This window comes from Myotis myotis, unplaced genomic scaffold (assembly GCF_014108235.1).
Source record: "Myotis myotis isolate mMyoMyo1 unplaced genomic scaffold, mMyoMyo1.p scaffold_m19_p_1, whole genome shotgun sequence".
NCBI classification, from domain to species: domain Eukaryota; kingdom Metazoa; phylum Chordata; class Mammalia; order Chiroptera; family Vespertilionidae; genus Myotis; species Myotis myotis.
In genome coordinates this window covers 180,284,979-180,428,500 of record NW_023416313.1, presented here as the reverse complement: position 1 = coordinate 180,428,500, position 143,522 = coordinate 180,284,979, and the positions used below count along the sequence as shown (strand labels likewise).

Below are 143,522 nucleotides of genomic sequence, written 5' to 3'. Positions count from 1 at the left end.
AGGAAGAAAAAGGTAAAGATACAAATTATGAACAACAAATATGCATCTATCAACAAGTGAATCTAAGAATCAAGTGAATAAATAATCTGATGAAAAGAATGAACTGGTGATTATAATAGAATCAGGGACATAGAAAGGGAATGGACTGACTATTCTTGGGGGGGAAAGGGGTGTGGGAGATTCGGGAAGAGACTGGACAAAAATCGTGCACCTATGGATGAGGACAGTGGGTGGGGAGTGAGGGCGGAGGGTGGGGCAGGAACTGGGAGGAGGGAAGTTATGGGGGGGAAAAAGAGGAACAAATGTAATAATCTGAACAATGAAAATTTTATTTAAAAAAAAAATAAACATCTCAATAAATAAATAAATAAATAAATAAATAAATATCCCCTGCAAATACGTCATAAGAAGCCTTACATGTGGCTCTGAAGCCCAAATTCATATTACATAGGTGGTCTAAAATATTTATGTCAAGCATTAATTTAAAGAGTGCCCAGTCTGGTAATGCTGGAAGTATCTGGCAACTCAAATACAAACCCTCCTGGAAAAACTCACCTTTACCCTAAACCTCAAGAATCCCCAGAGAAGTTATGAAGAAATGAGTAGGTCCTAGTTGAAAATCACAAAACATTCAGGGAAACAACACACTGTGGAAACAAATCAGCATGGTCTCTAGATGTTGAAATTATCAGATGAATAGTATAAAATAACTATTTAAAATACTTACAGCCCAGCCTGCATAGTTCAGTGGTTGAGCATTGACCTGTGAATCAGGAGGTCACGGTTTGATTCTTGGTCAGGGCACTTGCAGGAGTTGTGGGCTCGATCCCCAATGTGGGGTGTGCAGGAGGCAGCCAATCAATGATTCTCTCTCATCATTGATGTCTCTATCTCCCTCTCCCTTCCTCTCTCTTAAATCAATAAAAATATGTTTATAAATAAATAAATAAAATGCTTACAAAAGAGAAGCTTGAAAATTTGAGCAGGGAACAAGAGACTCTGAAGAAGAATCAAGTGTATTTGAATAAGAAAGGAGAGCATGTCCCTCTTGAAATTCAAAGTATCATAACTAAATATTCAAATTCAATGGTTGTATTTGATAGAAGATTAGACACAATGACTATATCAGACACAATAAGATTAGAACTGGAAGATACAGCTGAAGAAATTCTCTAAAATATAAATAAAGAAATTCTCTAAAATATAAATTCTCTAAAATAAAAATATGGAAAATATGAGAGTAATTAAAAGACATGGAGGGCAAAGTGAGAAGCTCCAAGATATATATATATATATATCAAGAGAGTTCAGAAGGAAAGAGATCATGGGACAGAAGTAATAATTGAGTTGGTGGCTGAGACTCATCCAGAAATCCTTCAATCCATGCATTCAAGAATTTTAATAAATTCCCCCAAAATAAGTTTAAAAATCTACAAGTAGTTACATCATAGTGAAAATGCAGGTTACCAAAGACAGAGAAAGTATTAAGGACAGGCCCTGGTTGGTGGTTAGAGCATCAGCCTGAACACCAAAGGGTTGCAGGTTCAATTCCCAGTCAAGGGCATGTACCTGGGTTGTAGGCTCCATCCCTGGCCCCAGTTGGGGCACATGTGGGATGCAATCAATCAATGTGTCTCTCTCACATTAATGTTTCTCTCTCTCCCTCCCCCTCCTTCTCTCCCCTTCTCTTCTTCCCTTCCAATCTCTAAAAGTCAATGGAAAAAATATCCTCGGGTGAGGATTAACTAAAACAATTAAAAGTATTAAGGACAGATTATTTTCAAAGTAGTGACAATTACACTGAAATAGCTGATTTCTTACTTAATAGCTGAATGTCAGTTGGAATTATATCTTCAATGTACCCAGAGAAAATGACTATCAACCAAGAATTCTAAAACCAGTGAAAAACTATTTTAAGAATAAGAAAAAATAATGAGATGATGAGATGAACAAAAACTGTATTTGCCACCAGTAGGCAGAAAGAAAGTGATCCCAGATGGAAGAAATGAAAGACAAGAAGGAATGTAAAGCAAAGAAAGTGGTACATATATGAGTAAATTGAAACAAATATTGTATAATCAATAATAACAATGTCCTGTAGGCTTTAAAAACACAAGGTAAAATTCAAATACATAAAGGAAACAATATATAAGCTAGGAGAGGGGAGATTAGAATTAGCTCTAAGGTCTTTGTTTTATTTAAGAAAAACATTAAAGATACAGACATAGACAAATAAAATATGTATATTAAAATTTCTAGTGTAACCACTAAAAATAGCAAAAAAATGCACAATTTGCAAACTAGTGAAGGAGAAAAAAATCTAATAAGAAAAAATAGTTGAGAAAGCAAGAAAGAATAGAAAAACAAATCTAGAAAAGTTTTGGGAAAATACAAAATAATAGGGTAGAAATACATACATATATACTAGTACATACATACACACATAAATACATACATGTTATGTGTATGTATGTATCAGTATTTTAATCCATGTAAATGGACTAAATGCTTCAGTTAAAAGGATTGGTGGCCATACTAACCAATGCATTGACTTCCATTTTTTCAGGGATATGTTAATGGCTCCACTCCCCACTCTGTGGGGTGAGTTTTAAAGCTCCCTGGATGATCCAAAAGTGCAGCATTTGAACCTCACAAGGACCTTGAAAGACAGACACTGTCGTTATCCCCACGGTACAGGCAGGGACATTGGGGCACAAGAGGTAAAGCCACTTGGCCAAGGTCAGAGGATCAGTGGAAGGGGCGGGACTGGAGTCCGAGATGGTACAAGCAGGCGGCCTCCTGCTTGCCGTGGGCCCAGGCTTCACATGGCCAGCCAGGGAGCTAGTCTCCTCCAGCTGTGAAGACATTTCTGGCACCCCCTTTTCCCCTGAAGCACCGGGCTGGGCTCTTCCAAACCCAGAACGTGGTGGGTCACCCCCACTCACCCAGCTCCTGGTTCCTCTCACTGGAAACGTGTGACCTTTGGTGAGGGGGAGGATGCATATTTGAGGTGAAATGTTGTATAACAGCCAGGAATGGAAAATATTAAAAGCCCATGGGCGCCAGCAAGGTTCTCGCCAGGGCCAGAAAGTTCAGAAAAGAAGAGGAAGGCTCGCTGTGGTGGCCTTCCCACCCCGCAGGCTTCAGGATGAGCCAGGGGCCCACGCCCTGTATCCTAGGCTGCCTCCATCTTCAGGGTCAGAGCAAACTGCCCCCTGGGTCGGAGGAAAGTCTTGGTGTGGTGACTCCAAGGAGAAAGCCCCCTGGGCGTATTAGGTTTAGCTTATCCTAACCTGGGTATAGGGGTGGTGGGCATAGGGGGGTGGGGCCATTGGAGAAGGAATATCTTACTGGGAGAACACAAGGCTCGGCCAGCCCCGTCCACACGCAGGTTCTGAATGGTCCGGGTGCTGGGATGCTGAGAGAGTGACACATGGTCCCTGTCCTCTAGGGGTTTCACTGTAGTGACAGGTCAGGTGGGAAAACAGACCATGTCAGTAGAATAAATGCTTTTTCGAAGGAGTGCACAGGCCACAAGGCTTGTAGGAGGCAGAAGAGGGTCAGTTAGTTCAGCCCATGGCTACAAGGAAGGGTTCCTGGAGGAGGTGGTACCTGGCTGAGACTTGCTGCAAGTAGGTATTGTGAGAATGTGCACAAAGCCGGTGTGTGGATACATGCCCTTAGGAATGTATCTCTGTGTGTTTGGAAAAAGAGACAGAGAGACACAGGCAAATGGACTCCTCCTCCTCAGGGGGGCCCTGCCATCACTCCCTTTCCTACTGCTCCTCACAAACACACTAAGGTGCAGACACACTTGTAGCCACAAACAAATACACATGAGTACATGCACATGTATAGGGTGTCCCAAAATTCACGCAAGATTTGAATTTTGCGTGAGCATTAACAACAACAACAACAAAAAAGCCTAATTTTACTTGGTTTATTGAATCAGATTCTAATATCTGTTGCCCTTTGATTTCAATCCCTTCAATTTGATAAGCATTACCAAGTACCAATTATGGCCCAGGAGCAGGGACAATGAAGACCAATGAAGACCACAGCTTTGCGTATGTGCCAGCAAAGCTGTGGAGGCCATTTACCCGATGTGCTATTCCATACATAACCCTATACTGTATGCTTTATGAATCAATAAAAAATTTACAATTTTTAATTATAAACCTGTGTTTTCTATCAAAATTACTTCTTGCGTGAATTTTGGGACACCCTATACAAGGTAAGAGAGAGCTGTTTCTGTAAGAGAGAGGTTTCAGTAAGAACTGGGGGTAGAAGATAAGGCCCCTAGTGGCTGGGAATCTGCAGAGAGGGTTGCAGAAGCCAGGATAACTGCTCTGCTGAAAACGGACAAGAGCCTGGAGGGAGGTGTAAGGAGCGGTGGAAGAGGAAGGAGCTTTAGAGCCCACCTCATCCTCTCATTTCACTGTGGAAGAAATGGAGGTCCGGAGCGGGCAAGGGAAATGCCTAAAGTTACACTGCGCTTGGGGATCAGGGCTGAGTGTGGGCATAATACACCACAACACACCCAGCCAGGCTGGCACACGCCACGCAGCTGCTCGCACTGCGCACAGAAGGAGGCCCACAGACACGCCACAGTTGCAGGCGCTGTCCCCCTGGGTTGCCGTCATGTACACTTCAGGCTGTTTCAATCCCTCATTAAGCTGGAGCAGCTGGGCCATGCCTGCCCACCCACTGGCCCCTCCACTCCAGCATCCATGAATCATGTGGCCCCTAGTGGGAAGTCCAACATCTGGGAACCTGGGTCATGCTGTCCATGGGTCTGCTCTGAGCATTCCCTGGAGACGCCCAGCAGCAGAGCAAGAGCTTCACCACAGAACTGACTCAGAGCTGCCCGGATGTCAGGGCTGGGCCTGCATCCTCAAGGGAGGATGTCTCAGTGTCTCAGGGCAGAGCCAGAAGCCTTACCAGACCCAGAAGTGAGACTGCAATCCCCTAGCTCAGTGGTCGGCAAACTGCGGCTTGGCAAACCGCGGCTCGCGAGCCACATGCGGCTCTTTGGCCCCTTGAGTGTGGCTCTCCCACAAAATACCGACTTCTGCGCACGGGCCACGAAGTTTCAATCGCACTGTACGTGCGCGCCCGCACGTGGTATTTTGTGGAAGAGCCGCATTCACGGGGCCAAAAAGCCGCATGTGGCTCGCGAGCCACAGTTTGCTGACCACGACCCTAGCTTCATCTCAGTGAGATGCCAGGGAGTCTCCTGGGGTGCAGAGAGGAGCCTACATGTGGAACAGAAGACCTGGCTCCACCCTGGCTATGCCCCTCCCCCCATGAATGGCCTTAGAAAAGCTTATTTCCCATCTGTGAGATCTATGAATCTATGATGTTGAGCCAGGTACACAGTCCTCGCCCTTCAGGAGCTCAAGTGAGGGAAGATAGAGCTCTTCAACTCAGGCAGGAACCAACTGGGAAATGGTGAGGCTGGGGCTGGGCAGTTCACAGGGAGGAGATAAGTGCAGGCTACAGTGCTTAGGGTATGTGTGTGTGCATGTTCAGGTATGAGGATAAACCCTCATATCATGTTGGCAACCCTCATGGTACCACCACACTCCAAATCCCCTTCTAGCTGTAAGTGCCCCCCACAGCTCCCTAGCTGGGGAAGCAGTACCATCATAGTATTTGGTCAAAGTGGCCACTGATTGGTTCAAGCTGAGCATCTGACCTAATCAGTCCATTTATAGCATTGGTTCTCAACCTTCCTAATGCCATGACCCTTTCATACAGTTCCTCATGTTGTGGTGACCCCCAATTCCATTGTTACAAATTGAACATAATTAAAGCATAGTGATTAATCACAAAACAATATGTAATTATATATGTGTTTTCCGATGGTCTTAGGCGACCCCTGTGAAAGGGTCTTTCGACCCCCAAAGGGGTTGCGACCCACAGGTTGAGAACCGCTGCTCTATAGGCTGGCTGGTGACTGGTGAAGGGCTTCAGGGGAAAGGCTCCACCAATAGGGATAGGGGTGGGAACTAGCTGAGCCAATCAGGATGATTCCTGCTAGGGTAGCTCTTTCAGGAGCAAGAGGCAAGGGGAGCTACCAGGTAGAGTGAAGTAGGCATACCACAGGAGAAATACCAGGCTGCCTGTGAGAGAGGGGCCTGTCCCAGAGTCGCCCAGCCCAGCTCCTGACTTGGCTCTCTTTATATCAATCCTTGTTTTTTTCCCCCCAGAATTGCCTGAGTTATCATTTTGTCCCCTGACCTGCATAACCAGTTAAGGAGCCCCCTCATCTCCCTGGCATCCCAGAAAGCCACCAACTCTGTCCACCATCCTGTATGACAGGCCACTGTGAGAAGATGAAAAGACCAGAGGACTGGAAATTAGGAGACCCAACCTGGGTTTGAGCCCGAATCAAATTCCTAAGCTTCCCCAAAAAGCCAGGTCTTGGCAGAAGTCTCCTGCACCTCACACAGAGTCCTTATCCCTCACTGGTTAGGATCAGGCTAAAAAGAAAATCCACAGCAACTTTAACAAGTGAAAGCAGCCAGAAAGGTAAAGGCAGCTGATGTGTTCCCAGGGCACCTCCCTCTGTTTGATGGAGGCTGATTAGTTGAGTGTAGAGGAGCCTCCCGGGAGATAGAGAGTCATTGGAGGGGCAGTTCTGGACCCAGGATTGTCTTGACAGTCTCAGCAATCTTCTGCTGCAGTTCTCAGCAGACTCACGTCTGAGTCCTGGTGAGAGCAGAGGGGCTGTGAGTAAAAGCTAAAAGAGATACTTCACTGAGAAGTCTGTGTCTTATTTGGGCTTAAGCAGTCCTGGGGAACAGGGAGGAGAGGCATTCATTCCTGCTATGCTGCTGACTTGTGCATTGAGAATACTCTAGGTTTCTGGCGCCAATGCCTCAAGTAGCCACAATGTTTAAAAAAAATGGGGGGGGGGGTGGTCAATGGAAAAAGGACAGTCTTTTCAACAAATAGTGCTGGAACAATTGGACATCCACATACAAAACAGTGAAGCCTGACCCACGTTTTGCACTATATGCAGAAAACTAGTTAAAGGTGAATCATAGACCTAAAGATAAAACTAAAAATATCCTGGAGAAAACATAGGAGAATCTTTGTGATCATGGATTAGGCAAAAATTTCTTAGATCCAACACAAAAGCACAACCCATAAAGTAAAAAAAAAAGTAAAATTGAACTTCATCAAAATAAAAAACTGCTCTTCAAAAGATACTGTTAAGAAAATGAGAAACAAGTTACTACCTGGAAAAAAATATTTTCAAAACATATATCTGATAAAGAATTTGTATCCAAACTATACAAAATTATATCCAGACTATATAAAGCTTAATAATAAGAAAACTACTTGCTTACAAAATAGGCAAAATATTTGCACAGACATTTCACCATAGAAGAGAGCTGCATGGCAAATAAGAATATAGAAAGGTGCTCAGCATCATTGGTCACTATAAAATGCAAATTAAAACCACACCGAGAACACATTACACATCCATTAGAAGGGCTAAAAACAAACAAACAATCAAACTGTTGACAATGTCAAGTATTGATGAGGATGCTGAGTGACTGGAACTCTCATACACTGCTGGTAGGAATATAAATGGTACAATCACTCTGGAAGCAGTTTGGCAGTTTCTTATAAAGTTAACACACAACCCAGCAACCCTATTCCAAATTATCTACCCAAAATAACTAAAAAACATGTTTACACAAATATTTATAGCTAAATTGTAATTGTTAAAAACTGGAGGCAAGCCTGACCAGTGTGGCTTAGTGGTTGAGTGTCAACCTATGAATCAGAAGGTCATGGTTCAATTCCCAGTCAGGGTGCATGCCTGGATTGCGGGCTCGATTCCCAGTGAGGGGCATGCAGGAGGCAGCCAAATGATGGTTCTCTCTCATCATTGATGTTTTTGTCTCCACCTCTCCCTTCCTCTCTGAAGTCAATAAAAATATATTTAAAAAGCAAACTGTCCTTCAACTGGTGCATGGATAAACTGTGGTATAGCCATCCAATGGAGTACCACTCAGTTATTAAAAAATGAATGAGCCATTGACACATTCAACAACATGGATGAGTACATTCATAAGTGAAAAAGGAAGAATTAAAAGGCTCATATCAAAGGATCCCATTAATATGGCATTTTCAAAAAGGCAAACAGATGAGTGGTTGTCAGAAACTAGGAATAGAGGGAGAGGGTTGACTACGAAGGGAACTGCTGAGGTGATGGAAACATTTTATATCTTGATTATATGGCGGTTATATGATTGTTGACATTTGTCAAAAATCTTAGAACTGTACACTCAGTAGGGTGACTTTTACAGTATGAAAATTATACTTCAATTTTTCACTGAGGTGGGTTGAGATTCAAATTTTTTCTTCCCTTTCTTTTCCTTCCTTGTCACTGCCCAACATCCTGTCCTCAAAGTTATATTCTCCTGTTGGGGGAAGAGGGGGGGGAATGCCCTGATCCAGGCACTTTGAACATTGTTTTGCTTCTGGAACAAAAGGCCAAACCACTAAGAACAGTCTCTACGGCCCACATATGTGTCTCCCTTTGTCCATTTTGCCTGACTAAGCCTGCTCACTAAGACCATTCTAACCTCCATTTCTCCTTCCCCGCCTGCTCACCCTGGCCATCTGGAATCCTAAATCCATTATGGCTCAAGCGCTGTGTGGGTGAAAGATTCTGCTTGGGAAGAGGGAGGCTCCTCACACTCTTAGCCCATAAAACAGCCGCGTGTCCAGAAACATACAACCAGAAAGGACATCTACTCGCCATCTGCCTCGCCCCATTCCCTGAGCAAGGCTGCCCTCGTCAATGCTGCAAGTTCTGGGCTGCCATCATCTTGATGAGAGCTGAAGCCATACCACACCCAGAACCACCTGGGGCCTCTCGGCGGAGTCATGAAGAGAGGCCTCGAATCATAGGAAACAAGTTTGGTAGATTTGTGAGGATGAGTTTGATGAACAACTGGGGCAAACATGTCATATGAGTGTGACTAGAGTGTGAACACTCTTGAGATGACACCCTGATAAGTGTATACTCTTAATCCTATACAAAATCATGAATGTGGATGTTTCTGAGAAATATAGGGTGTATCATGGAGACACTATGATGTCCATATATAGAATATGAACTCATTGGTTTGTGCAATAAACACTACCATGTCACTGGGTGTGAGCAAGCTATAAAGTGTGGTGACTATGAGCACACCATGGCAAGCTTGGTGAACATCATGGTGACCTAGAGGGGATCCCATAGTCAGTGGTGAAAACACTGGGGCCTCTGGGGGTGGTGGATAGTAGAGACACTGTGTATGAATGTGAGGTTGTGACAGTGGTGAATATACCATAGGGACAGTGAGGTCACCCTTTTTTTTTTTTTAATATATTTTATTGATTTTTTACAGAGAGAAAGGGAGAGAGACAGAGAGCTAGAAACATCGATGAGAGAGAAACATCGATCAGCTGCCTCCTGCACATCTCCTACTGGGGATGTGCCCGCAACCCAGGTATATGCCCTTGACCGGAATCGAACCTGGGACCTCTCAGTCCGCAGGCCGACGCTCCATCCACTGAGCCAAACCGGCTTCGGCAACCCTTTTTTTTTTTTTTTTTTTTAATGTTTATTGGTTTTTAGAGAGAGAGAGGAAGGGAGAGGGAGATATAGAAACATCAATGATGAGAGAGAATCATTGACAGGCTGCCTCCTTCACACCCCACACTGGGGATTGAGCCCACAACCCGGGCATGTACCCTTGATCAGAATCTAACCCAGGACTCTTCAGCCCACAGGCTGACGCTCTAGCCACTGAGCCAAACTGGCTAGGGCAAGGTGACTCTTTTTTTTAAGCTCCAGGAGCATTCTGTGATGACCTCAGTTAGCACATTACATAAGGGAGAGGGCTCTACTGGACATGTTTTAGGGTATCTGCTAGACCTATGGCCCATTTTCAGGGAATCTGCTTCCACCTACAACCTCCACGGAGTAAGCACACCCTTAACAGACAGGCTGCAGTACATGCAGCAACTTGTGTGGCATGCATGGTCCTGAAGGTTTCTTTCTTTTTCTTCCATTTTCTAAGCTGGAGTTGTTATTATAGTTCAGTTTTGCTTAGCTCTTCTGGGGTGTGTTGATGCGGTTATGAGGTGGAGAGTCATCCATGGGTGGGTTTGCAACAGAACATAGGGATGGTAAAGTCTAAGGTTGACAGATATTAATGTGGCCTCTTGATATCCAGACTCAACTCCTGAAATCAAGGTCAGTAGTTAGACATTTCAGGTTAACTCGTATTAGGAAAGGGGTGCTTACATTTGTGGTTGTATTTTTTTAAAATATATTTTTATTGATTTCAGAGAGGAAAGGAGAGGGAGAGAGAAATAGAAACATCAATGATGAGAGAGAATCATTGATTGGCTGCCTCCTGCATGCCCCACACTGGGGATCGAGCCCCGGGTAATCGAACTGTGACCTCTTGGTTCATAGGCTGACGTTCAATGACTGAGCCATGCCAGCCACGCTGTGGTTGTATTTTTAGTGGGTACGTGTCATTATTTACTTCTCAGCATCCATTATGCCTACTCCTGGTGACTGCACCACAATTTTCCTTTGGGAATAATCAGTCCATGTGATCCCAGTATGGTGATCTATCCTGGCTTCAGAACTGAGCTAATCAGAGCTTTCCATACCCATAGTTACAGCAACTGGGTCAGGAATGAGCCATGAGAGACATTCCCGGGAATGAATGAGTAAGAGACTCTCTTTCCACTGGAGATTTAAGATGTGCTGGGAATGATCTTAGAGCTGGAAATACTACGTGGAAACAGCCTCTGTTCCAGTTACTGTTACTCTTTAAAAAACTACCACAGATTTTAGTGGCTTAAATGACAATCATTTTATTATACCCTATGAATTCTGTAGGTCAGGATTTCATGTAGGGCTTGACTGGGCAATTCTGCTTTTTGTGCCATCGACTGAGGCCACTCAATGGCACTTATCTGGTAGATGAGCTAGTCTAATCAGGTGGTGAGGGCTGAAAGGCTGGACCCAGCTGGAGGCCACTAACCAGAACACCTACAGCAGTCCTCACGAGTATGGTGGTCTCAGGGTAGCTAGACTTCTGACTAGTACATGCCAGCTGGCTTTCCCCAGGGCAAATGCCCCAAGAGAGCCAAGTGGAAGCTGCATGACCTCTTCTGATCTTAGAGATCCACCTCATTCTTGTACAAGCAAGTTAAAGGCCAACTCAGATTCAAGGGAAATTAGATGCTGCCTCTTTTTAAAAATTGCTTTAAGAGTTTATAGAGCCAAACTGATGACATATGCCAGGGAGCAAGATCTAAAATGCTCCCTAGAGTCTACCTCTTGGTAGGTGGAATAGTCAGTCATATTGTACAAGAACATGTGCAAAAAGCCTGGCTGGTGTGGCTCAGTGGTTGAGTGTTGACCTATGAACTAGGAGGTCACAGTTCGATTCCCCATCAGGGCACATGCCTGGGTTGTGGGCTCGATCCCCAGTGTGGGGCATGCAGGAGGTAGCTGATCAATGATTCTCTCTCATCACTGATGTCTCTATCTCACTCTTCTTCTCCCTTCCTCTCTGAAATCAATTATTTTGCAATGGAAGCTATCATTGCAACCATCTTAGAAAATACAGGCTGCTATCGTCTCCTTAAGAATAAAGCAATCTCAGAGGAAGCAGTTGAGAAATGGAAAGAGAACAGGCCTTACGATGTCTGAGCCTGGATTCACACTGGTGGGGAAGAAGGGCTATATTTCAAATTAGGAAGTTGGGCAATAAAACTATGAAGGCACAAGGTGGAACAGTGACAGACTGTACCCAGGACAGGAAGGGAGACTCTCCCACTACCCTGGATTCCAGGTCTCTGCGCTCCCAGGTACTGGGTGGGCAGCCCTGATGGTCACTTAGAGCTTTAGTCAAGTCCTCCATGCCTCAGGGATCATCAGTGGCCTGTTTCTAGACAGGCCTGCAAAGCCTCCCCGGGCCACAGGGGGCGATGATGGGAGCATGGGAGAGGGCTCAGACAGCGTTCTCCTCTGGAGCCACCAGCATCAGATCAGACCTCTCCCAGTGTTCACAAGCTCCTTTCCCCTCTGCAGCATGAGAACCCCTGGCCATAGCTTGGGTCACAGGCGGCCTGGCTACACTGGGCTCTAAGCCCCCCAGCCCCCATCCTCTGGAGAGGGGTGGGGTGATTGATGGGTTTTCAGTGTGTTCCAGGCAGAGGCTTGGAGCTGCTACAGACTAGCCTGGCCTGCAGAAGCCCCAGGGGGGCACTCATGGCTCAGGCTGACCCATCCAGGTCAAGTCCTGGACAGTCCAGACCTGTGGCTGCCTCCCAAGCCCTGTCTGTCTGTCTGTCTGTCTGTCCTGGGGTTCTGGCTGAGGAGAGCAGCAGCCTCTCCCACCAAGGAGTCCTTAGAGGAAGGGTTAGGGGTAGTCTCAGATTCCCCCAATCTAGCCCTGTGTATCTCACAGCTCAGGCCACTTGGGGACAGGAAAGGATCCTTGTGGCCTCTCAGTGCTCAGCCCCAAATAGGAGCTCAATGAGGGTGTGTGGAAAAAGAGAGCTGATGCAAGGCCACAGGGGCCGGACCTCCATCTCTAGGCCCGGCATGAGGCAGGAAGACCACCTGGGACCTGAAGCAGGCCCTGGTAGCTTGTGTATATCCCTTCCCCATCTTCTGCCTCCAACTGGGATTCTATCCTTGTGCGGTTCATGAACCAGCAGCTTCAATAGCACTTGGGAGCTTTTAGAAATGCAGACCTACTGAATCAGAAACACTGGGCATGGGGCACAGCAATCTGTGTTTTAAGAAACCTTCCAGGGGCTTCTGACAAGTGTTCAAATTGTAGGACCATTGTCTGAGACAACAGGCAAACTCATGCTGAGGGAGAGGTGGGTGAAGTCCTGAGCACAGGCGGCTGCTTACGCCACCTATGGGTGAGACTGTCTGTTCCCATGCTGGTGGGTGTCTATACCCAGAGTCAGACGCATCTCACAGATCAGCACAGAGAATCCACCTGCAGGGGCTCTGGGGTCCAATGGGCACCGACAGGCATCCAGATGGAAGTAGGTAGGGTCAGAGAAGAGCTGTTCTCACCAGGTGACATCCTGTGCCCCACAATGCTGTCCCTTATCCCTTCTGACATTCTCTGCGTGCACCCTCAGAGGCCAGAGAAGCTGAGTAGTTGTCCAATTCACACCAGGCACCCCCAGCTGAAAGGTCAGGTGGCCTGTGTGCCTAACAGAGTTTGGATTATGCGATAAAACCAACAGTCCTTTCTCAGCATGAGTGGGCCACGGCCAGGGGAGGGTGGGGGATCAGCAAGCAAAGTTTAGGCGAGAGCACACCACCCCCTGAGCAATGAAATCCTGCCCAGATGTACAATTCCCCTTGGCCCCTTCCCAGCGCGTCTCAGTGCCCACCCCAGCTCCCCACCCACCTCTCTGCTCTGGCCTGTGGAGCCCCAGGCCGCTGTCCACTTGGCCCATCACCAGGCCCCGCGGCATCTTCCCATAAGGATCTGGAAGTGAAATCCCAGCCTCTGGGAGCTGCCCGGGACGTGGGGAGGGGAGAGAGAGGCCGAGCTTCCTTATGCTCAGATCTGGTTTCGCTGCTTCCCGTGGCGCACTGCCACAGGCTGAGCCACCAGCTGTGCTATATAAGGCCCAGAGGCCGGACCGCTGGAGAGGCAGAGGCTTGGACCCCCCAGCTGAGGACTCCCACTCAGGACACGGTGAGCTCCACTCCCATTCGCCTCACCCCAACCCTGCACCCCCTGCCCTCCCCTGATCACTCCTCAACCCCCCTAAGAATACCCCCCTTGCTGCTTTAGAGTTCTCTTTTCCCTCATTGGCCCAAAGTCCTCTCCTTCCCCCATCTGAGGTCAGGGGCCCTCAAATGACCCCAGTCAGGATCTTTGTAGCTCTGGGCGCCCTGCTTCTTTCCTGCGGTCAGCCCGTCTGCTTTGTCTGAGAGTTCTGAGGAGTGTGGGATGGGGAGCCTACCCAGCAGACATGTGCCGAGGAAACTTCCGCGGGCTGCCAGATGGGAAATGGTTTTTCCACAAGGTGCCTCAGGCCACCTTGGCCTCCCAGACAGTCCCGGAGCGGTCTCAGACTGAACGCCGTGCAGGCCCATGGAGCGCTCTGCTCCCTGCTCAGAGCCCGGAGCTTGGGGTAAGACACACAAGAGCTGGAGACCTTGCGGAGGCCGGTGCCGCTGATCCCTGGGCTGAGAAGCAGCTGGTGGTGGGGATAGTAGATGGTCTGCAGTGTGGGATGGGTCTGTTCTTCCCCTGGGACAACAGAGTATTTTCGAATCTTTTTTCCAGAAAGGAGGAATCTCCCCCCTTCCCACTAGACCCTGGACTTTGGAGGTTGAAGGGAACCATTTTTTTTAAATCTCTAAGAACTGGTCAGGTTCTGGGTTGACCAGAGCTCTGGGGGGAGAGACAACAGGAGCCTGGTCCATGCCCCACGGGCCCGAGTCCTTATTGCCTGGCTGCTTTCCTCTTCCTACTCCTGCAGCCTCTAACCCACAGCAGTTACTGGGGAGCCCTGGACTCTAACGGTGCAGCCCCCCTGCTCTCCTTCAGGGGGCTCCTAGTTGTGTAACTCCCAGCTAGACCCCAAACAAACAGGCCAGAAATGTGTTCCAGCTGCAGCCCGTGCACATCTGGGAATGTGTTCATGGAGGGGGTATGTCTGAAGCATCTGTGCCCTCCAGCTTGCTTGCCGTGTCACTATAGTCGGGGTTGGGGTTTCACAGCCTTAATATTGTAGCTTCTTAATGAAAGAATGTGAGCCCCCTGAAAGGGTAGCAAAAACATGCCCCCACACCCAGGTCTCGGAAGTAATTAATGACTCACCCAGAAGTTGCTGGGAGGGAGCCCAGGCCTCTCCTCATTGGCAAGGAACCTGCTCTCTCTTGTGCCCCATCTCGATGTGGGGCCCTGGCACCTGGACCCCAGGGGTGAATCCAGGTCTGCCTCATCTGAACCCACATTCTGAGCCTCTGTACCTCCCTCGCTGCCTGCATTCGCAACATTGGCGGGTGTCACCTTCCACAAGACTTCATTCTGTGCACTCTCCCACCCTTGACAGGTCAAGAAATAGTTCTGCTGAAGCCGTAAGAGGTGACTCAGAAACACGGGGCCTGACAAGCTTTGTTTCTTTGCAGGTCACTGGATCTGAGACACTTCCTAGGGGACCACGTTCCAGGGACGACCTGACATTGTGAAGCACCTTCACTCATCTTCCGTCATGTTCCCCACAGAGCCTGGGGGAAAGATGGTGGGGCCCAAGGCCTGGGTGCTCTTCTTCTTCCTGGGCCTGGAGATCACCTCTGTGCTGGGTACAGGCTAAGTATCTGCTGTCTCCCAAATCCCCGACCTGACACAGTGAAGTCATGTCTGGTTTGGAACTCAACTACGCATCTGCCTTAAGCCCTGAGGCTGGTTTATAGATGTATTTAACATTTATACCCTGCTTGTTTCTCCAAAGCATTTGAGATAGTTCCCAATATTAAAACTCACAGAACAGAATGTTTGAAGCGAGGAGAAGAATGAGCTGTCATTCAGAGGGAGGAAAAAAGATAAGAGGGCTGCCACCCCTGAGCTTCCTGGCAGCCAAAGCAAAAGGAAATAGCAAGGGACTCTTTCCTCAGAAGTAGATTTGGGGGTCGATCTGGTTTTAGTTTCATGGAAATTCTTTTGGCCTAAAGCTCAATTTTATTTAGACCCTGCAGCCAAATTTCCAGACTCGAGAACCTCTTCTGGTCTCCTTGTCCTCTAACCCCATCTTCTGGTGACACTGAGCTCTCGAAGGAATAGGTAGAGTTTGCTTACTAGACTCTCCAAGGCATCTACGTGTCAGAACTCCTAGTCCTATCCTGAGCACTCCCTCCCATCTGCCCTTTCTCTCCTGATTTCTAACCGCATACTCAGGTAAAGCAAAAAAATATGCGTATATTTTTAAACGCTTAAACCTCTCTCTTAAAGCTGCACGCCCGCAGGCTTTGTGGCCACAGATGCGGGAGCAAAGACTGGCTCGGCGCCTTGCCAGCCCCGTGTGCCACCTCCTGCCTTGTTTGCGCTTTTCGCCCTGACAGCCGCTGCTGTGTAGCTGATTAAAGCTCAGCCACCTGCAGGGAAAGCAGTCGTCTGGTTAGAGGAGCTCCTATCACCCCAATTCAAGAGTTCTGATTTGGCTCCTCACAGGGAAGTTAATTGCCTTTCAAAGCGTTCGCAGCCCTCTGCTCTCCTTTCTCTCTCCCGTTCTGGAGCCCCGACCCCGCCTCAGGTGGGTGGGGCTGGAAGCGATCTTGTACCCATCCGAAGGCAGAACCCTCCACCCTGGGGCCAGAAAATTGACACCCACTGCTCCGATTAGGCCAAGTAAGGCCTTCAGGGGGAGGATGGACTCTCAAAGCCAACTTGGCCAAGAGAAGGGAAATGGACATCTAGGGTCCAGGCATTGAGCTAACAGGAGTTGTTGCTAACGCTTACTCAGCAGGCACTGCGTATGAGGCGTTGTTCTAGGTGGATTTTGTGAATGTGTTTATTTAATCTCCACAATCCTCTGAGGCAGGAACTATTCTAATCCTCTGTTTATGATGTGGGAACAGGGGTCAGGTGAGTTAAGTATCTGGTCCAAGGTCACACAGGTAGGAAGTGGCAGAGTCTCTGGATCTCATATTCTCAATCTTCATATACTTTAGGGATGTTCACTTGTTACCTCACAGGCCCCTCATGCCAACCGGACCACCCTGTGAAGCAGGGATTAATATCCCCACCTTGCAGATGAGGAAAATAAGAATGGAGATTCTTTCTGGCAAGGACAGGGCCGGACCCTAATGTAGGAGCTCTCACCCACTGGCTGCTCCCCATCGTCCAAAGACTCATTTCTAGAACGCGAGCAAAAAGAAAATGACCGTTGGTTGAGCATGCACTATATGCCAGCTCCCTTTCCACTCAGTATCGCCCTGAATATGCCCCAGGGCCCTATGATGTAGGACTATTAATACAGCCCTATTATGTGGGGAAGCAGGGTTAGAGGAATAAAGCTCTTAATGAGGTTGCAGAGCCAGTAAGTGGCAGAGTAGGGCTTTGAACACATGTCCTGGGTTTATGCTCCATCCACCATTCTTGAGAGGCTAGTGAGAGGACTCGCTGGGCCCTGATAACTAACAGTTCTGGCCTCCCCCCCCCCTCCTGGCCCCCAGGGAGGCAGATGATGCTCACCCAGTCTGTGAGAAGAGTCCGACCTGGGAAGAGGACCCCCAGCAACTTTGCCAAGCCTGCGAGTCCCCTGGAGAGTGAGTTGTGGCTGGAGCTGGGAGGGGCCACCAGGGGGTGTTTACTGAGCTTGGGCATGATTTCAGGGTTGTATGAAAACCCGCTTTTAAAAAGTTATGTTTTTATTGATTTCAAAGAGCGGAAGCGAAAGGGAGAGAGAGAGAGGTAGAAACATCAATGATGAGAATCATTGATCAGCTGCCTCCTGCACACCCCCGACTGGGGACTGAGCCCACAACCTGGTGTGTGCCGTGACCAGGAATCCAGTCATGACTTCCTGGTTCATGGGTTGACGCTCAACCACTGAGCCACATTGGCCGGGCTGGAAACCCACTTTTGCAAGGCACTTGGCCTACGTCTTTGTCCAGGCAGAGGCACCTACTATATAGAACAGTCCAGAATCGTGAATCTGCCTGATATGTTTCAGGAATGCTGGAGGGCTTGCTGGGGCCAGAGCATAGGCTGGTGGGGAGAGAGTGGGGGAGATGAGGATGGAGAGGTAGCAGGGGCCAGCTCATACCACCCCAAATGCTTGGCCAACGGAGTTAAAGCTGGGAGTGTGGGATCAACCCACATGAAGAAAGCTCACCCTGACTGCCGTGTTGGGGGTGGGGTCAGAGGGAAATTGAGGTAGAGAGACCAGGCAGAAAGCCAGGCTGCTAATATGGAGTCTTTGGCGGGAGTGGAGGGATGCAGAAGGGCAGGAGATTGGAGAGATGCTGGAGAGACAGATGCGACGGGCCCTGAGACCAATAGAGGGCGTTGGGCGGGAGCATGAGTGATATCAGGGATGACTCCCAGAACGGAACAGAAAAGGGAACTGGAGCTCACCTGGGGCTCCAGGGCCTGGTTCCTCCCCAACCTGGCTCTATCTCTCAGCTCCTGGCGAGTGGACAACATGGTTCAACGTTGACCACCCAGGCGGGCAGGGTGACTTCGAGCGACTGGATGCCATTCACTTCTACTATGGGGACCGTGTGTGTGCTCGGCCCCTGCGGCTGGAGGCTCGGACCACTGACTGGATACCCGCGGGCAGCACTGGCCAGGTGGTCCACGGCAGCCCCCGTGAGGGCTTCTGGTGCCTCAACAGGGAGCAGCGGCCCGGCCAGAACTGCTCCAATTACACCGTGCGCTTCCTCTGCCCACCAGGTGAGCCTGTGCGGCCCCCACCCTTACCTGCCTCTGGCCATGGGACCTCTGGATAGCACACCTACACAGGCCCTGATTCCCTAGTAATAACCAGCCGGTGTCATGAGAGCCCGAATCTTCCTGTTCTGTGTTTCTGGGTGCTCTTCGTTCACTCCACTTCACCGGGGACGTGTGCCCCTGTGGTGAAAACCACGGACTCTGGAGCTGGGCTGCTTGGTCCCAGCCTGGGCCAGGAAACTCTATTCCTTAGTCCCTGGGCCGCAGGTTCCTCACACATAGAACAGGTAATATTAGTAAATCTTCATAGGTTTGTGTTTTGTTTTTTTATGAGGATTAAGGAAGATAATGAATATAGAGAGCTTAGCCCAGGTAACATTCACTAAATGTTAGTTTCCATTTAGTCCCTTTGTGCCGGATACTGTGCTGGTTATCAACATCATTCAGACTTCACAACTGGCCTGTGAGGAATCGCTATGTTCAGAGAGGCTAGGTAGCTTCTCATGATCACACAGCTGTAAGTGGAGAGCTGAGGTCTGAACCCATGTCCGTGTCTGCAGAGTCCAAAAGTTTATGCTCTTTACTTCCTCCCTCCCCACACTGGATAATATAGAGCAAGCTGCAGGCTGCCCACTTTGTGGATGGGTACCCTCACCTCTTGGGGTTCCGTCAGTGCTCACAAGCCCAGGTGGCGGTGGTGGTCATCTGGAGTTGGGAGCTCAGGCTGGACAAGGTCTGAAGCCCCCATTATTGCACACAGACCTTAGACCAGAGGTGAGGAGGGTAGGCATAAGGGGGTTTGATGTCTGAATCACCGCAGCCCCAGGCCCTGGTGGCCGTTTCCACACTGGTGGACAGAGAAGGTGATGCTAACCCTGCACAGCCTGTGGCAGCATATCAGCTCCCAGCGCTTGACCATATGGTGTCTTTGTGCAAATTAGCGATGCCACTTCCTCAAGGCTCTTGACTTCCTTCCATTGGAAAAATCATTGTAGTAAATATGAATATCAGTGACATCTGTGATGTAAGTGAGGTCCTGCTCTCTGAGCAAAACTAGCCTCAGGGTCAGATTTCCTGACAGAGTTCCCTTGGGAGGGAAGTCAGACTGTCTGCCCATCCTGCTTTGCAGGATCCTTGCGCCGAGACACAGACCGGATCTGGAGCTCATGGTCTCCCTGGAGCAAGTGTTCTGCTGCCTGTGGTCACACTGGGGTCCAGACCCGAACACGCACCTGCTTGGCAGAGACAGTGTCACTGTGCAGCGAGGCCACTGAGGAGGGCCGGCTCTGTATGGACCAGGCCTGTACAGGTACCACTCTTGCTCCTGGTACGAGGCAGGGAATGGCATGGAGGCTGAAGCAGCCTTCAGTAGGTTAAAGGGTCAGATTGAGATGGATTCATTCATTCATGCAGTCATCAAGTATTAACTGAGCATCTATTATGTGCTCTGATGGGGGCTAGGGCTATAAGGGGTAATGTGGGAGCACAGCGGTCCATTATCATAGCTTAGGGCCATGGTCGGCAAACTGCGGCTCGCAAGCCACATGCGGCTCTTTGGCCCCTTGAGTGTGGCTCTTCCTAAGCCTTAGGAGTACCCTAATTAATAACAATGTACCTACCTATATAGTTTAAGTTTAAAAAATTTGGCTCTCAAAAGAAATTTCAATCGTTGTATTGTTGATATTTGGCTCTGTTGACTAATGCGTTTGCCGACCACTGGGGAATCAGAGAGGACTTCCTAGAGAAGGTGTCCCGAGCTAAGTCCTGAAAGATAGGTAGGAATTAGTTGTGCAGGCTGATAAGGAAGGGTAACAAGGGCCTAAAGGGGAGGGGAAGCATATGTGAGTCCACAGGCTGAGATGGGGCCAGAGGAGGGCCCGAATCCACATAAGACCTCCTGACGTGGCCCCTCCTTCCACAGCCTGTGACCTGATCTGCCACATGGGCCAGGCGAATGCTGACTGTGATGCCTGCATGTGCCAGGACTTCGTGCTGCATGGGGCCGTCTCCCTCCCTGGGGGTGCCCCAGCCTCAGGGGCCACTGTCTACCTGATGACCAAGACACTGAAGCCACTGACCCGGACGGACAGTAGTGGGAGATTCCGAGTCCCTGGCTTGTGCCCAGATGGCAAAAGCACCCTGAAGATCACAAAGACCAAGTTTGCTCCCATCAAGCTCACAATGCCCAAGACTAGACTGAAGTCAGCCACCATCAATGCAGAGTTCGTGAGAGCAGGTACTTAAGTTCTCTGGGGTAGGGTGGGACTTTTAAATAAAGGGACTGCAGTGTTAAGAGCTGGTTTCCCAGTTTGCTTAGACCAGTGGTCGGCAAACTGCGGCTCGCGAGCCACATGCGGCTCTTTGGCCCCTTGAGTGTGGCTCTTCCACAAAATACCGACTTCAGCGCATGGGCCACGAAGTTTCAATCGCACTGTATGTGCGCACCCGCACGTGGTATTTTGTGGAAGAGCCACACTCAAGGGGCCAAAGAGCCGCATGTGGCTCACGAGCCGCAGTTTGCTGACCATGGGGCCTTAGACTAAAACTCTAAATCAGTGGTTCTCAACCTTCCTAATGCCGCGACCCTTTAATACAGTTCCTCATGTTGTGGTGACCCCCAATTTCATTGTTACAAATTGAACATAATTAGAGCATAGTGATTAACCACAAAAACAATATGTAATTATATATGTGTTTTCCAATGGTCTTAGGCGACCCCTGTGAAAGGGTCGTTCGACCCCCAAAGGGGTCACGACCCACAGGTTGAGAACCGCTGCTCTAAATCCTTGCCATGACCTACAAGGCCCAACATCATCTGCTCCACCCCCCATGACTTCTCTGCTCTGCTCTTCTATTGTCCTCCTGTCTGCCCCCACTGAGTCACTCTACTCCAGCCACAATGTCCTCCTATCTGTTCCTCACACACACAGGCACACTCCTGCCTCAGGACCTTTGCACTTGCTATATACTCTGTTTAGATATTGGCATGGCTTGCTCCCTGAAATGAGTTCTTCCCTGGACCACCTGATTCAAATAGTCATTACAATACAGTGTGAGGTGTGGAGGTCAGGAAGAGACAGAGAGCGGCTGCGGGGTTCAGAAATGGTACAGAATGGCTGGAAAACTCTGCCGGAGGCAGCACAACAGGAATATCGTATTATTTAAAACAACCAACTCTCTTTTTTTCTTTTTAAGAAACTGGAAGTCTTTTATATATATATTTTATTAATTTTTTACAGAGCAGGAAGGGAGAGGGATAGAGAGTTAGAAACATCGATGAGAGAGAAACTTCAATCAGCTGCCTCCTGCACACTCCCTACTGGGGATGTGCCCGCAACCAAGGTACATGCCCTTGACCGGAATCAAACCTGAGTCCGCAGGCCGATGCTCTATCCACTGAGCCAAACCGGTTAGGGCCCAACTCTGTTTCAATGGCCGTGCTTGGGAATCTTGGCTGGCACAAGATCCCCTTGGTTCTCCATTGCCTCACCTGGATGCTGCTTGAGAGGCCCTGGAAGCAGGCCCTAAGGTAGAAGAGGTGGGCTCCATTCTGGATCAGTACCCTAATTAGGATCTTTACAGAGGGGCAGGTGGGATGTGGGGTGGTGGGGTGTGTGTCAGGTCATACAATTTTAACACTTGTCAAAGAACCCCAGGAAGCAAAGCTCTGGAGGATCTGTCACAAAGGAAAACCCAAAGCACCATTTCTCCTCTTCTGTCCCAGAGATTCCATACATTGTGAAGAACCCCGAGACAAAAGCACGGAGAGCTGGGCAGAGCGTGGCCCTGTGCTGTAAGGCCACGGGGAAGCCCAGTCCAGATCAGTATTTCTGGTGAGTATTCTGCCAGCTACCCTGCCCGATTCTTCTCTGGGCAACCAGATCTTTCTTGCATTCAGTCTGGTCTTATTTTTTTTTAATTTTTTTTTTTTTATTGATTTCAGAGAGGAAGGGAGAGGGAGAGAGAGATAGAAACGTCAAAGATGAGAGAGAATCCTCAATCGGCTGCTTCCTGCATGCCCCGCACTGGGGATCGCACCTGCAACTGGGGCATGTACCCTGACCGGGAATCAAACCATGACTTCCCGGTTCATAGGTTGACACCAGCTGGGTGGTCTGATCTTATTAATCATAATACTAACCAACAGAATAAAGTTACAAGTAAGGCCCAGGTTCAGAGCCCAGAAGTTGGCACTTATGTTTTTCTGTTAATCCTCACTTGAGGATATTTTTCCGTTGATTTTTAGGGAGAGTGGAAGAGCGGAGGACAGGAAACATCAATGTGAGAAAAACACATCAATTGGTTGCCTCCTGCATGAGCCCTGACCAGGGCTGGGGCCAGGGAGGGAGCCTGCAACCCAGGTACATGCCCTTGACTGGAATCAAACCTGGGACCCTTCCGTCCGCAGGCCAACCCTCTATCCACTGGGCCAAACTGGCGAGGGCCGGAACTTATGAGTGGGGGCCACAGGGTTGAGGCCACACAGACAACCAGAAAGCCCTGTGTGGCCTTCTCGAGGCTGAGGTCCCCACAGAGCCGCTCTGGTCTCTGGGTCATGACTTGCGAGGTTCCTCAGAACGAGGTTCCTCAGCCCTGCTTCCCCGACAAAGGCAAATGAGGTCAGCGTCTCCTGTGGCTGTGAGTCCTTCACCCTTCAACCCTTCACAACCATTTTACAGCCGCTCTCTTGTTTGACCGCCCTGTGTTGCTGTGATATCAGCTAGGAGGCACGGCTCCCATTTTATTGATCAGGAAGCTGATGCTAAGGAAGGTGAGATGATTTGTCCAAGGGTCCATAGCCAGCGAGTGATGGGGCTGAGACTCAAGCAAGTCCCTTGACTCCCAGGCCAATCAGTGCTCTTGGGTGAGCTATGTCACAGGTGGTATTGGCATCGGCAGGGACCCATCCGCCATCTGTCTCTCTGTCTCTATGGCACTGCCCCCTCAGGCTGCACCTCTCCATCCCCTGCAGGTATCACAACAACACGCTGCTGGACCCCTCCCTCTACAAGCACGACGGCAAGCTGTTACTGAAGAACCTACAGCGGGACCAGGCTGGGGAGTACTTCTGCAAGGCCCAGAGCGACGCGGGAGCTGTGAAGTCCCAGGTGGCCCAGCTGATTGTCATAGGTAAGCCTGGCAGGGTCCCTGGGGAACCTCTACTGCAGGACTGGGGAGCACCTTAGTGGACATAACTGGGCAGTAAAAACCCCAGCTTTTCTGTGCTATGTACAGTGCTACGTCCTCTGGGACACAAAGATGTCACAGACCCCAATTCTACCCTCTCGGAGCTGCCACCCCAGGAGAGGCAAGGAACTGTAATGAAGGGACGAGTAAAGATAGACAAATGCAGTTAAAGCAAGAGATAATGGGCCCTCTAGACGAGAGATAGAGACTTTTTAGGTAGGAGTGACCATGGGTGGCTCCTTGAGACAGCAGCATTTCAACTGGGGCTTAAATAGTGGTTCTTAGATTTGGATGCCCAGTGGGTTCACCTGGTTGGTGGTGTTAACAAAAACCCAGATGCCTGGAACTTACCCTCCTCCCCCTCCCCAAGAGAGTTTTTTTTAAAACATATTTTTATTGATTTCAGAGAGGAAGGGAGAGGGAGAGATAGAAACATCAATGATGAGAGAGAATCATTGATCGGCTGCCTCCTGCACGCCCACACTGGGGATCAAGTTCATAACTTGGATATGTGCCCTGACTGGAATTGAACTATGACCTCCAGAACCATGAACCATGGTTCATAGGTCGACGCTCAACCACTGAGCCCTGCTGGCCAGGCACCCCCAGAGAGTTTTATTTCATTGGCTTGGGATGTGGGCTGGGTATGCACAGTTTAAAAGCTTTCCCAGGTGATTCTAATTTACAGCCAATGTTATAAAGCCCTGGCCTTAAAGCAGTGGTTCGCAACCTTGACTGCACATTAGAATCACCTGGGAATCTTTTTAAAATCCTGATTTCTGGGCCTCATCCTCCAGAAATTCTGTTTCTTTGTTATGGGGTGGGGCCACAACATTAGTAACAAAGAAACAGAATTTCCGGAGGATGAGGCCCAGAAATCAGGATTTTAAAAAGATTCCTAGGTGATTCTAATGTGCAGCCAAGGTTGAGAGCCACTGCCTTAAAAAATGGCCAGATTAAGGGGCCAGTGTGAGCAAAGGTATAGAAGTACCAAGTTGAGAGGCTTTACAGCAGTTCTCAACCTGTGGGTCGCGACCCCTTTGGCGGTCGAACGACCCTTTCACAGGGGTCGCCTAAGACCATCCTGCATATCAAGTATTTACATTACGATTTATGACAGCAACATTACAGTTGTGAAGTAGCAACAAAAATAATTTTATGGTTGGGTCACAACATGAGAAACTGTATTTATTTATTTTAAATGTTAAGTGTGGATATGTTTTATTATATTTTTTAAATATATTTTATTGATTTTTTACAGAGAGGAAGGGAGAGAGATAGAGAGTTAGAAACATCGATGAGAGAGAAACATCGATCAGCTGCCTCCTGCACACCTCCTACTGGGGATGTGCCCACAACCAAGGTACATGCCCTCTACTGGAATCGAACCTGGGACCTTTCAGTCTGCAGGCCGACGCTCTATCCACTGAGCCAAACTGGTTTCAGCAGGAACTGTATTTAAAGAACCACTGCTCTATACGAAAGGGTGACCTGACTAGAGCTGGCTTTAAGGAGTTGGTGCCCTAGCTGGTTTGGTTCAGTGGATAGAGCATTGGCCTGAGGACTGAAGGGTCCCAGGTTCGACTCCAGTGAAGGGCACATGCCCGGATTGCGGGCTCGATCCCCAGTTGGGGGCGTGCAGCAGGCAGCCGATCAATGATTCTCTCTCATCATTGATGTTTCTATCTCTCTCTCCCTTCTTCTCTGAAATCAATAAAAATGTTTTTAAGAAAAGAAAAAGAAGTGCGCTTGAGGGGAAAGACTTAAGGTCAAAATCAATCAGGAACCTGTACTTGGAAAGTGAGAGAGAAGGAGGATAGCTTAGTAATTGGCCTAAACAAAACCAAACAAAAGGCAGAGGAAGAGAAAATTTATTGGAAGGGTTCTGGAATAGTTTACAGACTCCAAGAAAGTTGAGCAACAGACCTCAAGGCACAGGACAGTTGGACCTTGGCAACAGTGGAGCCCTGTCATCTGTGGTTCCCAACCCATAACACCAGTGCCCCCCCTTTGTCACAGTTATCTTTAATACTTCAAATGTTTAACACTTCACATTTACAATCTATTTTCTATTCTGAAGTTAAATATATGGATAATAAGTTAACTACATATAATTGCCAAGTATATATGCACACATCCCAAACTATACCATAAAGGAGAAATAAAAAGAAAATAATTTTAGAAGGCCGGGGAGGGTTGGGGGGCAGGAAGTAGGGGGTAAGAGATCAACTAAAGGACTTGTATGCATGCATATAAGCATAACCAATGGACATAAGACACTGGGGGATAGGGGAGGCTAGGGGACTGTCTAGGGCAGGGGGATAAAATGGACACATATGTAATACCCTTTGTAATACTTTAAGCAATAAATAAAAAAAGAAAAAAAAAGAAAATAATTTTAATACAAAATAATATGTGTTTCAATATCTAAATGCCGGTGTGTGTTTCTCGGCATCTGCAAGGGGTTCCAGGAATCTGGAGAAGGCTCTGTGTGTAAATTAATCAATAGTCCAGAGACAAAACATAATTTTGGAAGGCATTTTGGTTTCTTAGCTAAAGAAACCAAGTTCTCCTGTCTCTCTGGACCCCTTGCTTTTAATTAACACAAATTGTCCTAAAGCAAGGTAGATATACATATATCAAAGGCCAAGGTTTAGTATACAGAATCCATTGTCAGATTGGAGGGATTGCCTCTGGCTGTTCAGGTGTTTGGCCAGTAGGAGGCAGTAACATGGAGATTGAAATGCCCTCAGCTGTCTGGCAGCAAGCAATCCTTTATGCATCCTTTTCAGGTTTGGGGAAATGCCCTCAGCCATTCCAGCAGGCAATAACATATGTGATTCAGCCCTTGCTGAGTCCCCAAGTTCCATCAACCTTTTGATGAAACTCTTGCATTTATGACATGCTGGAATTAGCTTCCGGCATCTAAAGGCTTTGGCATAATTGCCCAAGAAAGCCAACCAAGAGGTCACACACTTGCACTTGAATCCAGTCACTGTGAATGTGGTAGCTGCAAATACTGAGGGATGCAGGGGTATCATTGTGGTGGTTCACATTCCTTGGGTAAGGCGGTAAGTACATGATTTTTCTGAGACAAGGAACAATTCTTGCTATTTTCCCAAGCTAAACAAAGTATAATCCTAGCTTGATTTTTATGGTAGCTGCATTTTTGGAAAGGTTCAAAGTATGGTAAAGTCACATAAAAAAAAATACTAGGCTCTGATCATTTTAAACAAGTTTTCCACCTGCATGAATGTCTGGTGGGATATGTGAAAGTCATGCAGGATACAGAAAAAATCCTTATGCAGAAAAGTGCCAGGCTTTCCAGGTCACAGAGTAGTAATGCCCCCACCCACTATATGCCAGCAGCACTCACAATTTGGGTGGTAACTCAACACACCCTCACAGATTTTAATGGCTCATCTCCAATGAGAGCCATTGCTGTAGTGGTCTCAGCAACCAGCTCTACTTCTCCATGTATAAAAGGGGCTTAGCAACAACAGCTGCTCATCTTTCTCAGAGAAGCTTGGTGAGAATCAGGATCATGGATATGCAAGTACTTTGAACACGATAAAGCACTGTATAGAGGTGAGGTTAAGGTATCTTTTGTGTAGGATGTGACCTTACATTTAATAGCCACACCGTTTCCCTCCACAGCCCCTGATGAGGCTCCGTGCAACCCAACCCCTGAGAGCTACCTTATCCGGTTGCCTCATGATTGCTTCCAGAATGCCACCAACTCCTTCTACTATGACGTGGGCCGTTGCCCTGTCAAGACCTGTGCAGGGCAGCAGGATAATGGGATCAGGTGCCGGGATGCTGTGGAGCACTGCTGTGGCATCTCCAAAACAGAGGAGAGGGAGATCCAGTGCAGTGGGTACACGCTGCCCACCAAGGTGGCCAAGGAGTGTAACTGCCAGCGCTGCACGGAGACGCGGAGTATTGTGCGGGGCCGCGTCAGCGCTGCCGACAATGGGGAACCCATGCGCTTTGGCCACGTGTACATGGGGAGCAACCGTGTGAGCATGACTGGCTACAAGGGCACTTTCACCCTCCACATCCCCCAGGACACGGAGAGGCTGGTGCTCACATTTGTGGACAGGCTGCAGAAGTTCGTCAACACTACCAAGGTGCTGCCCTTCAACAAGAAGGGGAGTGCAGTGTTCCATGAGATCAAGATGCTTCGGCGGAAAGAGCCCATCACCTTGGAGGCCACGGAGACCAACATCATCCCCCTGGGGGAGGTGGACGGTGAAGACCCTGTGGCGGAGTTGGAGATCCCTTCCAAGAGTTTCTACAAGCAGAACGGGGAGCCCTACACAGGAAAAGTAAAGGCCAGTGTGACCTTCCTGGATCCCCGCAATATTTCCACAGCCACGGCCACCCAGAGTGACCTGAACTTCATCAATGATGACGGAGACACCTTCCCCCTCCGAACATATGGCATGTTTTCTGTGGACTTCAGAGATGAGGCCACCTCTGAGTCACTCAATGCTGGCAAGGTGAAGGTTCACCTTGACTCGACCCAAGTCAAGATGCCAGAGCATGTGTCCACGATGAAACTCTGGTCGCTCAACCCAGACACGGGGCTATGGGAAGAGGAAGGTGACTTTAAATTTGAAAACCAAAGACGGAACAAGAGGGAAGAGAGAACCTTCCTGGTGGGCAACATGGAGATCCGAGAAAGGAGGCTTTTTAACTTGGATGTCCCTGAAAGCAGGAGGTGCTTTATCAAGGTGAGGGCCTACAGGAGTGAGAGGTTCTTGCCCAGTGAGCAGATTCAGGGAGTTGTGGTCTCTGTGATCAACCTGGAGCCCAGGACTGGCTTCTCATCCAACCCCAGGGCCTGGGGCCGCTTTGACAGTGTCATCACGGGCCCCAATGGGGCCTGTCTGCCTGCCTTCTGTGACGACCAGTCCCCTGATGCCTACTCTGCCTATGTCTTGGCAAGCCTGGCTGGGGAAGAACTGGAAGCAGTGGCATCTTCTCCTAAATTCAATCCAAATGCAATTGGTGTCCCTCAGCCCTACCTCAACAAGCTCAAGTACCGTCGGACAGACCATGAGGACCCACGGGTCAAGAAGACGGCTTTCCAGATCAGCATGGCCAAGCCAAGGCCCAACTCAGCTGAGGAGAGCAATGGACCCATCTATGCCTTTGAGAATCTCCGGGCATGCGAGGAGGCCCCGCCTAGTGCAGCCCACTTCCGGTTCTACCGGATTGAGGGGGATCGGTATGACTACAATACTGTCCCCTTCAATGAAGACGATCCCATGAGCTGGACTGAGGACTACCTGGCATGGTGGCCCAAGCCGATGGAGTTCAGGGCCTGCTACATTAAGGTGAAGATCGTGGGGCCATTGGAGGTGAATGTGCGATCCCGCAACATGGGGGGCACCCACCGACAGACTGTGGGGAAGCTGTATGGCATCCGGGATGTCAAAAGCACACGGGATAGGGACCAGCCCAATGTCTCATCTGCTTGTTTGGAGTTCAAGTGCAGTGGGATGCTCTATGACCAGGATCGTGTGGACCGCACGTTAGTGAAGATCATTCCCCAAGGCAGCTGCCATCGAGCCAGTGTGAATTCCATGCTGCATGAGTACCTGGTCAACCACCTACCACTGGCAGTCAACAATGACACCAGTGAGTACACCATGCTGGCGCCCCTGGATCCACTGGGCCACAACTATGGAATCTACACTGTCACTGACCAGGACCCTCGTGTGGCCAAGGAGATCGCTCTTGGCCGGTGCTTTGATGGCACGTCAGATGGCTCCTCCAGAGTCATGAAGAGCAATGTGGGAGTGGCCCTCACCTTTAACTGCATAGAGAGGCAGGTGGGTCGCCAGAGTGCCTTCCAGTACCTCCAAAGTATCCCAGTCCAGACCCCTGTCCCCAGCACTATCAGAGGAAGAGTGCCCACCAGGAGGCAGCAGCGGGCAAGTAGGGGTGGCCAGCGCCGGCCTGGAGGGATGGCCTCCCTGAGGTTTCGTGGGGTTGCTCAGCAGCCTCTAAACAACTAAGTCTTGTGGTACTTCTCCCCCCGAACCTCACGTGACAGCCATTGTGAGACTGACACACAAACTGTCACTTGGTTAATTTAAGCACATCTGTTCTGGTGCAGTTTGCTTATTTGTTTCTTCATGCCTTTACTTACTGTCTTTGTCCCATGATACTGATTGGCGCATAGCCCCCGAAATGGCAAAATAAAGCCTCTTTGATCTGTTCTTTAAAAGAAACACCAGAAATTGGCCATTGGCAAACTTTGTGGCTTTGACTCTTTTTCATCTGGTGCCATCAATAGAAGTCCCCTTCCTTTTCTTTTTGCATGGTTTTGCCCACCTTTACGATCATGATAATCTGAAGTTGAAGGTGAAATAACCAATATAAAGTATACTTCCTGGTCTTGCTCCACAGGACGTAAGCAAGGTCTTCATCACTGTTCATACATATAAATGGTGGTAAAATAAAATAATAAACTCCAATATTTTTACTTGAAATGTAAATAAGTTATTTCTTTACTGGATCTGGAACTCTTAGTGCACATTTCATGTTAAGCTATTGACTATTGGATAATTTCTCCACCGAGTCTGGAAAGTACATCTCATATCCAATGCACCAGGTTGGTAATTACATTAGCATGTTTCCCTTTACATTTGCTTTTGTTCTTGCTAGAAGCCCAGTGCAGCTCAGAGCAGATGTCAATAAATGTACGTTTTGTACTTGATTTTGAGACCATTATCCTGTCTTTTAACCCCAGCTGCTCAGGGAGAAGAGGGGACTCTGGAAAGTGATAAGGTGTCATGAGCCGCTGCCCCCTGTAAGTGGCAGGGCTGGGGAATTAGACACACACTCCACGGTCGAGTTTGCACTCGTGGATCATATTTTCCACTCACAGAGAAGAGCAGAGATTCCTGGAGTTGTGAGCATGTTCTGGACTCCTGAGCAAAGCTAAACACATGTCCCAATATGTTTTTTTTTTCTCCTTTTTTTCCAGTACTGGGAAACATATACAATGGCTTGGCCAAGTGGTCTTTCAGCAACCCCCACAGCCTGCTGCCTTCTCCAGCTGGGCTGGCTGGCCTCACTCAGAAATTATGGACTTTGTCTTTCTTTCTTTCTTTCTTTCTTTCTTTCTTTCTTTCTTTCTTTCTTTCTTCCTTCTTTCCTTTCTTCCTTCCTTCCTTTCTTTCTTTCTTTCTTTCTTTCTTTCTTTCTTCTTTCTCTCTTTCTTTCTTTCTTTCTTACTTTCTTTCTCTCTTTCTTTCTCTCTTTCTTTCTTTCTTTCTCTTTTTTTTCTTTCTTTTTTCTTTTTTTTCCCCCCTCCAAGCTCTTCTAAAGACATCCACCTTTTCCAGACACCAGATTTCTATTGTGTGACAGCCCCTGTTCCTTGAGTAAAACAACTGGCCCAAATGAATAGGGCTTTGTTTTTGGAAAAGAGGTTTGGTTTAAAATAGTAAATCAGAGGCTGGCAGATGGTTCCAAAGTGATCTTGGTGACATGGACAGTGAGGGCAGAGGGGTGTGGGGTTGGGTAAGATGCACTGACTGCCCCTCTCCCAATCCCTCCTGTCAGGAAAGAGGCCATGGGGATCGGGAGAGGAAAGAGCGTTATTTATAATCAGGACAAAAAGCTTTCCTTGATCCCCTGGCTGGTCCAGTGCAGCTCCTTTTGGACGCCTCTGGCCTGGACTGGATTTGTACTCTTGGATCAGTATCTGCCTAACTCCCAGGGGTTTGGTTCATAATCAATTAGAAATGTCTCTGGCGGAGCACCCCTTCCCCATGACCTCTGAGAAAGGGAGCACATGCAGGGTTGGGCCCAGTGGCTTATGATTGATTGCTCCTTGACTCACTTCCAGACAATGCTTCCCAGGGAGCAGCTCTCACTGACCGCTTGGGGGTGGGGCTTGACTGACCTTCCCAAAAGGTCGGTGTTCAACTATCTGCAGCACAGACGCCTTGCCATACTGCTTTAGGAGTCAGTGTGTGCTGCTTCAACCTTCCACCCGTTCCCTTCCAGCTCACCGGGAGGGGTGCTGGGAGAGTGAGCTGGCTGGGCTCCCGCCCCATGACCTTCCCTTTCTGTTCTTCATTGAGGGCCTGAATAACGACTCCAGCAGGTGGCAGCTGGCACCTGACTTCTTCACTTACCAAACATTTATTGAGTATCTATCTACTCTATGCCAAGCCATGTGTATAGGTGGACTGGATTGTATGAGTATATAAAATAGACCATACATAGTGGCACTACCACTTGAGGTGTAGTCAGAGGGGGCTTCTTGGAGGAGGTGACATCTAATTTAAGGACTAAATGCTAGCTAGGAGCTTAAGCTGTGGCTGTCAGGAGCAAGGAGCACAAGCAGAAACAGCTTGGAGGCTGGGAGAGAATGGCAAATACCTCGCCTTCAGAAAAGGAAACACTGTTGAGCTCATGGCACCTACTTTCTAAGCCTCGTGCTTCCAAAGACAGGTGTGCTGCCTGCTAGCTGCATGACTTTGGTCCATTTCCCTGGACCTCATTTTCCATCTCTATAAATGAAAGAGTTGGTTATACACTAAAACTAATATAATATTAGAGGTAGAAGAGGGTGTAGGGGGATAAATGGTAATGGGGAAAATATTTAAAAATAAAGAAAAAAACTAATATAATGTTATATGTCAATTATATCTCAATAGCTTTTTTTTTTTTTTTTTTTTTTTTTTTAAGTGAAGGAGTCAGTCTAGCTTAGAATCTAACCCATCTCTAAAGTCCTTTCCATGATTTTCAGTGAGGCTAAGAGCACAGTTCCCAGGATGCCTTCGCTTGACCAAACTGCTGATGACTCACCGGGTGTTCCCCTCCTCCGTGGAGACTCTGCACACTGGATGGACAAAACGTTCATTTCAGAAAAACCCTGGGGTTTCGGTCCCAGCCTGCTGTATACTGGCTGGTCACCCAGTTACTGAGCGTGAACTGTATGGGGATGGACTGCAGATGGCAGGGAGGAAGGGCACAGGCCGAAAGATAGCAGGGCCAATCAGGCTGCTTCTGCTCCAACCAAGGGAGTTTTCCAGGCAGAATGCTCTCTATAGTTTGGAGAGCTCTAGCAGCTACGGTGATAGAGCAAAATGTCAGTGAGATATCAGGACAAGAACAGAGTCTTGAAAGATTGAGAAAATTTAAACAAGCCAAGTTGGAGGCAGTGCAGGGATAGGTGGTTTCCAGCACAGTGATTGGCCAGAGCAAAGGAATGGAGGTGGGACTGAACACTGGAAGGCTTTTAGTTACAAGTAACTGGGGTGCCCGTAGACAACAGGAAGGACTGGAACCAGGAACCGCAATGCCATTGACTCCAGGCCATCACTCTCTCTGGTTTTGATTCTCTCACTTCCTCACACCCAGTGGTCTCTCTCTCAGTCTCTAACCCAGTCTTGCTCTGCTTCTCAGATGGGCTCTCTGACCGTTTCTCCCTCCTCTTTCTAGGTCTCTCTGGTCAGCCTATTTCGCAGTCTCTTCTTCTTGCAGGCACCCTTAGATTCTCTTTGCAGATCAGCTAGCCTGGATTCATAGAAGAGGTGGCCGTTTCTCAAGTCAAAGAAGAGTCCTGTCCTAAGCCCAGATTCCTTGGAGGGAGAATCTGATTGGCTCAGTTTGAAATGGGGCTCCACCTCTGGTCTAACCAACTGTGGCTAGAGCTGGGGGTGAGGGGGATGCTTAGGGGCAGTCCTATTAGTCATGGTTGCTGAGGAGACGGGGCAATTCTTAAAGGGAATCCTGGCGAACTGGGAGACACTGCAAAAGGTGACTACTTCAGGTGACAGTGAACAGATCATTGTGGGCTTACCAGAAGTTTAGGGTTTTTCATTTCCAAACATCAAGGGATTTTAAACACATCAAATGAGATCTGTGCGGTACCTGCTCTTTGAAATCCGATGTCTTGCTTCATGACTTAGCAGTTGATCAGTTTTTGTAGTTTCCATGTGCAATTGAAAAAAAAACAAAAAGTGTATTCCCTAATCATTGAGTGCAGGTTTCTACATAAGACCATTAACTCAAGTTGTTAATTGTTCTGTTCAGTAAGTAAGGAGTGTGTTGAGATTGTCCACTAGATGATGCACTTGTCCATTTCTCTCTGTGATCCTCAATTCGGCTTTATATATTTGGAGGTTATTTTAATGGTTGCCTATTATGTATTGAATTTTTATGCTTCTTGTAAGTTGAATCTTTTATTGTTATATGTATAACTATGTTGTTTGTTCCCATAATGCTTTTTTGTCTTAAAGCCTATTTGGTATAATAATATATCTCCAAATTTTCTTTTGGTATTTGCTCAGTATATCTTTTAACATCTTTTTGCTTTTAACCTTATCATTTTTTTTTTGTTATTTTGTTCATAAGATTCCACATATAAATGAAATCATATGGTATTTGTCTTTCTCTGACTGGCTTATTTCACTTAGCATAGTACCCTACTGATCCATCCATGCAATTGCAAAGGGTAATATTTCCTTCCCTTTTTTTAGTGGTGAGATAGTACTCCATTGTGTAAATATACCATAGCTGTTTTATCCACTTATCTACTGATGGGCACTTGGATTGCTTCCAAATCTTGGCTATTGTAAATAACACTGCAATGAACATAGGGGTGCATGTATTCTTTCGAATTAGTGTTGTGGATTTCTTTGGATATATTCCCAGAAGTGGAATCACTGGGCTTCTGTGTCTTTTAAAAATGTGTTTCTTGTAAACCGTATATAGCTGAGTTTTAGTTGACCTAATCTAATAATCTGTCTTTTGAATAGCGAGTCTCGTAAATATATATGATAATTAGTTGTGTTTGCACTTGTTTTTATCATCTTACCTGTTGATTTTTTAAAATCACCTTTCTCTTTTACTGTTAGCACTATGATTGAGCAATAGTTTTCTTATTCAGTTTTTCCCCTTATATTGATATGGGAGTCTTACGCTTTTTCTGTCCTTTTAGTGTTTTCTCTTGAATTATTTTTATAAACGGATTTTAACAAAATCAAAGTTAAATAGTATCTTCAGCCCTCGCCGGTGTGGGTCAGTTGGCTGGGCATCATCCCGTGCACCAAAAGGTTGCTGGTTCCATTCCTGGTCGGGGCACATGCACAGGTTTCAGCCTCAATCCCCAGTAGGGGGCGTGTGGCGGCAGTCAACCCATGTTGCTCTGTTGGCCCTAACTCTCTCTCTAAAAATCAATAAACTATTTTAAAGAACTGCATCTTCGCCCCTCACAATATTTTAGTTATTTTTTGCCCCTCAAAGCAAGCATTTTAATATTACCATGTTTGTTTAGATTTATTTACATGTTTATCACCTTGGACCTTGCTTTTAAGGTTATTTTTCTTCTTCCTGAAAAATATCTTTTTTAAAAATATATATTTTATTGATTTTTTACAGAGAGGAAGGGGGAGGGATAGAGAGTTAGAAACATCGATCAGCTGCCTCCTGCACACTCCCCACTGGGGATGTGCCCACAACCAAGGTACATGCCCTTGACCGGAATCGAACCTGGGACCCTTGAGTCCGCAGGCCGACGCCCTATCCACTGAGCCAAACCGGTTAGAGCCTGAAAAATATCTTTTAGATATTATTTTAGTGAAGGTCTGTTGTTGGTAGAATTATCGGGTTTTTGAAATTGGAATATAATTCATATACCATAAAATTCAACATTTTAAATTATACAATTTAAAAACTCAGTATATTCACTGAGTTTTAAAAACCACTATCACTGTCTATTTCCAAAACATTTTCATCCCAGGAAGAAATCCCATACCCAGTTACTCCCTAATCCTCCTCCCCCACTCCCCTGGTAACTACTTTGTCTTTATGGATTAGCCTATTCTGGACATTTCCCATAAATGCGTTCATATAATATGTGGTCTTTTATGTTTGGCTTCTTTCATTTAGCATGTTTTCAAGGTTCATTCATATTGCAGTACGTATCAATATTTCATTACTTTTTATGGTTGAATAACATTCCGTTGTATGGACATACCACATTTTATCTATTAAACAGTTGAATATTTGAGCTGTGTCCGCTTTTTCCCTATTTTGAATAATGCTGGTATAAACATTCATGTACATGTTTTCTTATGAACATATATTTTCAATTCTCTTAGGTATATATCCAGGAGTGGAATTGCTAGGTCATGTCGTAACTCTATGTTTAAGTTTTGAGTAACTACCAAATTGTTTTATATAGCAGCCATCCATTTTACATTCCACCAGCACTATATGAGGGTTCTATTTTCTCCATGTCCTTGCCAACACTTGGCATTTTTGTTTTAAGTTACAGCCATCTAGTAAGTGTAAAGTGGTATCTCATTGTGGTTTTGATTTGCATTTTACTAGTGGCAAATAATGTTGAGCATATTTTCATACACTTATTCATATCATTTGTATATCTTCCTTGGAGAAATGTCTATTCAAATCCTTTGCCCATTGTCTTAGTCTGTCCAGGCTGCTATAACAAAAATAGCAAAGACCAGGTGGCTTATAAGCAAGAAAGAAATGGATTTCTCAGTTCTGGAGGCTGGGAAGTCCAAGATCAAAGTGCTGACAATGTGGTGTCTGGTGAGAGTTTGCTTCCTGGTTCATATAGATCAGTGATGGCGAACCTATGACACGTGTGTCAGAGGTGACACGTGAACTCATTTTTTTGGTTGATTTTTCTTTGTTAAAGGCATTTAAATATATAAAATAAATATCAAAAATATAAATCTTTGTTTTACTATGGTTGCAAAGATCAAAACATTTCTATATGTGACACGGCACCAGAGTTAAGTTAGGGTTTTTCAAAATGCTGACACGCCGAGCTCAAAAGGTTCACCATCACTGATATAGATGCATGGTGGGAGGGGCAAGCGAGCTCTCTGAGGTTTCTTTTAATAAGGGCACTAATCACATTTATGAAGGTCCCACACTCATGACTTAATTACCTCCCAAAGCCTCATCTCCTAATACCATTACATTCGGGATTAGGTTTCAACATATGAATTTGGAGTGGAAGGTGGGGGACACAAACATACAGTCTATAACCCATTTAAAAACTTGGATTATTTGTCTTTTTATTGTTGAGTTTTAAGAGGTCTTTGTATATTGTTTTTTTTTAATTAAATCTTTATTGTTCAGATTATTACAGTTGTTCCTCTTTTTCCCCCCATAGCTCCCCTCCACCCGATTCCCACCCCCCCGACCCTCTACCCTCACCCCCCGCCACTGTCCTCATTCATAGGTGCACGATTATTGTCCAGTCTCTTCCCACACCCCCCACACCCCTTTCCCCCCCCCAAGAATAGTCAGTCCACTCCCTTTCTATGCCCCTAATTCTATTATAATCACCAGTTTATTCTGTTCATCAGATTATTTTGAATAATCTGATTTTTAGATTCACTTGTTGATAGATGTGTATTTGTTGTTCATAGTTTGTATCTTTACCTTTTTCTTCTTCTTCCTCTTCTTAAAGGATACCTTTCAGCATTTCATATAATACTGGTTTGGTGGTGATGAACTCCTTTAGCTTTTCCTTATCTGTGAAGCTCTTTATCTGACCTTCAATTCTGAATGATAGCTTTGCTGGATAAAGTAATCTTGGTTGTAGGTTCTTGGCATTCATCACTTTGAATATTTCTTGCCACTCCCTTCTGGCCTGCATAGTTTCTGTTGAGAAATCAGCTGACAGTCGTATGGGTACTCCCTTGCAGGTAACTGACTGTTTTTCTCTTGCTGCTTTTAAGATTCTCTCTCTCTGTCTTTTGCTCTTGGCATTTTAATTATGATGTGTCTTGGTGTGGTCCTCTTTGGATTCCTTTTGTCTGGGGTTCTCTGCACTTCCTGGACTTGTAAGTCTATTTCTTTCGGCAGGTAGGGGAAGTTTTCTGTCATTATTTCTTCAAATAGGTTTTCAATATCTTGCTCTCTCTCTTCTTCTGGCACCCCTATAATTTGGATGTTGGTGCGCTTGAAGCTGTATCTTCGTATTTTTGGATTCTTTTTTCATTTTGCTTTTCTGGTTGGGTGTTTTTTGCTTCTTCGTATTTCAAATCTTTGACTTGATTCTTACGATCCTCTAGTCTGCTCTCGGAACTCTGCATAATATCCTTTATTTCAGTCAGTGTATGCTTAATTTCTAGTTGGACTTTCTCATAACCTCAAGGGTCTCACTAGATTTCTTGAGGGTTTCACTACATTTATCGGCGGTTTATAGAAAGTTCTTGAAAAACCTTATAAGTGTGGTTTTGAACTCTATATCCAGTAGTTTGCTTTCCTCCATTTCTGTCATTTGTGACCTGTTTCTTTGTCTCCGCATTTTTTATGCTTTCCTGTGTTGATAGAGTGGCTTTCTGTGCCAGTGTCCTATAGGGCCCAGCCTCCCCAATTACCTGAGATAGACACTCTTGGTGCACCCCTTTGTGGGCTTTGTGCACAGTCTTGTTATAGTTAAGCCTTGATTGTTGTAGGTATCACTGGGAGGAATTGACCTCCAGACCTATTGGCTTTGAGAATCAGCTGTGTCTACAGTGGGAGAACTTCTGTGCTGAAGACACCCCTCCGGGGCAAGACTTGCTTCAGTGGGGCTTTGGTGCTCACTAAGTCTGCCCCCTGAGTGTGTCCCTTATGGATCTGAGGAGTTGTAATCTGGATGGTCCCACTCTGACCACTGGGTACACTGGCTTTTGGATCTAAGGAGGTGCTAATTTAGTCTCTGCCTGAGGCTACCCAGCAGGAGCTATGGAGAGATCTGCAGATTCCCCTTCCTTGTTTGGGGTTTGGAGGTGCCCAAATGAGGCCCAGCTGTGAAGCAATGCAAGCTGCTGTGGGGCCTTGGGCCTTCTCTTGGATGTTCTGGGTCTGTCTGGCCCAGCTGCAGTTTGTTAGGTAATTCTCAGATTGCAAAGGACAAGGGCATTCATATGCAAAAGCCTCTGTTTCAGCTTGGGTGGGACGGGGTCTCAGGGGATCAACAGGGCAGAGCAAGCAGCTATGGCTGATCCTCAGCCCTGCCCTAAGGGGCCCCGTGTCTCAGTGTCCCGGTAATCGCTGCAAGCACGTCTGAGAGAAAGCCGCCCTCGAGTTCTGAGTTCTGCCGGCTGTCAGACCATCCAGTCTCTCCCTCACGAGTCCGGGTACCCAGAGACTTCCCAGAACTGGAGTTCAGAGCAGTTGGGGGCTTGAGACTCCCTCCCGATTCAAAAAGACAGCCGCGTCCTCAGTTGCCAGCCCTTGCCGCATGCGCCTCCGTACCTCTGCACTCCACCTCTGCAGCTCCTCTGAGTCTCAGTGTGCTTTTCTCTTTCCTTCTAGTTGTAGAATTTCCACTCAGCCAGCCTTCCTGTGGTTCTGGATGATGTCCGTTTTGTCTTTTAGTTGTATTTTTGAATTTGTTGTGAGAGGCAGCAATTTCCGGTGTTTACCTATGCCGCCATCTTGGTTTCTCTTTGTATATTCTGAATGCTAGATCCTTATCAATATTTTTCTGTGGGTTGTCTTTTTTAGTTCTTCATAGTGTCTTTTGAAGTACAACTTTTTTTTATTTTGATGAAGTGTAATTCATTTATTTTTGGTTGCGTATGCTTTTAGTATCATATCTAAGGAACTGTTGCCTTAGATAATCCAAGATCATAAACTTAACACCTACACTTTCTTCTAAGAGCTTTATAGTTTTAGTATTTAGGTTTTTGATTCATTTTGAGTTACATTATGTACATGTATATAGGTAGGGTTCCAACTTCATTTGTATGTGGATATCCAGTTGACCAGCACCATTTGGTGAAAAGGTTCTTCTTTCCCATTGAATGGGCTCAGCACCCTTGTTGAAAAGCAATTGCTATAAATGTAAGGGTTTCCTTCTGGACTCTTAAATATATTATATTGCTCTATTTGTCTATTCTTATGACAGTACCACTTTGTCTTTTTTTTTTTTTTACTCCTCACCCAAGGACATGTTCATTGATTTTTATTTTATTTTATTTGTTTTAGAGAGAGGGGGAGATGGGGGAGAGAAAGAAACACTGGTTGGTTACCTTCAACCAGGGATTAAACCTGCAACCTAGGTATGGCCAGACGAGGAATCAAACCCTCAACCTTTTGGTGTATGGGACGATGCTTCAGCCAACTGAGCCACCCAGCCAGGCTGTACCACTCTGTCATTATTGTAGCTTTGAAGTTGGTTTTAAAACCAGGAAGTGTGGAGTCCTCCAACTTTGTTATATCTAGTTTTTATTATCTGAAAATGTCTTTATTTTGTCCTAATGCTTAAGATAGTTTTGCCACTACATAAATACTAATTCAATTTATCCATATAATTTTAACAATTATATTTTTCATCTTAAAAAAAAGATTTGCAAAAGAACAACAACAAAAACCATCTGGCCATGTTTGATAACCTCCAATTACTTGCTCATTTTAAAAACAATTCCTGAGTTTATTTTTGATTCTTTAAAACATTTACATCATAAATTTTCATTAGTAGAGGAGAATGGCGGGTTACATCCGTATTTATGCATTGCAATCAAAGGAAAGGGACGTAGAAATCCATTGGTGATAGACTAGAGAGGCAGGAGAAAGCAAAGGTGGGGGGGGGCCTGGGATTGGATAAAAAGTAAAATGATAGACACATACTTAGGTGGGTGCAGGAACAATTAACATGATAATGAAGGAATTTGTTGTATCTGTCCCAGCATATTAGGTTGTGCCCCAAGGGGTCTGGGGGGAAGGGGGGAAGGAAGTTACAAGTTACCCAGACATTTCAGATGTTATCTTAGATGCAAAAAGACAAATGGGCTCAGTAAAGATCTAAGTTGATCTTTGTCAGGGAAAATACTGGCCTAGGACATGACTACCCACTATAACCTGTTTTTAGTTAAAATTTAATTTCAGACCATCCTTTATGGTTACTCTAGGTCTCTGATTTTGCAAGACTGCCATGCAGGCCTTCCCTGAGCTTGTCAGGTTAGCATGTGGCTCCTTTTGTCCACAATAGGCATAAAAGGAAAGCCATAAATTACACACTGCACAGTAAAAAATATCTTTATTATTTATGAAGCAATGGATCAAAGAATCATTTATTTCTCACATTAACCCTAGGAGGTCAACACCCCCATTTATAGTTGAAAAAACAGGCTTATGAAATAACTTGTCAGAAGTCACACAGCTGGTAAGTGACTCAGCTGGGATCCAAGCACCAGGGATGCTACCATTGACATCTGGACCCTTTGGAAAAAAATGAAACAAGTATTTCCTAGCACTGTCTTCAAGAGTGGGTACTCCATTTCCAATGATTAGCTTTGAGGACACTCCCATCCCCCACCTCCATTCAAAGAGGGAAGACATGGTGAGTTAGTGCCATCTGCTGGCCATTTCCCTGAACATTAGAAAGAAGGACTGACCTCTAATTGAGGACCGGGGGAGGGGAGGGGAGGGGAGGGCGGGATCCTGTGCTATCTGGTCACCACCAGCCCTCAAGGATAGGCCTAAGAGGATGAGGCGCATCCTGCAGTAGATCCCATTGTTCTCCCTACAATATCAAGACTGGGCAAGGAGTCTCAGAGGGAGGAAGTGGTGGCAACTGGGGGGAGCCTAAAAAAGAGACCTTTAGAAGTAAAAGCACAGGCTTTTACCACCAAAGTGAAAATTCACCTTAGTCGTTTCTACAAATACACCTTAGTGTCTCCCAATTTTATTATTCTAGAAAAATAGATTCTCATGCCCACTCCAGACTATTTTATCAAAACCTTTAGTGGAGGGGCCTAGGTATATTGTATTTTATTATTATTTAACTAGAGGCCCAGCGCACAAAATAGTGTGCAGTTAGGGTCCCTAGGCCTAGCCTGGCCTCCAGCGCATGGCCTCTGCCACCCTGTGACGCTATGTGATGCTATGTGACGCTCCGTGAACCCTGCGACTGCTCCACTAGGCTCCCCACCCCCCACCCCCCCCACCCCACCCCCCGCCTAGCCCAGCCCAACTGCTCTGTGAAGCTTGCTGCCGCTGGACACTCTGTGAAACTCCCCCTCCCCCCACCCTGCAACTGCTCCTCAGGTCACCCCACGAAGCAGCCAGCCACCTTTGCTCAAAGTCCCCAGTCCCACCCCACCACCAGCACCCCCTCATGGCTTGGGGGCCGTGGGGGGGGGGGGGCGAGAGGTGCTCCATGGGCTTCATGGTGACTGGTCACCTATTTGGTCATGAGGGCACCTAGCTCTTTATATATACTAGGATATTTATTGTTGAAAGTACTACAAATGTCCACATTTTCCCCCATTGCCCCCTTCTAGCCTGCACCTGCCCCTGCTCCGGGCCTCCACCACACTGTTGTCTGTGTCCATGGGTTACACATAAAAGCATACAAGTTCTTTGGGGAATTTCTTCCCACCCACCCGAGCCTCCCCTCTGAGATTCCGCAGTCTGTTCCATGCTCCTATGCCTCTGGATCTGTTTTGTTCATCAGTTTATTTTGCTCTTTAGATTACACATATGAGTGAGATGATGTGATACTTGCCTTTCTCTGACTGGCTTGTTTCACTTAGCATAATACTCTCCAGGTCCCTCCATGCTATCTCAAAGGGTAAGAGATCCTTCTTTTTTAGCCTAAGTCAGTGGTCGGCAAACTGCGGCTCGGCAAACTGCGGCTTAGGAGCCACATGCGGCTCTTTGGCCCCTTCAGTGTGGCTCTCCCACAAAATACCGATTTCTGCGCATGGGCCACGAAGTTTCAATTGCACTGTACGTGCGCCCCCGCATGTGGTATTTTGTGGAAGAGCCACACTGAAGGGGCCAAAGAGTCACATGTGGCTCGTGAGCCGTGGTTTGCTGTCCACGGGCCTACGTATACCCAGGTCATTCTTTTGTTAATCCTCACCCGAGGATATTTTTCCATTGATTTTTAGAGAGAGTGGAAGGGAGGGGGAGAGACAGAGAGGGAAAAACACTGATGACTGAGGTACATGTCCTTGACTAGAACTGAACCTGGGATCCTTCAGTCTGCTGGTTGATGCTCTATCCACTGAATCAAACCGGCCAGGGCAACCCAGGTCATTCTTAGGGAAAAATAGGGGAGGGGGGTAAAGCGGGGAAGTTACTGCCTTAATGGAATGGCAGCTTTTTAGTCTCTGATGTGAGATATTTATGGGTAGGATGTGGAAATTATACAGACCTTTAAAATCTTACCAGCTTTTGGAGGAGGATATAGGAAGTGATGAAAACTGTGTGAGTCCTGGTTCTGCTTTGACCCTGGGAAGTCACTTAAACCCTCTATGTCTTGATTTCCTCAGCTGAAAATCTGGAACGCAGACAACAATACCTCACTTGCTGAGACTCAAGATGAGAATAGAGTGAAAGTGCCTGGCCAGTGTGGCTCAGTGGTTGGGCATCAACCCATGAATCAAGATCTCACCTGTTCCATTCCCTGTCAGGCTGGGTTTCTGGCCAATCCCTAGTGGGAGTGTCTGTGTGCAGGAGGCAGCTGATCCATGTTTCTATCTATCCATCTCCCTTCCTCTCTCAAAAATCAATAAAAACATATTTAAAAAAATAAAAGAGAATAGCGACTCAGTATAGTCCTATACAGTGCTGTATTATTTGAATCTCATATTACCTATCGACATAAGCCCTTTTTTTAAGTCCTTATCTTTTAAAATGTAAATGTTGAGTTCCTGTTACGTGCCTGGCAGCATCAATGTCTGTTTACTAGTATCTGAAGGATCAGTGTTCAGCCATAAAAAAAGAAATGCCTTTATTCAGAAGATACAGTGATTCCCAACAGAATGATGGCTCTCTGAGAGGCTGTACCAAAATCTTTGGTGGAGAGGTAAGATTTTTATGTTTATCAGAAGGAGTTTTAGGTTCAAAAAGAAAAGATTAAGAAACAAAGTTTTAAAATCAGAAGACTTGAACTCTATTTCTCTTTCTATTTCTGACTCATGTCACCTTGGTCAAGTCCCTGCTTTTTCACATGCCTATTACCTCACCTGAAAAATCCAGTGCTAAATTGGACGACTCCCTGACTCTAACCTATAAAACATTTTTCACTTAGCAACTCACAATGTTCACAATCTTAGGAGGTAGAATCAAGTATTAAAGGGGGAAAAAAGACTTTTATGTAAAATGGAGACATGTAAAGTTATGTGTCTTCAGCTATGTTGTTCACAAGAGGTAAATAACTCAAGATAAGGAGTGGAGTAGATCCTGGAAACTATTTGAGCTGGAAAATTGCATTTGACTTTCTTTTTAAAGCATCATTAACCTGTCAGAACAGAGCTGAAAGTAGGTGTGATGTGAACGTATTTTGTTCCAAAGAGTTGGTAAGATGTGGCCACAGGTATTGCTATCACTCTTCTAATAGAGGAGCCATTTTATTACAAGGAAAATCTCAAATGAATCTGTTTCCAAATCCATAACTTGTGGGGATGGCTTGATAGGAACCTGGCCAGAGGTAATCCATGAATTGCCAAGTGAGAGAGAAGGGTCCTAGTGTGCCTCTGGAACCTCATTGCCCTTTGCCCAGATGCCAAGCTCAGCTCCATCTCATGGCTATGTGGCTATACCCTGGAGCAAGGACACTGTCCCAATGCCGGGGCTGACCGGCAGACCCTGAATGATGGATGAATGATTACTTGACACACATTTCTGTGAAAGAGAAGTCCAAGGGGCTGATTTGCTTTAGGAGCAAATAGCCTTGATTGCCTGCCTTCTTAGGCTTTTTTTTTTTAATCTTTAAATTCTTTGTTAAGGAATTACAAATGTGTCCTCATTCTCACCGCATTAACCCCCATCCTCCCCCATCCCCCACTCATGTTCTCATCCCCCTGTTGTCTAGGTCCATTGGTTTGGCTTATATGCATGCATACAAGTCCTTTGGTTGATCTCTTCCCCTTACCCCCACCCTCCCTTACTTTCCCTCTGGGGATTAATAGTCTGATTGCTGTTTCTCTGTCTTTGGATCTGTCCCTGTTCATCAGTCTATGTTGTTCTCTATATTCCACAAATGAGTGAGATCATGTGGTATTTATCTTTCTCTGACTGACTTCTTTCACTTAGCATAATGCTCTCCAGTTCCATCCAAGCTGTTGCAAAAGGCAAGAGTTCTTTCTTTTTTACCACAGCGTAGTATTCCATTGTGTAGATGTACCACCGTTTCTTAATCCACTCATCTGCTGATGGGCACTTAGGCTGTTTCCAAATCTTAGCTATGGTGAATTGTGCTGCTATGAACATAGGGGTGCATATATCCTTTCTGATTGGTGTTTCTGGCTTCTTGGGATATATTCCTAGAAGTGGGATCACTGGGTCAAATGGGAGCTCCATTTTTAGTTTTTTGAGAAAGCTCCATACTGTTCTCCACAGTGGCTGCACCAGTCTGCATTCCCACCAGCAGTGCAGAAGGGTTGCTTTTTTCTCCACATCCTCTCCAACACTTGTTGTTTGATTTGTTGATGATAGCCATTCTGACAGGTGTGAGGTGATACCACATTGTCGTTTTGATTTGCATCTCTCGTATAATTAGTGATTTTGAGCATGTTTTCATGTCTTTCAGCCTTCTGTATGTCCTCTTTCAAAAAGTGTCTGTTGCCGAAACTGGTTTGGCTCAGTGGATAGAGCATTGGCCTGCGGACTGAAAGGTCCCAGGTTCGATTCCGGTCAAGGGCATGTGCCTGGGTTGCGGGCACATCCCCAGTGGGAGATGTGCAGGAGGCAGCTGGTCGATGTTTCTAACTCTCTATCTCTCTCCCTTCCTCTCTGTGAAAAATCAATAAAATAAAATAAAATAAAATAAAAAACCTAAAACTTAAAAAAAAAAAAAAGTGTCTGTCTAGGTCCATTGCCTATTTTTTGATTGGATTGTTTATCTTCCTATTATTAAGTTTCATGAGTTCCTTGTAAATGTTGGAGATTAAACCCTTATCGGTGATATCATTGGCAAATATGTTCTCCCATGCAGTGGGTCTTCTTGTTGTTTTGTTGATGGTTTCCTTTGCTGTGCAAAAGCTTTTTATTTTAATGTGGTCCCATTTGTTTATTTTCTCTTTAGTTTCCATTGCCCTAGGAGCATTATCAGAGAAGAAATTCCTTCGACATGTTTGCTATTTAGCTGCCTATGGATTCCTCTAGTATTTTTATGGTTTCCCGTCTTAAGTTTAAGTCTTTTATCCATTTTGAGTTTATTTTTGTGTATGGTGTGAGTTGGTGGTCTAGTTTTATCTTTTTTGCATGAATCTATCCAATTTCCCCAACACCATTTATTGAAGAGACTGTCTTGACTCCTTTGTACACTCTTGCCTCCTTTGTCGAATATTAATTGGGCATAGTGCTTTGGGTCAATTTCTGGGTTCTCTATTCTATTCCATTGATCTGTATGTCTGTTGTGCCAGTACCAAGCTGTTTAAAGAACAGTGGCTTTGTAATACAGTTTGATATCTGGTATTGAGATCCTACCTACTTTGTTCTTCTTTCTCAGGATTGCTGCAGCTATTCGAGGTCTTTTTTTATTCCAGATGAATTTTTGGAACGTTCGTTCTAGATCTGTGAAATATGCCGTTGGTAATTTAATGGGGATTGCATTGAATCTATAGATTGCTTTGGGTAGTATGGACATTTTGATGATGTTGAGTCTACCAATCCATGAACACGGTATGTTCTTCCATTTGTTTATGTCTCCCTCTATCTCTTTTTTCAGTGTCCTGTAGTTTTTTGCATATAAGTCTTTTACCTCCTTAGTTAAGTTTATTCCTAGGTATCTTAATTTTTTTGGTGCGATGGTAAATGGGATTGCTTTTTTAGTCTCCCTTTCTGTAAGTTCACTATTGGTGTAAAGAAATGCCTTAGATTTCTTGGCATTAGTTTTGTATCCTGCTACATTGCCAAATTCATTTATTAACTCTAATAATTTTTTGATGGAGTCTTTAGGGTTTTCTATGTTCTTAGGCTTTTATTGTAACAACAGCTTGAACTAAAATTAACTATTAGATACAATCAACAGGATAAGTATCCTTGAGAAAGCACATGCTTGTATAAGGTCGGGTTTGAAGACTAAACATAGAGATTCCAGTAAAATACCCAAGAGCTCGGACTTGTTGGGAAAAGTCAAGGCAGAGGCTGCCGCCTTCAGCAAGGTCCCCCTGAAAGGCCCCCAACCTTTCGGAGAATCTTCCTTACAGACTTTCTCACCATATCCTGTGCTTCCCCACATCCCAACCTGTGAATTTCAGGTCAGGGAATGTACACTTGCAAAATGGAACATGCTCCTTTGTCAAATAGTCACGTGGTTCCTAAAGAATGATCCTTTACATTCGAACACTTTCCAATATAGATGTTATTTTATTTAAACTTAATACTCCTCTAACAAACAAAAAACAAAACAAACAAGCAAATAAAAACTTAACACCCCTCTGTGCTCAAACACCCAATGGGAAGTCTTGGTATATCTCTGCCGGAAGCCGTTCCACCCTTGCTGCTTGACATAGTCGCTGTAGGGAAGAAACATCTGCACAGCATATGTTTCAAGGGACCTGGCGTATATGGCATACTGTTCTTAATATGTTTGCTCCCCTTCTTAGCGCTATGTGTTATAAGCAGAGCCACCCCCCCAAGAAAGGTTGTTTCCCCAGGTGGGAATGTTTCCCTGGAGTTAGGGATGAATAGGGCTAGGGAAGGGACTAAATCAGTAAAACTCCTTAACTAAGTCCCAGGTGGGTAGTTAATCACCTTAACTACGAACAATCATGCTTAAGCTACATAATCCTTACTTAGGCCATAGAATAGAAAAATCTCCTTCAGTTATTACCTAATAGCTTAACAGTACAATAATAGGATAATGACCTTGGAATAGAGACAACAAACTAGCCCTTAGAATGGAACACAGAGACTAACCTAGACAAGATTAAAATCAAAAGAGCTAGATAGAGATAAGATTTTTATCAAAGGTCAGATAAGAAACTATAAACATAAAACAAGGAACTGTAGAAGGTAAAAGGAGGACCCAAAACATATGATGATGTAACTATAGAGGCATGCTTATAGGATCAAATGGTATAAATACAGCTGTAACAGGACAATAAACAGAGAGCCTGGCTATGCTGATCATTTGAACGCTGTCTCCGTGTCCTTCATTCTTCGCCGACTCTGTCCACACTTTTGGGAACCCCTGGACGGCTGGGGCTGAACCCCAGCAATCTCCATGGTACAAGTTCCCCAATTTGAACACAACTTTAAGACCTACACCATGCCTGTTGGGTGCTGATCCTAATAATCAAAGGTATATTCTGACCTACAGGGCACAGATTTGGGGTGATGTATTGAAACTACCAAAATCATGTTGCCAGTGTGATGAAACCATCACCAGTCTAATGCCAGAGCCACATGACCTTTGTTCACATTACTGAAAAAAAGTTAAACAGTTGTGTACAGATCCCTTTGTTTTTGTATTTTCTAGGGCAAAGTCTACACTCTTCTAAATAGGAATCTCCTGGGAATTTCTTCTGAGATACTCAGTCAGTTGGATTAACCATTGTACAAATTTGTGTCTATTAACACTCACTTCTTTGTCAATTTTAATTTTCTCTGATTATATGTCAGATTTTCTGGCCTAGGTATATAATAAAATACCTGCCTTCAAAGAGCTCATAGTCATTGGGATACAGGCAAAACAGAAAACATCAACCCATAAATAAAATGAAATGCTCAATTGTCCTGCGAGTAACATAAGAATATATTACACAACAATATAAGGATATTCTATGTCATCATATCAGTGGGATATATATATATATACTGTCTTATATTTCCCCACTACAATAGAAGCTCCATGAGGGAAACATTTTTGTGTGTATGTGATTCAATGTTATTTCCTCAGTGCCCAGCATGTAATAAATAGTGCTTAATAAATAGTCATTGACAGAACGAATGAGAAATCCAGCTCTTAGAATAGACAGAGAAAGGGGAAGCTCCATGGAGTGCTCCCAGATGAGCCTTAACTTCATTAAGCTTTTATTTAGCTTGCTTTATAGCAATCTATAGATTTTATTTAAAAATTCATTATTTGTAGACTAAGAAGTGTTGTAGGCATTTAGACAGACATGAGCAGAGCGAGAACGATGATCCAGGTAGAGGTCACCAGGATGGAAAGCCCCAGGTGCCTAGCAATGGTCAATCAATTGTAAGGTGGGACCTTGCCCTCAGGGTGACTTTCTCTCCCCTAGCATATTGCTGGTTGGGCCATTGTGTGGTTTGGACCCCCTGACTTTTTGTCCTTAGAGAGAATATCTGTGCCTCAGTTGTATTTCAGCTCCAGGCCCAGATAAGCAATAAAATCAGCCATAGCTGACCCTAGCCGGTTTTGCTCAATGGTTGGAGTGTCACCCCTCCGACTGAGGGGGTCCCAGGTTCAATTCTGGTTAAGGACACGTACTTCCTTCGGTTGCAGAATCCACAAAATATCAGCTGACATCAGGACCAGCATGATCTCCTTGGCCACTTGAGGGTCCTTCCTGGACTCTGAATTATTTCCTAGCCAGAACCCAAGTACCAAGGTTGCTGAACCCAGGGGTTTGATCTGACCCCACCGGTCATACAACTGGTGCCATTCTTGCCACCTACAACAGAAAGAAATGTGCATATAATTGAAATAGAAGGTAGGGGAGGATGAATATTTAAGTTGGGTGTTAGGATCCATGTGACCTGCTTAGGTCATTGCTAAAAGGAAAGGTTTGTCCTAGAATCAATGGTTTTGAAACATTGTTTTAGAGCTAAAGAACTCTATTTCCAAACAAAACCCTAATACATGAAACAGATAAACAGATAAAAGCAGAGCTGTTTTAATTGACCTTGGGGTGGAATAAGAGACAGAGGAGGTCCCTTAGTCTCCTCACCCCCGCCAGAGAGCAATGGCTTCTGAAGGATTCTAAGACCATAATTTGAAAACACTGTATTGAGAGAACTTTAGAGTCTTTCCTTCCTCAAAATTATATTAATGGAGGCAGCTGAGGAAGACCTGGGCTCTGGTTCTGGTGTCTGCCACTTTCAACTGAGGGAATACCAGGAGTCAGCTCCCTTAGAAGAAACACAACACCACTTGCTGGGCCTGGGCCAAGGCCAATGCCCCTTCTCCTGGCCAGACCCTCGGAACTAGAAGCCACATTTCTCTAATCCAAGACTGATGAGGGCTAAATAACTTGGGTGGCCTAGTCCTGACTCTAGCTTGCCCAACTCCCCCCAAATTCAGAACTAGAAGCACCCAAGATCACTTGGTAATTTCTCTGGGCTTCTGAGTTAATCAAAATCTTTTTTTTTTTTATATATATATTTTATTGATTTTTTACAGAGAGGAAGGGAGAGAGATAGAGTCAGAAACATCGATGAGAGAGAAACATCGATCAGCTGCCTCCTGCACATTTCCCACTGGGGATGTGCCCGCAACCCAGGTACATGCCCTTGACCGGAATCGAACACAGGACCCCTCAGTCCGCAGGCCGACGCTCTATCCACTGAGCCAAACCGGTTTCGGCTGAGTTAATCAAAATCTTAATACACAAATAGTCTGGCGCCAACTCAGATGGGAAGAGTCTGATTAATTTGTCACCATCCTGCACCTTGTACAGGATTGATCTGTTTTAGCTGTCCAGAGGAACCAGCCATGCAGACAGAGGACTCAAAGAGAGTTAATGAAGGAACGATTTACCAGAGTGTGATCAGGTTTAAGGGAACCATCAAAGGATTGTAAAGCAGTCAGGGACTAGCAACAGCTGCAAGTTATCAGCACTGGTTTATAAAACAAAGAGAGCCATCATCCAACAGTTGTTGCTAGGGGGACTCGGTAAAAAAGCCACTTCCATGTTACAAGTAGGAAAACAAGGAGCCAAGATATGGAATCCCCACGAAAGGAATTTCTGAAACATCCCGCGGCAGCCAAAAGCTTTTAAAGACTCCACTTGGGGCTGGCTAAGCCACCGGTCTCACTTTCATCTTCCCTGCCACCAATCGAAAAGGACCAGGACTTGACTGCGACGGGTTAGGACTACAACTCCCGGCCTGCACCTCTGTGTTTATCTCCAATTTTTTTTTCCCAACACTAGGATTAAAGTTGGTTCCGGAAGAATTGCCTTTCGGGACTTGGAGTTCCTGCAGTTAGGGCCAGCCACCATCGCAGCGTGCTCATTGGCTCCGAGGTCTCCGCCCCCTTCCCCTCGCCGTACGACGGTGTCTCACGTACACACACGTAGCACGTGCCAACGCCCCTCCCTAGGCCTAGGACGCAGGCGCGCGCACGCTCCCCGGGCCCGGTAGGCGGGTGTGGGGTGGGGGATGGGGAGGCGGAGGAGGAGGGGAGGGAGGGAGAGGGGTTAGGTGTCTACAGTATTGGGTACACGACAGAGGGCCGCTGAGAACGCGCAGACCTGGCTTCCTGGCGGACGAAGTCTGCACTGGGCCTGGGGGTTGGCGGGAGGGTCCGGAGCCTGGTCAGCGCGCCCTGCAAGTAGGAGTCGGGCTCCAGAGACTCGGAGGAGAGCCGGGAGAAGCCCGGCCTAGGCCCCGCGGAGATGTCTGGCTGCGGCGCTTGCAGTTGCGGAGCGGTCGCCGCGCGGTTCATCACTTCCTCGCTTGCCTCCGCGCCGAGAGGTAACGAAGTAGTACTTCCCCTGAGCCTTTGGGCCCGGGGTGTCCCGGCCGACGGTGGGGACCCGGGAGAGCCAGAGGCCTACCCATGGCGAGAGAGTGAGGGATGCGCGGCGCTTCGCCTGGCGCTCTGCTTTCCCGGGAGAGCGGGGCTCTGCCAGCCTCTAGGGCAGCTGTTTCTCAAACTGGAAGTAAACTCCGGTGCTCCCCCGCTCGCGCACTTTCCAGCCTCCGGACTTGAGGGCCAGAAGGGGGCCACTTCGCAGACACCCCGAAAGGCACAAAATGCTCCTCCTCTCGTTAAAAATGTCCCCGGGCCCTACGCAAAGCTCCTCCAAAGACTGCTGCCTGCCCCGCTGCGATTCCTCGTCCGGAGCGCGACCGGGCTCCCTTCGGGCCTGTCGGGAGCTCAGAGGAGGCTCCGGTGGGGGGCCGCCTGTGGGGGCCGCGGGGCGCCGGGCCGCTGTCCCAGCCGCAGGCCGCGCGGGGCGCGCCGAGTCACTGCCATTGTGCGGCCGCCGACGCCCGCACGGAGGCAGGTTGCGGGAGCGGCGGGGGCTCGGGAAATGGTTCAGGTGCTCAGGTCAGTTGTCATCACAACTGGCCGGTCTCCTAGTCTCTCCGGGGCGGCGCTGTTTGCCTTTCCTTCCTTCCGTTTATCAGCAGCTGTGAAAGGCACTCCAGCCGGGAGGTCCCGGAAAAGAAACCATGTTTTCTCTTCCCCGAATTTAGGACTCTCAGACTATGAGGCTGGATCCTGTTATCATCACCTCACTTCTAGACACATCCGTTTCACTTTGGGGTTGACAGCTTATGACCCTTGGATACGTTTTTAAAAAGCCCCCTTTTTCTAAATGTTAGGTTAATGATAAAATTTTTGTTGTTGACGACATGTACCTTTTTTTCTGACAGTTTATTTCGCAGAGGAGTTAGATGAGCATGTGGGCAGACGCATTTGTAAAGTGATATATAAATGTAAAGGAGTGAGTTTAGTCCCAAGACCTTGTTACACCTGCGCGAGTACATGCCCCTATTCCAGGAACTGGAGTTGCAAACACTTGAAAGTGACAGCTTTAACCCTTAGAGTGCCCAGGAGCTCGATCGCGCTCCTCCTGTCTTTCGCCAGAAGTGCGGGGCCCCCGCGCTATCAAAGCTTCCAAATGGCGTCCAGTTCTAAGTCTGCTTTTATTCGTGACGATGATATTGCTAAATATGTCAGTGTAGTAAAGGTTTCCTTAAGTTTTTGAATATGTAACTTCATTTACTGGCGATTCATAATTTTTTCCCTAAACTGTAAAATCAGCAAAAATGCCTTGGCAATTTTAGCATAGTCCCTAGGATATTGGTCGGCACTCACAGGGTTAAATGCATTTCCTTGGCATGTGTTTGTTGAGGGCCTGCTCGGCTGTGTTGGCGCTGGAGGTAGAACGGCTGTGTTGGCACTGGAGGGAACGGCGAACAAGGCCTCACCTTCAAGTTTCAATCTGGTAGAGCAGACAAATAATAATATTGTTTCTCGGAATGGACAAAGTATATGTGTGTTCAAGGTCATCATAGAATTTCATATTTTTACATGGCAAACAGCAAAATACTTTTCACATTGATTTAAGACTTTCCTGAAACATAATTACATAAAATGTTTATTTTTCATAGTAGAGAAGTCTAAAAGTCTACAATAATATAGAGATATTTTCTTTAAGGCCTTAAACACCAGGAGGATTATTTTTATTTAAAACTCCTGAAAAAAAGCAAGAAAGGCAAAAGATAGAAAAATCTGAATTGAACTTTAACTAGTTTATTCTTATAAACAGTAGAGTTAAGAATTTCAACAACATAATAAAAACAAACAAAAGAACTTGATCAAATTAGTCTTCTAACACAAAATTGTAAAATGAATTAAGAATAAAGGGCATTTCAGAGCTCTGAAGTACAGTGTTATTCTTTATTTCCATTGGTCTGTCATGTTAGACTTTAAATATATTAAATGGTAGTTTGACAAATTATTTGGAAAATTAAATTGTCATCCTAGATACTGGATCTATTTTCTTTTCCTGATGTCCTATGTGTACCCAGTTCAATGTGTTTTTCCTCATTAGTTTCTTTGAATATGGAACCTATGGTAAAGAGAAATTTTAAATATTTTTTCTACCCATGTCACATGTATTTTTAAATTTTAGTGTATATTTTAAAAAATGTACTTTGCATGTATAAGTAAATTTGTTTTCTAAATATGGGTATTCAGAAATGCTTGATTCCATTTAAAAGATTCTGAGTGGCAGTATTTGGTCTGAATTTGGCTGTGAGAATTGTAGGATCAGAATTGTGATTTCTGGCTGCTTTCTGTCCTTGTCTGTTTAAAAGGTGTTACCTCATGAAGGTGTAATGATATGAAGATGCTTAAACATGTCCATAATTTTCATGATTGTTACATAATATGCCTAGACTATAATTTTATTTCTCTTTCTCTGTAGTTAAATACAGTACAATTTAAATAAGGCAAAGTGAATAAATGATACAATATCTTTATTTGTTTTTTTTCCCAATATCTTTAGTTCTTTAATCAACGTTTCTGTTTTGTTGGCGTGTTCATCTTCAGAGCAGCAGACTAGCCTTAGTGAAAACCCGTCAAACATTTTTAAACTCAAGGAAAGCTATCATAGGAGTGATGCTATTTTTTTTTTTTAAGAAGTATTTCAAATACATGAAACAATAACCTGGGCATAACATGAAAATTTGAGGTTAATAAAAGCAGTAAGCATGTACTGAATTGCTGATTTTGTTTGTGAGTTTTGAATTTTTTCCCAATTTGTGTTAGAGGTTAGACGCCAAGTGTTAAGTGATCATTTACCTTGATTTGCCATTTCATCAATCATTATGCACTTAAATATTGTCACAGCAAATAGTTTAAATTTTTCATTAGTTCTATCTTTCTAAAATATAAATTAAAAATGGGTTTATCTTTTAAACTGAATCATTTGTATGTTTTGGAGAATGCTTAATTCAAGATTGAATATAGGCAGTCACATATTTAAAAGTTGAATAAATAACTCACATACTTTGTAATAGCCCGAAAATAAGTGTACCTTATTCTAATATTTCTTTTTAAAAACACTTGCTCTGAAACTCAGAAAGCTTTATCTATATAACAGAAGTTTGTAAATGGTTTAACTTTTAACTATGTTTTGTCATTGCTGCCAAGTAATCTTTTGAAATACACTTCACAGAAATACTTTTCTTTTTGCCTTTAGGATTTTTTTCATTTGGAGTTTACAGGCCTCCAAAAGGGTCTGGGGATAGAATTCAGAGGTTCCATGAACTTTATTTTCACTAATCTTGATGTGAAATACAGCATTTCCTTCAATTCTGAATGAAGGCAACAAATCTACAGTAGCCGCAGTATCTGAATTTGTCACCAATCAAAATTACAAATTATTTTCATGTCATTACAGTTGCATATATCTCAAAATATATTGTTTATACTTTTCACACCTTTGAAATCATGGTAGTTATAATAGCTATTAGGTCTTATTTAATTCTGTTAGTAAAGAAGAATATTTTTTAAATATTTTGATAACCAGTATAATTGGTTTTCTTTATTGTGTAGTCTATACATTTAAAAACATTCTGAGAAGGGGCCTGTCTGTAGGCTTCACCTGACTGCCAAAGGGGTTCATGGCTCAAAAAGGGTTAAAAACTCCTGATTAGTTTGCTGCAATGATTTCTGTGAAGATTTATATGATTGGTGAATGGTTATTTAAATTGTTTAGAAGGACAGTGGTTTAAAAGTGTGGTTTCCAGACCAGCAGCATCAGTATCACCTGGGAACTTGTTAGAAATGCAAGTTCCACCTCATACCTTCTGAATCAGAACCAGGGAAGGTCCCCTACTATGGTTTAACAAGCTCCCCAGGTGGTTTTGATGTGTGCTCAAGTTTGAGAGCCATAGGTTTAGTATTAATGGCATCTTGTTGGTATAGTGGCTATAGCCCATAGATTATAGAAAGTTAAAACAGCACTACAGTACCATACCATTAGGGCCAGCAAAGAAATTCTTAAACTTTGAAGTTTAAATGACACAAACATGTTTTTCAGATAGTATTTTCTGGGGTGACTGTATAGTTGCATTAATAAGTTATTTAAGGGGTCTTATTTTTCTTTCTATTCAAGTAGACGTTAAGAGGATTATGTTCACAGTTTTTATTTCTCTTAAATTTCAAAGATAATTTCTTTTCAGCTTATTTTCTAATAATATTAGATGCTGTAAATTGTTAAACACTATTTTAAAAGATATATTTTATTGTAAGTGGGAAAAAATACATCCACTGTATGTGATAATTCAGGGTTGTTTTGTCTAAACATCTAAGTAAAATAGCCTCACATAATTTTGTTATAATTGTAGTTTTCTTTTTGAATACATTGTAATGGCTCAATTTAAAAAGCTATACTTGTTACATAGATTATAATTTTATTTTGCTACCTTTCATATTAATTTATTATGAACATTTTCATACACAAAATAGACAATGAACTGCCAAATACCCATCACCTTGCCTCAATGTCCATTAACTTTCTACATGTCTTGATTTCCTCTCCCCATTATTTTTTCTAGACTTGATTTTTATATTGTCATAGTCTTTAAATCATATTCTGTCCTTGGCAAAACATTAAACATGTTTAGCTTAAAATGTATGAACTACCTTAAATCTCATTTTTATGAGGGAGTAATGGCAATTGTCATTTACTGCAAAAAATGAAATGTTGCACTTGAAAAAATTTGAAATGTCTTTTGAAAACATTCCTTAAGAGAAAATCATCAATTGTATTTTGTAAAATTAATTTTCAAGTTTAATAGTGTTAAGCAAAGTTTTACAGTCTAATTAGGGATTGGGGTGTCAAACCTTAAACCGTTTTCAGTATTTATATAGAGATGAAAAAATTTGGTTTCTCTTATTTGTATCTTTCCTGAGAAGTTTGATGCCTTCAGTTTTGTACTTTGTGGAACAGACGATGGCCTAGGGCAGCAATTTTCAATCTTTTTCATCTCATGGCACACATAAATAATTACTAAAATTTTGTGGCATACCAAAAAACATATATTTTGCTGATCTGACAAAAAATAGGTATACTTCTGATTGATTTATAAAAAATAATAGTAATTACCTACCCTTTTTGCTCCAAAATGACTTAAAGTTTGTGTGTTGATGTTTTTTAAATTTGTTGATTTTAGAGAGGGAAGAAGGGAGAGAGAAACATCTTATTTATTGTACCACTTATTTATGCGTTCATTAGTTGATTCTTGTATGCACTCTGACTGGGGATCGAACCAGCAACCTTGGTGAATCAGAATGATGTTCTAACCAACTGAGCTACTCAGCCAAGGCTCAAAGTGACTTTTTAAAAAATCAGGTGCCTGTACTTGTATATAAAGCTTTCTAGTACCAAGAATTAACCAGTCAGACCCAACCTTATGCGACGTAACCAATAAGATGCAACTCTATTATATGGCCTATATACTTATGGTTCAAGATAAAGCATTCACACTGGACTGCTGTTGTTATGTTGGCTGTTGTCATTTTTTAATTTGACAATCTAGGGGAAAAGAGGTCAGTGCCCCTGCTAAATAGTCAGGTATTGCACATTTTAGAAATTCTTGTGGCGCGCTGGTTGAAAATCGCTGGCCTAGGGTGATAAATAGCTAAAGAAATTAGTTATTCTAGCATTGCATAGTGTTGGAAAATTGGAATTAATAAACTAGTTATATAACTAAGCAATTTATTTGTTTGAAGGACTTAATTTTAAACCAGTTTTTGGCTTTGGATACAATACATACATATGTGCATGATCTCTTAAAAGCTCTAACAGGTGTAGAATAAAAATTTAAAGCCTGATTTGAGAATTTTGCAGGGAATTAAATGAGGGGGGCAAAAAAATACAATATCTTAAATTTATTTGAATATTAACATAAACACACATACCCTTTTTGTTGTTTATTTTATTACCTCCTAAGAGCACTCTGGTAAACTGATGGGGAACTTCCTTCTTGGCAGTTCATTAATGTAGGTTAGCTTATGCAAGGTTCTGAATATCCCTTCAGTACTGAAATATATGGCATTTTGTTTAATCTAGGATCATTCAATTTTCTTGTGTAAGGAATACTTTTAAAGACCAGCTTGGGAAATGCTGCCTCATAGTATGCAGTGTGGCTCTTTTGTTGTTGCCTATAATTTATTTTGGATTTATGTAAGAAAAATGAGGGGTCAGCAAACAATGACCCCATGGATCAAATCTGGCCACACCCATTTGTTTATATATTGTTTACATTTACTTTCCTGTTACAGGCAATAGACTGAGACTATGTGGCCCACAAAGCTGAAAATATTTATTATCCTGGTCCTTTCCAGGAAAAGTTTGCTAAGTAATAACTTACATTCTATTAAAAGAATTTTAACTTTATGTCAGAAAGTTAAAATCCTTGAAAGCAGAATGGTGGTTACAGAGTATTTACTGAATTATATTTTTTTCTGTAGGATTGAAATATTTCATTAGGCCAGGCTGAGAACACCTCCCCCCCCCCCCAGTGCATGAATGTCATGCACCAGGCCTCTAGTATAAGAAGAATAAGAATATAGGAGATAAATGGTCTTTTCCCCCTACAAGCAAGGCAGATGTTGAACTACTTATCTCAAACTTTGAGTCACTCATTGTTATGACCTTGGTGGTCTTTCCTTACTTCCAAAAGACAGGCTTAGGAAGAAAAACATTTTTTACTCACCTGGAATCTGTCCAAGGCCCAGGTCTGGCCTGTATTTGAGAGGGCTTTGCCTCTAATGATATTAGTTTCTTTAGCAGTTTGTACTACTGTGAAAACTAACTTTTTCAACCTCTTGTGCTTAACAAATTTTTGTTTCCAGGGTATTTATTGAAAGAATGTTAATATTTGATGTGCAGACTAATAAATTTTTTATACTTTCAGGTATTTCTTGTGGTCGCATTCATATACCTGTTTTAGGAAGGCTTGGGACCTTTGAAACTCAGATTCTACGAAGAGTTCCTTTTAGAACCTTTACAGAAACACCAGCATGTTTAGCCTCAAAAGATGGGATAAGTAAAGATGGCTCTGGAGATGCAAATAAGGTATTGGCATCTATGTACATATTTGAGTTCCCTTGTTTAAGCAATCTATATACATAAAAGCCTAAGCAACCGTTATGACTGGTTGGGTCGACCAAATGACCGGTTGCTATGACAATGCACTGACCACCAGGGGGCAGACGTTCAACGCAGGAGCTGCTCCCTGGTGGTCAGTGCGCTCCTACAACCAACCTCCTGTAGCTGGCCAACCTCCCGAGGTACCCCCCCCCCAAAAAAAAAACAAACTGTAAAGAAGCTTCATTAAGTAACCTATATAATTAGTCTGTAGGGTTGAATTAGGAATAGCCATCACTTCCTACTTTCATACAACTTTTACAACTCATAACAGTGTAAACCCCACTTCATCCTCTACTAAAAATCTTGGATATCTTTATGACAATGCTGGGCTACTCTGTAGCTAGCAAGTAGATAATTGGTGATTGTATTGGGTCAGTGAATTATCAGATTTTTTATTATGTTAATTTGACTGACGCTTGAGTTAGTATTAAATGCGAGACAAAATGCTTGGTGCTTTCATATTTGCACTTAATCCTAACAGTGACTCTGAAGTAGGTGATATCTTTATTTTAGAGATGAAAAAAGTTAGATTCAAGAAAGTGAAGAATCACTACTTGACATGGTAATAACACCCAATTCAATTTAATTGAAATGTAGTTTTATACTTACAGAAATTTTTTTCCTAGTTCTTATTGAGTCATTAAAAGAAAACTTTTTATTATACATGCTGGCACATACCTACATGTGCCAGCAATAGTAGAGATATAAATTATGCAAATGATTTCATTCTAGAAATTGTAAAAATTGTAAGATTAATTATAAACTATATTGTTTATATTTGTTTACATATAAAATGATTGCCCAAAATTAATAATTGACACTCTCCTTTTTCCTTCTCCAAAAACTTTAGAAATCAGCAAGTGAGGGAAGCAGTAAAAAATCAGGCTCTGGGAATTCTGGGAAAGGTGGAAACCAGCTACGCTGCCCTAAATGTGGTGACTTGTGCACACATGTAGAGACCTTTGTGTGTAAGTATTACTTCTGTTGTTGTTCTTTTTCTCTACCTTTTCTATATATAAATTATATATATAAATTATATAAATATATAAATTATATAAACCGAGGTTATTTTCTTCCTGAACTTACATGATTCTCTCCTATGTTCACCAGATACTAAAAATCCCCAGGACTAGTAATATTTTACACTGTGTGTAGGAGAGTATTTAAGAAAACTATTTGCTTCTTTATTTTGGTTAAGTGTTTATTTTAAATTTGGATCTTAAGAATTTTTTATTATACTTTATTTGTTTGTATTATATATTATATATGTAAAATAATTCAAGTTTATTGAATGAGGCCCTGGCCATGTAGCTCAGTTGGTTAGAGCATCATCCTGATACGCCAAGGTTTTGGGTTCAATCCCTAGTCAGGGTACATACAAGAATAAACCAATGAATGCTTAAATAAGTGGAACAACAAACTGATGATCTCTCTCTCTCTCTCTCTCTTCTCCCCCCCCCCCGTTTCCTCTCACCCCCCTCCCTCCCTTCCTCTCTCTCTAAATAAATTTTAAAAATTTATTGAATGAAAGGCTTTGCTTATAATTTATAAAACAAAAAAATAAGTTGTTGAAGGGGTAGCATTTAGTGAATGAAATAATATAGTTCTGGGAGGAGGGATCTGTGATTGATATACATTTGATTGAAAAAAGAAACTGTATTAGGTTACCATGCATATATATATACCACAGTCAAATGTAGAAAAACACAAGAAAGTATAAGTTCTGTGATCCCAACAGGGTACCCTTTCTTTGATATAAGAACACCAAATATTTTTAGAAGCTAAAGCTATTAAGTTCACAGAAGTGCAAAACACTAAACAAAAACTCTTTATTTTTAAGAAAAAAGTACATTTTTTTTTCATTTTCTGTTCCTGGCATCAATTTTCATTCTTTCCAGTGGAATCAAAACCTCTTGAACACCTTTCAGTGTCATCCAAAACTTGAACTTCCTCTATTTCTGGTTTTAAAAATCCATTCACAAATGAGCTGTGTAATTTGGTCACCCTTTTTTACTTCAAACTTTTCTTTGCCAAAATTAAACAGTACAACAAGATTTGCTATAATTTTCATTTATGACACCAGCTCCTACATCTATGAAATGTTTGCAGCCAAGACAGAACATGAAGCTACTCTTCCATAGCACCCAGAAGGAAGAGCTATCTGAATGTTGGTTTTCGCAAGGGTTTTCTCTATAGGTGGTACTGTATAATCATAGGCACTGTATAGGCCATAGCCTGCTACCCATGCAGATCCCTTGGTCGGGCAGTGGCATGCTCCAAAAGCCCGGCAAAGCCACTTGCTGAGAAATGGCAGGTATCTCTTCAGAGCACAGCATGGCAGAGCAGAACAAGAGTGGTGAGGGGGGTGGAGGGAGAGGCAGAGGAGGAACGAGAAGGTGCAGGGTCGGTTTTTGTAACCATTAAGCTATACAAGAACCAAGGCTTGCTTATTCTGTATTTATTATTCTGTTCTTCACCTACCTATTGATAGTGTCATCAAACTGGAGAAGTGGGTCATTCAAATATTAAGGTATTTTCCTTCTCTAAGTACTTTTCAGAGGAGCTATGCTCTCAATTCTAGAAAATGTCTGATAATCATGATTCAGACACTAAGAGAAAGAAGAAATTAGCAGTCCTACTTTTGCTTAGTGTCAGTAATTCTCTCTGAAATGCAACAGATATTTTGTTTAATGAATCAAATAACTAATTTCCTATATGATCAGAGTTAATGGTAATGACTTGAGTAAATTACATTATACTAACATGTCAGCCTTCCTATACAGTCCAATTATGAAAAGGTTGATGGTAAGGTATGGCAGAAGTTTCAGTTTCTGATTATTAACTGGAGAGGATTCTTTGTATTCTAACCCAAATAACTTCAGTTTCACATTTATCAGTGCTATTAATTGGCCACTATATGAAAAAGTACTATATGTAGCATGTTTTTACAGTTTTAGAAAGACTTTAAAGTAGTTCCATTCTGTAGCTGCAATGTTAGAGGTTCTGTTTGTAGTTTTTACCTAGTAAGAGGTCAAAGAGAAAAATCAATCTGAATGAACAGTAATTTGAATTGCAGTATAAAATGAAAGTAGTAGAACTGGATGATATAACTTCTGAGTAACATTTTCTATTAACAAAATTTGGTGTGATATACTAAAGTTCTCAAAAATCTGAGAATTGCTCAATTCATAATGGTAATGTCATATATATATATTTTTTTAATATTTTTTTTAATAAACTAGGTCCTCTCAAGATTAAGTTTAGTTTTCTTTTATGCAGTGTTTTCAAAACCTGCCAGGTCACTGTTGTTTAACAGTGATTAAGTGAACACTTTAAATATTAAAACTATATTTTAAAAAAAATGAGCACTAAGGGTGGTTGTTAACCATAGATTCCCTCCTTCCCTAGAGATTAACATTCTGTAGGTATTGGGTATGATCCTAGAATCTGTAAATATAATAATGAGACCAAGTGTGGAAAACACTATACACTAATCAGCTCAGTTCTGAGGTGGTCTATTTTCTTTGGGACTTCTAATGGGGGAGGGGGATGTGGAAGAGAAAAGTAAAAGAAGAATACATACTCAAACATCTGTTGAGTCAGACACACTGCTGGGCTCAAAAAATTCACAGATGAGCATGACACTGTTCCTGTTTTCTGATCTTTACTACGGAGGAGTAACAGGCCCCACCCAGCAGTGAGACTAGGCCCTCCTCCTCTGTGTTTTTTGACCCATAATAAAAGTCTCTTCAGAATGAATCCCTTTTGAATGCAGTGGATTTTCTATCTACTTATTGAAAATTTGATCATCCTAGTTCTAAATAGCTTTATCTTGGGCGAGTTATTTTATTTAAATCTGTATTTATATAGTTATTAGTTCATAAACATCTTTTAAAAATATTTTTAATTGATTTTAGAGAAGAAAGGAGAGAGAGAGGAAACACTGATGAAGAAAGAGAAACATTACTTACTTGGTTGCCTCCTGCAGGCCCCCCTATTGGGGATGGAGCCTGAAACCCGGGCATGTGCCTGGACCAGGAATGGAACCGATGACTTCTCAGTGCATGGACCATCAGTTCAGCCAACTGAGCTACACTGGCCAGGGCCATAAACATCTTTTTATGTGCTTTTTTGTCACTTATAGTTCTTTTATGAATGGCCTGTTTAAGTAATTGTCTACTTTTTTGTCATTTTAAATTCTTTTTAATTACCTGAGGAATACACGTATATGTCCCTCTTCATGAAAAAGTAGAGCGTTATAAAGTTAAAGATATATTTTGTAATATATCTTCATTGAACATAAAACTTTTTAAAAGCATAAGTGCTATCATATTCAAGTTTTTGTTTCTTTCAACTCAGCAATGTTTTGAGAGCTATATATGTTAATACATACAGGTCTAGTCCTTTTCCTTCTTAAAAATTTTTTTGAGGTTTTAGTTTTTTGGTTTTTTTTTAATCCTTACCCAAGGATGTTTTTTATTGATTCTAGAGGGAGAGGAAGAGAGAGAGAAACATCTGTGTGAGAGAGAAACATTGATCGTTTGCCTCCCATATGCCCTGACGGGATCGAACCCACAACCTTTTAGTGTCCAGAACCATGCTCCAACTCACTGAACCACCTGTCCAGGGCTGTGTCTGACTTCTTTTATTTAGCACTGACTTCTTTTATTTAGGCCTAATGCACAAAAATTCGTGCAAGAGTAGGCCTTCCTTCCTCCAGCTGCCGGCACTGGCTTCCCTCCATGGGCTTCCCTTCGGCACCGGGCCCTGAGCTTCCCTCCTCCAGCCGCCAGCAGGCACCCAGGACCCAGGCTGGCTTCCCTCTGGCCCCAGCTTCGTCAGGAAGGACTTACGGAATGACACCCAGAAGATACCCGGTCTAATTAGCATACTACTCTTTTATTATTGTAGATATTTTCAAGGTTCATTTGTGTTGCATTATATATCAGTCCTTCATTGCTTTTTATGGTTGAATGGTAGTATTTCATTGTCCACTCATCTATTGATGGACATTTGAGTTGCTTCTACTTGTTAGCTATCATGAATAATGCTACAATGTCCAGGCCAGTGTGGTTAAGTGGTTAGAACATTGGCCCACGCACTGAAGGGTCATGGGTTCGATTCCCAGTCAAGGGCACTTACTTAGTTTGCAAGTTTGGTCCCTGAACCCATTGGGGTGCATACCAAGCAATGTCTCTCTCTCACATTTTTTTCCTCTCTCTGTCTCTCCCTTCCCTTTCTCTCCCTGTTTCTCTCTTGCCAGCCCTCCCTCCCTTCCACTCTGTTAAAAATAAAATAAAATAAAATCAGTGGAAAAATTATCTTCAGGTGAGGATTAACCAAAAAAAGCAATGCTACTATGAACATTTGTGTACACAACTTTTGTGTTTTTACTTGGGCATCTGCTTAGGAATGGAATTTCTGAGTGAAATGATAACTATGTTTAGCTTTATTAAAAAAAATTTATTTTTAGTTTTTATTTATTGATTGGGGAAGGGAGGGAGGGAGGGAAGGAGGGAGGGAGAGAGAGAGAGAGAGAGAGAGAGAGAGAGAGAGAGAGAGAGAGACATCGATTTGTTGTTCCACGTATTTATTACTCAGTTGGTTGCTTCTCGTATGAGAGAGAGAGACATCGATTTGTTGTTCCACGTATTTATTTCTCAGTTGGTTGCTTCTCGTATGTGCCCTGACCTGGGATCAAACCTGTAACCTTGGCGTATCAGGCGGATGCTCTTACCAACTGAGCTACCTGGCCAGGGCCTATGTGTAGCTTTTTAAGAAACTGCCAAACTGTTTTTCAAAGAGACTTTACCATCCTACAACCCAACTAACAATGTATAAGGGTTCCAATTATTCCACATCATTTTCAACACTTATCTGTCTTTTTTATTGTAGCCATCATAGGAGTTTGATTTATATTTCCCTAATGAGTAAAGATATTAAGCATCTTTTAATGTGTTTATTGGCCATTTGTATGTCTTTTTTGGAGAAAAGAATAGTATTTAAGTCCTGTGTTCATTTTTATAAGACCAGTGCTCTAATCCTGAGCTATAGGGCCCACTCCTATGTTCATTTTTAAATTGGGTTGTCTGTATTGTTAAGTTATGAGTTCTTTATATATTTTGAATGCTAGACCCTTATCCAGATATGTGATTTGCAAATATTTTCTCTCATTCTATGGGTTGTTCTTCCCTTTTAAATGCTGTATAGCAGGAGTGAGCAAATAGTAAATATTTTAGGTTTGGGGGCCATATGGTCTCTATTGCAACTATTCTCCTTTATAGTTATAGTGAAAAAACAACCACAGACAATGTAAATGAATGAGGACACTGTGTTCCAATAAAACTTTGTATATGGACACTGAAATTTGAATTTCATATAATTTTCATTGTCATTTTTAGCTCATGGACCTTGCTGTGTATATTTAATCTAATAGGTTTGTTTGTAGTAATGTTTGTTTTCTTATAGTGGTATCACTCTTGCTTGTCTTTGTTGAAATAAAATACCATTTTTATAGATACCATTATGAATATATAGAAAATCATCAGAAATTGAAATTAATAATAGCTAAGAAAGTTGATTATAATGACTAAGATATACTATTCTTTAGCCCATTTAAAAAATAACTTGTCAAACATGCATAGACTCCCCTCTTTAATTTAGAGCCTTTAGTTGTTTTTATTTTTATGTATGTAATACTTTTTGAATGCTTACTGCACTTATCTGTCTCATAAGGCAGAAATTAAACTTTTCTGCAGTGTTTTGGAAATTTTGTATTGGACCCTGAAACTTGTTTAAAATCATGAGAAACGTTCATTGAAACAAATTTCCTAAAAAAGTTTTTACTAAGGTAGACTTTCTGTTGTTGGCATACTATACAAGCATGTTTACTGGGATCAGTATTCTGTATATAAAGGAATATAGGATACTTGTAGTAATCATTTAAAGAAAAGAGATTTAGCCCAGCCAGAGTGGCTCAGTGATTGAGCATTGAACCAGGAGGTCATGGTTTGATTCCCAGTCAGGGTACATGCTGGGGTTTCGGGCTCCGTCCCCCGTGAGGGGCATGCAGGAGGCAGCCGATTGATGATTCTCTCTCATAATTATGTTTCTATCTCTCTCTACCACACACACTAATAAAAGGGTAATGTGCTAATTAGACTGGACGTCCTTCCGGACAAAGCTACGGTGGCAGGGGCCGAGGCAGAGGCAGTTAGGGGCAATCAGGCCAGCAGGGAAGGGCAGTTAGGGACGATCAGGTCGGCAGGGGAGTGGTTAGGGGCAATCAGGTTGGCAGGGGAGTGGTTAGGGGCGATCAGGTTGGCAGGCAGAGTGTTTAGGGGCGATCAGGCAGACAGGCAGGTGAGTGGTTAGGAGCCAGCGGTCCCGGATTGCAAGAGGGATGTTGGACATCCCCCAACGGGTCCCGGATTGGAGAGCATACAGGCTGGGCTGAGGGCCCCCCCCGACACGTGAATTTCGTGCACCGGGCCTCTAGTATATATATATATATCTAAACTAATAAAAGGGTAATATGCTAATTAGAGCAAACGTCTTCCTGATGTCCATCCAGACAAAGCCCCAGGAGCTGCGAGGGCCTAGGGCCAGCGGCAGCACGGGAGAGGCGTGCTGTGGGGGAGGAGGCTGCGCCAACGCAGGAGCAGGAGTGGAGGCAGGGCCACTGTGGGAGTGGGAGCGGAGGAGGCGCCTCCCCAGGAGCAGAGACGGGGCTGTGGGGCCAGGGTCGCGGAGGAGGCGCCTCCCCAGGAGCAGAGACGGGGCTGTGGGGCCAGGGTCGCGGGAGCAGAGGAGGCGGCGCTGCCGCGGGATCGGGAGTGGAGGCAGGGCTGCAGGAGTGGGAGCGGGCCTAAGCAGTCAGTAGGACTTCCCCTGAGGGCTTCTGGACTGTGAGAAGGGGCGGGCCGGGCTGAGGGACCCCCCCACAGTTCACGAATTTTCGTGCACTAGGCCTCTAGAGTGTGTGTGTGTGTGTGTATGTGTGTGTGTGTGTATAAATAGAGGGTTCTAGCTGGTTTGGCTCAGTGGATAGAGCATTGGCCTGTGGACTGAAGGGTCCTGGGTTCAGTTCCTGTCATGGGCACATGCCTGGTTGCAGGTTCGATCCCAGTTGGGGGGCATGCAGGAGGCAGCCAACTGATGGTTCTCTCTCATCATTATGTTTCTCTCTACCTTTCCCTTCCTCTCTGAAATCAATAAAAAAAATATTTTTAAAGAAGGTTTTATCCCCTTATAATTTAACAAATTTAATTTTGTTTTTAAGAGTAAAATATGGCCAGAGCCGGTTTGGCTCAGTGGATAGAGCGTCGGCTTGTGGACTAAAGGGTCCCAGGTTCAATTCCGGTCAAGGGCATGTACCTGGGTTGCGGGCACATCTCCAGTGGGAGATGTGCAGGAGGCAGCTGATCGATGTTTCTCTCTCATCGATGTTTCTAACTCTCTATCTCTCTCCCTTCCTCTCTGTAAAAAATCAATAAAATATATTTAAAAAAAAAAAAAAGAGTGAAATATGCATTGCAATGCTTTTTTTAAAAAATAAGCATTTCAATAAATAAAATTGAATCTTTGAATTTGTGTATATGTTGAATATGTTTCAGTGTAAAATTGTATTGCAAATATTCAAGTAGAATTTAAGCAACCCTTTAACAGTAAGCAAAAAAGGATGATTGTTGATGTTTAATCTCTTCCCCTTTGACCTAATTTCTTTAGAGAAATGTTTTGTTTGTATGTTCTCAAGCCAGATTTTCTTGTCACACAGCCTGAATTAAATCAGAGGCTTCTCTGCCCTTTAATCCTTGCCCTGTTTACCATCACTAACAATTGTAAGCTGGTGCCTCCTAATATAGGGGCACTGACTTTTCCCTGTTGATGGGAAATGGTGATAATGTGTTTGGGCTTGGGTTAATTGAAGGTACTTGGAATAGTTTGATATTTTCTTTAGGTAATCATTCTGTCTTCTGGTTTAACATTTGCTGCTATAATTTATCCCGAATGAATTTTTAATTGGCCTCTGTTTAAGAAGGAACACCTAAGAATCAAATTGATTGGATTAATAATTACATTTATGTTTCAGTTGTGGGATTGTCTATTTTATAAAATTTAGATTATTTTCTGAAGATTTAGGTGTATTTGCCAGTGAAGTTTTTCTTGTAATCTGTTACAGTATTTCCAAAGGAGAGAGATTATCATAGTTTTAAAAATTATTTTAAAACTATGTTTAGTTTTATTAAAATTCACCTTAGTTATATTACACAAAAAATATATTACCTAGACCTACCAACATGTTACTAGTTTCTATGCATCTTTTGCTTTGAATCTGTGAATAGTCTGTATGGGTTTCTCTACTATCATGCTGCTTTCTGAGTTCCTTAGTTACCTTCAGTAAGGGTAGGCTTAGACAAGGTTAAGAGTTTATGGTCATATGTCTATATCCTAAAGCTGTGTTTTAGAGAGAGAGAAAGGAAAAAGTCACTTTTGATTTAACACAGGATATTATGTAGTTGATGTATTGCCATTAAGAAAGCATTTTTACCCTCACTTTTAACTGCCCTTGTGTTGTTTTCAAAAGCTGTATGATTATCTTTAAATGAAGTAAATATGACTGAGAATATTGTTACTTTGTTAGTTTCTCAGTGGTTTTTAAGTCAGAGACATAGGAATCAGTGGAAGTATTAAAGATAAAAATAAGGAAGGTATGAAGTAATTTTATCTTTTTACCAAGTTAGTTTTAGGCTTGAAGAACCTAAAAAATACACTTTTTTAGATTTTGGGGAGATTAAAATAGATTTCTCTCTCTCTCAACTTCTGTGTATGAAATTTTTAATAATAAAATATTAGGGAAATAGATTAATTTACTTGTATTTTACTATTTTTACAGTTCACATATTTCAATGAAATAAACAATATTTTAATATTCTTATGGTGGTTTTAAAAATTAACTTTAGTGTTTGGCAAGTTGAAAGGTCAATCAGTCTTTTCTCTTAATGTGTTAGATTATAAAATGACAGAACCTAGTGGAAATGAAGAAAATGTAGTTGACTAAATTCATCTAGCTTTATCATCTGTCTTAGATGTAAACTAGGCTATTTGTTTGTGGCTAGTGGAGTGAACTACAAGCCTACTTTTTGTCAAATACATAGTTTTATTTTTCATTGAATCTTTGAGGTGAAATACTATTTGAATTATTTCTTTTTCTCTGCTGACTCTTCTTTTACAGCATCCACCCGTTTTGTGAAGTGTGAAAAATGTCATCATTTTTTTGTTGTGCTATCTGAAGCAGACTCAAAGAAAAGCATAATTAAAGAACCAGAATCCGCAGCAGAAGCTGTAAAATTGGCATTCCAACAGAAACCACCTCCCCCCCCCAAGAAGGTATACAGTCTTATAAACATTTGATCTTGAAAGCATTTCATTGCTCCCCTCTCCTCAGTTTATAGTGTATCCCAATACTAGTACCTAAACACATATTCTAAGTTATTAATATGGACTATATTTGGCCAAATTGTTTTTGATATTTGATACTTGGAATTTAGGTATGGAGTTCGTCACTTTTTTCCCCATGTCATGATTACTCTATTCAGTAGCAATGAAATGTAGTTGGATGATTATTAAAATAGTGTTAATACTAAATTAATCTAAAATGATAACCTTCAAATAGAGCAACTATGGATTTATTTTTGTTAGTTTGACCACCTAAATAATACCAGCCTGCAATTCCCCTCCCCCCATTAAATTAGTCTATGGTAAAATAGCCTCAGGCTAACAGTGGAAGCGAGTAATTTTTTTTATGGCACTCTCCTCGATAGCTGTGGCTTTTGTGTTATGGGCTCTTGCCAGGAGTCTCAGACAGATTGTGATTTGGCTGTATGAAACACAGCAGAGTGTGCCACCAGCCCCATTGGGTGGGTACTTGATGTGCACCTTCTGAGAACAGGGAGCCCTGCTCCTGGGCTGTGTGCCCCGTGTTCTGGGCATGTTTCAGATGTTTGTACTCTTCGCTTATTTCTCATCCTCTGTCTTGGTGTAGCTTTCTTCAACTCTATTTTGATACCAATGCATTTGTCTCTTCATCTAAACATGCTGTGGCAGATTTAATAATTCATGAGTGTAATTTGTGAAGAAGGAAGATTTTTGTTTTAAACCTAATGCATATGGTCAACAACTAAAGAATTTGTCATGTAAAAATAAATGATGTAATAGAAAATGTAGCTATTAAGCTTTATATTCTCCTCTGATTTATATACACTTTAGACATCTGAGTCAAAGTTCTAGAAAATAATTAGGCAATTTAAATTTTTTTCCAGAGTTAGTTAATATTAACAGTTAATTTCTATTTACTGAAAGCTGAAGGAATGTACCCCATGTCCCAAGCTGTTGGCAGTATCCAAGAATCAAATAGAACTTTAGTTTTTTCGAAGAATAAAGCTTTTATATTGCCATGTAGATAAATAAGTAGCTTTAAAGTTAATATCAGAAAAAGCTAAATGCTTGTATTAAAACGCATAGATACTGGTAGTATAATGGCTTTTAATTATCTTGTGCCTATTTTTTAAAAGGATACTTTTATATATTTTTAAAATATATTTTTATTGATTTCAAAGAGGAAGGGAAGGGGGGATAGAAACATCAATAATGAGAGAGAATCATTGATCAACTACCTCCTGCATGCCCCCTACTGGGGATTGGGCTCACAACCCAGACATGTGCCCTGAGCTGGTTCATAGGTCAACAGCCCAACCACTGAGCTACCGCAGCCGGGCAAGGATACTTTTATATATATTGTCTTGGTGAAGAATATTATTCCTATGATTGAGAAAGGTTTAGAAAGGATTAATTGTAATGTTTATATTAATGATAATATCTTTAGACTCTTGGTGGCATATGTAGGTATTCTAAGTGACTTTCATATTAACTTTTAAAAATTAGGATCAATGCCATTGTTTATAGAATAGAAACTAGCGTAGCACTAGAAGAGGCCAGTGATACTTTGTTAGGCTAGAAAACAAATAAATTGTGTTTTTGTACATGTAGGGTTTGGGACCTTGAATCATTGCTACATAATGTATCATGCCCTTGCATTGTGTTTTTGATGATGTGTCTTTGTTCAAATTTAAAACTGGAAGCAAATATGCTCACTGTATAACTTTCTTTTAAATGTGTGTATTTTTATGATAGCTCACATTAAATTATTCATACCTGATTATTTTTCAGATTTATAACTACCTCGACAAGTATGTTGTTGGCCAGTCATTTGCTAAGAAGGTGCTTTCAGTTGCCGTGTACAATCATTACAAGAGAATATATAATAATATTCCAACTAATGTGAGGCAGCAAGCAGAGGTTGAGAAGCAGACATCATTAACTCCTAGAGGTTAGTGTTTTGGTAATTGACCAAAATAGAGATTACTATGCCTAGAAGTAATCCTTATTGCAACTCCTTGTTTTTGTCTTAAAATGCTTGTAGTATAGTACAGCATTTTTCAAAGTACTGAAATGATTTTGGCATTAAAAAAGTTAATAGATATTAATAGAATATACCAGAGTGCATTTAACTGTATTGTTTAAAACTTTTTCTTTTAGTTATATGTGCGTGGGTTCTCAGTCACAGAGTAAAATGTATTTCTTACCCAGGTTCTCAGTGAAAAATGTTTGAAAGTTGCTGAGGTAGAGATTGAGATAACACCTTTGAATTATAGACCTCACCACAACTAGTTCCCCATGAACCTATCTTTGCAGTGCTCTTTTTGACTCTGAGTTCTCTTCTCTTTTGAGTTCAGGATACAGAATTTCATTTGCCTAAGTCATATACATATATATATAATTCTTGGAGAACATATAGCACTCTTTTCTTTTTGGACCCCAACTACAGTGCACAAAGTTAGGGGCAAATTTGTAAGTTATTCAAAGTATAATTCCTATTAATGATTGATTCTACTATACCAATAAACTGTGTAATCTTAACGTTCTATGCACAATAATGTGTCATGTATATTTTTTATAGAATAGTTTATTGATTATGGGAAGGAAGGGAGAAAGAGAAACATCGATGTGAGAGCACAACATCTATTGACTGCCTCCTGCACGAACCCTATCCAGAATTGAGCCTGCAACCTCGGCACGTGCCCTTGACCAGGAATGGAACTGGCAACCTCCGTGGTGCACAGGATGATGCTCAACCAACTGAGCCATACTGGCCAGGGCAATGTGTGTTACTCTAATAGAATGACTTTATTTTAAAAAAAACTGAATAGAGGAAAATGTTAATATTTAAAATTTTGTTGTTGTTATGGGCCATGGAGTCCTGATTTCTTACTTAGGTCTACAGCTATCATTTTATATTCTTTTAGTCATCATTTTACAATTTGAGGGAGTTCTGCTAACTACTTACATTTATAAAACTACAATATCTTTTGATTACTTTCAGTAGCCACTAAATATAGAACTAGCTCAATGAAAACACTTGTTCACTTGTTGAACTTACTGCAAAATAGTTATGTGGTAGCATCAGTTACTCTATTTTTAGAAAGCATAAGTCATAATAACTAATGAAGATTTAAAACCTTCATTTTATAAGGTCCAAATAGCATGGCCTAGTCATGAAGCAAAAGGATTTTTTCTGGTTTCTTCAGTCAACAAATCAATAATTAGCTGTTCTAGTTCTAGAAAAATAAATGGTTATAAAGTATTTATAGTATGAGGGGTTTAAACTCTTATTGAAGACTTAAATTATTACTACTCTTTTCTTAAAATAGATACCAACTTTATATTTGACAAATGTGAACATTAGCAACTGGACAGCCATCATTAAGTATGCTTGGGTTGTTGTTTTTTAATGTAGAAAGGATGCAGCATATAGATTTTTCATAATGTTTGAAAAGCTAAAGAAAGTTAATGAACATATTCTTTATTTGCAAGAGACAAGAAGTCGACTACTCCTTGTTTGTTCCCCTAAACAAATATATATTTTCATGTTGCCATTTTCATCCTCTTTCTTAGAGTTAGAAATAAGAAGACGAGAGGATGAGTACAGATTTACAAGTAAGTGACCTTTCCTCAGGTCCTCTGTAATCATTCTTCCCTTTGAGATTTACCTCAGTGAAGTATGTCAGCAATAGTAATGGGGGACATGTATTTGTTTGCGTATTACCAAGAAAGATACTGTATATTATATAAACATGTTTGTCATATATGGTATATATAACTTTGGAATAGTTTTTCATAACTAATTTGTGTAGTTTGTATATGTTGGCTTATTTCAGGTAGTTGATTTGATCTATTTTGTTGTATTTTGTAAAGCATAATGTGGAGAGATAAAAAGTATTATATATAGTTTTTCTCTATAAATGTGGACCTACATAATAACAGGAGTTGTATTTGTAAAAATTTATAGTTTGCCATATATATATATATATATATATATATATATATATATTTTTTTTTTTTTTTTTTTTGCTTTACAGTTAGTGTTGGTATGCATAATTATAAGTGACAGAAATTTTGGGAAAAGTCTATTATTTTATGGCTACTCTTTGCCAAAAACCACACTTTATTTTTTAGTGTATATGAAGCTTAGTGTAGCTTGTAAATTATGAATAAACCCAACTCACTGTTTCTAGCCCTGGATTGCCCCTGTAAGCATCAGAAAGTCTGATAGAGAGGGTGTGGAACAGGGGTCCTCAAACTTTTTAAACAGGGGGCCAGTTCACTGTCCCTCAGACTGTTGGAGGGCCAGACTATAGTTTAAAAAAAACTATGAACAAATTCCTATGCACACTGCACATATCTTATTTTGAAGTAACAAAACAAAACGGGAACAAATACAATATTTGTATTTGCATGTGGCCCGCAGGCCGTAGTTTGAGGACCCCTGGTGTGGAAGGACCTGATACATCAAGGATAGTGGCTATTCTGATGTCTTGCACCCATTCCTTTGGAGGTGGATATAATTGCTACATAGAGAGGGTGAAGATTCCAGGGATATCATAAAAAGATTTATGTGGCCTTTGTTTCAGTAATTAAAATAACAAACACAAGTAAACAGATAGCAAACCAGTATGAACATTTTTCACTTATTCACTTAAGTTTGATACTTTTACTTTGCCTTTGACTAATCAGTATTATATACCTACTAATTGAAGTGGTACTATATATATAGGATGTGCCATGAGAACATAATCAGTTTACCAACTCTGGCATGAGATTTATTTTAAGTAATAGAATGATATTATCTCTAGTTATTTTTAAATTGTATGGAAATGATTATAGCATGCATGATAAAATTAAGAAACACAGTAAGTGTAGTAGAATTAGATTACATGTAAGACTGTGAGATCTAAATAATACAGTTTAAGTGCATGTATAATACATATTTTATAACCAAAAAATATAATCAAATATGCTGTCAATATTCATAAATTTGGGCAGATGGCTTGTAAAACTAGTAAAGAAAAATTTATAGTGAATATAAATATATATATGACATATGTAGTGATTTAATGTAATTTAAATGTTAACAAGTAATACTACTTACAAACTTAGGTAAAAGCAATTTATAATTATATATATATTGATTGACTTGAAAATTAATATATTGAAAGCTTAAATAGAATTTATTTTCAGTATAATTTAGTCTTGTCTTATGTGGGGTTTTAAGTTCTAAAGTTAAGGCATTAGGCCAAAGAGATATATAATCAAAATATTCTTGAAAGTTCCTTTGGAAATCACATGATACCAACATACTACATAATAAAACTGACGACTGATGGTAGATGTACCCCATGCCATAAAAATTTACAGTCTGTACTTGGAACAAAGTGACTGGAAACTGGGACTGCAACATTATTCAGGTCTTGTCCATGAGCTTGTTCATTTCCTTGTACAAAAAGAAGAGAAAACCAACTTAAAAAAAAGATGATAGTTTTTTCTCCATCATTGGAACAGGTGTTTTTCTTAAGCTGAGCATCAGATGAAACAGTTGGCTTCCATTTAAGGGCTATATTATAGAAATAATTAAACACTAGCAAAATAGCAATGCTGATAGCAAATTCTTCTATGACACTTATAAAACTACTAGAGGCCCGGTGCATGAAATTCATGCACTTGGGGTGGGGGGAGGGGAGTCCCTCACCCCGGCCTGCACCCTCTTCCAGTTCGGGAGCCCTTGGCGGGGAGCGGGCCTAAGCCAGCAATTGGACATCTTTAGTGCTGCTGCGGAGGTGGGAGAGGCTCCCACCACCGCCTGCACTCACCAGCCTGAGCCCAGCTCAGGGCTTCTGGCTGAGTGGCGCTCCCCCTGTGGGAGTGCACTGACCACCAGGGGGCAGCTCCTGCACTGAGCATCTTCCCCTGGCGGTCAGTGCACATCATAGCGACTGGTCATTCTGCCGTTCAGTCAATTTGCATATTAGCCTTTTATTATAGGATCTGCCAGGCACATATATTACATATATTAACTCATTTAATCTTTCCAATACCTGTAAGACAAAAATGTATTTTCACTCTCATTTTACAGATGAGAAAATTGAAGCACAGAAATTTTAAGTAATTTGTCCAGGGCCACACACAGCTGATGATGTTCATGCATCTAATCACTGTGCTAGCCTGCCTGTCCATCGTTCTGCTCATTATAGAGAGGTGCTTTTGCAGGTGGAGATATGCAGAAACAGAGACTAACCAAAAGAACAGGAGAGTTATCTCAAGTTTACTGTGGCATATTTTCATAAAATGTAATAATTAACATAACTGTTCTGCGCTATTTAAAGTATTCCTCTTTTTAAAACTTAAATCATTGAGTAAGTTAAATACATGCATCATGTGACTCCATTGTAGTTAATGTGCTTCTTGCGACTTAATTCAAATTATTCACCTAAATTATTTTTTCCTTATGGGACAGACCTATACTTGAGCCAGCCTCTTCTTATATTGTCACAATTTCTATCTAGATTTTGCTGAAATTTAAAAAACAAACAATTTTGTTAGGGACAACTAGCTAACTTCACTAAAATAGGGGACTGCATTTTTTTTGCATGATGTGGATGGTAATGAGGCATAGCATTTTGAGTTAGTCAATCATTAATTCTCAACTGTAGTGCAGTTTATTTAAATTCAAATGTTTATTAAATCCTATTATTTCTGATGAGTAGAATAACACTTTACCTTAAGTGTGACCACTAAGATAGTTTGAAAGTGACCGCCAGATGGAAAGGACCATAAATATTTGTGTCTGCTCACACTATTGGTTTCATTAAAATAATGCATTGGAAAGTACTGATATTCTTAGCCCATTTATTAGAAACAACCTAAAAATAAATTCAGAATATACAAGCAAGTATGATTAGTTTTAGAGATCTGCTGATAAACTGATAGTTCACCAACAATATCAGTCCCATCTACTTAAGCTTTGTATCTTTAATATAGAGACTAGAAAGATCCAGTGGAGATTCTATAAAATTAGATTCAGATAGGGCCGGGGATAGTGAGTCTTACCATATTTGGTTTCTCTGGGAGACTCACAGAATTATTCTTAGATGTGGAAGAGACTGGAGATTATATGGCTCAGTATTTTCACTTTATAGTAAGGTAGCAGGCCCAGTAAAGTTAAGTGACTTGCCATGGACCTATAAGACCAGAACCAAGTTCTCTATTTCTTAGTTCAGTGTTTTCCTCTACAGCTATGTTTCTTTTCATATGTACCGAAAAAAAAAAAAATCTTTGTTTATCTTTCAGGTGCCTCCAAATCAATTGCATTTTATTCTTATACTTAATTGTTTCCATTTTATAGATTAGGAAACAGCACTAAGTTTATAGACTTGCCCCAAATCATATAGCCATTTACAGACAAAGGATCAAAACTAAGGTTTTCTGACTCCTAACACTGTTCTCTTTCCATTATATTGCCTTCCCTTGAGTGAAGGGCTCATACAGGTTTACATAAATAGGAGGAGAGGATAAAAAGAATCAATTTTCTTTGCTTGAGGTTCCCTAAATAATCACTGTGCCTTGCAATTTTGTCACTAGATAACTGGAAATTTTCTTTCTTTTTAGGTAAGACAGATTGCCAAAATACTTAAATTTTTCTAAATAAGTGATTGGTTTTAGACATAAGGTTTTATTAGACATTTTTTCAAATAAAAATGAAACTCTAGTAATTCCTTTGACTTTTTTTCAGAATTGCTTCAGATAGCTGGAATTAGTCCACATGGTAATGCTTTAGGAGCATCAATGCAGCAACAGGTAAATCAACAAATGCCTCAGGAAAAACGAGGAGGTGAAGTATTGGATTCTGCCCATGATGACATAAAACTTGAAAAGAGTAATATTTTGCTGCTTGGACCAACTGGGTCAGGTAAATAACTTCCTGAAAAAATGTACTACTCATTTTAAAAAATAGAATATAAATGATTTTGTAACCTGTGTTTTGTGACTGAGAGAACTTGGCTCTTGAGAAAAAAATCTAAGGCCAATCTTATTCATACATTATCAGTATTTCTGCATAGGCTCCAAGCTGAATTTGAGACCTTGGTATTGCCCTTTAGGCCAATTTCTAACATCTTATTAGGAATAATAAAAGTAAAATGACATTAGATCTGAATAATAGTGGAGAAAAGATGTAGCAGTGATTTTCTTTTTTTATAATTTTTTTTTTTATTGATTTCAGAGAGGAAGAGAGAGGGAGAGAGAGAAACATCAATGATGAGAGAGAATCATTGATTGGCTGCCTCCTGCATACCCCCTATTGGGGATCTAGTCCACAACCTGGGCATGTGCCCTTGACAGGAATCAAACCTGTAACTCTTCAGGCCGTACCGACGCTCTATCCACTGAGCCAGACCGGCTAGGGCTCAGTGATTTTCTTCTTATATACTATTCCAATTTATTTTGTATTTTAGTAGAAAATTTGTACTTCAACATATTTTCAGTAAACTTTTAGTTACTGTTTCTATTTGTAGGTAAAACTCTGCTGGCACAAACTCTAGCTAAATGCCTTGATGTTCCTTTTGCTATCTGTGACTGTACAACTTTGACTCAGGCTGGATATGTAGGTGAAGATATTGAATCTGTGATTGCCAAACTGCTCCAAGATGCCAATTACAATGTAGAAAAAGCACAACAAGGTATGTTTTCAGAATAACTTGCTTGTCTATCCCCAGATGTAGTCTATTGAGGAAGCAGTCTAATATTCAGTAAGAGCTAATGTAATTATTATTTTGAATCGAGTAAAATTCTGTCATTACATATAAGTACCTATGTTAAATGTTTTCTAGTATACTGACAAAGGGCCACAAAGTTTGCTTTGTCCTATTGTCATTAGTTGATTACTAGGGTGAAAATTGGCTAAATTATTATTCTGTTAGATCCTTAATACTATCATTGTGTTTGCTGTTCTGACTCTCCTCCAGACTGATTGCTGGGGTGGGGAGGGGAAGGAGACCGGAGTGCAAGATGAATCTAGAAACAGATTAGCCTGTTGCCCTATGGGATATCATAGATGCTGCATTTCTCCTTTCCCCATCTAGCATCTGTCCTTGTTTACATGAAGAGGTCGACAAATTCCTTTAAGACAGTAATATAGTTGGGAAAGAGTAAGCCAAAGTTTTACTAGTATCAGCACTACATGTACGTCATGCTTCTAGAATCTACACCATGCCTCTTTCTCAGCTCCTAGAATAAAGAACCTGAAAACATGAGTGGGACAGACTGCTATTGTCAGAGAGAATTAGTTATCATACCCAAGTGATATTCTATAAAATGAATTATAAAACATTTGCACGAAATGATGAATGGGACAGATAGCAGTTCATGTTTATATATTTCTATATGTTAAGTGTGAAAGATCAAATAACCTTGCTTTCTGGCTACCTAGTATTTAAAAGCTGAGGTGATCTTGTGTATATCTTTTTCATATTATAAATAGACTCCTCCTTAAATTATAGGAATTGTCTTTCTGGATGAAGTAGATAAGATTGGCAGTGTGCCAGGCATTCATCAGTTACGGGATGTAGGTGGAGAAGGCGTTCAGCAAGTAAGCAGTTGAATATTTTGTTCAAGCCCACTAAAAGGAAGGGAATACATCAACCTCCCAATATTGTACGTTTGGTTTCATATTCAATTAGATTCTGTTTTGTTTATTTTTCCCACCCCCAAACTCCACATAACCACTTTAATGTACTTCAGATCCTAAGAGAAAGCTCTTGGCAATTTTAAATACCAAATAACCTTTCTTAGGAAATTGAAAATATTTTAAAGAACAGAAAAAAAGTGAAATTTAATTTCTGTTGATTTTATTCCTCAAAGGCCCAGTTAAACGTATTTAGAGGACTCTTAAAGAAAGTTCTGGTTCTAACTAGACACAGATGAACTATGTATACTTGTATCTTACTCTTTTCAATTAGTTATAAGGTGTGATAAAATAGTGTTTCATTCCTTGTAGGGTCATAATTGAAGTCCTAACAATATATTGGTCAAATGACCTTTTACTGGTAACTAATTATGACATAATTACAGGATAAGGAAATTGCTTTCTTTTTCTGATCAGACATAGAGAGGTACAATCACAGTTAGAAGATGTGCTGGATAATTTTTTATAAAGGCATCTCAAAATATAGATATTCTCAAAGTTTAATACTAGGAGTATAATAAAATTTTTATTTATATGAAAGATAAATCTTTAACTATTTTCAAAATTTTGAATGTTCCTACAATGGTTGGGTACCATCTTAGAGGCATAATTCTGTCTTGATGTCAGAATTATGTCTTTACTGTTAAAAACATCCTCTCAGTTGATTGATTTCTAAATGCATCAGGAGTCTCGAAACTATTCCAGATAAATTTATTAATTATTAATGTGATAGTGCATTAGATTTTCATGTTACTTCTAGAAATGGAGTTTTCTTTAGCTATGCTCATTGACCATAACCACATATTATTTTCCCCATTGAATCCCATTATCTAAAGTATAATAAATAATGCACTTATATGATGATGCTAAAAATCATTCATTCTATAGGGCTTATTGAAACTACTAGAAGGCACAATAGTCAATGTTCCAGAAAAGAATTCCCGCAAGTTACGTGGAGAAACAGTACAAGTTGATACAACAAACATCCTGTTTGTTGCATCTGGTGCTTTCAATGGTTTAGATAGAATCATCAGCAGGAGGAAAAATGAAAAGGTAAGTTTTTCTGAGGAGTTACTGGGATACAGAACATTTGAAGTTACAGAGGATGGATACTCATTTTCTATTCTCATATGTGCTGGCTGCCATTTGTGAATTTTAAAGAGTTAAGGTTTTCTTAGAGCATACCAGAAACATATTTCTAGTTTTTTTAATTTTTTTATTTTAGACTAGCAAATTAGAATATCTCTAAATATCATCCATATACAGGATGTCCCCAAAAAATGTATACACACTTGGAATGATTAGTCAGTACTTATTAACATACAGTTCATTTTCAAAATGTAAAAGAATCTACAGAAATGAATATTGTTTTTTTCGTCAGTGCCTGTTTTTAAACTGATGACTGTTCTGGTCCAGGCACAGCTGATAACATCTATACTAATAAAATGGTAATATGCTAATTAGACCGAGAGACTGGACATCTTCCTACTGTTTGACTTCCTTCCGGGCAAAGCCACGGTGGTGGGGGCTGAGGCAGAGGTGGTTAGGGGCAATCAGGCCAGCAGGGGAGGGCAGTAGGGGGCCATGAGGTCAGCAGGGGAGGGCAGCTGGGGGCTATGAGGCCAGCAGGGGTGGGCAGTTGGGGGTCATCAAGAAGGGCAGTTGGGGGCCATCAGGCTGGCAGGGGAGCAGTTAGATGGCCATCAAGACAGTAGGCAGGCAAGTGGTTAGGAGCCAGCAGTCCTGGATTGTGAGAGGGATGTCTGACTGCCGATTTAGACCCCATCCCATGGGGCCTAAACCGGCAGCCAGACATCCCCCAAGGGGTCCCATATGAATTTTGTGCACCAGGCCTCTAGTGAAGCAATAGAATCTCAAACATCAAGAATCATTTCATTTGGTATTTGTGCTCCCTCAATTCATTGATTGTTGCTGGTTTTATACCATAAACTTTATCTTTTATGTATCCTCATAAAAAAAAGTCTAGTGGCACTTCAGGAAAAATTTTCTTTGTTCAAAGCTTAATCTGACTTCACCCATTATTTCAAATCAGTTAAACCTGAAAAGGAGTGAAAAGTGAGTTATCAGCTGTTAAAGTGTGTATATATTTTTTGGGACTATATATATATTTGGACATTTAAAAAGTATAACTTGATTATATCAATTTTCTATTTCCTTTAAGGTGTTATTTTATTATTTGAGGTAGGTGTTGTATCAGTAAAATTTCTATTCATTCCTCTTACTCAATTCACTGACGCCCAATAAAGAGCTGGTCTCCATTGCCCCTGCTGACAAATGGAAGGGAGCAATTTGGGGATTGGAGCAAGGGTTGTGAATCCCACATAGTTTTATCTCTGTTTCCTGAATATTCTTATAAACCTTAATTTTTAACTGGAACTTATTTCTTCATATCTTCAAGGTACATGTCCAGTATCTATTTATTGACTGATTATAGTAAAATATAATAGCAACATAGAAGCCCAAAAGACCTGTATTTTCCATGTGTTTTATATAATGCCTAGCCACAAATCATCCCTTTTACATAACATTCTACCTAAATGAATATATCATATCAGCTCTTTGCTGTATCACTTGCTTTAAGTCTCTCTCCTTGGCTTTGCATGCACTAGTTTTAGTAGCAGTTTAGTAGTATAAAAATACAATGCTGCTAATGGAAGGGTTGCCTGTGGTAATCCCTTTGCATAGTCTAGATGAGAAAACTTTTGTACAAAGCCATGTAATGCTGTTATTCCTCAGTACCAGGCCTTACTCAGCACGGATAGCATTTCCATATTCTTAATTGGTGGGGTTTTTTTTGCTTTTGAAATTTTGCATAAATTAGCCAAATAAATTAGAAAGATGTTATTTCTCTGTGTGTGTATGTGAGAGAGAGAAAGATAACTTTATATTTGAAATTCTGTAACCTAAGGCAGGGACCATGTTCTGATATTTATTTATAATTCATAATTTCAAAAGAGAATTTGAAGCTAAAATGTAGAAAAGAACAGTTAAAAGTAATATGAGAAAAGAGATTAAAAGCATATAGAAGGAAGGTTTGGGTCATATGAGGTCTTGAGGAGAGAGATTAAAAAAGTTTGTCATATAGATCTTTATGAAAATTCCTTTTCATAAGGGTCTTCAACTGTGATTTTACAGAGGATTAAACACATTTAATCCTAAACACATGTCTTTTGTTTTATCAACCCTCACTGAAAGCCAGAGTTACAATCTATCTATACTAATCTATAATAATAAAAGTGTAATATGCAAATCAACCAAATGGCCGAATAGCAGAACTACTGTCCAGACGAAGCCAGGGCTATGAGGGCCTACTCTTGCACGAATTTTGTGCATCAGGCCTCTAGTGTTAAATAATATACTTTTATTCCAACCGTATCAAAGTGCTGTAGTCCTAAGTTTTATTCCTTTAGCTCATGCCCTCCACTACTCAATCTAGTTGGCAAATAAGTGTTCATCCTTAAAGACTTAGTCTGTTAAATGATTAGGCAATTCCTCTGTGAAGGCTTTCACCTCCTACCTTCACTCCCCTGCATGTGCCTTTTCCACCTTGCCACTGTCATTGTTTGCTGTACAGTTGTTCTTTATTACATCTATGATACTTTAATACCTTCATGTGTTCTCACTCTCAGTAAGCCCTTTTAGGGTAAGGACTGTGTTCAGGTTTGTATCCCCAGTGTTTTATAGTAATTCAGCGTTTCTCAATCTGTGGGTCGTGACCCCTTTGGGGGTCGAACGACCCTTTCACAGGGGTCACCTAAGACCATTGGAAAACACATATATAATTACATACTGTTTTTGTGATTAATCACTATGCTTTAATTATGTTCAATTTGTAACAATGAAATTGGGGGTCACCACAACATGAGGAATTGTATTAAAGGGTCGCGGCATTAGGAAGGTTGAGAACCACTGTAGTAATTGCTTAATGTTTATACTTACATAAAAATATGTATACATTTATTACTAGATATGCTTATATATGAAATATGCTTAATAAGTGTTTAAATTATTGAATGAAAGGTATTTTGCTTTCCTATACACTGTTCATGTACACAGCTTAGAGAATCAGAGGAATTGATTTTTTAAAAATATGTTTTTATTGATTTTTTCAGAGAGAGAGAAAGGGAGAGGGATAAAGAGAGAGAAACATCAGTGAGAGAGGAACACCATCAGTCGGCTGTCTCCTACACATCCCCCACTGGGGATTGAGCCCACAACCCAGGCATATGCCCTGGCTGGGAATTGAACTGGTGACCTCTTGGTTCCTGGGTTAACGCTCAACTGCTGAGCCACACCTGCCAGGAGAGAGGAATTGATTTTTAACTTACTCTGTTTTCTCATACATCATGTGCTTATACTTTTGACAAAGCTGTATGACATCAAAATTAAGCTTTCTGATAATTACCTAGAGCAGTTGTCGGCAAACCGTGGCTCTTTGGCCCCTTGAGTGTGGCTCTTCCACAAAATACCACGTGTGGGCATGTACAGTGCGATTGAAACTTAGTGGCCCATGTGCAGAAGTCGGTTTTCGGCCTGGGCGAGTCTATTTTGAAGAAGTTTCTAAGTGGGGGGTGTCGGTCGGTCGGACAAGGGGAGACACGGCGCAGGCGGGCTGCGGGATACGCAGCACCCGGGAGGCGCACGTGATTCATGCATGAGTTGAGTGAGCCAGTCAGTCAGCAGTCTCATGTGCAGTGGTTAGTGCTAGTCACGTCCGAAAAACGTACACTGGTGACAAAAGTACCTACTCGAAGCATAAAGTTGCCTGTATTTTTCCAACCAGCTGCAAATCCTACAGGTATTTTTGTCATCAATTTAAGAATTGTAATTATTTTGTTTGGTGGCTTTATTATTATAAAATGAAACTTATCTGCTTAGAGGGGTTTAAATGCCTAACCTTGCTAAATAACTTCTCTCGCTTACTGTTTATTTCCTTCCTTAGCACTCATGACAACTGCAATTATTTGATGTGACTATTTATTTATTTAAAGTTGATCTTCCTCACTAGAATGTAAGTTCCAGAAGGATGTCATGTTATCTCCAGCCTTAGACACATAATAGGCATTCCATAAATATATTAGTGTATTGAACTCATGTTGTTAATACTAAGTACTCAATCCAAAATTATTAAGTAAATAACAGTGTACCTACCTATATAGTTTAAGCTTAAAAAATTTGGCTCTCAAAAGAAATTTCAATCGTTGTACTGGTGATATTTGGCTCTGTTGACTAATGAGTTTGCCGACCACTGACCTAAGTATAATTCTTTTATATTGACTGAAGCAAGATCCATACACCTTAGAGGTCCAACCTTTTGCAGCAAACTTAGCATTCTTGTTTGATGTTATCCTTATGTGTTCTTCTTAAAATCTAATCTTAAATTATTCTAATTCATAGGTTGATATATGCAACCCCAAATCATGATTTTAATAGAATGCTTAGCAGTGACTTAAGACCCTTGTGGATAATTTTTTTAAAATACATTTTTATTTATTTCAGAAAGGAAGGGAGAGGGAGAGAGAGATAGCAACATCAGTGATGAGAGAGAATCATTGATTGGTTGCCTCCTGCACACCCCACACTGGGGATCAAGCCTGCAACCCAGGCACATGCCCTTGACCAGAATCAAACCTGGGACCCTTTATTTTATTTATTTATTTTTTAATAAATGTGTTTTTGTTTGTTTGTTTTTTTGTATATTTTTATTATTGACTTTTTTACAGAGAGGAAGGGAGTGGGATAGAGAGTTAGAAACATTGATGAGAGAGAAACATCGATTAGCTGCCTCATGCACACTCCCTACTGGGTATGTGCCCGCAACCAAAGTACATGCCCTTGACCGGAATTGAACCTGGGACCCTTGAGTCCGAAGGCCGACACTCTATCCACTGAGCCAAACCGGCTAGGGCAAACCTGGGACCCTTTAGTCCGCAGGCCAACGCTCTATCCATGAGCCAAAGCAACTAGGGCTGGATAATTTCTTTATCATGCTGCTTGTTCTGAAGGCACTACTCCTGTTTAAAGTATTATAAAATTAACTTTGGTTACACAATAATTACCGTCTCCATTTTCACAGTTCTTACCTATTTTGGAAATCACACTAGTTCACAGGTCTCAGAAAAACTCAAATATCATTATCTGAGTTCTAAGGACTTCTTATCTACTTTACTAGAAATCATTCTTTGAGAGTTGGTTATTATAGGTTCTCAATTCTGAAGGTAGATAGACCTGAGTTCAAATCCTGCCTTTACCACTTCAGCAACAAGAGCTTTGACAAGGTACTTAATCTTTCTAGACCCATTTGCTTTATTTGTAAAATGTGAATGATGATAGAACTTTCTTCTGTTGCAAAGATCACATGAGACATGCATGCAAAGTACTTAGTACAATGCAACTTCATTCTGCTGTTTATAACATCCATCTGTTCTTTGGCAGTATCTTGGATTTGGAACACCATCAAATCTTGGAAAAGGCAGAAGGGCTGCAGCTGCTGCAGACCTTGCCAATCGAAGTGGCGAATCAAATACTCACCAAGACATTGAAGAAAAAGATCGATTATTACGTCATGTAGAAGCAAGAGATCTCATTGAATTTGGCATGATTCCTGAGTTTGTGGGACGGTTGCCTGTTGTAGTTCCTTTACATAGCCTAGATGAGAAAACACTTGTACAAATACTAACTGAGCCGCGTAATGCTGTTATTCCTCAGTACCAGGCCTTATTCAGCATGGATAAGGTTAGATTTTTATTTTTCATACTTAGTTAATGTTTTTTGCTATTGAAACTGCACATATTAGCATCTGTGTATATAAAAGCCTAATATGCTAAGTGTCCAACCGTTCGTTTGACCAGTTGCTATGAAGCACGCTGACCACCAGAGGGAAGACGCTCCGACTGGTATATTAGCTTGCTGCTGGGGTCCTGCCGATTAGGACTGGGCGAGATGAGCCAGACATGCCCTGGAGCCTTCCCGAGGTTCCTCCCCAGCCTTGATCGTGCACCGGTGGTGTCCCTCAGCCTGGCCTGCGCCCTCTTGCAATTTGGGACCCCTTGGAGGATGTCAGAGAGCCAGTTTTGGCCTGATCCCCACAGGCCAGGCCGAGGGACGAGAGACCCCAATGGTGCATGAATCTGTGCTCCAGGCCTCTAGTAAAAAATAAAAAAGCAGCCCTGACTGGTTTGGCTCAGTGGATAGAACGTCGGCCTGCGGACTCAAGGGTCCCAGGTTCGATTCTGGTCAAGGGCATGTACCTTGGTTGGGGGCACATTCCCAGTAGGGGGTGTGCAGGAGGCAGCTGATTGATGTTTCTCTCATCGATGTTTCTAACTCTCTATTCCTCTCTCTTCCTCTCTATAAAAAATCAATAAAAACAAAAAATATAAAAAAATAAAAATAAAAAAGCAGTCATATTCATCTGGAATACCAGCCTATTCCTCATTATATATAGATCTTGAATCAGGGAAGGTACATTTTATTATATTAGACATTTATGAGTTGGCTTTGTCACAATTAAAATCTTCATTGTAGTTTAAAGTTTAAAGATAAATAAATATATATATACTAGAGGCCCAATGCATGAAATTCATGCAAGAGTAGGCCTTTCTTCCCCCTGGCTGCCGGCATCAGCTTCCCTCTGGCACCCGAGACCCTGGCTTCCCTCTGGCCGCTGGCAGGCACCCAGGACCCAGGCTTCCCGTGCAGCCCCAGCTTCATCCGGAAGATGTCCTGTCTAATTAGCACATTATGCTTTTATTATTACAGATTATTCCAGCAGCCTACTCTAAACCCCTCAAGCCAGACACAGGATTGTCCTTTCAGCCTTGACAGTCTAAATGCTTTTGTTGTGTTATACTGTGTATACTTTTATATGGTTTTCTCTATAAAGTTTTATTAGCTCCCACATTTACTTCTCTGTACCAGGCACCTGGAGGTCACTCAGACCCACACAGTCAATCTGATAGCAGATGTTTTGGGTTTTATTAACTTAGTATCTCTAAATAGTAGTCTCCTCTCCATTGCCTTGCCATTACCTCAACTCAAGCTCCTTTGTCTTGACCCCATGCATTTGGTTCCTAATTGGTCAGTTTTCCTGTCTCAAATCTGTTTATGACCATCACCACCATCATTATCTTCCACTTTACTTCCAGATCAGACCGTTTTTAAATTATTAAGCACAGTGCCCAGCAAACAGCTGTTAAGTTCTTAATAAATATTTGTTGAATGAGTAAACACAAAGCTAATTATCTTACACTCCTCCTTAAAATCCTTCTTGGTCCCCTGGTCTTATTTAGATGCCCCCACTTTGGTGCTCCCTTAGCACAATGTGCATACACTGTGTTGTAAATGGTGGTTTGCTAATTTGTCACCACCTAGTAGAGTAAGTTCTTTGATGTCCAAGAGAGTGTCTCATTCATCATTTAGTCTCTAAAATATAATCACATAAGGGGTTCAGTAATTGTTGAATGAAAGTCCATGTTAATCTAGAAAAAAATCTTTTCAAGAATTAAGGACAAAATAGGTTAATTGATAGAAACAATTGGTGGGGGGTTTTTTGTTGTTTTTTATCTTAGAAGAAGGGAGGGAGAGAGAGAGAAACATCATTATGAAAGAGAAACATTGCTAGATTGCCTCCCACACGTGCTCCAACCAGGGATTGAACCTGTGACCTGAGCCTGTGCTCTGACCAGAAATCAAACCCGCCATCCTCTGGTGGATGGGACGACACTCCAACCAACTGAGCTGTACAGGGCGAGTGGTGCTTCTTGAAAGCAAGGTTCTAAACCATGAGAGACAAATATCTCACTTAAATTTTATGTTTTCTGGAGGTAGAAATTAATAACAAAAGATGCTTAATACTAAGGTTTTATAAAATTTATGTTCCAAAGTACTTTGAAAATGTCTTGGTGGTATATTCTCAATAATTTGAACTCTATTTTGAAATGCGTGGTAATTTAGAGAGGCTTATCTAAAGTTTAGTAACACTCTTTAAAATGTATGTTTCCTAGTAAGAAATTGAGAGTCTAAAAATCCTTTATTCTGAAAAGGGATAGATAGGGTCAGTCAAAACATAAGATTCTGGCCCGGTATTTCTAAGTGAGTGTACTTACCCCTCTGGCTCTTTCTTATCTGTAAAGTCTAGGCATTGCTTCCTTTTTGTTCTAAATAGACTAGTAATGGTGGTAGGTAGTAACAGTTAATAGATGAAATGCTATATGGTTAATTAGGAAAATATCACCAAGTATTATCTAAGTTCTTATTTCTTTTAAATCTATTTTTAGTGTGAACTGAATGTTACTGAGGATGCTTTGAAAGCTATAGCCAGATTGGCACTAGAACGAAAAACAGGTGCACGAGGTCTTCGGTCCATAATGGTAAGTTGGTGTTATTATTACAAAAACTAGATTATTTATTTATCTTAGTTTTGAGAATATTAATACTCCATGTTTTTCCTTTGGAAATATATCCAGAGAGTTGCCCAAGTGCTTTTGTGGTTGTTTTAAATTGTCATAGTAGATTATATTTTTCTTCTTTCTAAAAAGAAACTTTAAGATATTTGCAACAAAGGATACACATACTATGATTAATGAAATAGAGAAAAATCAGGTTCAAGGGAGGGAGAATTTCAGAAAATTCCACACAGGCCTTTGGTCTAAGCCCCAGAGTGCTTTTTCAGACCCATTGAAATCCTCATTTTTGTGTTTGTTTGCTTGAAATTCATTTGCAAATACCTTGATCCTGTACCACTAAATTTTTCAGTATGGCATGAACTTTTTTTTATTTTGTAACAAATCCTAGAGACCCAGTCTGTTTTCAGCCACAACCCACTTTCTTCTTTAGAGCTCTCTCCCCTACCTGCACAGCCTGGCTGTACAGTGTGTTACTATTTCCCTACATACTTCCAAAGCAAGATCATGTTCCTATGTTCTTTTAAGGATTTCACTGCTAAATATTACTTCTTCATCTCAGTAGGACATTTTGAGATTATACAGTCAAACCTCTTTTCTCGAATATATCCCATCTTGAACAATTCAGTTCTGGACCAGACTCACAGAAAAAAATGTCTTGGTTATCAAACCAAACTTCATTTTTAGACCTGACAACCCTTTCATGCTGATACCACAGCATGACAAAAAGTGTCTCGAAGGAAACAAACAAAAGAGAGAATACTTTTGTTGCTGGCAGAAAAACAATTAGCACAATTTTAAAGCATAAAGAGGCCAAGAGTGCTCATGTTGCTAAGGGTGTGAAAGAAGCATTGAACCAGGTAGAAATACTTGTTGATTTGGATAAATGAAAATTAGTTAGCCAGTGACAGCATTTAGGAGGCAATGATATATGAACAAGCAAAAATGCTGCATACAGACCTGAAAGACACCCCTGGAACAAGTGCTGAAAGTGGTTCCTTTAAGGTTAGTAGGGGGTGGTTTGATAAATTGAAGAAGTGTTTATTTATAGATTAAACAGTACATTAGACATGTACTGTGTATAAGAAAGGATAAAATGGAATCATTTGGGGGTCTGGAATGGATTAATTCAATTTGCATTATTTCTAATGGGAAAAAATGATTCTGTTTTTTGAACAAGTCACTTCTTTTTTTTTAATTTTTTTTAATTTTTATTTATTTTATTTTATTGCTTACAGTCTTACAAAGGGTATTACATATGTGCCCTTTTTTTCCCCCGCCCTTGATTCTTTTTTTTTAAAATATATTTTATTGATTTTCCACAGAGAAGAAGGGAGAGGGATAGAGAGTTAGAAACATCGATGAGAGAGATCGATCAGCTGCCTCCTGCACACCCCCCAGTGGGGATGTGCCCACAACCAAGGTACATGCCCTTGACCGGAATCGAACCTGGGACCCTTCAGTCCGCAGGCCGACACTCTATCCACTGAGCCAAACCGGTTCAGCAAGTCACTTCTTGAACAACCTTCTGGAATGAATTAAGTTTGAGAACCAAGGTTCTACTGCACTAATGAAGGCCTAGACTTTAGGTGCTACTGATTAAGGACAGATTTATATAAAAAATGCACATTAGAAAAGTAGGTGATAGCGTTGACATTTTAAAAGAAATTTGTTGTACTCAACCAATATTTATTATACAATGCTTGACATTAATGTTACCTACACAAAAATTAGGTTTCTGTTTTAACTGTCACAAGGTATGTTATATTTGATGTCTGCTTATCTTCTGAGATAACTTAAGAGGCGGTTGATTGGTTTTGAACAACTTTAGTTATTCAAAGAACAATCTTTTATTTTTGTTTTTAAATGACATTACTATATAAAGGAATTGTGGTAGTCTGATCATAATTTTGATTAGTTTGAGTCAAGTCAGATTTGGTCAGATTTTCCTTAAAATGGAATATAATCCAGCCCCAACTTATAGGCGAAACTAGTTTCCTTTAGTAAAGTTTTCTTTAATATGTTTTTATTGATTTTTATTTTATTTTTTTGAATGAGCGGGAGGGAGAGGAAGAGAGAGAGAGAAACATCAGTGATGAAAGAGAATCATCATTTAGCTGCCTCCTGCATGCCCCCTGTTGGGGATCGAGCCTGCAACCCAGGCATGTGCCCTAACTAGGAATCGAACCCTGACCTCCTGGTTCATAGGCCAGTGCTCAGCCACTGAGCCTCATCAGCTGGGCATTAGTAGTAAACAACTTTAAATCTGAAGCACTTGAGACAAAAGCTTATTTGAAGTCATGGTAAAAATTGAAGAGCCTGGTAGAGATGATTTAGGAATAATCATTTTTGAAGTAAGACTAATCATAGAATATGCCAGGAATGCTTTTGAAAGACATCCAAATGTAGTATGTAGTCCTTTTGTATGTGCATGGTGACCTAAGTAGGCAGAAGTACAGACAAATAGCCTTCCCTTATAGAATGACTTCTTTCTGAATTTATTTAGAAGCTGTTTTAATATGAATATAAAAACTTTTACATTGACTTTTGCAACTTTCAGTTCCTGGTACATAATAGGACTCAGTAAAGTTTACTGAGTTAATGACTTTGATTTGTATGTTATATGTAACCTCAGTTTTCCATGCCATTCATTACTTTCTGTCTTTTTAGGAAAAGCTATTATTAGAACCAATGTTTGAAGTCCCTAATTCTGATATTGTATGTGTGGAGGTTGACAAAGAAGTAGTAGAAGGAAAAAAGGAACCAGGATACATCCGGTAAGGTGCTGCTCTGTCAAGCTAGAACAGTTCTAAAATTTAAGATCAGCTTTTCAGTGCTGTAATTTATTGGTTTGGCATAAAAATTGCATAAAAATCCTTATATTCATAAGGGAAGCAATAATCTCATAACTTTTCTGTAGAAAAATGTTCTCATTTTGGTTTATAAAATTATATTTTGTGAGTCTTTTGAAAATTGATCTTCAGAATTGGCCTCTACTTTTTCCATTGAGGAAGAAGATTTAAAGAGACATAAAAGTAATCCAAATGAAAAAATTTAAGTGAACTTTACTGCTAATTCTGTAATTTGTGAATGATTTGTTTTCTGTCTTTCACAAGACCAAAACTTTGTGGACATAATTTTTCTCTAATTTGTATCATATCAGTTGAGAAATTTGATACATCTTTCATTGCTTTATCTATTCCAGGGGTCAGCACACTTTCATGTAAAGGGCAAAATATTATAGGGCCATACAGTATGTATTTGCAATTACTCACAGTGTGATAACAGCCATAGACAGTCTGTAAATGAATGAGGATGTCTGTATTACTCTAAGTCTTTATTTACAAAACAGATGATGGGCCTGTAGGCTGTAGTTTACTGACCTGATGTAGTCAATAAATATTATTTAGTGCTTGACATTAATGTTACCTACACAAAAACTAGATTTCTGTTTTAACTGTCACAAGGTATGTTATATTTTATGTTTGTTTATCTTCTGAGATAACTTAGGAGGCGATTGATTTTGAACAACTTTAGTTACTCAAAGAACAATCTTTGACTGATTTTTAACAACTTTCGTTATTCAAAGAACAATCTTTTATTTTTGTTTTTAAATGACATTACTATATATTAGAGGTCTAATTAGTGGAATTGTAGTGGTCTGATCATAATTTTGATTAGTTTGAGTCAAACTAGATTTGGTCAGAGCTTCATCTTCTTTACCATAGACATATGCTAAAAGTCAAGCATTTGAGTTGAAATAATAGGTTCCAGCTACTTGTTGGAAAAATGGATTTTTAAAAAAATCCTCACCTGAGGACATGTTCATTGATTTTTAGAGAGAGGGGGAAGGATGGTGAGGGGAGGTGTCGGGGTTCTTGTTCCAGCATTAAGAAGGGTTCAGGAAATCTGGAGAAGGCTGTGCGTAGATTAAATAGGAGTCCGGAGACAAAGCATAATTTTGAAAGGCATTTGGGGGTCAAAGGAGCTTAGCTTAAAGGAAGCTAAGATCTAAGTTCTAAGGTCTAAGTCAGGGGTGGGCAAACTTTTTGACTCGAGGGCCACAATGGGTTCTTAAACTGGACCGGAGGGCTGGAACAAAAGCATGGATGGAGTGTTTGTGTGAACTAATATAAATTCAAAGTAAACATCATTACATAAAAGAGTACGGTCTTTTTTTTCATAGGTTTATTCATTTCAAACTGGCCGGATCCGGCCCGGGCAGTAGTTTGCCCACGGCTGGCTAAGTTCTCCTCATCTCAGGACCCCATGCTTTTTCTTTTTTTTTTTTTTTTTTTATTATTAGTTAAGGTATTACAAATGTGTCCTCATCCCCCCCATTAACCCCCAACCTCCCCCACACACACACTCATGCTCCCATCCCCCTGTTGTCCATGTCCATTGGTATGGCTTATATACATGTATACAAGTCCTTCGGTTGATCTCTTCCCCTTACCCCCGCCCTCCCCTACTTTCCTTCTGGGGATTGATAGCCTGATTGCTGTTTCTCAGTCCATAGACTGATGAAAAGGGACAGACCCATGCTTTTTATTAACACAACTTGTCCAGAGGCGAGGCAAAGATATACACTTCAAAGGGTATACACAAGCATTGTCAGAATGAGGGAATTAGCCTACAGCTGTTCAGGTGTTTGGCCAGTAGGAGGCAATAACATTTAGATTAAGATGCCCTTTAGCTGCCTGGCAGCCAAGCAATCATCCCTTTTCAGGTTTGGGAAAATGCCTTTAGCCATTCCCAACAGGTGATTACATATGTGTGACTCAACCCTGTTGAGTCCCCAAGTTCCATCAACCTTTTGATGAAACTCTTGAAATTATGACATGCTAGAATTGGCTTCCAGCAGGGAGGGAGAGAAAAGGAGAGAGAGAAAGAAAGAAACATTGATGTGAGAGAGAAATATCGATTGGTTGCCTCCTGTATGCATCCCAACCAGGGATCAAACCTGTAACCTACATATATGCCCTGACCAGGAATTGAATCCACAACCTTATGGTGCACGGGACAACACTCTAACCAACTGAGCCACACTGGCTAGGGCAAATGGATTTTTTAAAGCCTTGTTGTCAATTTATTTCAGTAATACATTTGTTAAGGAAAATGTTGAGCCCAGAAATCATGTTTACTCCTCATTTTTATTTAAAAAAACATGTTTTTTTCTTATAGGGCTCCAACAAAAGAATCCTCTGAAGAGGAGTATGATTCTGGAGTTGAAGAAGAAGGATGGCCTCGCCAGGCAGATGCTGCAAACAGCTAAATTGTCAGACTTTTGTCCTGTATATAAAGCTTTCCTTCTGTGTTTAGGATCATAACTGTCTCTGCAGTCTGACATTAAAAGCATTGGATCTGTCTTGGATATCATACATGGTCAGAAGCCTTTAGAATAAAAATCAGATCATGTATATTAAGTAACATCACATTGATTGGTACAAAAGACATTATGTGGACTTTAATGACACAGTGTTCAGCGATAAAATGTACATTATTTTGGTTCAGTTTTTAAAAAAAAATGCTAAAACAAAATTCTAAGGAGTTCTTTGGCAATGCAGATGTTGCAATAACTATTTTACAATAATGTTACTCTACAAATGGGAAAATAAATTCTTTAAAATTGAAGATCGAAATACCATTCTTTAATCTTTTTTACCCTTATTTGTTTCCTGAAAATATTAGAATTTTATTTACCTTAAACATTGGAAGAGGTAGTTTCCAAGTAGTTAAAATTTTCATGGAAAAAGTATCCTGAAGAACCTATTTTAACGATTTGTTTAGCTGTATTCTTATTCTTACCTGCTAAGCATGACACTAACTTCCCAATTGGTACTATAAGAAAGGCCAATCTTTTCTGACTTTTCTGATTTATTTGCCATCTTTAACGCATTTTAGTACCAGGAGTGAGCAGATGGAATTGAAGTCTGCCATAAATCTTCAGAAAAAGACTACATTTAATACTAAAAGTAGCATGCAGCGTCAGTCATAATAACAGCCATGTGCTGAACTAAATAAAATATCTTAATATTGTGCATTTACCTAAAATACTCAGCTAATTTTTTGTTTTGTTTTTCTGTGTGCTGGATATTTGTCTAATTTTTTGGCTTCATAGAACATTAAAGAAAACTGCTTTGCTATCAGTATAAGTTAATGCGGTCACACTACAATATAAGTTATTAATCCTTGTTAGAGGGTGGGGCAAAGGATTTACAGTTCATATGGAAAATAATTACAATAATCTATAATAATAAAAGCATAATATGCTAATTAGACAGGGCGTCCTTCTGGACGACCTTCGGATGAACCAGGGGCTGCAAGGGCAGAGCCCCTTGCACAGATTTTGTGCATTGGGCCTCTAGTTAATAAATAATAATACAAGAGTAAACTGTTCCACATACTCAACAACTGTAAACTTATTTTTGCCCCAACCTGCATAAAATTAAACAGTGGGGGAAATTTGGGGGACTTAAAAATGAAAATGACTTGTTTGCATAAATATTAAAATATTTGGGTACCTTTTAAGCTTTTTCTTCCCTTCTATAATATTGATGTAATTTTTTATGCTATTCAGTTCAAACTTATTTGAAATTGTTTAAATCAAAGTACATTGAAATGTTTGTTTTTATTTTTTGGTTTATAGACTTTTTCCTTTTATCCCCTTTTTCTCAGGAAGAGAACCTTAAGCTATTAGCAAATTCTAAATCCTGTTAAGAGTTGGGCTTTCTATGATGTAATAAGGGATGTGAGATATCGATGGCTGAGGTAGAACCAGAAATGCACTTTTGCAGAGTGTTTAAGTCTGACTGCTATAGTGTGGCACAGAAACAAGTATCCTTGTTAGTCTCCATAGGAATGGTTAAGTTTTTCTCAGGAAGTCTTTCATATTATAACTGTTCATTATCTTTCTCTTATGACATTATTTTCCTTTTTGTAGAGTGAAAATTGAAGTAGCTACTAAATATATTAAGAGTAATCCTCCAGAAATGGACTTGGAGACGTTTTAGTCACAACTCACATTTGGTTTGGAAGTTGTTAACAAAACATAATCAATGTTTTTAAATCAAACTCAACTGAGTATAACTACGGTTTGTATCTTGAAACTTATGTTTTGGCATTTGAATAAAACAAAAGGACTAAATGAATGCCATTGTGGTGGTGTGTCCATAATGCAGTGCCATTTTTAAAAGGACACAGATATCTGAGCTGCTTTATTTCAATGTTTACTTAGTCCTTGGCACTTTCATAACCTGCTAATTGTCCTAATTTCAAATTCCACAGAAAAAAAGACTTTAAAGTTTATGTTAAACACCTATTGAAAATCCGCACATATCCTGCATGGGCCCCACACTAGGGACACAGACCAAGCTTTTCAAGATTACTAGTCTACTTGGGGAAGCAAACACAAAAAAAGTGCATTATAATAATGGAAATGAGGTAGGTGCCAGGTGTGGTGCATAAAGAGTAGTGGCCCAGATGATCTGGAAGAGCAAGTATGACTTTTCCAGAAAAGAGTAATGAAAATATCGGAAATTTTAAACAATTACTAGGCAGCTTTAGGAGTTGAGAAATAAGCAACAAGTATGACTTCACATTGCTGCTGAGATGACCATGTAATATATTTTCCCCCTTCTCTATTCAACTGAAGACTTTGCCTCATATTTCATTGAGAAACCATCAGAAGATGAAAGTCATCTTCCCATCATCAAATCTATAAATCTAGCTGCTTCAGCACCCAATCTTTTATCCAGTTACAACTGAAGAATCCCTCTTACCCAAACTCAGTCACCCCACATCATTATGAGGGGATCCCATCATCCCCTCTTATTTCTCAACACCTTTATTTCTTTTTGTCAGTATGTCTTCTACATTATTCATCTCCTTCTGAATCATTCCCAGCAGCATTTAGACAACTGCCTAGTACTTCCTATCCTGTAGCAAACCTCCCAAGTTTATTTTTCACTTGTCTTTCTGACTACACATGGTGAAGACAATGCCTATTTCATTAAAACATCACCTACCAAAGTGATTCGTGAATTTGGTGCTCCATATATTTTAAAACAAGTAACAGAATAACTGGTATGCCAGATTACTTCTAATTTTATGCAGAAAGGAGAAGGGGACTAAAAGGGTTTTAAGTAGCCCTGGTCAGTGTGGCTCAATTGGTTAAGCATACTCCTGTACACCAAAGGTCACCGGTACAATTCCTGTCAGGGCACATGCCTAGGTTTCGGGCTTGATCCCCAGTTGGAGTGCGTGTGGGAGGCAGCCAATTTATGTTTCTCCTCAAAAAAAAAAAAAAAAAAAAAAAAGGAGGTGGGGGGTTTAAGTAGAAAAGTTAGACATTAGATGTGTTTTTATTCCCCCGCATTTTTAAAAAATATATTTCTTTTTTGATTTCAGAGAGGAAGGGAAAGGGAGAGAGAGAGAAAGGATGTCCCAAAATTCACGCAAGAAGTAATTTCGATAGAAAACACAGGTTTATAATTAAAAATTGTAAATTTTTTATTGATTCATAAAGTATACTGTATTAGGTTATGTATGGAATAGCATATCGGATAAATGGCCTCCACGGCTTTGTTGGCACATATGCACTCTTGTTGAAATTTTCCATGACCATTTTGCATAAATGTGGCTGAATTTTGATGAGGCTCATTTTCATCTTGCTGGCTTGGTTAATCGACAAAATTGTCGCATTTGGGGTTCAGAAAATCCACGAGTGATTATTGAGAAACAAATGTATCCACAACGTGTCACTGTTTGGTGCCGATTTTGGGCTGGATGCATCATCGGACCATTCTTCTTCGAAAATGCGGCTGCTCAGGCAATAACAGTTAATGGTGCTTGCTATCGCAACATGATAATCCAGTTTACCCGATATGCTATTCCATACATAACCCTACACTGTATACTTTATGAATCAATAAAAAATTTACAATTTTTAATTGTAACCCTGTGTTTTCTATCAAAATTTACTTCTTGCATGAATTTTGGGACACCCTTTAGAAACATCAATGATGAGAGAATCATTGATCGGTGCCTCCTGCATATCCCCCACTGGGGATCAAGCCTGCAACCCAAACATGTGCCCTTGGCCGGAATCGAACCTGGGACGCTTCAGTCCGCAGGCTGACGCTCCACCCACTAAGCCAAGCCAGCTAGGGCAATTCCCCTGCATTTTAAAAAAATTTTCTTTATGGTTGAAAGTATTACATATGTCTTCTTTTCCCCCCATTGACCTCTCCCAGTCGGCTCCCACCTCCCAACACAGGCCCTCACCCCTCTATTGTCTGTGTCCATTTGATTATGCCTATATGCTTGCATATAGTGTTTTGGTTGATCTCTTACCCTCCCCCAACCTTCCCTGCTTTCCCTCTGAGGTTTGACGGTCTGTTCGATCCTTCTATGTCTCTGGACCTATTTTTGTTCACCAGTTTATGATCATTTTATTCCACAAATGAGTGAGATTATGTGATACTTATCTTTCTCTGACTGGCTTATTTCACTTAGCATAATGCTCTCCAGGTCCATCCATGCTGTTGCAAGTGGTTAAGAGTTCTTTCTTTTTTACAGCAGTGTAGTATTCCATTGTGTAGATGTACCACAGTTTTCTAATCCACTCATCTGCTGATGGGCACTTAGGCTATTTCCAAATCTTAGCTATTGTAAATTGTGCTGCTGTGAACATAAGGGTGCATATATTCTTTCTGATTGGTGTTTCTGATTTCTTGGGATGTATTCCTAGGAGTGGGATTACTGGGTCAAAAGGGAGTTCCATTTTTAATTTTATAGATGATAGAGGAGCAAGGATTGAATCACGGACATGTGGGACTATTATAATAAGCCTGCCAGATGATAATGGATTGGACTAAGGTGATAACAATGGAAGTGAAGAGTAGATGGGTACCTATTTTTGAAAATCTGATGAAAAGTGGTATCCCATGTTGTTCAGTGGGGAAACTCAGTATTACAAAGATGTCTGTTACCCCTACATTAATTTATATATTTAACATTTCAATAAAATACTGGTAAGGTTTTAAATTAAAATTGACAAATAGATCTAAAGTTCATATGGAAAAGTAGGTTAGAATGGTAAGCAAAATGATAATGTGCACTCATGGTGTTTACTCTGTGTCACTGTTCGTGTAATGCAACAATTCTATGAGTTAGATTCTATTAACACTTTTTATAGATGAAACTGAAGTCCAGTGGTTAAGTAGCTTTCCCAAGGCCACACAACTAGTAAGTAACAGGATTTAATCCCAGGCATATTGGTTCTAGGGCCTCTCCGCTTAACCAAGAGGTGCTGCCTATTCTATTAAAAAAAATTATAGCTTCACAAGTTTAAGTGCATACCAGTGTATGAATGAACAGACATCAAAGGAAAATAAAGTTCAGAAATAGACCCCAAATATATATGGTAATTCAATATTGGAAATGGTATTTCAAATTAGGAAAGAATCCTATCTAATAAAGAGGGATATGCTAATTGACCGCCATGCCTCACAAAATGGCAAAGAGGGAATATGCTAATTGACTCACACCTTCACAAAGATGGCGGTGCCCACAGCCACAAGATGGTGGTGCCCAGTCCCCTCAGCCCCGCCTCATCCAGCCTCAGTCCCCCAGTCCCCTCAGCCCCACAGGGGAAGACAGTTGGGGGCAATCGGGCTGGCAGGGGAGGGCAGTTGGGGATGATCATGCCAGCAGGGGAGCAGTTAGGTGTCAATCAGGCCAGCAGGGGAGCAGTTAGGGAGCTATCAGGCTGACAGGCAGAGTGGTTAGGAGTCAGCAGTCCCAGATTGTGAGAGGGATGTGAGAGGGTGCAGGCTGGGCTGAGGGACACCCCCTGCCCCCGTGCATGAATTTTGTGCACCAGGCCTCTAGTATTCAATAAATGGTAATGATAGCTGAGTATCCATCTAGAACAGCAGTTCTCAACCTGTGGGTCGCGACCCCTTTGGGGGTTGAACGACCCTTTCACAGGGGTCGCCTAAGACCATCGGAAAACATATATAATTACATATTGTTTTTGTGATTAATCACTATGCTTTAATTATGTTCAATTTGTAACAATGAAATTGGGGGTTGAGAACCACTGATCTAGAAAATACAGGATGTCAAAAATGTATATACACACTTAGAATAATTATAAAGGCAGTGTTCATTAAAATACATTTCATTTAAAAAAATTGAGCTATTAGCTGTTAAAATGTATACATTTGGGGGGATACCCTATATAAAGTTAGAGTCATGCCTTACCTAATACATTTTAAGATAAGCCTTTAAATGTTATGCAGAGTATTACAAGTTACTTAATACATAAGATACAAGTAAATATGTAGAGTATTACAAAGAGTTTCTGAGAAATATGAGAGGTCTCTTGGGAAGTGGGGTCAGGCTTTGATTGGTTCTTTTCATGGGACAGAGCTGGGCTCTTACCCAAGAGGGCATCCATTACTTTTGCTTTAAAAAGTAAGGTTCTGCCCAGCTGGTGTGGGTCAGTGGTTGAGTGTTGACCTATGCACCAAGAGATCACTGGTTTGATTCCCAGTCAGGGCATATGCCCGAGTGGCAGGCTCGATCCCCAGTAGGGGGCAGCCAATCAATGATTCTCATCCATGTTCTAACCCTCTCCCTTCCTCTCTGAAATCAGTAAAAATATAGTTTTTAAAAAACACTAAACATACAACTGCTATATGACTCAGCAGTTGCACTCTGGGCATTTATTCCAATGCAATGAAGGTTTATGGTCACAGAAAAACCTGCATACAAATTTTATAGCAGCTTTATTCATGATAGCCTCAAAGTGGAAATATCCAACAAGTGAATGATTAAACCAAGTGTGGTTTAACTTTACCTGCTCTCTTTTCGCACACTTTTATTGCAATAAAAAGGAACGCTATTAATACAACAACCTGGATGAATCTCCAAAGGATTATACTGAGTGGAAACAGGGAGTCCCAAAGGTTATGTTCTATGTGATTGCATTTATGTATAATATTCTTGAAAGGACAGAAGTTATAGAAATGGAGACCGGGTTAGCAGTTGCGGTTAAAGGGAAGTGGGTGTGACTATAAAAGGGCAAATGAGGGATCCTGGAAATGATGGAAATATATGTTCTGTATCTTGACTACCAATGCCAACATCCTGGTTGTGACACTGTACTACAGCTTTGCAAGCTATTACTATGTGGAGGAACTGAGTTAAGAGTACACAGGATCTCCCTGTATTTTTCTCACAACTGCATATTTCTCACAATGATCTCAAAATAGAGTTTAATTTAAAAAACAACAACAATCGTGTAGCTTAAAATCCCCCAGAAGTTTCCCATTGTTCTTAAAATATGAGCTCCTGGACGCTATATCTCTGTCCACGCCAGGGTCACCAGGCTCCCTTCAGGCTTTCTGTGCTCCATCCGCTCTGACATTCTTTCAGTTCCCCCGCTAAGCCTACTCCTACCAACTAGCGGTATTTTGCAAATGCTGTCCTTATCTGAACCGTGTTTCCCTCTCTTCTATTTAACGCCTACTTATCCTTCAGACCTTAAACGAAGCCTAAAGTCATTGGGACAACCTTTCCCCAACCTTTCTAAGTCAAATTGTCCTATAAGCTCTTCTTGCTCTGTGCTCTCCTCCTCGGTAGTACGTATATTCACCGCGGCACTTTCACAATTGCTTGCGTCATTACTTGATTATGTGTTTTCTTTACTCGACAGGTAGTTCCACAGGAGAGGATCTGTGTCCGTTAGTCTCGCTGTCTGCAAAGCAGCTGGCTTCACACCTAAAATGATCATTAAGAACACGCCCGAGCCGGTTTGCCCCGGGCGGGGCTCGTGCAGGAGGCAACCGATGGATGTGTTTCTCCCACATCGATGCTTCTCTCTTTTTTCCCCTCTCCTTAAAAATCAAAGGAAAAACGGGTGAGGATTAAAAAAAAAAAGAAAGAAAAAACGAATAACAACAACAACAAAAAAGAACAGTATTTTTTTTTTTTTAAAGGAACAGTATTAATTGAAGGATTGAATGAACGCCCACCCATGCGCCGGGCGGGTCACACCGGCGTCGCGCGTGGCATACGTCACTTCCTCCCGGAAGACACTTTCTCGGGAGACCATCAGATTCCTGTCACTTCTCAGAAGCCTCCGGTGGTGGCCATGGCTCTGCCGCCCTTCTTCGCCCCGGGTCGCCCGGGCCCGCCGCCCCCGCAGCCGCTGCCGCCCGCTCCCTTTGGCTGTCCGCCGCCGCCGCTGCCCTCGCCGGCTTTTCCGCCGCCTCTTCCCCAGCGGCCCGGCCCCTTTCCGGGGGCCTCCGCCCCCTTCCTCCAGCCCCCGCTGGCTGTGCAGCCCCGGGCGCCTGGGGAAGCCTCCCGCGGCGGCGGCGGCGGCAGCGGCGGCGCCTTCTACCCGGTGCCGCCCCCGCCGCTGCCTCCGCCGCCGCCTCAGTGTCGGCCTTTCCCGGGGATCGACGCCGGCGAGCGCCCGCGGCCGCCGCCTCCAGGCCCGGGGCCGCCCTGGAGCCCGCGCTGGCCTGAGGCGCCGCCGCCCGACGTGCTCGGGGACTCGGCCCTGCAGCGCCTGCGCGACCGGCAGTGGCTGGAGGCGGTGTTCGGAGCCCCGCGGCGAGCGGGCTGCCCGCCGCCCCCGCGCGCGCCGGCCGGGCCCACCCTGGGTGAAGTGCGCGCGCGGGTGCGCGGGGCTCTGCGCCTCGTGCGGCGGCTGCGGGAGCTGGGCCAGGCCCTGCGCGAGGCCGAGGCGGACGGCGCGGCCTGGGCACTGCTGCACGCCCAGGCGGCGCCGCTGCGCGCGGAGCTGGCCGAGCGGCTCCAGCTGCTGACCCAGGCCGCCTACGTGGGCGAGGCGCGGCGGAGGCTGGAGAGGGTCCGGCGCCGCCGGCTGCGGCTCCGCGAGAGGGCCCGGGAGCGCGAGGCCGAGCGGGAGGCGGAGGCCGCGCGAGCGGCGGAGCGCGAGCAGGAGATTGACCGCTGGCGGGTCAAGTGCGTCCAGGAGGTGGAGGAGAAGAAGCGGGTAAGAGCAGCGGTTGCGCACGGGGGTGAGGGTACTGGCGTTTGGAACGTGAAGGGGCACGAGGCGTTGCGCTGCCATTTCCCAGGGCTAAGCCTCCTTATCTTCACTTGTAAAGTAAAAAGATAGTTTGCCTTTCCGACCTCATAGCTCCGTATTGATTGCGTGTTAATGATGAATAGTAGCAACACCAATGCTCTGGGTGCACTGCAGAGCCCTGTACACATTATGTAGGAGAATTACACAGGGGCGTTGCAGGGATGACAGATCTGCACCGACATTCTGACACCAGCACTCAAGACTAACAAGCATCTGGTGCTTTTATTTATTTCACAGAGGGAGAGAGAGATAGAAACATCAATGATCAGAGTGGATCATTGATCTGTTTCCTCCTGCACGTCCCTCCCTTCCTCCCCCCCCCCCCCCCCCCCCCCGCAATGTGCCCTGACCGGGAATTGGTGACCTCCTGGTTCATAAGTCCCCGCTCAACCACTGAGCAACACCAGCTGGACCCTAGGTGACTTTAAAAATACAATACATAGAGAACTTGTGGCCTTTCCTTAAGGAACATACATCCTAAGTAGCTGATGGGTCAATAGTGATGATTTCCCCAGAAATCCTTTGTTTACGAATTTTAAACCACAAATCTTGAGATTCAACAACGGTGTTTTTTGAGCACTTACTGTATACTAGGCACTGTGCTAAGGTCGTTACATACACCAGATCTTGAATCCTGGTAATAACCCTGAGAGGTAGGTGGTATTATCCCAACTTTACAGATTAGGAAAGTAAGGCATAAGGAACTTAACCTGCCAACAACCACACAGATTGGTTTGTGGCAGTTTCACGTCTGATTTGAGCCCAGGTTGTGTGATTTGAAAACCTGTTAATCTCAAGCTCTTAAGTGGGGGCCAGGGTGAAACTGGAAATTGGTCAGATAGTTCAGACATTGTTACTACTTTTGAGTGCCCCCACATCCCCCCTTCCTCCACTCCACTACCAGCTACTGTTTCCTCTTTTCTCTTCTCCTGGTGTCTGCTACTGCCCTAAAGTCTGCTGTAACTCCCCCTCTGAAGTGTATTGATGTCAAGCTTTGTTTTCAAGCCCCCCAAAACATCAGTGCTTTTAAGAATACTTGGAGGCAAGGCCTTAATCTAAGAGAGTTTGAGTCAGTTCACACATTTAATGAGGGCCCATTAAGTACCAGGCCTAGTGCAGGGTGCTGGGGATAGAGATAAATGGGACATAGTGCTTGTCCTTGAGGGACTTGGAGCCCCATGGGGTATCATGTCTGTATAGCATTGTGCGTTACGATTTCACATGTAGGTGCTATAGGAGCCCAGAAAAGGAATAGCTAATCCTTTGGGGAAGGTGTCAGGGAAGGTTTGGATGATAACAACTGAACTGAGTCTTAAAGGAAATGTCAAAGCCAAGTGAGAGCAACAGGTGCATTTCAGGCGAGAAGAGTGAAACAGCATGGTAGCTGAAATGGTGCAGTTGCAGTGCTGATTTGAGAGATGGGAAAGAGAGCTTTAGGCAAAAGCATCCTCCCTTCCACCTATGGTGAGGGTGTTAGAGACAGAGTCCTTTGAGTAATGGCTTAGAGCAAGCATGATTTAAATAAACAAGGCATGGCTGTGAGTTTGACATGCTTGGCTTAGCCTTAGAGTAACCAGAATGATTTATCTACATGTGAACCGACTTAAGAAGAGTACAATAGGGTCTTCAGATGTTTGAAAGGCTGTCATGTTGAAGAGATTCTTGGCAGTAGAGTATTTTAGGTTGTCACTGAGCATTGTAGAGTCCTGGGCTTTTATAACGCCACTAGAGGCCCGGTGCATGAAATTTGTGCATCATGGGGAGCGGGCCTAAGTCAGCAGTCAGACATCCTTAGCGCTGCTGCAGAGGCAAGAAAGGCTCCCGCCACCGCTGCTGCGCTTGCCAGTTCTCAGCCCGGCTTCTGGCTGAGCAGCGTTCCCCCTGTGGTGATGCACTGACCACCAGGGGGCAGCTCCTGCGTTGAGTGTCTGCCCCCTAGTGGTCAGTGCATGTCATAGCGACAGGTTGTTCTGCAGTCCAGTCGGTTTGCATATTAGCCTTTTATTATATAGGATAGGATTCCTTATCTTCCCTGCTACCCTCAATCTTTGGATCCATGGGTCTGCTTTTTTTTTTTTTTTTAAGTCTTCACCCAAGGATATGTTTTTTTGTTTTAGTAGAGGAAGGGCGAGGTGAGGGGGAGAGAAACATTGGTCTGAGAGAGAAGCATTGATTGGTTGCTTCCTGTACATGCCCCAACTGGGGATTGAACCCGCAACCTAGGTATATCCCCTGTTTTGAAATTGAACCTACAGCCTTTTGGCGCATAGGACAATGCTCCAGCCAACTGGGTCCCCTGGCCAGTGCCAGGTGTTTTCATGTTTAATGAGAGCCCCAACTTAACAAGGTAAGTTGAATGCAGATGTTCCTTGGACCACACTTCAGAAACTCTGAGGAAGAAAAAAGACCAGTGTCCATGTGGAAGTGCAGAGAGGATAATTCTTTGGCTGGACCAGTGTAGAGAGGTGTTTTGGGCATGGCCCAGGGAATTGGGGTGCAAATCCAGTAGAATCTTTCTAAACCCTGGGACTGTCTGGTTCTCTAAAATCTCACTGCTGGGCAGCTGTTCTCATGGGCTCTCTTTCTTCCCCAGGAGCAGGAACTTAAAGCTGCTGCCGATGGTGTCTTGTCTGAAGTGAGGAAAAAACAAGCAGACACCAAAAGAATGGTGGACATTCTTCGGGCCTTGGAGAAATTGAGGAAACTCAGGAAAGAGGCTGCAGCAAGGAAAGGTAACTGGCTTTGCACTTCTACTGGCATTTCTTCCTTTGTTCCTCTGTTCCTTCCCTTTCTTTACCATCGCGCTTGCCCTTCCCCAAAAATCTTGAAGGAAAATGCTTGATACTTCAAATTTTTCACCCAGTAGGGTAACTGAGCTTGTCAGCAGTATCTCAGAACCTTTGAAGTAGGTCCCTCTGATGTTTAGCTCTTGGTAGCCCAGGTTGAAAAGAGAGGCAGGTGTGGGAACCCACTGCACCGTCTTCCCCTGGACTCATCATTCCCACCCCAGGCATTCCTGGCCACATTATTCTGAGTGAGGTTGATAGGGCTGGTCAGCTTTACCCATGTGCCAAGGTGAAAGCTATCCTATCCTGTCCTTACTTGAGGCTTCAGAAGGTGTTGAAAACTTGGCATGTTCCTTCAGATACATTTCAAATCTGAATCATGGCTATTTGAAGAGGTGTGAATGGGATTTGGCTGGAGGGCCCTTAGTCCCATCTTTGCTATTTTAAGCTCTCACTATCCTTCAAAACCAAATTTAGATGTCATATCTCCCATCCTTCTCTGCTCTGAGCTGAGGTGACCTCCTGCTCCTTCTCTCTTGCACCTGGTTTGGGCCACATGCTGCCTTATTTAGTAGGTTGTAGGCCGTTGACATTCACCAGTGATATTTGTGAGTACACAAATTAGCAAATACCACGATAGCAAATGAATTCCTCTGTTTGGTTTAAAATATAATAAATTAAAACTATAATTGAGACCCTTAATAAAAAGTGTTTTTTTTATAATATATTTTATTGATTTTTTACAGAGAGGAAGGGAGAGAGATAGAGAGTTAGAAACATCTATGAGAGAGAAACATTGATCAGCTGCCTCCTGCACACCTCCTACTGGGGATGTGCCTGCAACCAAGGTACATGCCCTTGACCCTGATCGAATCTGGAACCTTTCAGTCCGCAGGCCGACACTCTATCCACTGAGCCAAACCAGTCAGGGCAATAAAAAGTTTTGCTGGGCCCTAACTGGTTTGGCTCAGTGGATAGAGCATGGGCCTGCAGACTGAAAGGTCTCGGGTTCGATTTCAGTCAAGGGTACATGCCTGGGTTGCAGGTTCGATCCCCAGTGGAAGCATGCGGAAGGCACCCAATCAATGATTCTCTCTCATCATTGATATTTCTCTCTCTCTCTCTCTCCCTCTCCCTTCCTCTCTGAAATCAATAAAAATATATTTTAAAAGTTTTGTTGGGACGTGACCATTGTGCATTCAGTCAGTCTTACTCACTAGCTAAGTGATGAGCTTCTGCATGTCAGCCCTTAGAGTGGCTGATTCAGATTCAGGCCTCACACAGATGATTCTGTAGGGCATTTGTGAATCATCTACTGTGGTCATCTAGATTTGCTTCTACTGTGTCTACTCATGCCTCTTGCTTATGAGAATGCAAACCGTGAGGACTACTATTTAATGTTCCTCTGCTCCATGTCCTCTGTGAGGTGAGGGTCAGTTATATCTGCCAAGTGAATTTACCAGCATAATTTCTCACTGTTAGTCTCCCCTCTACTTGGTCCAAAAGAAAGAGAAAATTTTAGGAGGAACTATGGTCTATATAATAAGCAGGCTGTGTGGAGTTAATTGACTTGAATGTAAAATGATTTGGTAACTAGTAGCTGGTTGCCTTGTGTACTTTAAAGAAAACAAGCAGCTTTCTAACTTCTTTCTTCAAGGCGTATGTACCTCCAAGTAAGTGCTGAGAGAATGAGGCTGGATATGTAAGTAGGGTCACATCACAAAGTGTCCTATGGGCCCTAGCTGGTTTGGCTCAGTGGATAGAGCATCAGCCTGTGGACTGAAGGGTCCTGGGTTCGTCGATTCAGGTCAAGGGCACATGCCTAGGTTGTGGGCTCGATCCCCAGTAGGGGATGTGCAGGAGGCAGCCCATCCATGATTCTCATCATTGATGTTTCTATCTCCTCTCCCTTCCTCTCTGAAATCAGTAAAAATATATTTTAAAAAAACCCACAAAGTGTTTTATGGGCCGGGCTAGACTTCTCACCTATGCTTAAAGCTGAGGGGAACCACTGAAAGATTTCAAGCAGAGTGAAGTGATGACAGGTCATTGGTGGCAGAGCAGAGAAAGGTTTGGAGCATCTAGGACAGTGATGGCGAACCTATGACACGCATGTCAGAGGGGACACGCAAACTCATTGTTTTGGTTGATTTTTCTTTGTTAAATGGCATTTAAATATATAAAATAAATATCAAAAATATAAATCTTTGTTTTACTATGGTTGCAAATATCAAAAAAGTTCTATATGTGACCTGGCACCAGAGTTAAGTTAGGGTTTTTCAAAATGCTGACACGCCGAGCTCAAAAGGTTCGCCATCACTGATCTAGGAAGAGAGACTGATAAAGGTTGTCATAGTCTGGGCTGGGATAGTATGGGAGTGTGAACTAAGGACCACAGTAGGAGAAAAGTAAATGGATTTAAGAGATATGAATAAAGTGTGTGTGTGTGTGTGTGTGTGTGTGTGTGTGTGTACATATAAATTAATAACTTGGGGAACTCAGCATGTGGGAGCTGGAAAAAAAAAATGGCTTCCAGGTTGTAGCTTAATCCACTGAATGATGATACCATTCTAAATGACCAGGAAAACAGCAGGAGGATTTGGCTTTGGGTTGATGAGTTCAGTTTGGGACCTGTTGAGTTTGAGGTGCCTGTGGGACACCCTGGATAAGGGCTCATCAGCATGTAAACAGACCGTAAAGAGATTGTGTAGTGTGAAATGAGAGCCAGAAAGACAATATCAAGATGAATAAAGAGGATTCCACAGAAGAGATCGAGAGAGGTCAGAGAGAGGAGGAAAAGGTAGACCCGCTACTTCTTCTGCAGAGTGGCAAATGCTCACAGAGATTGTGCAGTCTTGGCACGTTTACTTAAACTTCTTTATGCCTTGGTGTCCTCCTCTGTAAGGAGGGAATAATGATAGTACCTACCCATGGGGTGTTGTGGTGATTAAATTAGTAGACATGAGTTAAATGCTTAAAGCAGTCCTGGCACATAGTAAATGCCATACAAGTGTTTCATCTTATTTTTATTTTCAAGTAATAAAAAGCTTGAGAAACATCCATGGGATTTAGTGACTGCGCTAGGGGCATTTCAGGGGGTGGTAGAAGTAGAAGCCCGACTAAAGTAGAGTAAAGACGGAATAGGACATAAGAAAAGCAGACAGTGAGATCAACTCATTAAACATTTGCCTGTGAAGAAAAGGAGAGTATAAGATCAGCATCTGCCAGTGTGTATGGGGCAGGGGGCTGTGGGGGGATCGGGTAAGGGGTGCTACCTTAGGGTCATGGAAAAAACTTGAAAATGTTTAAATCCTGAGCCAAGGAGTGAATATGGATAGAGGGAGAAAGATCAACGAGAAGCAGAGGAATAGTTGATGGCTCAAGGTCTTGGAGGAGGTAGTCAGATTCAGATCCCTGGTGGAGGGATTAACTTCAGTGGAGAAGAACCATCTTCTACTGGAATGAAATGAAGGAGACAATGAAGGGTAGTAATGCAGATGAGTGGAATTGGGGGCAGAAAGTTAAGGAATTTTCCTTCCTGTGGCCTGTCTCCTCCGGGAAATAGATTAGAGGGTTTGCTCTGAGAGTCAGCAGAGAAGTAGGACTTTCAGAGAGTGGTGAAATGAGCAGTGAGTGAGGGCCAAGCAGAGACCCATGGCAGTGTGGCTGCAGGGAGGGGCTATGGGCCCAGCTGATGTAACTGTAAACTGGCACCAGGCCAGTAATCAAATGGCTTCTTCTGGGAGCACTCTACAGCTAGCACGTGAGCATAGAGCACTGGGCTGTTGGGGTTTTGCTTTGTGGGTGACTACAAGTTTTGGTGAGAAGAAATAGAAGATGGGCGGAATCTGATACATTCAGTGAGAGAGTTTACAGAAATTCACAGAATCTTGAGGGAGAAGAAGGTGAGAATACTGAAACAGTAGGAAGTTGTCAGAGAAGAGAATATTTGGGTTTAAGATTTCAGGGTGGTAAGTTTTTTCTCATTATGCCAAGGTCCAAAGACCGGATGAGGCCCCATGGTGCCTAAGATTATTCATTGTAGCATTATATGATAACAAGTCATTTGGAACAGCCTAACTGTCCAGGACTAGAGAGCTTATTAAGTAAATTATGGTAGGTACATGGATTTGGTGAAACAGGATGGAGCCATTAATTAATTATAAGGAGAGGGAAAAAATGTAGAGAATTGACATGGAGATATGTACGTTACACACATTTTACATTGAACTATGTGAAGTTGCTAATATATGGACAAAAACGGCTGGAGGATCAACATCTTACCTAATAATAGACAAACATGGTAATTGACCATACCTTTGCTATGCCTTCCATTGGCTAATCAGCAAGATATGCAAATTAACCACCAACAAAGATGGCAGCCGGCAGCCACAGAGCTGGAGCGAGCAGGAGGTTTGCTTGCTCCGGTGATGGAGGAAGCCAAGGTTCCCCGCCTGCCGCAGCCTGCTCTAAGCTACACTCAAAGCAACAAAGTTTCAATTATAGAAGGTAGATAAACCCCAGATACCTGCTTTCAGCTGGCTGTGGCCACGGAGCTGGAGCAAGCAGGAGGCTTTCCCTTCCACCCGCCCTGGCCAGCTCTGAGCTCCACTCAGGCAACAAAGTTTCAGTTATAGAAGGTAAATACACCCCAGATACCTGCTTTCAGCTGGCTGTGGCCACGGAGCTGGAGCCTTAGGTTGCCTCTGGCCATGGAGGAAGCCAAGCCCTGGCCGGCTCTGAGCTCCACTCCAGGTTACAAAGTTTCAATTATAGAAGGTAAATAAATCCCAGAAAAAGAAAAGAAAAAAAGGAGAGGCTAGGACAGCCGTGGGCAAACTACAGCCCGTGGGCCGGATCTGGCCCGTTTGAAATGAATAAAACTATTGAAAAAAAAGACCGTACCCTTTTATGTAATGATGTTTACTTTGAATTTATATTAGTTCACACAAACACTCCATCCATGCTTTTGTTCCGGCCCTCCGGTCCAGTTTAAGAAGCCATTGTGGCCCTCGAGTCAAAAAGTTTGGCCAGCCTGAAAACGGCCCTCAGCCCTCACCCAGACTGGCCAGGCATCCTAGTGGGGACCCCCACCCTAAAGGGGATGTGGCCAGCCTGAAAACAGCCATCAGCCCCTCACCCAGGTTGGCCAAACCTCCATGGGGTGGGCTTGACCAGCCTGCAAACAGCTATCAGCCCCTCACCTAGGCAGGCCAGGCACCCCAGTGGGGACCCCCACCCTGAAGGGGTGTGATCAGCTACAAACAGCCATCAGCCCCTCACCCAGGCTGGCCAGGCACCCCAGTGGGGACCCCCACCCTGAAGGGGTGTGACCAGCTACAAACAGCCATCAGCCCCTCACCCAGGCTGGCCAGGCACCCCAGTGGGACCCCCACCCTGAAGGGCAAACCAGCCGGCCCCCACCCATGCACCAGGCCTCTATCCTATATAATAAAAGGGTAATATCGCCAAACCCGGTTTGGCTCAGTGGATAGAGCGTCGGCCTGCGGACTAAAGGGTCCCAGGTTCGATTCCGGTCAAGGGCATGTACCTGGCTTGCGGGCACATCCCCAGTGGGAGATGTGCAGGAGGCAGTTGATCGATGTTTCTCCCTCATTGATGTTTCTAACTCTCTATCTCTCTCCCTTCCTCTCTGTAAAAAATCAATAAAATATATTAAAAAAAAAGGGGGGGGTAATATGCAAACTGATCCTAACAGCAGAAAGACTGGGAATGACTGGTGATTATGACACACACTGACCACCAGGGGGCAGATGCTCAATGCAGGAGCTACCCCCTGGTGGTCAGTGCGCTCCCACAGGGGGAGCTTTGCTCAGCCACAAGCCAGGTTGATGGCTGCCAGTACAGCGGTGGTGGTGGGAGCCTCTCCCGCCTCCTCAGCAGCACTAAGGATGTCAGACTGCAGCTTAGGCCTGCTCCCTGCTGGCAAGTGGACATCTGGGCTGCCAGAGGGATGTCTGATTGCCAGCTTAGGCCCAATCCCCCGAGGAGCGGGCCTAAGCCAGCAGGTGGTCATCCCCCGCAGGGTCCCAGACTGCAAGAGGGCACAGGCCAGGCTGAGGGACCCCCCCCCCAACACCCCGAGTGCACAAATTTTTGTGCACCGGGGCCTCTAGTGGGGAAATAAAAAGGGTTGATTATGTTAGCAGAATTAGGATTTTTTTCTTCCATGTACATTGGGGCCTTGACTTACGAGTGTCCCGACTAACGAGTTTTTTGAGATACCAGCTGTGTCTCGGCCGATTTTTTGCGTTGAGTTGATAGAGTAATTTGAGTTAACGAGCTCCTTAACGAGCTCGGTCTCGGAACGAATTAAACTCGTAAGTCAAGGCCCCACTGTATCTGGTATTGTTAAAATACTGCCGCAATACATACATTTTCCTTTAAAGACTAAGGATTGAGCACACATCACTCTAGGATGAATTAGCAGCTTCAGCAACTTTTTTATTGCAGGGCCATTATGGTAGTGAGTCACTATTGCAACCTACTTGAATATTCAATAAATTTCAAAAAGCTTTCCTTATGAAATTTTATGAAAACTTTCACATGTATACAAAAATAGAATGCCTAAGTAAATTACTCATCATCAATTATGATGCCATTATCACATAAAATTAGTATTAATTCTTACATATCTTCTCAGTATCCATATGTGCTTTCCCAGAACTTCACACTTAAAGGGAGAATTGTTTATTAGCAGTGGGAATTTCAAAATGAAGAATATAAGACAGTTTTTTCCTTTTGGGAGCCCACTCTCCAACTGCAGGATCAAAACCTTTAGAAACAAAATCAGAAGTTAAGTGGAAGTTTCCAGAAAGAGGAATTAGAGAAAAAAGAAAGGATGGGGTCAGATTAATTGCAGATTCAAGTTGATCTGTGAAGAGGGATTAGAATTTATAAATGCTAAGCAAATCCATCCTGTAAGTAGGACTTTGAGTTGGCTCTTTAGAACACAGATCTGGAGATGGAAAAAGTTGTAACTGAAATGCCATTTGCATCTCTGTGCCCAGGGGTCTGTCCTCCAGCCTCAGCAGATGAGACTTTTGAGCATCATCTTCAGCGACTGAGAAAACTCATCAGAAAACGCTCTGAACTCTATGAAGCTGAAGAGAGGGCCCTCAGAGTCATGTTGGAAGGAGAACAAGAGGAAGAGAGGAAGAGAGAACTAGAAAAGAAACAGAGGAAAGAAAAAGAGAAAATTCTATTGCAGAAGCGGGAAATTGAGTCCAAGTTATTTGGGGATCCAGGTAAGTTCCTCTGTAACCAGGGGAGAAAAGGGCAATACTAGATTGACTTATTCTCATGGGGGACCTCAACCTAAGCTAAGAGATTGTAGGCAACAATGACACCTAAACTATATCCTGGAAATCATGGATAAAGATGAAACACGTTGGATCATGTTGTCATCATAGGCTCAGTCACCTTGCCTTGAGACGTACACTCTGGATAGGAAGTGTGATGGTGTGGCATTGTGCCTTTTCTTTTTCAGATGAGTTCCCGCTCGCTCACCTCTTGCAGCCTTTCAGACAGTATTACCTCCAAGCTGAGCACTCCCTGCCAGCACTCATCCAAATAAGGTCAGAGGGGCACTCTCCATGTCGCCTGTGTCTTTTTCAAAAAATTTCTAATGGGTTTATATAGAGGTTCCAAGTGTTAGGGATGCCACAAACATCTGTTTAGTCCTCACTCATCCTTGAGAAATAGATGTCCCTATTTTAACAGGTGAAGAAACAAACTCAGGTGTGACCTGCCCTTTTGTGTTCTCCCAGACTGTGCTGTTACTTTGACTTAAAAGCATTGGCTACCTTTTCTAGTTCTCTTCTGCTGCTAAACAGACCCTCCCTGTATACTTGCCTGTGGAGACTGTTTAAGACCCGTGCTGCTGACTTGTGAGTTCTTAGAGGTCAGAGTCAAGAGAGCGAGGAACAGAGAGTCTCATCCTTACATGCAGTTAATAGTGAGCTATACTGTGCAGCTCTCTGGGTCTCACACTTTCCTCACCTATAAAATGAAGATGGTGGACTAGAATGTGGCCTTCAAACTTCGGCAGTAGTACTCTTCCCAAATGCAGTCTTTGGACAAACCAGTTTATAAAACAGAGTGAATGAATGGGTTCCACAGGTAACTTAAATCTGTTATTAATGGGAAGCACTTTGTTGTTTCTAGACTCCCAAAGCATCTACTTGGGGCTCAGGGGTCTTCAAAGCCTGGTTTGAAAATCACGGACCTAAGTGGTTTCTGAGGTTCCTTCCAAAGCTCCAACAATGCTCTTTTGCATACCAAGTTGATGTCTGGGGAAAGTGCATTTCTGGCTAATATACAGGTTTTAGCTTCTAAACATAACTATAGTCAATTCTTGTTATTTATAGTAGCTGTGCTCTATAAAGCCACAAACACTGAATTAGAGACTGCTGAACGGCTGCTGCTTCTAAAGGAAATATATGATTAGGTTTCAGTGAGCCTCTGGCCACATTTTTGTCAACTGATCAATATATAATATTGTTTTATGTGTATTTCTTTTTAAAGACACCTCATTTAATATATCTTTCTTAAAATATATTTTTTTTATTGATTTCAGAGAGGAAGGGAGAGGGAGAGAGATAGGAACATCAATGATGAGAGTGGCTCAGTCAACCTGTGAACTAGGAGGTTATGGTTCGATTCTCGGCATATGCCCGGGTTGTGGGCTCAATTCCCAGTGTGGGGCATGCGGGAGGCAGTCGATCAATGATTCTCTCTCCTCGTTGATGTTTCTATCTCTCTTTCCCTTCCTCTCTCTCTAAAATCAATAAAAACATATTTTTTAAAACGACTATAAGTTCTTTGGAGTTTTCCACCCTTTATATGTATATTTAAGAAATGCAGTCTTTTGCATAATCCTCCATAGTCTAGTTCTTTAGTACATCAGTCATTGAAAAGGTAAGTCCTGAAATAGAATATTTAGTTGCTGAACATCTGGCTTGGACTAAAACATAAATAAACAGTTGTTTTATAATTTCCTATTAAGGCATGATTGGGATCAGTACCTGGTGCCATCTGATCATCCTGAAGGCAACTCTGTTCCCCAAGGATGGGTCCTTCCGCCGCTTCCCAGCAACGACATCTGGGCAACTGCCATTAAGCTGCATTAGTAAAGACGCTCCAGGAGTGTGGACCAGGCAACGCTCTCTCCAGCTCTGAATATTAGCGATGCTGCCATCTTCTTGTGCTGTAGACCAGACAACAACCTGTAAACCCCACATGGCATGGCCCTTCCCAGAAGTTCCATATTCCTACCATGCTCTGTCCTGGCCAAATGTGCTTTGGGATCAGATTAATACGGTTCTTTGGAAAGGACCTAGGTGAACTGGGGCTATTGCCACATGCTTGGCTCACTGAATTTGCCTCTGTTTTGAGGGGCTTGGTCCAGAGTGACTGGCTAATTTACTCAACTTCCTGTGTGGCAGTGGGTAAGTACATGCCATACACTCAACACAGGTGTGCTCTGGGTAGTTTAGTAGCCCTCCCCCAGCACAGAGTGTGAAGGCAAGCTTGATGCAAAGCCTCCATATCCTTCCTACCCGGGTAGCCCTCTAACTCCCAGGAAGAAAGGGGAAAGATGCTTTATCTGTGAAGCCCACTTTTGGTGCAGCTTGAGAGGCTGTGGGCCGCCGGCTGGGCTGAAGTAAAGCTGGTGGCTTAGTCGGGTACTCATTTGGAGAACTCGGGACACCTGAAGAGTACCTACACCTACACTGGATCGTGTTTTAATGGGTGATGGCAGCATTCTCCCTATGTTAGAAGGATCCTAATGAAAGGAACTGCTTTGTAAGTTCCTAGAGGTCTAGTTTTTCAGAATCCCTAAGATAGAAATTTATTTCCCTATGGGAGTAGGACCTTAACCTCATGTACTCAGAAAGGGGCCGGTATAACTGTGGAATTTCTTAGGAATATTCATGTAGTTAAAGCTGGGGGGAAAGCAGATAAAAATAATGAAGTTTATTTTTTATATTCATTAATAAATGCTCTTGTGCCTGGAGACGATCAGCGATACAACATGTCAGTTTTTCTGTTTTATTTTGCCTTTTGTCATTTATTGTTATTTATATTTCCAAAAACCTAAATAAATATTTTTATTTTTTAGTTTGAGCCTTTGCTCTTAATTTGTTGCCTCCCAAATCACTGCACACACTTTCACACCAATAAGACATTTTCACTCTAAAATTCAAGTTCATTAAATAGGCACTTGTTAGAGGAGAGTGAATCTACACCACCGAACTCTGTGGAATCAACTCTGGGTAGTCAGGAAAGGACGCCATCAACCTTAGAAATGACTTCATATCATCAGAAGCTGTTGGGTGCAAGATGCTAAAACCTTTGTCCTTTTCCGTTGTTTAATTTGCACTGTTAAATTTATGCATTGTGCATTACAGAGTTAACAGTATATGAGCCAGCACTCCTCCAAAGTGTGTCTAAGCTCATAATCTGACATCTGATGTGATTATCGTCACTTGACCCCATAGGCTTGCGTGCCCTTTTGGGATAAATCTCCACCATTTGCTCTCTGATGAGGTGCAGGGACATAGAAATAGAAGAGGACTGGTACAGTACGTTGTATGTTTGGTGTCCAGATAGCCTTACCACTAAGACATCTGCATTGATGGGTCAGGGAGGGTAAAGCAGGGACTCAGGAAAACTCAGGCAGCACAACCCAAGGAAAAGGTGTTTAATGCCAGGTGGGAAAAACCATTCCCTCTTTCCTCTGGCAACTTCAGTGTTTTAATAAAGCGAGTGTTTTCTTTGTCTGGTTTTTGTTTTGTAAGTTTTTCTTGGTTTGTTGCCTTCAGTGGTGGTGGCTGCAGGCACTGGTACTTTATGGGCTTTGAAAGAAAGACTTATAGTGGTATCTTTAACGAATGATTCTTCTGAGGTATGGACAGTGCCATTGTAATCTTATCCCACAGTCTTTTATTAAAAAATTGTGCAGCCCTAACCGGTTTGGCTCAGTGGATAGAGCGTCAGCCTGCGAACTGAAGGGTCCCAGGTTCGATTCCGGTCAAGGGCGTGTACCTTGGTTGCAGGCACATCCCCAGTAGGAGGTGTGCAGGAGATAGCTGATCGATGTTTCTCTCTCATCGATGTTTCTAACTCTATCCCTCTCCCTTCCTCTCTGTAAAAAATCAATAAAATATATTTTTTTTAAAAATTGTGCAGTCCTGGCTGGTGTGACTGGGTTGGAGTGTCGTCCGCCGGAAGGTCACCAGTTTGATGTAATGTGCATTACAGAGTTAACAGGGCACATACCTAGCTTGCAGGTTCAATCCCTGGCAGGGTGTGTACACAGGCAACCAATCAGTGTATCTCTCTCACATTGATATTTCTCTCTCCCTATCTAAAATTAATAATAAATTATTGTGCAAAATTTCAAACATGTCAAAAGTAAAGATAATATAATTTTTTCCCCATATATCCATCATCCAGCTTCAAATAATTGTCAACTCTTCGACGAGCCTGTTTCATCTGTACCCCACCACTCACTCTGGGTTATTTTGAAGCAAATCCCAGATATCCTAGTACTTTATACATTTTTCAGTATATAGCTCTAAAAGATGTTTTTAAAATGTAACCACAGTGCCCTATCACACCTAACAAAACGAATAGCTCAATAGAAAAAAAAAATCAGTGTTCAAATTTCCTTATCTCACAAATGTGTGTTTTACACTGTTCAAATCAAGATGCAGATGCAGTCTATGCATTGTTGGGTGATATGTCTGTTAAGTTTCTGATGATCTTAAGAGACTTACTCCCATGCACTTTGCACTCTTTCTCTCCCTTGTAATGTTTTGCTTGAAAAAGGTCCTTTTTTCCTTGAAGTTCCCACTCTGGATTTTGCTAATCGCATCCTTGGGATAGCATGTTCCTCTGTTCTGTATTTCTTATAATTTAGTGGTTAGAGCTGTACTGTCTGATATGGTAGCCGTGTATGGCTATTGGGCACTAGAAATTGAGAGTTTGAATTGAAATTGGGTTTGAATTGAGATGTACAATTACATATTTGGCTCACATTTCTATTGGACAGTGCTGATCTAGAGACTTGACCACACTTAGATTGGAATATTTTGGTAAGACTATTTCATAGACCTGGTGTGTAATTTAGGAGGACTGATGTCTGGTTGTCTCTTTTTGGAGCCTGAGCAGTCATTGATAATCAAGTTGCATTTGGGGTTGCCAAATAGTTTAATTCTGCCATTCTTTCTTTATTAGCTGGAATACTTCTAAAAGGAGAAATATCCCCTCACCAACTATTTTGTTATCCTCAGGTACAATTTGCATAGGAAAGACAAGAGATAAATATGTAATTTCCTTGATTTACTAGTTTTCAAAATAGTGGTTTCCTAGCCTTGTCCAAGCATGACTAGTGAATTTTGTGTTCAAGTTTCATTATGAACTCCGATCTAAACATATTTATCTTTCAACTCATTTTATTGTTTTCTTTATTGAGCCAATGGGAGTCTCTTTAACTCAGCTCCTTAATTCCCATTCGATCCCAGTATTCTGCTCCAAATTTATTTTTCACATTTCCTACCCCAGTGGAAGAAATGACTGCAATCTTCAGTGGAGAAGGCATTTACAGGCCACAACCTGCATTATAGGGGGCTCATTGTTATTGCTGACCATTGCTAGTCAGTTATTTTTTTTCTGTTAGAACTAAGAACTACAGTTCTGTTGAGTCTCCAGCCCTCTTCTAAATCATGCATTTTTAACACCTACACATAAATGCTCTATGTATTGAACAAAAATTAATGAAAATAGAGAAGCTTACTCAAAGACTAACCATAAATGTATTGATTCATCATGTCTTATATGCAAGAATATTGTTTATCTTCCCAGTAGAGACGACCCTGGACTTGTGAGAAGTTTTAACAAAATAATTTATTTTTAAGAAATTAAGTAAATACAGGGAAGAAGAGAAAATTAAATAAAGAGGTTATTTATACATTAACACTAAGAGTATTCCTCCCAGTGGCTGAGTTTATGACGTCAAAGACTTTGGTATAAGCCAACCAACTTAATCTAAAACCATTCATGTTTCTTGTCCACGTGACTTTTGTGCAAGGATATATCAAGCAGATTAGCTGGGATTATACCATCTGTTGTAGCAATTCACTCACTTCTATGAGTTTTGCCACAGGGAAGCTATCCTGGGAATTAACAAGGTAAGTACAAAGCATGTCTTGTTCCATTCAAACAAGTATATTATATAGCAGGAATGTGAATGCTGTAAAGTATTAGCAGTGGTATATAGTAAGGGCTAGAGATTATATGAGGCATTTCCATCTTAATCTTTTTTTTAATGCTTGTAACCAGTAAGCTATTTCTGAATAATTAACTGTTTACTTTTGGAATAAGCTGCATTTCTTATAGTCTCTGAAGCAAAGATTGAAGTTTTTGAGGTGATTGGTGTTGAAGTGCTTAACTATATAGAACAAGAGACACTTCTCAACTTTATTAACTCGTGCTTGACAGAATCTAGGTACCTGGATTTGAACCATATACTTGGGAAATTATTTTGATTTACCATTTTCCAGGTATGATGTTAAGTGCTACAAACATAAAAAGGAGCAAACAGGATTCCTGCCATCCTGGAGTTAGAGCAGAGAAGCCTAATGACTGTTCAGATAATTAGAGTCAGTTGCAATTATAATAAGTGCTAAAAGTGCTTAATCACCAATTTATATTTTTCATTATTCAAATATTTACTAAGTGACTGAGGCTCAGATAATTTGTCAAATACAATGGCTATCGCAATAGGCAAAATACCAAATACACCCTAACACACCTTTTGAGGGAGATAGACATAATCCAATAATCATAAAAAATGTGCTGAGTGCTTTGAAGGACAGATATGGTTCTATAAGATTAGGCCTTTTTTTTTTCTTCTCAAACTTAGTGTTCTGTAATGCATTTAGATGAAATAAAATATCTATATCATATAATAAGGGTAAGAAATTTCATTCAGTTTACATATGTGTATGCTATGTCACAAAGTCAAATATATTTTATCCTGTGGGTCACAGTTAAAAAAAAAAAAAGTTGAAAGCCACCATACTAGGTGAACGTATCCAAGTTTGGGGGTAAGGGAAAGCTTTTTTGAAGAATAATGTTTCAACTGAGCTCTGAAAAATGAACAGCTATTAACTAGTTGGGTAGAAACAAGGAAGAACATAGCAAGTGTCTGGAATAGCCTATGCAAGAGCCCTGTGCTAGACCACGAGACTAAAGAGACTGAAGGTCAACATAGCTAGAGGTGAGCGGGGAGGGGCCAGGCTCTGCATGGCTTTGGAAGCCCTTGTTGGGGGTTTGAGTTTGATTCTGAGAGCAGTGGAAATTGTTGGAAGCTTTTAAAAATGGCTTAGTTTGCTGCTTTGAAGTGATCACTTTTGTCCAGTGTATGGAACACAATTACAATAATAGGGCATAAGAGGATACATGGACACTAATGGTCCAAGTGAGAGAGAACTGGGGGAGGAAGAGCAGTTTGGGGGAGGGAAAATCAGGAGTTCACTTTGGATATGTTGGGTTTGAGGCACCCTGAAGACATCTTGGAGGAGATGCCTTGTAGGCAGTTGTGCTTTTGAGTTTCATCTCAGAAGAGAACGGAAGAATTTCACGTGTGAGTCATTGGCACATAGATTATTGACATTATGGGCAAGGATAAAGTCATTTAGGGAGTATAATGGAGACCTTTAAACATAATACTAATGTCATTGCCTGGGCTCCCTGTAGACTGATTACTATAACCCCCACCCACCCTGCCCCTTGCCCTCAAGCTCAGTCACAGCCAAATGGACACAGACCATTGGAGAGATGGTGTAGAATGCTGTTTGCTGAAGCATCACAGACTGGCATTCCTAACGTCCCACTCCCCACCCTCACCGCACCCCTTTAGGCCCCTTCAGAGCTTTCTCCACTGTCTACTGAATGGAGTCAGCTCTCAGCCTAAAGTTCAGGGCCCGCCCAGCTCCACCCCAATCTCCCTTTCAATCTTACTGCGACTGCTTCCCAGCAAACACTATCTACTTCAGTCAAGCTGCTTGTCCCCCCTCACTCTGCCCTGCCTCTGCTCCCTGGCTCACGTTGTCCCCTCCCTGGAGTTACACTCCCCACCCCACCTTTACCCTGCTCATAGACTGTCCCCCCACCCTCCAGGGTCCAGGTCAAGTCCCATCTTTCCTGAAGCTTCCCCAGCCTGAAAGGACTAGAATACTCACTTTCCTCTGAAGAATATCATCACTTAATAGTCTATACTTTTCATTTTGTACTTAGCAGAGGTGACCGTCACTTTAGAATATGTTCTAACTAGATCACTATAGCCCTTGCTATTCTTAAGAGATGTATTTGTAGAATTCTCAAATTCTTCAATTACTCCAGAAGCAAATACAGAACTGAATAGAGAATACCTGTTGATACAGATGCTGGGCCAGAGGTAAGGGAGGAAGAGGGTGGCCCTGTATCTGCCCATTGGACCTGTGGCAGTTCCCACTTGGGTGTCAATAAAATTGAGGTTCTTCCCCATGGCTCAAAATTCTAATGATAGCTGAAAATGTGAATGATAAACCTGAGAATGCCAACATTTGCTAACTTTCCTGTGTTTCCTGCAATGCCCTGTACCTCACAGTCCCCTGTAAGAACAGGGTGTTGGGGCATATAATTTACTGATCACACTGGGACCTGTCTGATCCTGTAGCAGAGAGTCACTCCAGTGTGCTGGGAGACAGTCTTCTGAGTCTTACAAAAGTAAGATACTGACAAGAGTGAGCTTACCGTGGAGATGAGGGGATTAAGGGATTTGCCCATCTAGTCTCATTTGACCTCTCTATACTCAGATTACCGACTCTACATCTTTACATGATGCTCTCATGTGGGCATGGGGATGACCCCAGTGACCTTACATTACATCATACACAAAAATCAATTCCACGGGCTTTGCACCATCCTGGTAGGGAGGACAGATTGTATTAAACCAAAGATACTCCTAGGTAAACCCTGATTGTTTGCAAAATGCCAGACTGCAGTCAGGAGTCTGGATTACATATTATAGGCAGTCATGAGCTTGAATTCCTGTGAATGAGTGCTGATTTGTGTTTTAAGGTGACAGAATCTTTATTTAATGTTTAAAATACAAAAATTAAATCCATGGCTATTGTGATTATTAAACTAACAGATCCTACACTTGTTCTTAGACAAAAGGCCCAGATGCTATGTGTCGATGCTTTTTTAATTCTTAGATTTCAGCATTAGTAGATACTGTTGACAAACACTCATTGACTTTCTCACCAACAGTGCACAAGAGTTCCAGATATTTCCACGTGCTCAACAGTTGCTATTATCAGGCTTTTAAAATTTTAACTGTATGGTGATACCTCATTGCTTTATTTTTCATTTCCCTGATGGCTAATGAAGTTAACTTATATGTTTATTGGCTATTGGCTAGTCTCTTTTGTGAAGTGCCTATGAAACTTTCTTTCCTATTTTTGTATTGGCTCTTTTTCTTATTGATTTATAGAAATTGTTGGTATATACTGAATATGAATCCTTTGTCAGATACATGCACTGCAAATATCTTCTCCCATTCTGATTTTTAAAAATTCTCTTAATGGTATATTCTGATGAATAGAAGTTCTTAACTTTATTTTTTTAAATCTTTTTTTAAAATATATTTTTATTGATTTCAGAGAGGAAGGGAGAGGGATAGAGAGGTAGAAACATCAATGATGAGAGAATCATTGATTGGCTGCCTCCTGCATGCCCCCGACTGGGGATTGAGCCCACAACCCAGGCATATGCCCTTGACCAGAATTGAACCCGGACCCTTCAGTCCACAGGCCAAAGATCTATCCACTGAGCCAAACTGGCTAAGGCAGAAGTTCTTAACTTTAATGTAACCCAATTTATCAATATTTTCCTTTATGGTTAGTCCTTTTTGTAATCTGTTTATAAAACTTTTGCCTATTCTAAGGCCATGAGTATATTCTCCAATTTATCTTCAAGCTTTACCTTTTTACCTTTTACATTTAGGTCTATAGTCTATGTAGAATTGATTTTTGTGTATGATATAAGGTCAAGATTTTTTTTCTAGGTGGCCATCCAATTGACCCACAACCATTTATTAAAAATACTTTTAGCCCTAGCTGGTTTGACTTAGTGCATAGAGTGTCAGCCTGCAAACTGAAGGGTCCTGGGTTCGATTCCGGTCAAGGGCACGTACCTCGGGAGCCACCTGGCCCTGGTCGGGGGCATGCCAGAGGCAACCAATTGATGTGTCTCTCTCACATCGGTGTTTCTCTCTGTTTCTCCCTCTCCCTTCCACTCTCTAAAAAAATCAATGGAAAAAAATACCCTTCGGTGATGATTAAATAAATAAATAAAAATACCTTCATTTTCCTACTGCTCTGCAGGGTCATATATCAAAGATCTATCTATATATGTGTGGACATGTCTCTGGATTTTCTTTTATGTTCTGTTGGTCCCTTCATACGCCCTCATGTTAGTACAACACTCTCTTAATTCCTGTAACTTTAAAGTAAGTCTTGATTGATATCAAAAAGTATATATCTTCCAACTGTGTTGCTTCTTCTTCAAGTTTGTCTTGACTTTTCTTGGCCCTCTACATTTCATTTAAATTTTAGAATTAGTTTGCCAATTTACACCAAAAAGTGTGATGGAATTTTGATATGTGGGATCTGTAAATTAATTCAGGGAGAACTGATATCTTTACAATATCGAGTCTTACAATCATGGTCGTGGTATGTTCCTCCATTTATTCTAATATTTTACAGTTTTCTGTGTAGAGGTCTTATACATTTTGTGTTATACTGAGTCCTAGGTAGTTGATGCTAATATTAATGGTATCTTTTAATTTCATTAGAGATTAAAATTTTTAAAATATAGCATATGGTTTGTTTTTTGTATATAGAGATATAATTGATTCTTATATATTGATCATATATCCAATAACCCTCATAAATTCTTTTGGATTTTCTAAATATAATTATGTCATCTATAAATAATGGTGGTTTTCTTTCTTTCCAATCCTCATACTTTAATTTGTTTCCCTTCTCTTTTTATCAGGCTAGTACTTCAGTGTAATGTTGAACAGAAGAGATGATGGGGACATCCTTGTCTCATCATTTCCAATCTTGAGGATATCTTTCAGTATTTACCATTAAGTGGATTGTTTGCTTTAGATATTTTGGAGCTATTTTTATTAGGTTAAGGAAATTCTTTTCTATTCCTAAGTTGCTAAAAGGGTTTTTTGTTCTTAAAATAATGAAAATATATTAATTTTATCAAGTAATTTTTCTGTATCTATGGAGAGAAATAATTATATAATTTTTAATTTTTATTCTATTGGTGTTTATCTTTACTCCCATTGATTGATTTTGGAATGTTAAGCCAATCTCTCATTCCTGAAATAAACTCAACTTGGCAGTATTTTTTTATCGATAATTATTTTTGTTAAGATTTTTTTCATTTATGTTCATGAGAGATCAGCATCTAATTTTCTTGTCAAGCTTGGTATCAAGGTGATGCCAAATGAGTTAGGAAGTATTCCTTCTTTTCTTTTTTTGGAAGAGTTTTTGTAATTTGATATTTCTTCCTTAAACGTTTGAGTGAAAACTCTTTCTTGTTCACTTTAATCCACTGATTTTGATATTTATTAGGTTTACAAGAACTATACACTTTTTGGGGGGTGAAAACTCTTTTGATGCAAGACTTTAGAACTAGAGTTCTAGACCTTGTTTTGGTAAACAATGCCCTAGTGTAAGACTTAAACATGAAATAGTCAATCCCTGTCAGTTTGAATGGTCTTGTTTTTATCCATTTCCTCCCTTATGCAGCACTGGCCACATTACCTTTCCTTCTTGGCTGTGTGGACTCAGCTAAGTCACCACACAGGAGAGCACTGAGGCCATCTGAGGCCTGAGCCTGGTCCTCAGGACTACACTCTCCCACTGCCACCGGCAGCCTGCCTCAGCCATCCCCACTCTCCTCTGACAGAATGAGTGCCCTTGACGGTGTCCCTTTCAAGGTGCCCAAGGGCTTTCTGACCGGCACAGAGCTTCTCCCTGGGCCAGAACTCAGTGTCCCAGCCTGCAGGGAGCTTCTGCTGGGTTCTATGGTAAGTGTATTTCTCTGTCTGTCTGTCTATGTATCTCCTACTCCCTGGATCTGTGGGCCCGAATGCTGAGCCTCATGGAACCTTGCTCCTTGATTTTAAAGGGCAGCTAGGCCTGCTCTGGTATATTTCAGGGAGTTTGGAAGAACCTAAGAGGGAACGGTGTTTCATGAGGAAGGCTGGCTGCCTGGTGATGAGGATTATTGACTGGTCTTATTTTAGCCTTAGGATAACCGGAAGGTCACCTACATACAGTGACTGAAGATCGTGGCACCGATGTTCCAGTTCCTCTCTGCTGCTGTATCTAAAATTCCCTTAGAATCACTGCTTAGGGTTAAGACACTAGATCCAGAATCCTCTGTTAAAATGCCACCTGGGGCACATTAGAAAGGAATACTATTCCCCATGTCTGCCCAGAGGCACTCTTAAAGCACCCCTTGCCCCATGGCTCCCAGTGTGTGTGGTCATATCACATGTGGCCTCAGGATAAACATGATTATTTAACTTCCAGAAAAATCAAGTTTACTTAAAGAATTAGGGGGAACCTATTGCATTCACATTAGAACACAGATGTATCATGGGGTAGCATGCAAAATTCGCATGAATTCTTTAAAAATGAAAGAATAAGCCCTAACCAGTTTTGCTCAGTGGATAGAGCATCGGCCTGTGGACGTGAAGGGTCCCAGGTTCAATTCCGGCCAAGGGCACGTATCTTGTTTGTGGGCTTGATCCCCAGTAGGGGTCATGCAGGAGGCAGCTGTTTGATGTTTCTCTCTCATCGATGTTTCCAACTCTCTATCCCTCACCCTTCCTCTCTGTAAAATCAATAAAAATATATTAAAAAAATAATAATGATAAATAAAAATGAAAGAATAAGATTGCAAAGAACTGTGGAGCTGGCATTGGGCCTCTTAGAACCGAGTGTTCAGACTCGTGCGTGCTCATTCTCCACTGTCTGCAGGGTGCTTCGTGGAAAAGTTTGAGGATCTAGATCAGCTCTTACTCATTTTGAGGAACCTGAAACCCAGAAAAAGGAAATGATCTGTGCAAAGTTAGTGGCCAGACTAAAACCCAGGTCCTGACTCCAGATCATTTTTTATTCGCTAAGAGCAGGACTGGAACATGAGAGACACTGGACAGGGGATGTTTGAAGGCAAAGGGTTGCAGGAAGTCAGCAGAGAGCACAATCCAGAAAGGAGAGGCCTGGGGAGAGTCGGGGAGAGGGGCTCGAGTGGCCTGGGACACAGGAGCAGGAGGCATGGTGCAGTTTTGCTCCATCTGCAGACCCCGGAGTTGCACTGAGGCTCCTCAGGACAGATGTTTCCAGAGTTGAAATGAGCTCTGTGAAGCCCAGAGCACTCGCTGTGAGGCAGGCGCTCTTGCGCTCCCCACAGCCCGTGTTGTGGGCGCTCACTCTGGCAGGAGAGCTTGTGTTGTTGGGAAGAGGAATTCGCTTTACTGAGCTCCAGTGGAGATGGATTATCACAGCTTTTCCTTTCCTGCTGAGCTCAAGTCTAGCTGGGAAGAGGCTATTTTTTTCCTGGTAGCAGAAACAGGCACCCTTCTGCCAAGCCCACGTCCAGTGGCTTAGCCAAATGCTGACTTGGCTTTGCCTCCTGCTTTCAGGGTGGGCACCTGCAGTCCCTTAAGCCTATTTCCCTTCCTGAACTCCCATTTCATTAACTGTTGGGCCAAACTAACAAATAGAGAAGCCTGAGACTCCAAGAATGATTTACAGCCTCTCCCTGATCAGTCCTCCGAGTTCACTGGGCTGTATTCCCAGTGTTAAGAACTTAAAATGCATTTTCCCATAAGGATGATGTTATACATGGTGGTTAGATTACCTGTCGTGCCCTAACGGGAAAAGTAATAACAGCTCCCCCTTATTGAGCCGATCAATGTTTACCTGCTGTGCCCCAGGCCCACGTGAGGTGCTCTTTACACGTTCACTCTTCTCTCTCAGTTTTATGACCCTTTCAGCTGGTGTTCCTCCCCCGCGGCACAGGAAGTCAAAGCTCCCCCCGAGTGATCCGCAGGGTCCCAGGGCCTGTGAGTGGCACAGCCAGGATCCCAACAGGAGCCTGTCACCCCCCAAAGCCCATGCCCCCCTTCCCCCTGCTCCTTCCCAAGGAGCCCTTCCTTACGTGCTTAAAGCCTCTTCCAGTCTGTTTTGTTGTTTCATAGTATAATTGCCAGAGCTTTAGGGGAAGGAGAGGATGGGCATGGCTCTGTTTCAGTAACACTTCAGTTACAAAATCAAGGTGATGGGGTCAGTTTGGCCCCCAAGCAGTGTGCCTTCCCACCTGCCCTGTTCCCCACCTCCACCCCATCACTGATGACCTCTGTTACTCGTTTTTTATATATTCTTCTAGAGACTCTTATGTGTGTATATACCAGCAAATACAGATGTTTCCCCCTCTTTACACCAAAGGTAGCATTTTATATGCACTGTTCTTCTTGCTTTCTTCACTTAATGTATTTTGAGATCTTCCATATCTGTACCTAGAAAGCTTCTTCAGTTTTGTTTTTCACTGAAGTATTGCACTGTACGGACACATCACACTTTATTGACCGAGTCCCTCTTGATAGACACTTAGGTTCTTCCTAGTGCTTTTTTAATTGATTTTTTTTTTAGAGAGAGAGGAAGGGAGAGAGGTGGGTGGAGAGAGAAAGAGAGGGAGAGGAAAAAACACATCGATAAACACATCGATGTGAGAGAGAAACATTGATTGGCTCAGATCAGGGTTAGAACCCACAACCTGGATATGTGCTCTGACTGGGAATTAGACCCACCACCTTTTGACGGTCCAACCAGCTAAGCTAAACCGGCCCAGGCAGGTTCTTCCCAGTCTTTACCATTACAAACAATGCTGCAGGAAATGAGTATATACAAACATCCTTTTGAATTTGTTTAAGTACATTACCAAATTGTTCCTGTAGGGATTATACTGATATATATCCCGACAGCACACTACAAGAGGTACAAGAGGCCTGTGCCTCCCATACTCCCAACAGAGTGTCATCAGACTTTGGGTCTTTGCCAAGGGACAGGCAAATGTATTTCAGTATAGTGTTATTTTGCTTATTTACTTTCTCTAATTACAAGTGAGGTTGAGCAGCTTTTTCCATGTTTAATAGAGGTCTGTATTTCCTTTTCTGTGGACTGTTCATATTATCTTTTGTCCACTTACCTGTTGGGCTGTGAGTCTTTTTCTTGTCTATTTTTAGGCACTCCCTATATTAGTAAAGTTAGCCCTTTATCTCTGTGTGAGTGCTATTTCCCCCCCCCCCCCTTAGTTTGTCACCTGTCTTTGACCTTTCTCATGACATTGGCCATGCAGATTTTGGACATGTGCCTGTGTGTACTTTTATGGCTTCTGGATTTTGATTCTGAGTAAGCAAGGCTTTCCCCCTTGATGTCATGAAGAATTTCTGTATTATTTTCTTCTAGTACTTTTATGGTTTCATATCACACATTTGAATTTTTGATCTTTTTTGAATTTCTCTTTTTGTATATAATGTGAGAATGGATCTAATTTTATTTTCTTCCAGATAGCTAACACCATTTATTGATTAGGTCCTCTTTTCCCCATTACCTGAGATGTTATCTTATTATTTACTAAAACCCTATAAATATTAAGGTCTATTTCTGGACTTTCCATTCTCTACCTTTAATCTATCTGTGCCAGTGCCATAGTTTTAATTATTGATGTTTTATAATACCATAAAACAGCTGTAGGGCCAGTCCTACTTTTTTTTTGTCCCCAGAGTTTTTCTGACTATTCTTATTTGTGTATTTTTCATGTGAACTTTAGAATCATCTTGCTTAGTTCCAGAAATCACAAGTGTTGGTATTTTTATTGGGTCTTTGTATCATTTTATCCCTGAAGTCCTGCTGGCTGTCTCTTTAATTTAGTCTCTCTCTTTACAAGTCTGTCTCATCAGTTCTGAAGTTGTCTTTTTCATCTTATGTTTTTCACAACTCATCTATTTTGCTCCAATCTCTTTCTCGAACCATGTCTTCTGCACACCTTTACAAATGTCCACTCCGTGCCAGGCTTGCCCTAGCTCTGAGGATACAGAGAGGAGTAAGCAAGCCACAGTCCTTGACCTCAGAGAGCCACACTGGACCAGCTAAATTATGCTCCTCTCCCCAGTGCAGGGTCATGTCAGAAGTGGGAGGGAACAGTGCCTGTGTCTGTGTCTGTCTGTCTTTCTGTCTCCCCTTTCCCTCACACACAACACTCCCCTAGCCTCTCTTTTCCTTAAATGACCAACATAGAGCATTGAAATTGCCCTTAAAATTTTTTTTTTTTAGCCAAAACCGGTTTGGCTCAGTGGATAGAGCGTCGGCTTGTGGACTGAAGGGTCCCGGGTTCGATTCCGGTCGGGGGCATGTGCCTGGGTTGTGGGCACATCCCCAGTGGGAGATGTGCAGGAGGCGGCTGATCGATGTTTCTCTCTCATCGATGTTTCTAACTCTCTATCTCTCTCCCTTCCTCTCTGTAAAAAATCAATAAAATATATTTAAAAAAAATTTTTTTTAATATTTTTAATGCCATGTTATATTCCTGGTTCTTAATTTTAAAGGTATGTGACAGGAATGTTTTATTTTTGCCTCATTTATAAACTCTCAAGTTAGGTTATTTATGTGGGCTCCAGACTGCTTTCTTAGGTGGCCTTATATATAGTGTATAAAGCCCTACAGTCAGATGGACAGAAAAATCCCAGCTCAGCCACTCACCTCCAAGCTGACCTCCAGCAAATTAAACTTGCTGAGCCTCATTTTCATAATCTGGAAAGAGGAATAACACTAAACCTACTACATAGGGCTCAACAAAGCTTAGCACGTTTTATATTGCCTGGGTCCCAAGCAACCTCAGATGGCAGCCAGGAGGATGGGGCAGACATCACCCCACAGGGAGGCTCTGGGCCTGGCGGGCTGCCAAGGCTGACTGCCTCCTGGCAAACGGTGCTGGGCTCAAGGCGCCTTGAGCAAGTTCTTAAGCTGTATTACAGTTCAATAGCATCCCAAATGGCAAAGGGACGTAGATATTAGGTTTCACTGCATTTGTCCTTCATGCGGAGTTTACCTTTACATTGTTGCTATCCACCTACCCCAGTGCTAGCTAAAGCGCAGGGTGCGGGTGGACTGTGCTGGCTGCCTGGGCTCAGAATGGGAGGCTGTGCCGGTCTGGCAAGTCTCTGGCTGAACAGGGTCCGGGGAGCCCAGGGGCGGTGGTGCGCCCGCGAGCCCTGGTTTGCCGAGCCCCGCCTCACGTAGCCTTCTCTCAGCAGCACGACTTCAGCCTGGAGAGGAGGACGCTCTTCTGGGTGGAGGCTGTCACCCGGGGCGCCCGCCAGTTCCAGTGCGATGCTCCCGGGACGGCGTCAGCCCCTCCAGCCTGGCTCTTGCTGGTCGGCCCGGAATGCGGGCTGGCGTCCGCGCCGGCTGCAGCCGCAGGCCCCGAGGCTGGACCCCAAGAGCAGCCCGAGGAAGAGGAGGAAGAGGAGGAGGAGGAGGAGGAAGCCACCCCTGGCAATGAGGAAAAGCCGGGTCCTCGCAGCCCCCAGCCCAGCGCTCCCGCGAGCCCCAGCCCGGGCCGTCACCGGTGCTCGCTGCATGTGCTGCGAGGCGTGAGGTCCGAGCTGGCCGGTGTGCGGCGCAGGCTCTCCGAGGGCAGGACGGCCGCCCGTCCACGCGCCTTTCTGCAGCGCATCCGCCACCGGGCGTGGAGCCTCTGTCCCAGCCCCGAGCCGCCCCCGAGCCCCGCGCCCGCGCCCCCGGGCCCCTGTGTGCCCGCCCCGCCCCCGCGGCCCTCCACGGCCGGTGCCGTGCCCCCGCTGCGGAGCCACAAGCCCACAGTCGCAGTAAGGAACTTGCCGGCTCTGCCAACGTCAGCAGCAAGGCCCCCCATAGTCTGGTCCCCAGCCAGGTCCATAGCTATGGCCCCTCCTCTCTGTGCTCCTCCTCCCTAGCCTTGCCTGCGGCTCTTCCTGCAGCCTCTGCCTACAATGGTCCCTGCTCAGAGGGCTCCCATTCCCTCTGTCTCGCACTGTGCCTGCTCTGCCTCTGCTAGGGCTCAGGCCACATAATGGTGCTTATCCAGTGCCTGTCTCTCTTCCCGTGGAACATGCGCTCATGTTCTTTTAGGGCAGGGGGTGGATCGCATTCATTTGTGTTTCCAGAGCACCCAGCAGCAGACTGGGCCCCTAGGGGGTGCTCAATGAATGTGACTCAAATCCAGGGCTCGCTGGGCAAGGCTTGCTGAAGACTCGGTGAGCTGGGCGCTCAGTCAGGGAATAGTCACTGCCTGTAAATTCCTGCCAGACACTGGGTTGGAAGAGACAAAGTCAAAACCACTGGACAATTGCCCAAGGGGGTGTGTAGACAAGGCAGCCCTGTGTAGGGGTGGGATTGGGTGTTGAGAGAGAGAGGTGAGGGTGTTACAGGCTGGGAAAGCCGGGGGCAGAAGGCTGTACCAGCAGAATGGGAAGCACAAGTGAATTTACCATGAGACCAATGAAGCTAAGCCTCAGGCTCTGACTTAGCTCTTTCCAAAGCTTTATGCCTAATTTTATATGTATAATTCTGTCTTTTTTAATTTAAGAGGTCCAAATTGTATAAGCACCAAATTCCACACAAGCTGGATCCTGAGTAGACGGGGTGGGTCAGGATTAGTAGCCGGAGGTAGCAATAGGGCACAGCTTTCTGTCCGCTCAGCAGCCCCAGTCAAGCCGGTAGGTACAAAAGAATAAGGCCAACATGAAATTACATCCACAAGAGACTCGAGGCCTGGCTTTTCCACTCACTGGTGTGTGATCTTATGCAAGTCGCTGAAGTGCTCTGAGCCATCCCCTCTCCACCTTGTAAAGAGGGCCAGCAACCCTTCTCACCGTCATTGGGAGCAAACAGAGAGAAGAGGCTCTGTGAGCTAGACTGGCCGTGCCCACATCAAGGGCCAGATGTTAATGCCAGGATGGCTCTTCCCTGATCCAGATTAAAATAACTCTAGCAACAATCCTGTGTGTGTGTGTGTGTGTGTGTGTGTGTGTGTGTGGCATGTTCTGTAGAGAAGGAAACTGGGGCAGACAGCAGCTAAGAATCTTTTTTAAGGTCACAAGAATAGACTCAGATCCTAAGATTTTGATGTTTTCCACTGTGGGGGTTCAAGGGCAGACCCAAGGGTAAGGTCATGGCAGAGAACCCCCTGAGCAGATGGGGATGGAGGGGAAATTTCTATGTCACACACACTCTACCCCAGGAGCCAGGGCAGTGGGGCTTGGGGAGGAGAGGACAGGCAGTGTATTCAGGGCTGGCAGATAGGTGCCTCTTCATGGGCAAGCTTGGGGGTGATGTTGGCCAGGCCAATTGAAAGGCCTTGAAGCCACCCATCTTAGCCCAGCACCAGAGCTGCACCTGGTCTGTACCCCTCTCTGTGCCCTGCCAAGTCTCACCCCAGCCAAATTCAAGAATGAGAGTCTGGCTGGGAAGGTTCCACCTAAAGCAGTGGTTCTCAACCTTCTGGCCCTTTAAATACAGTTCCTCATGTTGTGACCCAACCATAAAATTATTTTAGTTGCTACTTCATAACTGTAATGTTGCTACTGTTATGAATCGTAATGTAAATATCTGATATGCAGGATGGTCTTAGGCGACCCCTGTGAAAGGGTCGTTTGACCGCCAAAGGGGTCGCCACCCACAGGTTGAGAACCACTGCCCTAAAGTGTGGGGTAAAGAACCTGGGTTTGATTCTGAATAAGGTTCAGGTCCCAAATGTGTGCTGCTTACCAGGTCGTTAACTCTCTGAACCTTGATTTCAATATCTGTAAAATGGTACAATAAGAGCAGGGTTATTCTAGCCTGAAAGTGAAATGTATGCAGGTCCTTTGCTACATGCTTTTCTCACATTGTCTTATTTAAGCCTCGAAACAACCCTGAAGGTATCTAGTATGATTGCCTCCATTTCACATGAGTAAATGGAGTAAACAGGAGAGATCTGGGGTTCGAACCAGAGCAGGACTCCAAGCTCTCCATAGCATTCGCCCCTACACTCTGTACAGAAGGTGGCATGCAAAGGCATCTTTAAAAATGTCCTGCCCATGCCGAACCGGTTTGGCTCAGTGGATAGAGTGTCGGCCTGCGGACTCAAGGGTCCCAGGTTCGATTCTGGTCAAGGGCATGTACCTTCGTTGCGGGCACAGCCCCACTGGGGGGTGTGCAGGAGGCAGCTGATTGATCTCTCTCATCGATGTTTCTAATTCTCTATCCCTCTCTCTTCTTCTCTGTAAAAAATCAATAAAATATATTAAAAAAAAATGTCCTGCCCAACCAGATGTTGCTCCCAGTGGTAAATGACGCATCCAACTTGTCTGTATTTCAGTCCCTCAGCCCATACACCTGTCTGCCACCTCTTGCGCGGGAGCCCCAGCCTCTCATCGTCCACAGAGCACAACCTGATTCTGCTGACCTGCTGTCCGCCCTTAGCCAAGAGGAGCAAGACCTCATTGGGCCAGTGGTCGCCCTGGGGTATCCCCTGCATAGGGCCATCGTGGCTCTGCAGAAGACGGGGCGTCAGAGCCTGAGCCAGGTGAGTGACCCTCCAGAGTTGGGGGACTGGAGCTGGAACCAGATGGGTGGCCACGTGGTTTTTACCTTTAACTTGAAGAAATTTTGTTTCTTTCTCTTCAGAGGCAGAAGCTCAGCCTGGCATTAATTACTGGGGGGTATGAGCAAGTTTCCAGATCCTAAAGCTACCGTCTGCATAGAAGTTTAGCAGGAACCCCCATGCTCACTTGGGGGAGTCTTGATATTTTACTCCTCTCCTGGTTTGTGCCCCAAATGCAAGGGCTGGAGCTTTGGGCAGCCAAGAATCTCTACAGCTGCCCAATAGAACTTTTTGTAATGAGAGATGTTTTGTACCTGTTGTCCAATACAGTATCCACCAGCCATACGTTATTACTTGAAATGTGGCTAGTGTGACTGAGAATTTTATGTAATTGTAATTAATTAAAATAGTTACATGTGACTACTATTGGATGGTGCAGCTCTAACCACTTCCCTCAACGAAGGAACTGTGTTCAGTTTACCCATACCCACCTATCCATCTAGTCAACAGTATTTATTGGGTACTTCCTGGGTGTTTAGATGTGGCTAGGAGGTATGAGGGAAACCAGGGTACATAAAAACCACTGTTGTAGGTTGGAGTCCCCAGGAATCTGACTCAGATGGAGTTAATTAAGGAGGCTCTTGGGATCAACCCCTGGAGAAGGGAGTGGACAGAAGCAGAAGTGGGTAGATGGAGAGGTTGAGCTGTGTAGACCCAACGACAGTGTCAGCCATCCCCTCAGCTCTGGAGCAAATATGGCCCTTCAGAGTCATCCTAAGTGGGGCTGAGATGGTCAGACCTTTATATCCCTTCATCAATCAGGAATTAGGGGTGTTAATATTTAGTAAACACCTTTTTTGTGCCAGTCCCTCAGTCTGAGAGTATACAATTAGGTCTTCTCAATTCTTCAAGGTTGCTATTACTATCCTCACTTTGCAGATGGGCACACAGGCTGGTTAGCTCTGAATCTTTGTTGTTCAATGCTTTTCTCTCATTTTCTGTGTGAGAACCTTTCAGGGCAGCACCCCCCAGGCTCATCTGAGATTTAAGAATAGATCTAAAGTTGCCTCCACCTTCAGCTGCCACTGAAAGCCAGGACCATGGCCAAGGAGCTACCCAGAGGATTGTGAGGGACCAGGTCCACAGAGGGGGCCCTGGCATGCCCCCCCCCCCAACCCTAGTCTCTAGGACTGGTGACAAGGCTGAGGTCTCAGGCCGTCGCTGTGAAGATCTGAAGATTAGTTGGAGCCAGCAGAGGCACTGGCCTCCCTGTAGGTGGCCGGGAAGAATCCCACTGTATCAGGAACATTGTGTTTCCAGACATAGACTGACCACCTGGCTGGCCGCCGGGTCTCTGGGTGGCCGTCCTCCCCGCTGGGCAGTCAGGGGCTAGGCCCCGAGGGGCGGGCCTGAAGGGCCATTGGATGACTTCATCTACCCTCCCCCACGAAGTTAGTATTTTCCTCTATTCTCTGAAGTTCCTCCATTAACTAAGAAACTCCTTTGGGCTCAGTTTCCTTCTCCCCTTGAAACATATACTACAGTACATCCGTTATGGCCAGAGACGGCTCACGAGGGAGGACATCAGGCGATCTTCACCTCGAAGAGCCAGGGAGAATGAAGGAGACACAAAAGATAAGCTTTGTCCATCGCTCCTTCCTTCCTTCCACAAGGATCAAAGTGCCCACTGACTGCCTACAGGACACGTGGGTGGCACATGTGAGGGCCCATAGGCCGGGCCCAGACTTGCCATATGACTCCAGGCACATCAGGGCACCGCTTTGAGTCTCACTTTCCCTATTCACACAATGGGGGGGGGGGCATGTGCTTATAGACTTGTGGGGGCACCATCCTGGGGTCTGAGGTAGGCCTGGTGGCTTTTACAGTCCCATAGGCCCCAAAACTGACCAAGCAGCAGAATCTTTACAAATGCAGATTCCCAGGACCTACTCGGGAGGGTCCCCATCAGTGGGTCTGGAGTACCCTCAGAGCCTGTTATTTTCAAACACCTGTAGATGGTTCTGATATGCAGCCTGGCATGGGATCCTGTAGTATGGACTGAGGACAGCTCTCCCTTGAGTAAGTGGTCCTCAACCTTGACTTCTTATTAGAATCCCCTGGAGAGCTATAGGAGTCCCAGTGCCCAGGCGACACCCCCCAGATCAGAGACTCTGGAGGCAAGATCAATGGTTTGTGGGTAGTTTTTTTAAAAATACATTTGTATTGATTTTAGAGAGGAAGGGAGAGGGAGAGAGAGATAGAAACATCAATGATGAGAGAGAATCATTGGTTGGCTGCCTCCTGCATGCCCCCCACTTGAAATTGAGCCCGCAACCCGGGCATATGCCCTGACCGGGAATCGAACCATGGCCTCCTGGTTCATAGGTCGACGCTCAACCATTGAGCCATGCTGGTCGGGAAGTTTATGGGTAGTTTTAAAACTCCCAGGTAGCTGCAATCAACACTAAGGCCAAGATCCATTGCTGTGGATGAGCTAAGAGGCGAGGGAGAGCTCCCACCTGCCGTTGCCCCCACTCCAGTTTTCACCTTCAGAAACTGTCTACTTTTAAGCTCAAGCTCCTCCTCTAGTAGTGGCCCCACGATGGACAAGGCATTAGCTGGAGATTATAGGTGATCTGGGCCCTCGTCCTGGGACCCTGGGCAAGCTGCCTGCATTGCCTGGACCTCCGTTTCCTCGGGTGTGCAAGGAGGGCTTGGCTGGGTGGTTTTCCAGTTGTGCTCAGAGCAAGGTCTAGGTGTCCTGGGGCAAGTGCTTGGACAATTCAGAAGCTGAAACCATTAGTGTGTATGGTCCATGCTTCCTGCCTAGCTCTGAAGGTCTGCAGAAACCCAGCCTCTTTCTTCTCCGCTTATACCCACAATTCTTATGGCCTGGCACTAAATTCATTTGGCACTGACTCCCTATAAATTCTGTTTTGATTTGTCTGGGCCTCATGATTTCCAGTATCTGGTTTATCTCCCCCACTGAGCTGTGAGCTCCTTGAAGGTGGTTCTTAATTCACTTTATAAATACAGCATGTACTTATTGAGCTCCTTCTGCCTGCCATGCTGGGTGCCGGGACACAGTGGTGACGTAACCCTTCCCTCATGGAGCAAAAAGTCAGTGGATGAGAAAGATGAGGAAGGCAGTAGAACAGTTACAAAGTTGTATGTGCTGTGGGGCCACCAAGCACGGCACCTTAGAAACGGGGCAGAGAGGATCCCCAGGTAAGAGGAGTGAGGCTGGCCTTGCTGAGGGACCTAGGGGGCTGGGGGAGGAGCAGAGGTGACTGACAGGCAGGAACAGGCCTTTGAGCCCCGGTTGGGAGGCAGCACTTCATCCTGAGGGCCAAAGCAGCCCCCAAGGACTAGGCAGGAAGTGACCAGAACAGGTCTTCAGCCCTGTGAGGTCCACTCTGTCCTTTCCCCATTCCAGCATGGATGCAGGTCTGTTGCTTAGTGGGGGCTCATGAAGTCCTGGGTGGCAGAGATATATGTGTCTAGGGGTGGGGTGGGGGTATACAGGTATGGATGGCACCTTCATTCAGGTAGGTGCTCACCAGGGAGGGTGAGTAGGCTGGGGTGAGTGGTGAGTGAGAAGAGACCCCTGTGTTGCAGGCCTGTCCCACTCCCCACTTAGCTTCTGGGAATACCTTAGCTCACCCTAACAGCCCCTTTCCTGGATCCCAGCCCCTAGTTGGGGATTGTTGCTGTCTACCTATCCACAGATCTCCAGAGGTGGCCTCTGCTTCTCTTCTATTGGTTCATGGGGTTTCTGGGGCCATGTCATGTGTGGTGGATGCCTAGCCAGCTGGCCTGAGCTCAGGCCTTACTGAGGTCCTTGGGGTTTCTCCTCTACCCCATCCACTGCCCCTGCCGTTCCCCTTTTAAAAACAAAACAAAACATGTTTTCATTGATTTCAGAGAGGAAGGGAGAAATAGAAATAGCAATGACGAGAGAGAATCATTGAACAGCTGCCTCTTGCATGCCCTTTGCTGGGGATCAAGGCCGCAACCCAGGCATGTGCCCTGATCGGGAATCGAACTGTGACCTTCTGATTCATAGGTCGATGCTCAACCACTGAGCCACTCAGCTTATCCCCTCCTTCTTTGCCCCTTTCTGACCCAGTTTCTCAGCTACCTTAGTGCCTGTGACCGGCTGCGGCGGCAGGGCTACGAGGAGGGCCTGGTGGAGGAGGCCATGGAGATGTTCCAGTTCTCTGAGAGCCAGGTCAGCCGGCCACCTGCCTGAGCCCCGAGGCAGAGAAGGGATGGGGCATACACACGAGCCTGGTGTGCAGGGACATGCGGTGCCAGAGCCAGCCTGGGGGCCACAGGGAGAGAGCCTGCTTGCTCAGCCCTGGGGAGCAGACAGCCCAGGGAGATGAAGCACAGAAGGTGAGGGGATGACGGGAGGAAACCAGAGGCAAGGCTTTTGTATTATTTAACAGAATCAGCACATGTGTTCTTGAATGCGCTCTCCTTGTTAGACACACAGACAGGAGCCACAGGCAGCACAAAGATGCTGGAACTCTCTGCTCAAGGAGTTGGCCGTCTATCTGGAATCCAGAATATAGGCAGCTGTGGGCCCAGCAGTACCTTCTGTGTGCCTGATGAAAATGACCTGTCCATGCTCAGCAGCTGGTTCAGGCTCGAGAGCAACTCTTCACAGAGGCTGATGAAGGGACCGAAGGGTGGGAGAAATAGAGGAGGAGGAAGGAAGAAAAGCAGGGATGTTTAAAGTGCTGGTGCCAGAGGAGGAAGGGGGACCAAAGCTGTACTATGTGAAACCTTGGCAGAGTTTGGGGCCTGGCAGAGACCCTGGGCTACTCATCCTCTGGGCACCAGTGTTTGACTTTCCTCTTCCGGCCCCAGCCCCCAAGCACAGGTAGTCAGGAGAGAGCCGGAATGGGGGAGGAAAGCCAGGACCAAGCCAGTGGCCAGGCCGGGGCCTCCTTCCTGGGCCCATGTCACCTCACAGGCACAAAGGAAATGCAGGTGAGGCCCAGGATCAGGTTTACCTGGCCTGTGAGGGCCACAGCTTCTGGGAGTAGAGGACACCAGGGAGGGGGCTCCCCAGAGTAGAGGCTAAGCCTCAGTGCCCTCTCTGCCTTCCCTTCCTCAGGCAGGGGAGTTTCTGCGCCTCTGGGAACAGTTCAGCGACATGGGCTTCCAGCAGGACCGGATCAAGGAGGTGCTGCTGGTCCATGGCAACCGCCGCGAGCAAGCCCTGGAGGAGCTGGTGGCCTGTGCCCAGTGACCACCGGGGCACTCTGCAATGCCCAGCATCCCAGACCTGTGCTAAACCTGGCCATCCAAGTCTACAAAGCAATGCATGCTTGTTGTAAAAATGCAACAATGCCAAGGGTGGGAGCAAATGCTATAGGAGAGGCAAAACTTCACCCATCTTGGATTTTCAGCTGGACCAATTAATTAGAGAAAAACAGTTTATTAATATATGCAGCAGACATTACGTGGGAGAACCCTCAGTGAAAAGTAGCTGAAAGCAGGGGTTTAGAACTCTGGCTTGTGTAGCATCAACAAAGAACACATTTGTATAGGGATAACAAGAAATCAGCTTTAGGCTTCCAAAAATGACAAACTAGGAAGGTAAATAATGGGAGGGAACTAATGGAGTACGGCTCACTTGCGCTATCTCCGGAAGGATAAGAATCAATCTCAAGAAAAGGAGAATTTATATCCTGCCTTTAGACAGAAAAGAGAGAGGGGAAGACAAGCTCTTCCTGCATTTGCTGCTTCTTAATTGCCTTCAGCTCGAAATAACATTTTTATGTCAAAGAAACATATTTTGGGTGACATTCTGGCTTCCTTCAATACCCAAAGAACCAGCTAAGAGTTGAAAGTGGGGAGGGGGAGATGGCAGGGTGTGGACAAGGAGCTGTGTTTTCTCACACAAACCTTGTAAAACTACCTTTATTTGACCCTTTAAATTGTGTGCTTTGATTTAAAAAAAATTAAAACAAAGAAAATGATGTGCAATTCTTTTGGGTCTTATAGGCTCCTGGTCTTTTTGTAGAAATAACATCTAACTGTGGGTCCAAAGATCTAATTTCTGATTTTGGTTCAGCTGGTGACTGGCTCAAAGCTTTTTTGGGCCTCAGTTTCCCCAGGAAAAGAAGAGAGATTGGACCTGGCTGCTATTCATAAGAATCCCCTGGGGAGTTTGTTAAAGAGTTCCAGGCCCCACTCTTGGAGAATCTGACTCAGAAGGTCTAACTTGGTAGCCCCTAGGGATCTGTTTTCTTTTTATAAGAAGCTCTCTGGGATTGTTTTTTTTTTTTTTAAATCTTTGTTTTTAATCTGCTGCTTGTTGTTGTTGATTCTCTTCACCCATTCTCCCACCTCCCATCCCCTGAGCCCACCTCTGGCAACTGCTATTCTGTTCTCTGTATCTATAAGCTTAGTTTTTTATTTTTAGATTTCACATATGAAACCATATGGTATTTGTCTTTCTCTTTCTGACTTATTTATTTAGCATAATATCCTTGAGGTCTACCCATGTTGCCACAAATGGCAAGATTTTATTCTTTTTTATAGCTGATCTACAGGCCCAGTGCACAAATTTGTGCACAGGTGGGGTCCAGCCAGCCTGCCCCAAATCAGGGCAGATCGGGCCGGGCCAGCCAGGGGGAGGGGACGCAGGAGGTTGGCTAGTCAGCCCTGCCACCTGGTCGAACTCCCAGTCAAACTCCCAGTCAAGGGGACAATTTGCATATTAGGCTTTTATTATATAGGACTAGAGGCCTGGTGCACAAAAATTTGTGCACTCGGGGGGGTAAGGGGGGTCCCTCAGCCTGGCCTGTGCCCTCTCACAGTCTGGGACCCCTCGGGGAATGGAGCCTACAACCTGGGCATGCGCCCTGGCTGGAAATCGAACCATGACCTCCTGGGTTCATGGGTTGACCTTCAACCACTGAGCCACACTGGTGGGGCATACACAATTTCTTTATCCATTCATCCATTGATCTGTTGATAGACACTTAGATTATTTCCATATCTTAGCTATTGTAAATAATGTTGCAATGACTATGGGGTGTACATATATTTTTGAGTTAGTGTTTTCATTTCTTTGGATAAATACCCAGAATTAAGATTCCTGGATCGGTTTGGAAACTAAGATGGCGGCATAGGTAAACACCGGGAAATTGCCGCCTCTCACAACAATTGAAAATTACCGCAAAGGACAGAGCAAACATCATCCAGAACAACAGGAAGGCTGGCTGAGTGTAAATTCTACAACTAGAAGGAAAGAAAAGCACGCTGAGAGCCAGAGCAGCTGCAGAGGTGAAGTGCAGAGGTACAAGTGCAGAGGTACGGCGGCTCGCGCGCGCGCTCGCGCGAGGAAAGGGGGTGGCACCTGAGGACGCGGCTGTCTTTTTGAATCACAAGCTCCCGACTGCTCTGAACTCCGGTTCTGGGAAGTCTCTGGGGACCCAGGACTCATACGGGGAGAAGCTGGTCTGTCCGGCAGTGGGCGAACTTGAAGGCGGCTTTCCCTCAGAGGTGCTTGCAGCAATTAGCGGGTCACTGAGACCCGCGACTCCAGGCCGGGAATCAGCCATAGCTCCTTGATCCGCCCTTTGATTCCCTGAGACCCCGCCCCACCCAGGCTGCCGCAGAGGCTTTTGCATGTGAATGTACCTAACTGCAGCCGAGCCAGGCAGACCCGGAACTTCCAAGAGAAGGCCCAAGGCCCCCCAGTGGCTTGCATTGCTTCACAGCTGAGCCTCTTCGTGGCTCCTGCTGTGTGGCCTCAGGCAGAGGCTGAATTAGCACCTCCTTAGATCCAGAAGCCACTGTACCCAGTGGTCAGAGGGGGACCATCCAGATTGCAACTCCTCAGATCCATAAGGGACACACTCAGGGAGCAGACTCACTGAGCACCAAAGCCCCACTGAAGCAAGTCTTGCCCCAGAAGGGTGTCTTCAGCACAGAAGTTCTCCCACTTTAGACACAGCTGATTCTCACAGCCAATTGGCCTGGAGGTCAATTCCTCCCAGTGATCCTACAACAACCAAGGCACCAAGAGTGCACCAAGAGTGTCCACCCCAGGTAACTGGGGAGGCTGAGTTACTGGGCCCTACAGGACACCTGGCACGCAGGGCCACTCTATCAACACAGGGAAGCTGCCAAAATGCGGAGACACAGAAACAGGTCACAAATGGCAGAAATGGAGGAAAGCAAACGACTGGATATAGAGTTCAAGGCCACGTTTATAAGGTTTTTCAAGAATTTTATGGAAACCGCCGATAAATTTAATGAATCCCTCAATAAGTATAGTGAGACCATGGAGGACATGAAAAAGGACCAACTAGAAATTAAGCATACACTGACTGAAATAAAGAATAATTTACAGAGATCCAGCAGCAGACAAGAGGATCCCAAGAATCAAGTCAAAGATTTGAAATACAAAGAAACAAAAAATACCCAACCGAAAAAGAAAAAAGAAAAGAGATTCCAAAAATATGAAGATAGTGTAAGGAACCTCTGGGACAACTTCAAGCGTACCAACATCAGAATTATAGGGGTACCAGAAGGAGAGAGAGGGCAAGATATTGAAAACCTTTTTGAAGAAATAATGACAGAAAACTTCCCTTAGCTGGTGAAAGAAATGGACTTACAAGTCCAGGAAGCGCAGAGAACCCCAAACAAAAGGAATCCAAAGAGGACCACACCAAGACACATCATAATTAAAATGCCAAGAGCAAAAGATAAAGAGAGAATCTTAAAAGCAGCAAGAGAAAGACAGTCAGTTACCTACAAGGGAGTACCCATATGACTGTCAGCTGATTTCTCAACAGAAACCATGCAGGCCAGAAGAGAGTGGCAAGAAATATTCAAAGTGATGAATAGCAAGAACCTGCAACCAAGATTACTTTATCCAGCAAAGCTATCATTCAGAATAGAAGGTCAGATAAAGAGCTTCACGGATAAGAAAAAGCTAAAGGAGTTCATCACCACCAAACCAGCATTATATGAAATGCTGAAAGGTATTCTTTAAGAAGAGGAAGAAGAAAAAGGAACTCTTACCATTTGCCACAGCATGGATGGAACTGGAGAGCGGATAAATACCACATGATCTCACTCATTTGTGGAATATAATGAACAACATAAACTGGTGAACAAGGACTGATCCAGAGACGGAGAGGCATTGATTGGACTGTTGGGACTTGGAGGGAAGGTAGGGGAGGGTGGGGGTAAGGGGGAAAGATCAACCAAAGGACTTATATGCAAGCATATAGGCCTAATCAATGGACATGGACAACGGGGGGGTAAGGGCATGAGCGGGGGGGTGGGGGGGTAGAGGGTAACGTGGGGACAAGGACACATATGTAATATCTGAATCAATAAAAAATATATTAAAAAAATATCTTTGTTTTCCAAAACAAAACAAAACAAAACAAAAAAAAACAAAAAAAAACCAAAAAAAAGATTCCTGGATCATATGTTCTATTTTTAATTTTTTGAGGAACCTCCATACTGTTTTCCATAGTGGCTTCACCAACGTACACTCCCACCAGCAGTGCACAAGGGTTCCCTTTTCTCCACATCCTTGCAACACTTCTTTCTTTCTTTTTTTTTTTTTTAATATATTTTATTGAGTTTTTACAGAGAGGAAAGGAGAGAGATAGAGAGTTAGAAACATCGATGAGAGAGAAACATCGACCAGCTGCCTCCTGCACACTCCCCACTGGGGATGTGCCCGCAACCCAGGTACAAGCCCTTGACCGGAATCGAACCTGGGACCTTTCAGTCCGCAGGCCGACGCTCTATCCACCGAGCCAAACCGGTTTCGGCGCAACACTTATTTCTTATCTTGTTGATAATAGCCATTCTAAGAGGTATGAGGTGATATATCATTATAGTTTCAATTTGCATTTCCCTAATGATTAATGATGTTGAGCATCTTTTCATGTACCTTCTTTGGGAAAATGTCTATATTGATCTACCTATTTTTTGTTGTTGTTAATCCTCACCAGAAGATATTTTTCCATTGATTTTTAGAGAGTGGAAGAGAGGGGAGAGACAGAGAGAGAGAAACATCAATGTGTGAGAGAGACATTGACTGGTTGCCTCCCGCAGTCCACCTGACCAGGGCTAGGGATTGAGCCTGCAACCTAGGTATGTGTCCTTGACCGCAATCGAACCCAGGACCCTTCAGTTGGCAGGCTGATGCTCTATCCACTGAGTCAAACCACCTAAGCCTAGATCTGACTTTTTTTTTTTAGATCTGCCTATTTTTTATCAGATTGTGGTGGTTGCTTTTTTGTTTTGTTTTGTTTTGTTGCTGTTGAGTTGTTTGAGTTCTTTATATAATTTGGGTTTTAATCTCTTATCAGATATATGATTTGTAAATACTTTCTCTCGTTGCTTTTTGATTTTATTGATGCTCTCCTTTGATGTGTAGAAGTTTTATAGTTTGGTGCAGTCCCACTTGTTCTTTTTGTGTATGTGTATGGTTTTTATTTATTTGTTTGGTTGCTGCTTTTGCTTTTGGTGCCATATCCAAAATATTGCCAAGACTAGATGTCAAGGATCTTACTACCTGTGTTTTTTTTCTAGAAACTTTATGGTTTGGGGCCTTACATTTAAGCCTTTAATCCATTTTGAATTGACTTTTGTGTATGGTGTAAGATAGTGGTAGAATTTCATTCTTTTGCATGTGGCTGTCCAGTTTTTCCCAACATCATTTTTGAAGAGACTGTCCTTTTGCCATCATATATTCTTGGCTCCTTTGTCATAAATT

The 143,522-nt window shown here is 43.0% G+C and overlaps 4 protein-coding genes and 1 pseudogene across 10 annotated transcripts; 4 read left to right on the top strand and 1 right to left on the bottom strand.

The window, feature by feature from the left end:
* Window positions 1-13,614: 13,614 nt before the first annotated feature.
* On the top strand, window positions 13,615-30,393 carry LOC118653898 (cartilage intermediate layer protein). The gene is made up of 9 exons (XM_036304820.1): window positions 13,615-13,769; window positions 15,215-15,388; window positions 17,258-17,350; window positions 18,210-18,479; window positions 19,606-19,785; window positions 20,398-20,712; window positions 22,201-22,309; window positions 23,449-23,606; window positions 27,321-30,393. Exons 2-9 carry the CDS (start codon window positions 15,298-15,300, stop codon window positions 29,687-29,689), a joined length of 3,585 nt encoding a protein of 1,194 aa, XP_036160713.1. The 5' UTR covers window positions 13,615-13,769; window positions 15,215-15,297; the 3' UTR covers window positions 29,690-30,393.
* Window positions 30,394-51,015: 20,622 nt separating this feature from the next.
* Window positions 51,016-95,202, top strand: CLPX (caseinolytic mitochondrial matrix peptidase chaperone subunit X). 3 transcript variants are annotated; one of them, XM_036304792.1, is made up of 14 exons: window positions 51,016-51,287; window positions 58,257-58,417; window positions 59,343-59,460; window positions 68,727-68,881; window positions 70,721-70,880; window positions 72,506-72,547; window positions 76,677-76,853; window positions 77,458-77,622; window positions 78,442-78,530; window positions 79,515-79,679; window positions 85,083-85,382; window positions 87,926-88,018; window positions 90,722-90,828; window positions 93,236-95,202. In XM_036304792.1, exons 1-14 carry the CDS (start codon window positions 51,209-51,211, stop codon window positions 93,324-93,326), a joined length of 1,902 nt encoding a protein of 633 aa, XP_036160685.1. In that variant the 5' UTR covers window positions 51,016-51,208; the 3' UTR covers window positions 93,327-95,202. The 3 variants fall into 3 exon arrangements, with proteins under 3 accessions (XP_036160685.1, XP_036160694.1, XP_036160704.1); XM_036304801.1 differs by lacking the exon at window positions 72,506-72,547; XM_036304811.1 differs by lacking the exon at window positions 85,083-85,382 and having other exon boundaries at window positions 51,017-51,287.
* Window positions 60,371-62,734, bottom strand: LOC118676293 (annotated as a pseudogene).
* A 4,402-nt stretch (window positions 95,203-99,604) lies between the features above and the next one.
* On the top strand, window positions 99,605-115,114 carry PDCD7 (programmed cell death 7). Of its 5 annotated transcripts, XM_036304742.1 has the most exons (6): window positions 99,618-100,979; window positions 101,059-102,083; window positions 104,773-104,911; window positions 111,997-112,233; window positions 112,476-112,563; window positions 113,994-115,114. In XM_036304742.1, exons 1-6 carry the CDS (start codon window positions 100,913-100,915, stop codon window positions 114,115-114,117), a joined length of 1,680 nt encoding a protein of 559 aa, XP_036160635.1. In that variant the 5' UTR covers window positions 99,618-100,912; the 3' UTR covers window positions 114,118-115,114. The 5 variants fall into 5 exon arrangements, with proteins under 5 accessions (XP_036160663.1, XP_036160673.1, XP_036160645.1 ...); XM_036304770.1 differs by lacking the exon at window positions 111,997-112,233 and having other exon boundaries at window positions 99,605-100,979; XM_036304752.1 differs by lacking the exon at window positions 112,476-112,563 and having other exon boundaries at window positions 99,613-100,979.
* Window positions 115,115-123,668: 8,554 nt separating this feature from the next.
* Window positions 123,669-139,226, top strand: UBAP1L (ubiquitin associated protein 1 like). The gene is made up of 5 exons (XM_036304728.1): window positions 123,669-124,148; window positions 129,444-130,016; window positions 132,530-132,736; window positions 136,884-136,985; window positions 137,880-139,226. The coding sequence occupies exons 1-5, from the start codon at window positions 124,029-124,031 to the stop codon at window positions 138,012-138,014; spliced, it is 1,137 nt and encodes a 378-aa protein (XP_036160621.1). The 5' UTR covers window positions 123,669-124,028; the 3' UTR covers window positions 138,015-139,226.
* The last annotated feature ends 4,296 nt before the right edge of the window (window positions 139,227-143,522 follow it).

Coding starts and splice junctions, on each gene's coding strand:
- LOC118653898 (XM_036304820.1), top strand. CDS start 15,298: ATGTTCCCCACAGAGCCTGGGGGAAAGATGGTGGGGCCCAAGGCCTGG. Junction 15,389..17,257: donor GGAGATCACCTCTGTGCTGG/GTACAGGCTAAG, acceptor CCTGGCCCCCAG/GGAGGCAGATGATGCTCACC. Junction 19,786..20,397: donor TATGGACCAGGCCTGTACAG/GTACCACTCTTG, acceptor CTCCTTCCACAG/CCTGTGACCTGATCTGCCAC.
- CLPX (XM_036304792.1), top strand. CDS start 51,209: ATGTCTGGCTGCGGCGCTTGCAGTTGCGGAGCGGTCGCCGCGCGGTTC. Junction 78,531..79,514: donor GTGGAGAAGGCGTTCAGCAA/GTAAGCAGTTGA, acceptor TTCATTCTATAG/GGCTTATTGAAACTACTAGA. Junction 88,019..90,721: donor GAGGTCTTCGGTCCATAATG/GTAAGTTGGTGT, acceptor CTGTCTTTTTAG/GAAAAGCTATTATTAGAACC.
- PDCD7 (XM_036304742.1), top strand. CDS start 100,913: ATGTGTTTCTCCCACATCGATGCTTCTCTCTTTTTTCCCCTCTCCTTA. Junction 100,980..101,058: donor AAAAATCAAAGGAAAAACGG/GTGAGGATTAAA, acceptor TTTTTTTTAAAG/GAACAGTATTAATTGAAGGA. Junction 112,564..113,993: donor CCAGCACTCATCCAAATAAG/GTCAGAGGGGCA, acceptor TTTCCTATTAAG/GCATGATTGGGATCAGTACC.
- UBAP1L (XM_036304728.1), top strand. CDS start 124,029: ATGAGTGCCCTTGACGGTGTCCCTTTCAAGGTGCCCAAGGGCTTTCTG. Junction 132,737..136,883: donor GGCGTCAGAGCCTGAGCCAG/GTGAGTGACCCT, acceptor TTTCTGACCCAG/TTTCTCAGCTACCTTAGTGC. Junction 136,986..137,879: donor TCCAGTTCTCTGAGAGCCAG/GTCAGCCGGCCA, acceptor TCCCTTCCTCAG/GCAGGGGAGTTTCTGCGCCT.